At 35.2% G+C, this 144,179-nt stretch overlaps 11 protein-coding genes and 4 pseudogenes across 14 annotated transcripts in view; 13 read left to right on the top strand and 2 right to left on the bottom strand.

Moving 5' to 3' along the window:
* Positions 1-1,258, top strand: part of LOC143601005 (uncharacterized) — a 3,983-nt gene extending 2,725 nt beyond the window's left edge. Inside the window, exon 3 of the mRNA XM_077078530.1 lies at positions 799-1,258. Coding sequence (XP_076934645.1) covers positions 799-1,113 — 315 coding nt within the window. The 3' untranslated portion in view covers positions 1,114-1,258. The remainder of the gene's footprint in view (positions 1-798) is intronic.
* Positions 1,259-10,342: 9,084 nt separating this feature from the next.
* Positions 10,343-15,898, top strand: LOC143600996 (endoglucanase 11-like). Its single transcript, XM_077078524.1, has 5 exons — positions 10,343-10,632; positions 10,713-10,925; positions 11,020-11,220; positions 12,010-12,264; positions 15,140-15,898. Exons 1-5 carry the CDS (start codon positions 10,399-10,401, stop codon positions 15,785-15,787), a joined length of 1,551 nt encoding a protein of 516 aa, XP_076934639.1. The 5' UTR covers positions 10,343-10,398; the 3' UTR covers positions 15,788-15,898.
* A 4,625-nt stretch (positions 15,899-20,523) lies between these two features.
* On the top strand, positions 20,524-27,956 carry LOC143602387 (protein NRT1/ PTR FAMILY 6.4-like; annotated as a pseudogene). Its single transcript, XR_013147833.1, has 6 exons — positions 20,524-20,550; positions 20,657-20,692; positions 24,643-24,728; positions 24,784-25,021; positions 25,486-26,027; positions 27,063-27,956. The product of XR_013147833.1 is annotated as a protein NRT1/ PTR FAMILY 6.4-like (transcript).
* Positions 27,957-30,502: 2,546 nt separating this feature from the next.
* Positions 30,503-33,904, bottom strand: LOC143600987 (plant UBX domain-containing protein 4-like). The gene is made up of 4 exons (XM_077078518.1): positions 33,447-33,904; positions 32,146-32,443; positions 31,962-32,057; positions 30,503-30,893 (listed from the first exon to the last, which is right to left on the bottom strand). The coding sequence occupies exons 1-4, from the start codon at positions 33,902-33,904 to the stop codon at positions 30,525-30,527; spliced, it is 1,221 nt and encodes a 406-aa protein (XP_076934633.1). The 3' UTR covers positions 30,503-30,524.
* A 9,719-nt stretch (positions 33,905-43,623) lies between these two features.
* Positions 43,624-45,891, top strand: LOC143602375 (chromatin remodeling protein EBS-like). Its single transcript, XM_077079506.1, has 4 exons — positions 43,624-43,699; positions 44,935-45,256; positions 45,350-45,418; positions 45,783-45,891. Exons 1-4 carry the CDS (start codon positions 43,624-43,626, stop codon positions 45,889-45,891), a joined length of 576 nt encoding a protein of 191 aa, XP_076935621.1.
* Positions 45,892-63,325: 17,434 nt separating this feature from the next.
* Positions 63,326-66,146, top strand: LOC143600978 (serine/threonine protein phosphatase 2A 59 kDa regulatory subunit B' gamma isoform-like). Its single transcript, XM_077078511.1, has 2 exons — positions 63,326-64,465; positions 65,811-66,146. Exons 1-2 carry the CDS (start codon positions 63,326-63,328, stop codon positions 66,135-66,137), a joined length of 1,467 nt encoding a protein of 488 aa, XP_076934626.1. The 3' UTR covers positions 66,138-66,146.
* A 3,906-nt stretch (positions 66,147-70,052) lies between these two features.
* On the top strand, positions 70,053-71,702 carry LOC143600972 (ribonuclease 3-like protein 3). The gene is made up of 5 exons (XM_077078505.1): positions 70,053-70,131; positions 70,234-70,387; positions 70,472-70,618; positions 71,288-71,572; positions 71,634-71,702. Exons 1-4 carry the CDS (start codon positions 70,097-70,099, stop codon positions 71,570-71,572), a joined length of 621 nt encoding a protein of 206 aa, XP_076934620.1. The 5' UTR covers positions 70,053-70,096; the 3' UTR covers positions 71,634-71,702.
* Positions 71,703-73,568: 1,866 nt separating this feature from the next.
* LOC143601473 (uncharacterized) lies at positions 73,569-76,698 on the top strand. The gene is made up of 3 exons (XM_077078880.1): positions 73,569-73,769; positions 74,347-75,603; positions 76,363-76,698. Exons 1-3 carry the CDS (start codon positions 73,587-73,589, stop codon positions 76,588-76,590), a joined length of 1,668 nt encoding a protein of 555 aa, XP_076934995.1. The 5' UTR covers positions 73,569-73,586; the 3' UTR covers positions 76,591-76,698.
* Positions 76,699-91,644: 14,946 nt separating this feature from the next.
* LOC143600962 (condensin complex subunit 2-like) lies at positions 91,645-101,181 on the top strand. The gene is made up of 13 exons (XM_077078497.1): positions 91,645-91,906; positions 91,980-92,081; positions 93,402-93,519; positions 94,282-94,352; positions 94,441-94,501; positions 94,573-94,773; positions 95,897-96,177; positions 97,053-97,197; positions 98,016-98,266; positions 98,343-98,373; positions 98,668-98,816; positions 100,775-100,870; positions 100,972-101,181. Exons 1-13 carry the CDS (start codon positions 91,646-91,648, stop codon positions 101,164-101,166), a joined length of 1,962 nt encoding a protein of 653 aa, XP_076934612.1. The 5' UTR covers position 91,645; the 3' UTR covers positions 101,167-101,181.
* Positions 101,182-101,319: 138 nt separating this feature from the next.
* On the top strand, positions 101,320-108,068 carry LOC143602364 (fatty acid hydroperoxide lyase, chloroplastic-like; annotated as a pseudogene).
* A 544-nt stretch (positions 108,069-108,612) lies between these two features.
* On the bottom strand, positions 108,613-110,383 carry LOC143600954 (uncharacterized). Its single transcript, XM_077078490.1, has 3 exons — positions 110,167-110,383; positions 109,623-109,646; positions 108,613-109,020 (listed from the first exon to the last, which is right to left on the bottom strand). The coding sequence occupies exons 1-3, from the start codon at positions 110,381-110,383 to the stop codon at positions 108,695-108,697; spliced, it is 567 nt and encodes a 188-aa protein (XP_076934605.1). The 3' UTR covers positions 108,613-108,694.
* Positions 110,384-112,782: 2,399 nt separating this feature from the next.
* Positions 112,783-116,294, top strand: LOC143602353 (uncharacterized). Its single transcript, XM_077079495.1, has 3 exons — positions 112,783-113,070; positions 114,370-115,466; positions 116,013-116,294. The coding sequence occupies exons 1-3, from the start codon at positions 112,783-112,785 to the stop codon at positions 116,173-116,175; spliced, it is 1,548 nt and encodes a 515-aa protein (XP_076935610.1). The 3' UTR covers positions 116,176-116,294.
* Positions 116,295-117,968: 1,674 nt separating this feature from the next.
* On the top strand, positions 117,969-120,816 carry LOC143602343 (WRKY transcription factor 6-like; annotated as a pseudogene). Its single transcript, XR_013147822.1, has 5 exons — positions 117,969-118,124; positions 118,215-118,319; positions 118,882-119,274; positions 119,780-119,893; positions 120,195-120,816. The product of XR_013147822.1 is annotated as a WRKY transcription factor 6-like (transcript).
* Positions 120,817-124,430: 3,614 nt separating this feature from the next.
* Positions 124,431-131,065, top strand: LOC143601464 (cyprosin-like). The gene is made up of 14 exons (XM_077078870.1): positions 124,431-124,552; positions 125,675-126,039; positions 126,128-126,188; positions 126,783-126,877; positions 126,954-127,066; positions 128,125-128,293; positions 128,380-128,419; positions 128,527-128,591; positions 128,732-128,845; positions 129,108-129,172; positions 129,254-129,407; positions 130,411-130,530; positions 130,620-130,708; positions 130,807-131,065. Exons 2-14 carry the CDS (start codon positions 125,683-125,685, stop codon positions 130,889-130,891), a joined length of 1,527 nt encoding a protein of 508 aa, XP_076934985.1. The 5' UTR covers positions 124,431-124,552; positions 125,675-125,682; the 3' UTR covers positions 130,892-131,065.
* A 1,363-nt stretch (positions 131,066-132,428) lies between these two features.
* Positions 132,429-136,664, top strand: LOC143602333 (cyprosin-like; annotated as a pseudogene). The gene is made up of 13 exons (XR_013147819.1): positions 132,429-132,751; positions 132,831-132,891; positions 133,259-133,353; positions 133,428-133,540; positions 133,689-133,857; positions 133,959-133,998; positions 134,088-134,152; positions 134,228-134,368; positions 135,037-135,101; positions 135,186-135,327; positions 135,958-136,053; positions 136,176-136,264; positions 136,336-136,664. The product of XR_013147819.1 is annotated as a cyprosin-like (transcript).
* Positions 136,665-144,179: the final 7,515 nt, after the last annotated feature.

Raw genomic sequence — 144,179 nt, 5'->3', positions numbered from 1 at the left:
AACTTAGCTTTAGTCGAAGTTAAACCTTAGGCGAACTTAGCTTTAGGCGAAGTTGTCATCAGGCGAACTTGGCTTTAGGCGAAGTTAAGCCTTAGGCGAACTTAGCTCTAGGCGAAGTTGTCATCAGGCGAACTTAGCTTTAGGCGAAGTTGCCATAAGGCGAACTTAGCTTGCAGGCGAAGTTCTTCAGGCGAACTTGGCTTGCAGGCGAAGTTCATCGCTTTGAAGGCGAAGTTGCCCAGATGAAGGCGAAGTTGCCCAGATAGCCGCAGTTTCGGTTTCTGTCCAACATTTCGAGCGATTTTAACACCCTTGTTACGGTTCAACATCACCCACTACGCTTCCCGACCATTTTCGGTCGTTTATACACTAAAAGCTCGGATCTTTAAACTTCAAAGATCAATAATCATATCTTTTTGAGCTTGTTTGGGTCTTGTTTATTTGCTTAATCACAACTAGTCTCTCTCTCTCACACTCTCGGATCTCGCCTCTCTTCCGGCCGCCGGCGGTTGAGGTGCGTGGTGTGTGTGTTTTGGAAGTGTTAGAGAGTATGGTAAAAATGAAGATATTTTGGGATTTTGGGGGTATTTATATCCCTGAAATCCCATTCTCATTTAACCCATCTCAATTAATCCAAGTCCAAGACCCGCTCCTTACCCGATATTAATTAATTACGCGAAATCACTAAACATAACTTCCTTTATTCATCGTTAAAATTTTAGGATGTTACACATGACCTGTTTAGCAACCCTAGAATTATGCCCTGTATGATGACTCTTTGGCGTGTTGAAAATGTAGGGTCAACCTATATGTGTGTATCATAGTCTCTATGGAATGTGCAAATACGGGTCGGGCTGTAAATACGATCACCCTATTGTGGTATATTCGTACAATTACATCAATGGGTTGACTAGTAAACCGCTAGATGGCTCATCATTGCTTACTTATGGTGGGATGACTTCTCCTGATTCATCCCCTTCAAAATCGTTGAAGAATCCTCGCTTGACAAGTGAACCGCTTAGCAATGGGAAGTTGTGCACGGATGAGTCTTTGGGTGAACATGAGCATGCGGGTTCGTCTCATTCGTCTTCTTCACATAATCAATCTGATTGAAGCTCGATTCATTTGTGACATTTTTCGCTCATGTTTTTGTTTTGTTTTGTTCAAATGATCAATGCAACAAACTAACAAACCCTCTTTGGATGGGTTGGTTTTGGTTGTGAATAATAGGAAAAAAATGTGAACTTTATAATTGTTGTTTTGGTGTGGTCAGTGGTGATTTGCTCAACTTATTAAGCGATAAGTGAAGCTCGGGCTCGTTTATTAAACGAGCTTACTTTTAGGCTCGAGCTCGGGCTCGGGCTTGATTACGCTCGGCTCGATCTAGCTTTTTAATGAGCCAATCTCGAGTAGCTCGAAAGTAGCTTGGCTCGCTTGCATTTCTACTTGAAAGCCTAATTTGAATGTAGTATGAATAGAATAAGCCCATGGAATTAATAATGTATTACAAAGAGAGCTGCAATTGTGTTTGCTACATGAGGATTTTCTTTTTGACAAATGCTTATCTTTATGTATGTATAATGTCGTCGCTTAGGGCATGACAATATGGAGTATAAGTGGGAGAAAATTGTCACATAATAAGGACAATGGGGAAGGGATGGACGACTAGGGGTGTAAACGAGCCAAGTCGAATCATGAGCTACTCGAGATCAGCTAGTTGAAAGTCCAAATCTAGCCTAGATTAAATGAGTTCGAGCTCCTTAATATAAGCTTGTTCAATAAATGAGCATGAGCTCCACCTTTTGAGCTTAAGCTATTTGTAAGCTTGAACAAATCTATTATTTGTATCATATTAGTAGAATGTATTGGTGATAAGATATATATATATATATATATATATATATATAATTAAACATGTATATAAATTAACTAATAAGCAAACCGAATCCCAGTTGAGCTAAGCCCAAAGAAACGACACAACCTGAGCTCAAGCTCGGCTTGACTCATTTGCACCCATACTGTCAAGCAACCAACTGAGATTTGATGGCCTTAGTGTTGGAGGGAGACATGACTCACACGAGGAAGATAAAAAAAGAAGACAAGAGCGCCTAAATCTCTCATACCATATGAAATAAAAAACTTTGCTAAGTATTATGTTTAGCTATTAAGGGTAATTTTAAAAGAAAATATAATCCTTTTTATGGTTTTTGTTTTATTTTATTTTTTGTCATCCAAGTGATTTGATCCTTCGTCACTTGACATTGAAAAGAAAAACTATTATCTAATATAAATATACTAGCTTTTGAACCCGTATATTACACGGGTTTTGTCAAATGATAAAGATAAATAAGCTTTGTTTTTTCATTTGTTATTCTCAAAATACTTGTAAATTAATTTAATGTAGACTTAATGGAAAAAACAAATAAGGTTAATGAAATGTACTAAAATAGCATGATTTTGGAAACACTAGGTGTTGATTTGCAAGAAATTTAAAAAATACTAAAGTTATGTAGTTGGTCAAACCTTAGGTATGAAAATGACACCTGATTCAATGATAAATATAATCAACACTATGTTATAGCCCATTTGACAAAATGGTTTTGACCCATGAATAGCTAGAATAAATGAGATGAGAGATTAGGAATTAGGTGAAATGTGAGCTTTACACCTAAGCTTTAACATTTTCTTTGATTAGTATTGTAAGATAAGATTGATACCATCAGACCAAATGTCATTTGGTAAAAGAAAACATAATCTAAATATAACATTTAACCATGATCTAAATATAGCTTTTAATTGTAATAAAAGTAATTATGATGAATCTTATCTATATAATAAAAACTAAATAAATAATATATCCTGTTTAATACTTAAAATTAATCTTGTCTCTTATGAGCCATGTGTACAACATTTGATGTATCACAAGAGAAGTGTATATTTTTTATTTTGAGGAAGTAGATGTGACATATTTGGCCATTTACTTAAATATTCCATAGTGTCTAGGTTATTTAAATCTCAACTACTTCAACTAAAATATTTGACTAAAAAAGGAATGTGTCAAATGATTAGCTAAAGGGATCAAAGTATCAAACGGTTAATGTCGTCTCAAATGCGTTTTTGTTTTGCTTAACCTCTAAATTGTTTTATTCAATAGGGGTTGAGTTGAGTGTGTGTGGGATGAGCTTTTGCTTCTTTTAGCCCTTTTCAATAAAGGCTGACAAACATGAGATGGGAACAGTACAAAGCTCCTGTAGAAAGCTTTGAAGAATGGATTCTTTATGTTTTTCACACAACTAGTAAATTACTGAAATATTCTTCATAATAAATTCCTGCTTCCTCCCATATGATTGTCACATTCACATCATTTCAAGAACGAATAAAATAGACAATGCATGGATAATGGATTTTAGAGTAGTAAAAAAGTCTGCTACATTGATCGACGCCTTTAAAACATGTTACATAATCGAATTTGCGGAAGCAACCGATCCGTTGGGAGGGACTAAACAATCATGTCTGATTCGATCCTGTTATTTCGAGCTAGGATTGTGCTACAAACGTCGAAGGAGCTGTCAGAAACAAACTTTGAGACGGAGTCTCTCGAAACACTCTCTCAAGTCAATATTATGTTAAAGATATAAAATGCATACTGATATATAGTACGCATGTAAATACGAGATAAATATGTGCGTGCTTATAGTATGGAGAGATTATGGTCGTTACTTTCAAAACAATAAGACTAAACGTAATGGGGGGTTGTGTTGTGGGATAAAGCCTCAAAACGCCAGGGTACATCGCTCCCGGGGCGTTTTGGGCTTCAAGATGTCCTTGGGCGTTTAGTATGAAACGCCTTGATGGAGAAGGTGGGGCCAAAGATTGTCCAGCCAATGGAGAAGAACGTGAGGGGGCGTTTTCCTCCTCCACCACTACGCATGGTTTAATACACGGTTGAGAATGACGGGCTATGATATAGAATTGCATGAAAAATCTAATTTGTTATTTAGGTTTGGAATATTATCACATTTTTTTTTCGTGTAATTTGTTATATTGATTTCTTATAACACTAAAAACTGTAAAATTGTAAAATTGTAGTTAACTTTTAAGGTTTTCTTACAACATCTTTAATACATCCTTTGTCAAACGCTTACAAACACATAAAGTCAACTACGCATCAGAACAAATACATATGCTTAAAAGGAAAACTGAATTTTAATAATCCCAAATTTCTGTTATTGGCCGATAATAATCTCAACTTATTTTAATTCCACCAGTGGTCTTAAATTTAAAAAAGTTGGCTCTCAATTGTTCTCCGTTAAAAAAAAACCTAACGACGTTAAGTTTTTTCCAAATTTCAAACTGATTTTTTAGGGCTTTTGATCGGAAGGAGGATACGAGTCGAAATGATGCTTCAAATGACTTGATTAGTGCTTCAAATCGGGTGTTTGAACTTCAAATTAACAAAAAATAAGTTGCTTGGAGTATCGTTTCAAGCTAAGTTTTACATCAATCGACTCGTATCCTTCTTCTGATCAAAAGCCCTAAAAATCAGTTTGAAATTCAGAAAAAACTTAACGCTGTTAGGTTTTTTTTAATGGTGGGCCATTGAGAGCCAATTTTTTTAAATTTGGGACCACTAATGAGAATAAACTAAGGATTATTATCGGACAATAACAGAAAGTTGGGATTATTAAAATCCAATTTTCCTACTTAAAAAAATACTCATTTTCTCTTCAATATGTTGCGTCCCATTTCAAACATCTCTTTGAAGAAAGATCATCTATATAGGATTATCTCATAAGCGACTCAAATCGTTTCCGAACTATTTAGGATTCTCTCACGAGCGACTCATATCATTTGCAACCCCACTGATCAAATTAGGACCCATATTAGAGTTGAAGTAAATGAATGGACAAGTACAGAAGTTATGGGTGCACCTAACATCACCTTCATAATTCTTTACCCCCATAACTCCATAGGCATCATCAATGGGCTTCTGGCCTCATGTAGGTCACCCCTTATTCAACCTCATAAGTCATATCTAACAATGAATCTTAATATGCCATATAAATATTAACTTATTTTGCTAGTTTTCATATATTTCGAAAAATGTCACCTACAATTATGTGTCGTTTTGTTTTGCCACATGCAAAGCTCAATTGTTCTACCAAATTCTCAATTGTTAACTAGGGCATATTATTATTATATGAAAAGGCAAACTGGCCACAAAGCTGATGTGATATTTTGTGGTGCAAAATGCACCGTTGACAAGGGATATTTGAGACATGTGAGATGCATCGACATGGCTTTCATCGCGGTTCTAATATGATTTCGATATTTGATTCATTTTGTTTCCAACTGTTTATGAAAGAAAAAAAAAAGATACATGTTCATTTGAGACTCTGAAGCCACTTAACTGAATATAATGAGTTATTCATAATATGCTACAACCTCAAGATCAATCGAGGTAGTTTATATAAAGAATGCTTAAACATTAATGTAATGGTAATATTATAATTCATGCTCGTTTAAAGTATATATCTAACCTATTTGTATAATTTTGCAACTTTTTTATGTGAGGCAAAGTTATTGTTCAAATACAAATATTTAAGCTTCATGTATAAAATCTATTTGGCATGTTTAAACGAAATTAAATTTTATAGACGTGGACAGAAAAAAATTATCTTATTGTTCAAAAGTAAAAAAAAAAAAGAAATAATTACTTTTGCTTTAACCGTGTATACTATGTTATCGAGTCAAAGAATAATAGAAAAAAGAAAAAAAAAACACATTTTTAAATACGCATTTTGCGTTAAATAATCATAAGGCGGTACGTTATGGGCGCGGTGGATGGGGCTTGGAGGGCGCGGTGGGCGTGGAACACCGCGGAGGGGCGCTGTTGAAGCGGGCGCGGAAGGAGGAACAGTGGTTGCGACGATGGGCGCGGTGAGGGCTCTCTCTCTCCTCTCTCACACACACATATGTATATATATGCATATATATATATTGGGGCGCCTAAGGATCATTAAACTATAGCGGGATGGGCTTCGATGCCCCGTTTCTTACGAGGCGATGACGTGGCGTTGACGTGGCACCGTGGAGGGGCTTCGATGCCCCTCACCATAGCATACAGCCTAAGAATCGTGCCGAAATGACAAATTTAATCCCGATTTGCCGAAATCTTTTTTAACGAAAAGATGCATGAATAGATAATATACTATAGGTTGATTATCATGTACATTATATTATTTCATATTACGTCAAAAATATAAAAAAAATGTTTAAAACATTTGAAAATGGTAATTTTAGTTTCAAAATTGATTTTGCACTTTAGAACCTCTTATCCACAAAATCGCGGAACCAGTCAATACTAACAAACGAGATTAGAAATATAGTAATCTACGCCAAACATGAGGCATTCATTCAAAGGTTATATAGAAAACCATAGGTTATAATTGAAAAACCATGTGAAAAGTTGAAAACCGAATTCAGAATGAAGCATAAAAAAAAACAAACAATCAATGTTTTCATAACCGGATCGGACACTGAACCGGTCGGGTTACCGGTTCAACCGGTCGAACTGGTCAGACCGGCCGAACTAAAAAATTATGAAGAAAAATGTTAAATGAAAAAATATATAAAAATCCACAATAAACCGGTTGAACCGGTCCGGTTTTGCGGTCGGACCGGCGAACCGGTTCGGACTGGCCGATTATTTGAGAAGCGAGTGAACTGTACTGAACCGGACTGGTCGGGTGACCGAATCCCGGTCGGACCGGCTGAACCGATTTTAAAAACATTGCAAACAATTACTTGTCAATGCAAGATTGCATGTTGGGGGCAAATCCATTAACCGTCACACTTTTTAATAAACTTAGTTTCTAATTAATCCACAACAAAATAGTTAAATGATGAGTTAATAATTAAAGCTTATTAATTACCTGCGTAGTAATGACATCACATAACGTTAGACATTGTTTAGTTGTCAAAATTTTCACTTTCATTCAAAAATTGACTCCAGTTTTTTTATCTTGTTCTCCTTGCAAAATAATTAATTTCTATGCACATTATTTTGATTTTTTAAATTGAAAGAAATTGGAATTCTCAATTCTCTACGACGTCTAGACGATAAAATTTTTTCAGGAACAAGCAAATTAGAATTATTTTTGTCTCTATTTAGAGTTTTTCTTTTATGTCTTGGAATGGATTCATCAAAATGATTCTTAGCAACATTTTGGGGGTTTCGGTATCTTTGATTACTTTGGTGCTTACTTTTATGAACCAATGAAATACCTATGATTGATATATAAAAAACTGTCCATCATTTTTTACAGATAGACGGGCAGGTTCCATAATCAAAATTCCCTTTTTCGTTAATTGTGAATGTATTGTACAATGCATGGTGTTAAAAGAAAAACCCTTTTTTAGTTTCATTTGGCTTGTAAAAAAGTTTAATAGCATAGCAAGCCAAGACATCAAAAATAAGAAAAAGTTAATATATGGTTAACCGTGGAGTTGAGTTTATTGTCGGCGGGAAACACATGAGGCCCACCGGTCTTCTTCCTTATTTAGAGGAGTGAGTCCCAAAAGAAAAAAAAAAAGAAAAAAGAAAAGAAAAAATCTCAGCAAATCTCACCTCCTGGCCTGCCCCACCGCACTACTGCCACTTCACTTAATTCCGCCACCGACGCCCTTAATCCTATGATTATTTGCCTATGGTACTTTCCCCTCCAGTTTTTTTTTTCTTTAAATGAGCATCAAACAGAAAATTGCCTAGATAATTCGTACAGGGTGACTCAATAGCAAAAGGTCACCGTCAGCCGGCCCAACACAGCCGTATAGAGCCCTTAAGCACCTCCAAGCTATCTCCGGTTTCGGGAAAACCCACCTGCCCGAAGGCCCACTGGTGGTAAAACCCGGACGCCCTTAGGATCGGATTGGAGGTCACAAAGATCATTGTCTTCCTTCATTGAGCCACCCATGTCCTCCCAAAGTGTTGCCCGTGGATATTGAACCTGGATCTCCAATAAAAAACCCAATTTTTCTACCACTGTACCAAATTGGAAAGGACTTTCCCTCCAAAATATTAGGCTGTCGTTTATATAAATTTGATTTGATAAAATAAGCATGTAACATTTTTTGGTAAATTAAGTTAAATAGAACAAGCACAGTTTAATGGGTGAGAATGTTCGGTTATCAACTAAAACTGAATCTATAAACGACAGTTTAATTTTATGATTTCATAATATCATCAAAGATGGTGCACTTAAATACTTTATTAGTAAACATTCTTCGGTTAAAAGTTAAAAACCATCGATTAATCATTGGTATTGGATTTGGAAAGATATAAATTAATCTCATACCCGATCATAAGGATTTGTCCAATACCCGGCCCAAGCTCTTTAGGTTCAGTGATTAACTTCTGTTATATCGCTAGTTTGCTATAAGTAATATAAGAGATTCTTCAGTTGTATTACATATTAAAAGAAAAAAAAACACGGGGAAATATGGGAAAAGTTTTCACAACTAACATAATGTCCTAATCTAGGAAACAAAAATGTAATTTACTCTTAAATTTGTATCAAAAGACATCAAACGCATAACATGATGAGACGAAAACGTGGAATAATTAATTAGTGGGAAATGAATATGACGAAATAGGAATTGGACATTCTGTAAAAGCTACAGGTATTTATTTGTCAAGTATAAGAGGAACTCGTCAATATATCATATATCGAGGGTCAAAAGGGAAATTAAAACCACATTGGCCTACAGAATATTCCAAGTCCGCCCTTCTGATTCATAGCCATAATAAATATTTATTTAAAATTTAAAAATTTTAAGATATAAGTAGAAGTTCTTACCCGATTTCTCAAAACTTGATTCAATACAAACTTAGAGTACTTGTTAAATCTCCTTTTAAATTTGCAACTTTGTTTTTATCATTATTTCATCACTTAATTTTGAGGTTTTAAATGAAAGAAAAAAAGAGGTGGTTAATAGTTTTTTATAACTAATATTAAGAAATGTGTAAATACAGAGTTGATAAAACGTACTTTGTTGTGTTAAACGGGCTAAAAAGAGCACGATATGCTTAACACGACTAGTGAACACAAACATAATGCGGTTAACTTAGTGTGTCATTATCTTGAATATAGCTATTTACATGTCTAATTAATAACAATGGTAACTGGCTCAATAGGACATGCGACATGACACAACATGTTTAACATTGTTAAATATAAGCAATTTAATTTAATTACATGAATGACACAATACGTTTAATACAATTATTAACGTGATTCATTAAATAAGGTTAAAAAGTAACATTGCCGCTTTAACACACAAAATTAAAGCTACAAAAAATTATGCATTCATATCTTAATTAAAATATATACTTTTATTTACAAAACCATGTCTACTTAGTAGTCGATAATAAACATGTCGTGATGACCTATCATTCGTTTAGGCGTGGTGGAAGAGAAGAAATAAGACCATCTTGTAATCCATTAACGTATGATTAAGAATTTTAGAATTTCGTCACATTTAATTGGGAATGTTTCCACTCCTTGATAAAATCTGATAGAATGAACGTTTTCCAATTTTTATTCAAATAAAACAAGCACAAACAATTTTTGTTTGATTAGTTTTCTGTTTCTTATCCCGTTAGAATTTCACAAACCAAACAAAACCTTAAATATTTTTAATTCATGTTAATTGTTTAAAACATATTTATATATTTATTGTAAATCAAAATCCAACTTTAGGCTCGTGTTTATATATACCAAAAAACTGGTTTTGGACCATAAAATACAAAACAGCCGGTTTTGTTTACCGCTTTCTAGCAATTTAGTCCAAATTTTGTGTAGCCTACTCATAAGTATTAATTAAATAATTTATAGTACCTCCAATCAAATGAGCTTTAGCTTAACTAGCATTTGAAAGGAAGTAAAGATTTGAGACGGACACCGTTCCTTTTAAAATTTGAGTCGGACCCAACCAAGTTATATCATAATGGGCCTTTGGGGACGAGTTTTCCACGAAACAAGAGATTGTGAAGTTGGGCTAACCAGCGTTGTCTGCGATCACGAGTTTTACCATTTTGTTACCTCGGGTACCAAGCTTTACTCCTTAGCCGTTCAAAAATAATAAGAAGAAGAATTTATAGTAAACTTTAAAAAGAGCGGTAACATTAATTAAAAATTTAAAAACATTTTGACATATGTAATGGAATTTCATCTTTAGCCACTTTATAAAATGAAGACCACTAGACAGACTCCCTGATTCTCATTCTCTCACACACCTTCTTCACTCCTAAATTTCTTTAGGAGGGAAGAAATTAATCAATATAATATTATCTATTTCTATTTTAATACATTTTGAATTCAAACAGAAGCCCTAAAAATGGAGAAGAAGACGATGAAGAAGAAGCCATTATCAATCTCACACCATTACTGCTTCCTTCTATCACTCTTCTCCATTTTCACCTCCACCAGATCCACCGCTTCACATAACTACGCCGACGCTCTCACTAAATCGTTAATCTACTTCGAAGCTCAACGCTCCGGCCGACTTCCGTACAACCAGCGCGTCACCTGGCGCGACCATTCCGGCCTCACCGACGGCGTCGAGCAAGGCGTACGCCACTGGCATTACGAATTCCGCTAGTTTTTGACCTTTTTTTTGTTATGTTAATTAATTTCAATTTCGTTGTGCAGGTGGATTTGGTTGGCGGTTATTACGACGCCGGAGATCACGTGAAGTTCGGTTTGCCGATGGCGTTCACCGTCACAATGCTGTCGTGGAGTATTATCGACTACGGCGAGTACATCGCCGGCGCCGGTGAGTTGCAGCACGCGATGGAGGCGATTAAATGGGGAACGGATTACTTCATTAAAGCTCACACGAGTCCCAATGTGTTATGGGCGGAGGTAAATGCAACTGTAATTCTGTTAAATCTGCTGTGAATGTTTGTACGGTACAAGTGGTTGATGCTGTAATTAAATGATGTTGGTAATGTGGCAGGTGGGTGATGGATACACGGATCACTATTGCTGGCAACGGCCCGAGGATATGACGACGTCTAGACAGGCTTATAAGATTGATGAGAATAATCCCGGGTCGGATCTTGCCGGAGAAACGGCCGCGGCTATGGCCGCGGCGTCTATTGTGTTTAGGAAAACGAACCCGCATTACTCGCATATGTTACTGCATCACGCTCAAGAGGTATATTATCGAATAAAGGTTAACCACATAAATGCTTTTTATGTATAAAAAACCTTAGTAATATATATCGTAAGTTTTTTTACTCGTTAACTGCAATTGTAAAAACTTAAGATTAAAAGTAAACTAACACGTTATCATTTTTAGAAAATACGCGAACAACTATATATACTAAGTGAAATTTTACGCATGGCAAAGTTGTGGGGAGAGAAGTGCCATTTAATCAATGCAGACAAGAAAAATGTTGGTTGGCTAAATTCTAATATAATAGAGCTTTTATATTTTCCTGTGAATACATGTGAAGTTAAAATGATGACATTCTAAATTAGTAAAATTAGCGACATGAATAAACTATTTAATTATTTTATTTATTTTTATTTAACTCATCCTTTACTCTTAATTAAGTAGTGTTCACATTAAAACAAAAGTCAAAGGTGTAACAAGCTGCGTTTATTTTCTTTTTTAATTGTAAATGCATGAAAAACTATTTAATTTATGCTATATATAGTTTATGCTAGATGCAGTTTGTTTGTAAACAAAACTATTAAAAAAACAAATAGCGTGTTTCACATTAGCAAAAAAGGTCGACATGGCATACGTTAACGAAAAACATCTACATCACCTCCATATATGTAACGAGTGTGCAAGCAGTAGAAATTTATCATTAATATTTTAATTTTGATTTAGTTATTGTATATATAGTCCCTTTTTCTTTTTATGGTTTAAACCCAAATTAAAATAATTTTTTTTATGTAGCATGCTCTTTATTACGATATCTTTATATTTTTGTAGTTATTCGAATTTGGGGATAAATACAGAGGAAAATATGACGGAAGCATCGGGGTGGTAAAGAATTATTACACGTCAGTAAGTGGGTACAACGACGAGCTGCTGTGGGCAGCGATATGGTTGTACAAAGCCACCGACAACCAGCGTTACTTGAATTACGTGATTGATAACGCCCATTTATTGGGTGGCGTTGGGTGGTCCATCACCGAATTCAGCTGGGATGTTAAATACGCCGGCATTCAAGTCCTTGTATCTCAGGTACGCGCTTCTCCTATTTTCGATCGCACATTGATACCATTTTTTCTATTTTTGATTTTGATTTAGAGTTGTCGTACACTTAGTCTCCCCAAAACCAGCATGTTTTTAATGAGTGTGGCCATACTTAATTTGTTTAGGTTGTCGGTTATTATTAATATATATAAGGTTGGAAATCAGGACCCGAATTCAAACACAAAACAAAACACACCATATTTTAACTATTTATTAAATGAAAACCACACAAAATACAATAACCTTACAAGTTACACCTCTTTTTATGCTAACCTTAACTTATTTTCCACTTCAACTCTAATTCTTAATTATACTCGAACACATTATAAAATAAACTCTATATTTTATCTCCAACTCTAACAATGATCTTATAACAATTAACTTATTTTTTTAATATTTATCTTCTTTTATCTTCAACTTCGATTCACCCCTTTACTTCTCTATTGTTCATATTAACCATCATTCAGATGTGAAATTAAGGTTATATCCTTCAATTAATTCGGTTAAAACAGAGGATCCGAATTGCATTTTAACCCAAATCCAGTCCCATTTTGATTGAAATCGAAACTGAGCCGAATTCGAATTCAATTTTCGGTTTTGAATGGAAAAATCTTTAACCCAAGGAGAAGAAATAAGGCAACATAAACATGCAATGAATACCGATACTATTAATGGTATTTAAAGTCGTTATTGTCTGGTAATTTTCGCTAACTGAATACTTAGAAATGAAATGAATGAATAAATAGTTTTTACTAGTGGAGTTGTGTCCTGTTTGATCAAAAGTTTTGGTTCCACAGCTATATATATAGATACATACTTTAGTAGTTTTTTAATTAGTGGTAACTTAGGGGGTGTTTGGGATTGCTTATTTTTACCAACTTATAACTTATTAACTTTTTGAAAAGTAATAAGGTGTTTGGGATTGCTTATATTGTGAGAGAAAAAGTTTCATAAGTTACACTTTTGTAACTTATTAACTTAATGAAAAGTTATAAGGAGGTAAAATAAAGAATCCCAAACACCCCCTTAAGTGCATACTCATTGTAGGATTGAATTTTGATGAGATATGATTAAAGCATTATGATTATTATAGTTGATTGATTAACTTTTAATAGAGATTACTCTAGAGATCATCACATTAAAGTCGATGGATTATAATGATGAATCGTTTTCAAATGATATATATTAACTAAAAGGTTCAAAACTTAATACAAAAATAATCAGGTTTTATTATATTGGTTTGTAAAAGGGGTTATGTTCATGTTAGATATAGACATAAAGTTCAACCCGCCAACTAGTTTAAAATACAAATAAAAAATATTAAATTCATAAGTCCAACCCTATAGTATCACAGTATTTGTAACATGATTACAACCTACCAACCCGTATGATTCTTAGATAAACTGCTTATACAGGTAATGTTTGGTTAAGCATGGCAAGTTAACGTTGATATATCCAATAATCATGTAAGTTATGTTAGTTTCATTAATACTAACCAGTCAATCCAACACATTTGCAAACTCAGTAATTAAATGATGGAATGCAACTACTTTACAAGGAGTCGAGGAGGGCAACAGTATATATGTGGGCTAATTATTTTGATGGTCATTGGCACATGGAGTTGATGCTTTTGTCCTTGCCATATGTCAAAAGAAATGTGGTGTTTGGGTTTCACCTCTTTATGTCCCTATCTACCATGCATTCTTTTAAATTTCCACACACATTTCTCATCATTAAAAAATGTTTTCTTACCTAAAAAGTACAATGTAATTATATGTAGTAGTCATAGTGTTTACAAATAACTTTATTTAGAGTATTCCCAACCATCCCGATAATTATGTGAGAGAAATTTATAAATCATATGTGAGGTTATGAGTGGTTGTAAGTGTAAATTATAGAATTGAGAGAGAAAATGTAATGACTTTTTATAAATATGTGAAAACTTTGTTTGCTCCTATTTATTTTTTAATATTTGTTGAATCGGTTGTGAGTAGAGAAGAGAGAAAACTGTAATAATAAATGTATAAAATGTATTATTCAATTAAATAGAAGAGAAAAATATACTGTCTTTTAGTCTAATTTTAAAAATGGGGATGAAGGACGGGCTCGGAATGCTCTTATATAACCACTAATATAAAATATTTTGAGACGTGTTTTGTTTAAGACTGTATACTTTCAAAAATATAAGTGTTTTCGTAAATGTTTTATTTTATGTAACATGGTATGATTGAATTTAAAAATTAAAAATACTCAATATGAATTAAAGCAGCAAATATGTTTTAAAAAAAAAGGTAAAACACTTATAAACCTGTAGTTGAACTGATAATAAATGTTCGTGGGTAGCCTTATAAAAGATTACCTTTTAGTTAAGGAAGGAGGCACACATTGGTGGTTTTTCGGTTTTTTTTTTTCAATCGGTTTTAATCCAGTTTTGTATGGTTAACTTTTAAATAGCGAGTTTATTTGGCATATCCATTAGCTCATAAGTGAACCGACAATATCAACAATCTGATTTAACCGGTAATGTCGATTTTCAAACATGTTTCTTTATTGGCATTAAACTAAAAAATCAATTGGGTTTGAAATAACTAATTAAAATTATATAATAAGTATGATTGGAGTGAGAGTGGACCCTTCAGTGGACAACCCCATATGATTTTGTATGCAGCCTTCATGAGAGTGATCACTTTGTTTTGTTTTCCTCCATGATTGGTGTGTGATTTTCATGTTGCAATGGAGACATGTTTTTTACAAATAAATTTTGTTTATAAAGTTTGTACTTTAGTTTGAATTTGTATTAACAGTTACTGTTTTAAAGTTCAAAATCGTATTCCAACAAATGAATCATGTCCTTTATGTGTAGTTGCTTACCGACGAAAAACACACAAAGCACAAAGGAATTATAGAACAATACCAATCAAAAGCAGAGTACTACATTTGTTCATGTCTAAACAAAAACAACGGCACCAAAAACAATGCCGGTTTTACCCCAGATGGCCTCATATACATTAGACAATGGAACAACATGCAATACGTTTCCTCGGGGTCATTTTTGACAATGGTATACTCAGATATACTCCATAAATCCAATAATAAAAAGCTAAAATGTCATGGAGGAGATGTTACTCCTCAAGAGCTTTTTCAGTTTTCAAAATTTCAAGTGGATTATATTTTGGGCTCTAACCCAATGAACATGAGTTATCTAGTGGGCTTTGGCCCAACGTTTCCTACAAGGGTTCACCATAGGGGTGCATCAATTGTCTCTTATAGAGAGAACAAAGGCTTCATTGGGTGCACTGAAGGTTATGACAATTGGTATGGGTCTAAGGACCCGAACCCTAATATTGTGGTTGGGGCGTTAGTCGGTGGACCCAACTATAATGACGAGTTTTTTGATCAAAGAGGAAATTACATGCAAACAGAAGCATGCACCTATAACACAGCACCACTTGTTGGAATTTTTGCGAGATTAAATGATTTACAGAATACGGATTTACATGCATCTTATTAATAGTTTATACAATGAACCATGTATAGTATTTTTAATTGTGTTTTTGTGGCTTGAGTTTAATGGTGAAGCCCAATTTTATGTTTCATCAATACTAAAATTGTATGTATTAAACTATTTTTATATTACAACTTACAAATATTGTTTACCTTCTCTTCTTTAGTAATACTCCTTTAACATCTCATTGACTCATTATCTTGTATCATTTTGATCTTTACAAAGGAGAAGACATGTTTTAATAAACAATGCATGTTGAATGTTATCCTCTCATAAAAGATTCCATTGACAATTTTAATAAACAGATTAACCTTTATTTCTTTTGTTTTTGACATTTTTGGTTTTCATGCGTCTGGAGCCAGGAGTTACTTAACCGAGTTCAACGGGTCATGCATAGTAATGTTATGATTCTAAGATTAGCCAACATAGTTTTTAAAAGATTGAGTTTTGCAATTCAAAAGGGGGTAGCAGCGCAGGTTGTTGTCGTCCGCTTGCCTTCTGTTTCGATGTACACTATTTTTCAGATATGATTATTGTAGTAAAATGTCATATGTTATGAAGTGGTATATTAGCTTAACTAAATGCAATTATGTTTATCCTTGGTCAAACCTAAGGTGTGAAACGCACGATTTTAATAAGTGGTACCCTAACATACGATAGTTATTTTGTAGGTGGATAAGTTAAAAAAGAGATGCCATGTGTTACTCCGCACTAATATTTAAGATATGAACAATCAAGTTGGAGATTTGGTAAGCCACAATAGAATCATAACAGACAATTACTGGTAGAGATACTGTTTTGAACAATTTTTGCTAACCTTTATGGCTTTATCAGCTCAACATTAATATGTAGTACAGATAAATTTGGAAATATTCAATGGTAGACTAAATTATCAAAATCGATCACGTTTTTATCTGAAGGGTTTAAAAACAAGTGTAATCGAAGTATAAATAATTTTGTAAATAGTCGTGATTTGTTGTAGCTGTTTTTGTTTCGTACCGTATTAAACTATATAATAACGCACGATGAGTTCATAAAAAAAAAGTTTACTTAAGTAACTTTCATTTGTTTGCTATATAATACGATAAATAAGTCATTTTCATAAAACTTGCTAATTTAAAAGTCTATAAAACGAAAAGCATCACATATCCTTCTTGTTTGTTGCCACATCTCCCTTCACCATCTCTGCACCAGTTGTTATTGCCACCAGCCACCGTATAAAAAAAATATAGCATATATTTGACACACACACATATCCCCAAAAATCATCATTTCAAGCCTGGCTCATTTGGTTAGAATTTGTTTAAACCCGAATCAAATTGATACTATTTAAATTTACCTGTTAATAACACGACTCAACATGCACACACTTACTTACATGCTTAAATGCACACTATGTTGTCATATAATACACACAAAATGAAAATAAGATATCATATCGTGTTTGTTGATCAAGAATATCCTTTAAAGGCTGAAAATGATAGTTGTATATATTCGAATCATCACCATGATAAGAAAGGTATAAATTATTAAACTAATATCTTAAAATTAAAAACAATTCTCATAGATTTGAGTTGTTTGCTGCTCCCTTAACAGCTTTAAAAGTACATTTTTCCTATACAAAATTTTAAATTAGTATTTTTGTTGATTGATGAATATTATTTAGAAAAAAAAAGTCATACATATCTAATCAACAACTAATTGTTTTATTAAAATTTAAACTACATTTGAAGTCACATTTGTGAAACAAATATTCCCACACGTATATTTTTGTTTTATTTGAGTCCATCTTATATGCATAATGGCCCAAAGTCTAAAGTACTATAAAGAGGATGCTTTCCATTGAGCATGAAAACGATATGAATCACTTTTACATTATTAATGATAAAATGCCAAAAGTTGAATTCGAATAATGGAAGCGAACAATATTTTACCAAATTACTCTTTGATTGCATCCGAATCATTCAAAGCTTGTGCTACACTCCCAATTGACTAAGAACTAAAATTATATTTGCATTAAGCATGAAAACGATAGGAATAGCCTTTACAAGTTTATTTATATTATAAATGTTAAAAGTCGAATTCGAATAAGCTTTTTGATCATCTGAATATGAAAGGGAACAATATTTACCAAATTCAAATACTTTCAAAGTTGTGCAACACGTTTCCATTTGACGGAACAAAAATAGTGCTTGTATGCTACATTATGCAACGATAATTATCCCATTTTATGTTCACTAGATACTCAATTTAAAACGATGTTATCGCTTATATAATGATCAAAATTGCCAATGCTAATTAAATATAAAGGTTGTGGCTTCGTACACTGTTTGCAATGAATTTTTTTTCCTTCTCCCCAACCTGTGTCCGGAAAAAAAATCCCTAGTTTAGGACCTCTTGATTCTAAAAGTCAAATATACATATTGAATTTAAAATAATTTTTCATCTTTCAACATAAAAATATAAGATGACGATTAAATTTGGTTGATAAATACTAAAAGAAAGCCCTGTTATCAAAGCGTTTATTGTACAACAACAATCATACCTAGTAAAAATCTCACCAGTAGCAAAAAGATTAACAAGGTTTGAGGAGAGTTTGATGTAGGCAAACCGTACCTCTAACCAAATAATAGAAAGGTTACTTCCAGAGAGACTCCCAGCTTTAAAAGTATATGCATGAAGCCGTATAAAAGAATAACAAAAGTAAACACTAGACCCCTAGATAGCAAAGAAAAAAAATCAGCAAAATAGTATGTTATAATAATAGTAGTCTAGAATTAAATAGATACAAGAAAACATTATATATACAGTTACCATAGAGTGTAATTTAAACATGGCCGTTGGATAAAAATCCAAGATTGATTTCTGACCATTCGATAAGAACCAAGATTGATTCTCGGCCCTCCGATAAGGTTACTTGTTTTTACTCACTCACGTGTTCTTTCTTCCCCTACAAAACCGATGCATAATAGTTTCAGATTCTCGTTCGGCATGTTCTTCTTCAATTCCCATTCAATGCATAGCGCCTCTATACTTCATCTTCCTCCTCAATTCATAACTATTTCCTTCAATGCGACTATTAAATGATTATCCACTCAATTAATGTGATGGCGGGCTTGAAGAGGAAGTAATCATCTCGTAGACGCGTGTTTAAGCTCGCGGTGTTTCGGCCTAAGGTGGATGAGATCTCGCTTCTCACGGTTAAAAACAACCGGTAAGTTGTTGATTTAACTGGTTTATGTTTGAATTGCGTGATTGATTTGTGTGAATTTGGTTTGCATCTGTGTTGAGGAAATTAGGGCTGATTGGATATAAAACTTCAGCATCGATACCCGAGAGCTTCAGTTTCCTTGTAAGAGTTACGATAAAACCGTTGTCTGATTTCAGTATCATGCGTGAATTAGGTTTCAATTCATTAAACCTAATTAGTTCGTACTTGGTAGCCTATTATTTGTACAAGTTTCTTTTCATAACCATTGAGCTTTATGTGACCTTACTTTTTCTTCTGGTTTTGGATTTGATTATTTAATAATTGTTGTGGTCTTTGCTGATTATATTTGTAGATCCATAAGATGTTAACTGCTTAATGTTGAAGTTTAGGATGAAAATGAAATGAATTTATTGTGTCTTTTGCATTTTTGGTGACATAATATGGCTTTTTTATTCTTAGTTTTTGTGAAGATATCAAATTATTAATTATGTAGATACCTAATAGTCTTTGATGTTATTGACATGTAATTGTTGAAGATGGCGCGTGTGTATGTTGGTAATTTAAATCCGAGGGTTAATAAGGGGAAGCTAAAGTATTTTCCTTATATCTGTGTAGCTTTGCAAGATTGAATGCTCAATTTTTACTATTTTTTTGTGGGTATTTGATGCATATTTAGTTGTAATACCATTTGAACTTTGAAGACATATTTATGGAGACCCTATAAAACATCAGCATCTTTTATACACTGCGAAGGCATATTTGAGCTTATGTTTTGGTTATTTCTAAATTCTCTTATCATTAATTTATTTCTTTTATGAAACATAAGTCTCATGTGTAGTTCAATATCAAAGCTTAGTTGTTTCTAAGCTGTTGATTTTTTTGAAGCTGTAGGTATTTGTTGGATTTTTATATTTATAATTTTATATAATTTAGTACTGAAATTGGATTTTCAATTGGGTGGAATGTTATAGATGATTTATAACGTATGCATATTAATTCTTCAAAAATGTTTGAAAATTTAATAGAAATCTTTAAAAAATATAATTTTTAAATCTATGATTTCTATATATTGTTGAACCTACCAATTTTATTGAACTTTCGAAGCCCAAATGGTATGATTATGTTTAAAGAAACACCGTCAAGTGGTCTTTATATCAAACCAACGTGTCAAATAAGCTTTTTTATCCCACAATTACATAATTTCTTTTTTATTTCATAATTAGTTGTGGTCCTCTACCATGTTCTTCTATAAATCAGGTTAATTGAAATGTTTTATTTAATATCTTAAAATGATTTTTTTTATAAATAATACAATATATACATGGATTTTATAATTTTTCAGCAGTTACTTTTAACTGAACATGTCTATCTTGCAGTTCCTACAAGCTAGGGAAGTGGAGTTGCAGTTGCTATTGCAGTGGAGACTCTATAAATTGGATGTTTTATAAATGTAGTTCTCAGGTGCATTGTTTATTGTGTTGCTAATTGATTCGTGTCATGGATAAAGAGTATTATCGTCACACCTCTCTCTATGACGAGGAGGTACATGCCTTTGAAGGTAAGCATGTTTAACTTATTTCAGTTTCTATCGTTCTTTTGCCATTACGATAATATACAACTGTCACATATGAAGTTTGTTAACATGGCTATTTGTTTGAATACAGGAAATTTTTGATGAACCTCACAAACAGTACCATAAGGTTGATGGGTTTTTTTTAAATGTGATTTTGTTGCATATAGTTTATTTGATTGAGTTGTTATGGGTGTTTAGATTCTTTTGCCCCAATTGGATCTCTGGAGTTTGGATTTTAATTTTTGGTTTTGTTTTGAAGGATAAATTGCAAAGGCTATAAGGAGAGATGATGTTAAAGCGAAAGTTTTGACCGGTAATAACTTGAATCCAGCTTTTATTTTTCATTGAATTCGAATGGTTTTTGATCTCTTTATCTGTTTGGTAAAGTCAATAATCTTTAAATTGAGTATTTGTTCTATTTAGGATCTTTGGTGAAGCCTAACAAGGAAAGTGACTGATAACGTCTCTTGATTTTTGCATTTTAATTTCAATCAATTTTGTCTGTTGTAGAGTGATACGATTAGGGTTTTAGGTTTTGATACAATTGATACCGAGTTAGAAACCATTTTTAACCTTACTTTTTATAAGAATACTACTTGATAAAACTGGTAATCTTATGAGTAATGGTATCATGATTCAGTAATACTTTGTAAGCTAAAAAAAATCCTAAATAAAAGTTGTATATTTTCAAGAAAGACATTATGATATTTGAACTGTCTTTAAATTTTTTCCTGAATAGATGCAATTAAAAGTTTTGATTACAGGACTACAACTTGCGAATGGGGGAAGACACATAGTGGTGGTAGTTGATAGTATCAAGTTTCTTTGACCCTCTGCTCACTTTACAAGTTTAGTCGGAGATCAACTTTCAATTTTGCTGATCATTCTAGTAAGACTTTCTTTTAAGTTGTAATCGCATCTTTTTGGTCACCTATTCAATTCATAGAGAAATTTATTATTGATTCTTAATTTCTTCATAAAAACCTTTGGTTAGTCAATTTATAAAAGTAGTTTGCATTTAAGTTATCTTACTATTATAATATTATTAGTCGAGTTAATTATTTATAAAATTAGTTTTGGTTAAGACCAAAACAGGTTATCTGCAAAATGAGTTCGGGTCATTTAAAAAAGTATCAATTTTTGTTACGATTAAAACAGTTCAAAACAAAATGAGGGTCATTTAAAATTTTTAAAAAGTATCAATCTTGGCGGCGAGCCGGTTGCATTTTGGTCAGTGTATTTGGTTTCGACTTTGTCCAACTTTTGTAACTGAGATTAAAAAGTTGTTAGCTTTTTATCATAAAAAGGTATTTAAGGATTCTGTTCTCAATTTATATTAAAGTAATTTTTAAGGGTTAGTATTAGAGGTTTTCAACAAATTACATTTTGACTTTCTGAAAGTCAAAATTGCATGATTTAGTTGGTTGGAAATCTGTAAAATTTGAAGATTTTGTTAACGGGTCAACTCAAAGGGCATTTTGGTAAAGTTCAGAATTCGGTTTACTGACAAATTGATTAGTGATAATTTTTGATAGAAAGTGTCCATCTTATAAGTTATAAGCAAGTTTGACTTTTTGAAAGACGAAGTTACAATGATTTGGTCAAGGTGCATTTGGACAATTCGATAATATTAAGTTTTAAACACAACAGGTAGCTAAATATATAACAGCAACAAATAGCTGCAGAGAAACAATCAGTTGCATTTTTGGTGCTTGAGCTACAAGATCAGGCCAACAAGTGTGTTACTTAGTTTTAGGATTTTATATATTTATTTGCAATATGTATACATCGGAAAAATGTAGACGTTTTCGTGTGTGAAATTTCTTGAAGTATGCTATGATACATGTACTAGACATGGGAATTTATGAAAATATGTTGTCAAAAACTAAGCTTGGGAATCTGGCGGGTCGGGTCGGTTCAGTCGGATAATTGGTTAAAACATGTCCCAGTTAGAAAGGTATGTAAGCAAAATAGGCTTGGGACATTTAAAAAAAGCATCAAATTTGTTTCGAGTTAAAACGTGCTATAAGCAAAAATGAGTTTGAGTAATTTAGAAAAGTATCAATTTTGGTTCCGGCCATAATGAGTTATAAGCAAAATGAGTTTTGGTTATTTTTAATACCAATAATTGGTTCGGGTTAGAGAATGAGGACTCTAACCGAGTAACCGGTCATTCTATTTTGAACACAAGCAAGCAGATTGGGTTCGTGTCATAAAAAGAAGTATCATTTTTTGCTCAGGTTAAAACAGCAAGTTATAAGTAAAATGATTTCTTCGTTTAAAAAAGAGTATTAATTTTGATATGAGTTAACCCTGAAATCGTGTAAACTTTTGTCTAGATTTGCATGCAGAGTGCTTTTGACAAGTAACGAAACAACTTGTGTAAACTTTGGAATCAGATTGTAGCAATCAAAAAAGTAGGTGTCAAAATACCATCGCATACATCTTTTGATAATGTCTAACATTGGGTGAGGCAAAACGACGGCGAAGAACGATAACTTTGTTTTCAGTAGGATCGGTGTTGCCATTCAAAAGAGGGTGGCGGTGCAGATTGTTGTCGTTTACCTACCTCTCTATTGTAATCGCATCCTTTTATTATAATATAAAATGACTTGAATTTCAAAAAAAAAAAAAAAGAATACAAACCATTCCATTCGCATACCACCGACAACATAGTGAAATCAAGAAAAAAACCAAAATATACCGGTGAACATGTCAAAATGCAATCATGCATACACTTACTATTCCCTATAACCTCAGTATCTCATCCAGACATATTTTATGCTCATTCATGTTATTGAATTAATGTCGTTATCATATTCCTTCATTAATGTTCCCGTCCACTGGACGGGAAAAGTACTAGTTGATAATAGTGATAATACTAAAATACTAAAAAATAATATAAAAATAAAATATTATAATGGTATAACATTTAGACCTTCAAAATAAATAGATACATCTAAAACATATTATATTAGGTTGAATTAAAGATTAAAAAAAATATGACAAAAATAATCAAAACACAAAACAAGACAATACAAAACAAAAACTAAAAAAAAAAAAGAAAAACAAACCCTAAAATACGTTTCTGACAAGAAACTATCCAATAAAATAATCAAAGGCTGACACAAAGCATTTATTGTGTGTTGTTGAAATTCTAATGTGAATTACAAAACATATTAGATTTTTAATACTTCTATTTTATTGTATCAATTATCGAAGAATATGAATACCCATTTATGTCAATGTTACATTTGTTACTTTTGTAATAAACTTAAAATTATGTCCATGATTTACCACTTATGTTCATAATGGAGCCTCTGCTTTATGTACACAAAAGGAATTAGGGAAATTGGTTTTGTATTTCTATAATAAGCATCTTCGTATCTCACTTTGATAAGTAAACTATATCGTACACCACTATGTAAAATAACTAAAGAAAACAATATCCACAAAGGCATAAGTCATCAAACAATGATTTTCGATTTGTGGTTATCCTGTAATACCTGAACCTAAAGTTTTAAACGAATCAAAATGTAGAGATTAAGACTTAAACGAATCAAAATGTTAGATTTGACACATGATAACAAATTTAAAATTTGCCAAATACCAAAAATCTGAATGTACAAATGATTTTGGTGACTGGAAGTCTATTAATGCATACCTTTCATTAGGAATAGCCTTGGTTTTCTATTATAAACATCTTCTTATACGTACGTATATAAGTTATAGAACGCCGCCTTTGGTTAACCTCTATTACAGTATTACGCTAGCCATTATCCTGTAACACCCTGAACCTAACAAAACTATCTTCAAACAACAAGTGTTGACAACCTAAACACCTTTCACTTCAAACAGGATTCTCCATCTAAGATTTAGGAGATTGATTCTAGCAACATCTTTTTATCACTTTTCCCCTACCCTCTTTAACTTTTGTCCTACAAATTTTCACTATATTAAAGATATTATTGTACCTTAACATACCACACACCCAAAATGGTAATTCTTCTCTTCAACAGCTTCATATCATACCAACATTCATTCTTTGATTGTCATTCTAAACTTTCCCTATGACAGGTTTTGGCAATTTCGAAAACTGACAAAGACGATGCGGTTGATTTCAGAGGAAATCCTGTTGACCACTCGAAAACCGGAGGGTATAAATGTTTGTTTTTTTACTTGAGTTTGTGTATAACTTTACAAGTCTTAACTATTAACCGATGTATGTATCATTGTAGGAACTGAGCTCTCCGAAAGAATATGTGTGATGGGGATATCAATGAATCTAGTGACATATTTGGACAAAGAATTGCATCTTTCATCGTCAAAATCTGCAAACACGGTGACAAACTTCATGGGAGCTCTTAATATTTTAGCTTTGTTTGGGGGATTCTTGGCGGATGCTAAACTTGGTCGTGATTTAACCATTGTTATCTTTGCATCTATTTGTGTTGTGGTTAGTAACCAAGTATCATGTTTTTAGTATATATGAGAATTAATTACATGCTTGGTCCCTTTGTGGTATATACCTATATGATGAATTTGATACATTATTTCTAACAATTAGTGGTGTGCAAAAACCGAAAAACTGAATACATCCAAACCGAACCGAAATAAAAACCGACGGTTTGGTTTGGTTTTATGTTTTTGTAAAAACAAACTTACGGTTCCGTTTTGGGTTTGCATGGAAAAAAAATCAAAAAAACCAAACCATATTTCTATATTTTTATTTTTTATTTTATGTAATCTAAAAGAAGTTAATAAATATATAACTCAAATATTTTAGCCAAATATATAATGACCAATTAGTTAATAATTAACAAAATGGTTTGTTCCACAATTTACGATTTAAAAATGTGTCGTTAACATTTAAAGGTATTACAAACTTTAAAGTGACCCAAGTTTTTCATCATGAAACAGGGTGTGACACTATTGACATTAGCAACCGCAATCCCGAGCATGAAACCACCACATTGTGATAAAACAAAAACGCAACAATGTATAGAAGCTAGCAGAATTCAACTCGCGATACTTTATGTTGCACTTTACACCATAGCATTGGGTGGTGGCGGTATAAAGTCAAACGTCTCAGGTTTCGGGTCAGACCAATTTGATGCTTCCAACCCTAAAGAAGAAAAAGCAATGGTCTACTTTTTCAACTGGTTTTACTTTTGTGTTAGCGTCGGGTCTGTTTTTGCTGGTACGGTTTTAGTTTATATACAAGATGATGTGGGCAGAGGATTGGGGTATGGGATTTCAGCCGGGACTATGATTATTGCGGTTATTGTATTGGTTTGTGGGACCCGTATGTATCGGTTCAAGAAACCTCAAGGAAGTCCGTTAACGGTTATATGGAGAGTCGTGTTTTTGGCTATAAAGAATAGGAATCACCCATATCCTGCTAACCCCGGCTTTTTGAATGGTTATAGTAACTCGAAAGTTTCACATACGACTAAATTCAGGTATGTAGAAATGCTTTTTCCAAAAGGTTTTTGTGGTAAAATGATTAAAAACATAAGTATAGAAGAATTATTGAATATCTTCCTCAAGGAACGTATTAACCTGACTTATAATCAATAAAGATGAAAAATGATGTGTCAGTGGGTCGGGTTGGGTAACTGGTAAAACTACAGGATGAAACAGGCTAGGTCGGTCCACAAGCGCGTTTCGTGTTTTCTATATTGAACTTTTATCAATAATTAATGTGTTAATTATGGTTTAAAACCCACATTATGACGATAATAATCTAATTTTTTATGTAAAACAATTCACGTGGACTTTTATCCTGTTTTCATTTAAGTTAAGTCCTCTATATTTACCAGCCCTTTTTTTATATTAAAAAAAAAAAAAAACCATTAACTTTTTGCTAAATTCGCACGAAAGTCCCTAAACTTTATTTATGCATGAACAGCAGAGGTGTCAATCATATCAGGTTGGCGAGTGAACTGGTCAACCAAATATGGCCGTCTAACCAATTTATCAAAACATGTCAAACGGGTCAACTAGTGCTAATCAAGTTGTAAACGTAATACTTGGGTTGATGGGTTGTAAAAGTAAGTTAAACGGGTCATAAAGGGTTGGTGGGCAGACTTGTTTAACTAAACGGGTTAAACAGGTCCAACCCAAACACGCAACTTGTTTATTAAGCAGGTGTTAGAAAACCCAAAACATGATTCTTTTCATGCTAATGCCGTAAATTGCCACAACTAATTAAAATTGTGCTTTCAGTTAGTTTAACATTTGATCACGAAAGAAAGATCTATTCATCAAATTTTGAAAAGTCCAAAGATTTAATCATGTAAAAAAGAGCTTTCATGTTAATAATAAGCACACGCATTTTATCGCATAGTTTTGAGCGATTTAACCATGCAAAAATAAAATATAAGGACTTATATGCAAATTCAATAGAAGTCCTTACCGTCTTTTATCCGACAATTGCTCAAGGTATAATTTATTACTTAATAGAAGCCAACTAAATTTTCTTCTATATAATACAGGCCGCTTGACAAAGCAGCCATCCTACTTGATTATGCAAATTCAGATGAAAACAGAAACAACCCATGGATAGTTTCAACCGTAACAGAAGTCGAAGAAGTCAAAATGGTCATTAGCCTAATCCCAATATGGTCAACCTGCATACTCTTCTGGACAGTCTATTCTCAAATGAACACGTTCACTATGGAGCAAGCTGCAATCATGAACCGAAAAGTTGGAACCTTTAGCATACCCGGAGGCTCTTTTTCAATTTTCCTATTCATATCAATTCTCCTATTCACATCTCTTAACGAGCGGGTCATTGTCCGTTTAGCCCGAAAGATAACCCATGATCCAAAAGGGCTCAGAAGCTTACAAAGAATTGGAATCGGGCTCGTTCTTTCTGTTATAGGAATGGTTGCTTCTGCTATTGTCGAGAAAAAAAGGCGAGAAACACACATAAATGAATTAAAGAAATTTTCGGCCTTTTGGTTGGCCCCACAGTTTTTCTTGGTGGGTGCGGGTGAAGCTTTTGCTTATGTGGGCCAGCTTGAATTTTTTATTAGAGAAGCACTGGAAAGGATGAAGTCAATGAGTACGGGCCTGTTTTTGAGTAGTTTAGCCATGGGTTATTTTAGAGTAGTGTGTTGGTTTCGTTGACTGACATGGCAACAAATGGGAGTTGGTTAACGAATGATTTAGATGTGGGGAAATTGGAGAATTTCTATTGGGTGCTTGCTATTCTAGGAGTTGTTAATTTTTTGGGTTTTTTGGTTTTGGCATCTAGGCATCGGTATAAAGTGCAGAATTATAACAGTGAGAATGAAGGCATCGAAAACTGGAAAAGAACGAGTATTGAAATGGTTGATGATGTTGAGGTGAATAAGGCAGCCATTGGTGGGAAGGAAGAAACCTAGGAGATATATTTAATTTTATATATGTGGTGTTAAATATTTGATGTTATTTGTATATGTAAAATATATAAATGATTCTATTTTTTTTTTTTGTAACTTTCATTTTCCTGCAGCGTTCCTACAATAAACAAATGCAATGCTCCCATTTGTTATAATTCAATAGCATTTACAGAATCTTGTTAGTTCATTCTTACTTGAATGTTTTCTTAGGTTTATAACTTTATATGTACTTTTGTGCATAAATGCATATGATGTACAAGTGTACTTCAGGTTCATACAGAGTATTCCTTTTCTATATGTAGAATACCAATCTGCTCTATTTGTGGCATTGGATTAGAGGGCGTCACACGCAACTTATGCATGCAGCTAAGCACCATCTGAGATACCGCTTTTCAAAAAGATTGTAGACTTGTAGTTCATAAGTGTTTCTAATGATTAGTTTTTTTAGATGTCTAAATATTTGTTGGATCAACTTGTTATATTCTAGAAATTAGTGTATGGCATTTCTAACTTGTGACCTATATATTGGGTTGGCCCGAGACAGCTAATTGCTTTAAGTGCTCAATAAAATAATATATTATAACCACAAAAATGTGAACGGGATAACCTCTTTTAGACTAGGCAAGGTGCTGTTATTGACAAACTACCTCATGTTTTTTTCAGTTTTCACGTTCGCAAATAACCCCACTGAATAAAAAACAAAAGCAGTTTTTCTCCATATTAAAATTTATGCATACCTCAATTAAATTGGATGAGCTGCAAACCGTATCAATACAAAATTCAGAAAAACTTGGACTGCCCCAGCCACATCAGCTCTAAATAAACCTTGCATACTCAAAAGAAACCCTGCATTGATTAATAAAACAAAAGGGTAAATCAAAAATGCCAATCAAAAGAGGAAAATAAACCATGCAAATTTGAATCAATCAACTCCAACAAATTATGTGTAAATTTTCTACTTACATAAAAAATATAATATTGCGCAGCTTGTTTAAGCGGAACACTTCCAGGAGCGGGAAGATGGCTCACAACCAAAGGCGGGCGGATGGCACGATGTTTTGCTTCCTTTTCTTTACGGGCCTTAAACATTTCTTCAGTCTCAATAACAACCAACCTTTTAACCTAACATTTGAAGTTAGACACTTAGCATTAATCTACTAAAACCAGATAAATAATTAAATAAATAAAAATGCACATTTTGAGGACAACCTGTTGAAGCATTCCTCTAACAGTAGGAGTATTCCATCTCATGACGGTCCGATTGCACTTTCCTAAACGTAGCGCTTCTAAAGTGCGCCTGTGAAGTCTCCTGGTTCCCGGGATTCCTCTAACCAGAGTTATGTATAGATTTGGACTCCATGTTATTGGGACACATGCTTTGTAAGCTTTGTAAGCATTCATCTTTATGCCTTCTGAGCACCTTAAATTACATAAAACAAAGCTTAATAAGAAAATTTTGGTCTCTCGGTCTTAAAACCGATTAAACGAATGAACCCAAAAAAGGGCAATATCAAATTCGCTAAAGAGATTTAAAAATGGATATATGCGTATCATCATCATCATCATCATCATCGTACTCAGTATATCCCACCAATAGCAATGCTATGGTAGGGTCTGAGGAGGGTAAGATGTAGACAGCCTTACCTCTATCCCATGCAATGCATAAGATCATACAAACTAGGGCTATCGCCTGCCTTTACCTTTTTCTTTCTTTTTTTTTATTATGACTAATAAAATTTTATTAAACAAAACCAAGCAAGTCGCTAGTCAAATAAAGTTACACGCACCGTCATAATAAAATTATACTTGATTCACTTTAGACCCATTTCTCACATCCTATCTATATCAAACACGCGCCACCCCTCCCAAGTAGTGCTCGAATGCCTTGATATGTGGCGCAGTTCAACGTTTTAATTCCATCTAATACATTGTTAGCATTGGCCGTCTTCCTTTCAAATACCACCTCATTTCTAGTCTTCCAAATACACCTACATTATCGTTAGACATAACGCGTGGAAGAGCTTCCCAGTTTGTTTGGGCAACCGATAATGCTTATGTAATTCCAAGGTATCTCGTGTCGAAAAAGCAAAAAAAAACAGGAACCTTACACCAACTTGCAGTGCCATGCCAAATTGCTTGGGCAAACATACATGACAGTATGACACCATTAGATGCTCAATCAAATTGCTTGGGCAAACGTATTATGATTATGACTATTTTTAAGATGTAAATGTCGACATTCCTTTATTAATTTTTTTATTACTATATTATTATCATTGTAACTTTTAGAATATAGCAAAGGTTTTCCATACAATTTTTCATAAAAACTTGAATTCTAGGTGAGTTGAGAGAAGTAGAGTAAAATAACACTTCATATTCTTTTAATTTGTTTAGGAAGTTTAGGGCATGTTTATGTAGAATATAAGAAAATACGTTGATTAACACAAACACATAAATATTAAAACCACCCTAATATAAAAATATAGCCATCCAATAACAAGTCTCAAAATAACCCAAACGTCCACTATTCAAACATTTCAAAACCCAGAAGCACATATAGTAAAAACATAATTAAAGCTTTTGAATCACAACCGAATTGGCTAACCCGGCCTCTTCAATAGTCTGGTTCAAATCATTAAGCTGTTTTGTCGGGAATCCCATTGTCAGCAGCTGATAAGCACCATAGCCACCGGGCCTCGATGCATCAATGAAAGATCGAATGTTGTTTATCGTGTGATGGTTATTGAAGCGTGAAACCATACGGGTCCCATCAGCCAGTCTAAGTCGAATAGAAGTGGATGGTAACGTGTCATCGACAACTAGGCCCGCAGACGGGGTTGGGGCTGCAGTTACAGGCAGCGGAGTGACGGCTTCTGAAGTGCTGCTACTGCCTAGGGTTCGGCCCACCCCAGCAAAGGCCGCCTTGCGGTGTTTCTGAACCTACATTATTCAAAATGTTCAAATTATTATTATTTAAATATGATAAAAGTATACATGTAAATTTAAAAAAGAAAAGAAAAGAAAAGAAAGCTGTGGCCTTTTACTTTATTTGTATAAAAGTCCATAAGTTTAAATTTTGCAAGTTGAAACACTTGATTTTAACAAACTAACAATCAATCGTTCAGTGGGAAGATCCTTTATGCTCGTTGTACTTAATAAATGAACAAACATGAAAAAAAAAATTATTCCATTAAATGAATGAACAAGAGCACGTCTCATTGTTCCTTTACGTTCATTTTTGCTCGTTCATTTAGGTCTGCTTATCTTCTTTTCTATAATCATTTAAATTTATTTATTAATTATTAGAAACACTAATTAGTCCATCATGAATCAACTCATCACCCCAATCAAAGTTTAGAACTAAGCCTTGGGTAATGTAAACGAACACATCCAACTTTTTAACGAACAAACAAGAACCGGAAAAAAAACTGTTCGCTAAAGTTATTATGTTCGTTCACTCAGTTAAAGTTAAACGAACGAACATGAACAAAAATATTCATTTGTTTAAGTTATCAAGTTCGTTCAGTAAAAGTTAAATGAACATACATGAATGAAAGAATCTGTCCTTTTAAGTTATCATGGTCGTACGTTTGGTGAAAGTTTTACGAACGAGCATGAACGAGGCTCGTTCATGTTTGGTTTATTACGTTTACATGCTAAAATTAACAACAAAGCAAAAGAATTTTGTGGTTTCAAATCCTTGGTTTTCTTATCATAATATCCCTTAACAGTTTTTAAAACAACAAAAAGATCATGACTAAATCTTGTTAGTTTATAAAAAGTCTGGATTTATCATTCCAAAGTAAATATGATCACATACTCTAATTTTTATGATTTGACAAACCAACATTTTATGAAAGACTTGATGTTAACTGTACAATAGCTGTTTTGGGTTAACCCTAAACCAAATGAAGACCCATTATCCAACCACCCGACCCATTAAGAGATATATTGATGAAAGAATTTTTAAAAGAAATTAGATATGAGAATTAAACATAAAGGACTTACAGGGTAATCCTCCAACTTTCTCACAACACTAACTTGACCTGGGGCCCTTCCAGGTGGAGGCGTAAGTTCTTCAGGATAATCACCCTTCCTTAAGCTCTGCATAAAAAATGTTATAGGTAAAATAACAATAATAATATAATTATAATTAGGGGTTAAGAATGTTGATGAAAAATAATATTATTACCTCTAAGAAAGATGCATTTTGGGGATCATCCATGCTCCTCAAAGGGCCATCGTTAACAGTGAAACCGTTGGTCCAGAAAGTGATGGTAACATTAGAAGGCTGAGATTGAGGTTGAACTTGCTGAGGTGGAGGTGATGTGGAGTCTCCAGATAAGAGTCTTCCTCTTCCAGAAAAGCTTCTAGAGCTTGAAGATGGTTGAAACTGATCAGGTGTTCCTTCTTCAGCTCCTGCTTGCCTTAGTTGATTAAACAGAGCTTCCACATCATTCCTCTTTGTTGGATCTTGAACAAGCATACCACTGCAATCATTCACAAATGCCAAACATACAGATTCAATCAACATTTAAACCATTTTCAATATAACACATGAAACTCAACAATTAATCCCCATATAATCGCAATAGCCATCACATGATTCAGTCTGCACTGATTTCCATATCAACAAGTACAACAACAACCATACATACCCAGTAAAAATCCCACCTTTAGCAGAGCCATTAGGAGGGTCCGGGGCTCAGCTCGTTTTGACTTACAAGAGCAAAAGCTCAAGCTCGACTCCTGAGTTGTTTTTTCAAGATCAAGCATCGCCCGTTCCTTATTTATCAAATAATTTATATACGTTTTAAATTTTTATCATCCACTTTAAAAAAAAAAAAAATTTAAACAAGCCTAAGCTCGGCTCGGTAGGCTCAAGCTCATGTAGTACCTTTAACAAACCAAAGCATGGCCTGAGTTCAGCTATGCAATGTGAAATTTTATATATATATTAAAAGCCATCTTTCAACCTCTCACTAAATCTACTATTCATGAAATTATCAAATTTTAGCCACAAATTTTATCAAATATACTACTAATGAAAGCTTCAAATATTGACCCCAAAATTCAACCATTTCCATACTCACGGAAAACGTAGTCTTCATTCTTCAACAGTTTCCAAACACTGGTGTTATGCCATTTGTTGTTTGCTTTGTCTCCCAAACTTGGAATAAAGTGATTCTATTTGTGTATTTTTGTTTCAGACTTTAATCATGTATCACGTACTAAAAAAACAGCCATATATACATCCACCACCTATTAACACGCTAATAGACCTCCACGCCGCAACGCGCGAGTACAACAACTTGTTAATACATAAAAGTCAAGGTTCACAAAGCTAAACGAGTTTCCAATACAAGACTTGAGCTCGGGCTTGTATAGAAAGAAACAAGTACTAAAGTATAACATTAGTAAACTACTAACAGATAAAAAAAAACAGTGAATAGACATTCAAACTATATAATTATAAGCCCTGATATTAATTACCTCTTTTGACCACCAGTATAATACTCCTGAGGCCCATCCGAGTCACTTCCGGAGTCATCACCGGGTCGATTCAGATCCGCAAAGGTCCGAATGCGTCCACTGGACCGACTACCGGACGCCTTCTTATCCGCACCGGTATTCCGAGATCGCAAATTGTACGGATTATCACCAGCCAATTGGTGCGAAGGAGGCGGTGAAGCTGATCGAGAACGAGACGGCGAAGACGACGGAGAATGAGTATCAGAATTAGGATTAGGGTTAGGGTTCTGGTGAGTTAGCGGATCATCGTTGGCTTCGAAGAAGGTGGTGACGGCGGAATCGAGATCGTAGTTGTGGGATTCGAGGAAGAAGGTGGCTTCTTCACGGGAAGCAGAGGTTATGTCGGAGAATGCGATGATTATGTCGTCGTGAGGGTTGCTGCCGCCGGTGTTGGTGTTAATCGCCGGTGGCTCTTCCATTGTTTGATTTTGGTTTGCTTGTGTGAGAGGGTAACGATTTGGTATTGGTATTGGTATTGGTATTGGTATATATGATGCCACGGGGTCGGTGTATATAATAAGGCCCCGGGTTGTATTTGGACCCAACTACATTGGTTTTTAAATTTGTTTGGATAAAGTTAAATGAGGTTTAAATTAGTTTGGGTCAAATTGGATCGGATATTTGGATTATAAGTGGAGGGAAAAAATAAAACTCAATGGGTTTGGTTTTAACTAGTTTCAGACATTATATTATCAGGTCGATTTCAAACTAGCAGATCAGATCATGAAAACCAGTTTCATCCAACTGATTTTTGATCAGTCAGGATTCGGATTGTGAACCGGTTTGTCATGGCTAGATTTATTAATTTGTAAGTTTTCATGGGGCTGGAGTTACAACAATTATTTGGTAATGTTACCTAAACATTTGATGCCTCGGGCCCAGGCATGCCTCGTGGTGTGTATACGATGAAACATCGAACTCCTATAAGCATTCATATGCTCGTATAGAAGATGAGACCTTGAATTCTAAGTAGTAACGTTACATTTATTGTGATCTATAGATAAGTAATATACTTATTAACGTGTCAAAGTCATGTCACATGGAAAATGGAAATACACTTCCAGTCTTTTGTGACGAGTATTGGAATAACCCTGATTTTTAGTGCCTATTTTTTTTATTAATTCATGCCTGTCATAATTTTTATCATATGATCATTCAATCCCTTCTAAGTGTTTAGTAACTTAGGATACCTTATTAGAATTCGATAGCTTGACTTAGAATTCTACCCGTACCTGATTATAAATTTTGGTCTCGAACGACTATCAAACATTGTGACCTGGCTGATCCATCCATGAGAAACCCGTAATTGAAAAACCTCTCTGGTTTAACCCTGAACAGAATGCTTCAAGTGAGACCCGTGAGCTCAAATAAGAAAAGTCATGGGGCTGTCGCGAGACCAAATGGACTTCGATGTCATAGCTATTTGTCACAAAATCATAACATAATTATCTTAATTTATATAGTACTCAAATCTACCTATTCTAATAAAGGAATAAATGGAGACACTTGTCATGTTTTGGTTAATTCTCATAATTTTTTTCCCTCCAAAACTAATATACCCTAATATATGTAATAAATCAATAATTATTCACTTTCCTTTTACACTATATTTATATAATATCTATATATTTTTATAAATATAAATATTAACATATTATTTTACTATATATTTCAAAATACTTGGTGAATTTCAAATATCAACAACAAATCATGTTTCTCAAATGAAAATTGTTTTGGGTTTTTTGTGGAAGTTAAATTTGATTTTATGGGTCAAAAGTTAATAAATAGATTGTTTGGTACAAATTAACTACATTTAGATCAAATTTTGTTACGGGTCAAAAATGAAAATTTTGAGTATTTTTAAAATTTTGAGAATACAAAATAGATTTATCATCAAATTTGTTATGGGTTCAAAGTGTTGACTTTAAAATGTCAAAAGTATGAAAGTTAGAATTTTAAACATGATTTGGGTTTCAAGTTTATTTGTAAGGGCATTCTTTGAAATAATCAAAAGGTTCGGAATTTGGCAAATTGACTATTTTTCCCTCAACTATTAAAACTTAAGAAAATATTGCGAACACTTTCGACATGCCACCCCCATTGTCACACCCCAACCTAAGGCGGAAATGCCGGGGTGTGATCCAATTGCTCACAACTTGAAGATACTATCATAAATATAAATGACAATATCTAATTAATTATTTTGTTCAAATAATACGCACAATGATCAAATACAACCAAACAATTCAAATAAATAAATACAACAAGTCTAAATCCATGTATGTCTTCATTATAATCCTAAGGTCTTTCTAAGTGTCCATCCTTCAACTCAGGCAACCTGCATATACGTATAAAATAGAGTTTTGTCAACAAACATGTTGAGTGAGTTTACCACCAAGTTTGACACCAAAATAATGTTAATATGATAAATAAGCAAAACATAATAAATGCAGAGATGAAATCAAACCATAAGCAAGTAAGTTGTCGACTAAACCATTGCCAAGCGAATCGGGCGCCGGTAAATCAACCATAAGCAAATAAGAATAAGACCGTTGCCAAGCGAATCAGGCGGTGGCCACTATAATGAGAACCATCTCCAAGGGGATATGTCAAACGAATGAATACAATAACACATAAGCACATAACAAGTAGATTTGATTAATCACACACATTTACACGTTTGCTATTTTTTATATGTATATATAGATATGTATGTATAGTATTATATACGCTTATGTCCCCAAGACGTTTATGAAAATCGAGTAAAATAGGGGAATGATAAAACTCACCTGATCGAATAAGCCAAACGAAAATGTTTATGACAAGAACGATAATCACGCTCTTCGAGGGTTACCGACAAGGATCTTAATTAAATAATGTTATGAGTGAATTATAAATGAGATAATACATATAACGAATTTAGGATTTCAATATGATTTGAGTTATATTTATGGTTGTTTACGTTATGGATTGAACGATTGATCACTGCGAATTATTGTTACTGTAAAAACATTACTATTAGTTATTACTTAATTATAAAAGTCATTGTTTATTATAAAATCGAATCTACAAACAATTAGTCTAAATACATAATGATGAACATATATTTTAGAATATATAATTAACATTTTTAAATACGTTAATACGTTTATTATAATTTTAAAATAAATAATACATGTATATATATATAATATATATATATATATAAGCAAATTTATAAAAACATTTTAACAACTAGAAGCCTTAACATTAATGTCGGGTTTTAATAAAATAATAATGATTTATTATTAATAATATATATATATATACACGAAAACTTGTAACGAGCTATTTGACACGAAACGTTAACTTATGATGTCGGTTTAACTAAAATATTGTTTATTTAATAATTAATATTAATTATAACATATTATATATAAAAACAAGCTTTTAAAATCCTTAAACAAAAATAAACCAAAAACAAAACCACTGACCGGACTCGAACTCGCGACCTCCTGCCGGACCAGGTTCAGAACACACACCAGCCATGCGTGCTAGTGTGTCAGTTATTTAAAGTTTGTAAACAAATTCATTTATTCAGAAACCAAGTAAACCCTCCTTGCTTATAAACCCTAGATTATGCAATCGCCCAATCGACGTAATGTTCGTTGAATTAAGATTAGGGTTAATGTGAAGCATATCATAACGAACCTACTGCACATAACAATTACCTGAATCGTTGATTAAACAGGGGTTAATACGAGTTAACAGGGCCGGCGAACCAAGGACAACGAATAGGTATCACGGGGTGTCGATAATACAATTAACCATGGGGCTTCGACTCGCGCTGGTATGAGGGAGGTGCAGGCACGAGGAATTGAGTTATGAACAAGCGTAGGTTATATAATCAAATTAGGGACGGTTTGGGTTTATAAATCAATTCTTATTATAAACGATCTTGTTTCTTAATTAGCTATGTTAGTTAGGCCGATTATGATACGGGAAATCATAAGCATGATTCAATTCCAGATTTAAAACGATAATTGTGGTACAAGTTAACTAAATGGGTCAAGACTTCTGGTTAATGGGTTACGGATTTTGGATCTGGTAAACGGGTTAAGAAGATAATAAGCGGAATTTGCTTTTTTAGTCATTGAAGCTTTGATGTGGATACAAAAGAGGGTTAAAGTTTGTATTTTGGGTTAAAACGTTCTTTTTCCAAAGTTATATATAAATATATAAACAATTAAAATTTTATATAAAAATGTTTCAATAAACGCATTTACTTTTCAGTGTTAAAACTTCTCGAATCATAAAACGAGTCGGGTTATGGATATAAGTTCGTTCGTTGGAAAACCCGAGTTGTTATACCCATGCCTATCAATGCTTTTAACTTTTATCAAATTTCAAATATTTATGTGAACATTAATTTTTCCTTCAATGATGATCAGAACGGTATGGGAAGCATGTCATGCAAAACTATGCTCAAATAAAACAAAATATTCACAAAGTTGAATGGGTTAATATGTTATTTTTTATGTTGTCATTATGACAAAGTCGAGAAGCCCTCTGAAACTTATCAAAATCTTTTTTATAGTGTAGCTTAGAAAACATAATTCTTGAAGAACATTCATTGTTAAAATTTAATATCATACTTTCTTTTGATGGGTGGTAAATTGATAAATATATCAATAAAGGCAATGCCTCTTTTGTATTTATGCTGAGTGGTTATAACTACTATCGTATGAGAATTCTTATTTTCAAAATTGGTTCATGAACAAAATTATTTCAATTATACATATATGACACCGAAAATGAATTTTTCAATAGAAAGAAGCATTATCGAGTACGATTTTACACGGACATTTTTTATTAAGTTCATTTAAAAAAAATCATTTTGTTATATAAATAAAATCAATTTATGTACACATTGTATATATACAAAACATAGATGTAATACATTTTTTTTTCATATACGCCATGTAATTATTTGTTTTACTTATAATTTTATAATTTGAATTATCCCGTGTGTAACACGGGCTCTTAAACCAGTGAACTTTATATTACGCTTAATATCAAATAAATTATTTTCCCGGTCTTTGTCACAAGTATCTTTTGCACTTAATTTCTTATCTTTCTTATATTAATTACACTGAATTTTATGTAACATTCAATTCCATGTTAATCCATTTACAACATTAACCTATTATAAACTTCTCTTGCCGTTTATAACTTCACCTTTTAATTTATGATATTTAGCTTCAATTAGCATAGACTCAGCTGAAAATTTTAATGGCGCGAAGCACATATCATGAAAAGGAAGACGCATATTCATTTACCATCAACGGCACCGACATAATCACAAGAGGTTTGACATTCGTATGTCACATCGTTCGTAACTTCGTTTTATATATGTTATGATTTCTTATACATTTTATAACAACATAGTTAACACAAAACAGTGCATACCTTACAATTCTTAGTGACTTTAAATGGAGCTTTTGATTTGTTTTGCATTGGGTGATTTCGTGTGTATGAAGCTTGATAAGTCTAATAAGACTCGTTATGTTGCTAGAGTGGAGCAACTGTACGCTAGTAAGAATGGTAACATGACAATTAGGATCCGATGGTATTACCGGCCAGATGATACAAAGCAAGGCTGGAACGGTTTCACGGTGACAAGGAGTTATTTTTAACCGATCATTACGACGTGCAGAGCACACAAACGATCCAAGGCAAGTGTAATGTTCATTCTTTTGAGGACTACATAAACCTGAAAAACGTCCACCTTGACGATTATTCATTGTCGATATGAATACGATGTTGCTATACAAAGGTTCTTCAACATTCTTGTTGCCGTGTAAGTATTTTAATTCACTTTTTTTTGGTATTTTATGAGATTTATAGTAGGAACTAATCGAAATTTTGAAATGGTATGTGTGTGTATATGAAATGTCGTACAACCCGGATGAATTGATGGTGCAATGTGATGAATGCAAGGGCGGTATGTTTTGATCAAATATCATTAAAAATTTATTATTACATTCTTCACAACAAACCTCAACAAAAAGTCACAAGATATTTACATGAATTCTAAACTTTTCTTAAAAATATCAATTTTCTCTAACAAACGCAAACCTACACAAATCTTATTAAAAATGCTTAAAAAATGCAATACAATATAATATAATATAAAATAATATAATATGTGTGTTTTTGAGTTTAGGACCCCACATAAAAGTTTTTGAAGAGGTTTGAATCTACAAACCTCAATCCAAACCTATTCGCAAACTTCCCCCACTCAATGTTTGTCCGCCCTCATTCATCTGCTTTTTGCAACTTAGATCGCCTTTATCATCGTTGTAGGTGCTCTTAATCAGATGAGCACATGCTACAATATAATACATACATGAGAGTCGTCGACACGATGTGTTGAGAAACTTATACGTTGGTAATCACGCAACATGCTTTTTTAATTAAAAAGTAGCAATGTCATACTCAAATTAAAGAGAATAAAATGCTTGTTTTTCTTATTAATTTTTTTTTTTAAAAAGTATTAACATGTTAAAAGTTTATTGTTGTTTAAGCCTCGTGGAAGAGAAGTTGATTAAAAGTCAACAGTATGTTTAAAAAAATTGTATAATGTACTTAAAAATTGTAATTATTTAAACTCATAAATGATGTAGAGTCACATTTTTTTTTTGTTCTTGTCACTCTTATTATAATCTTCAATCAAATAAATCCGTAACACCACATGTCCTTTCTTATGCTCTCTCCATCCTACTTTGTCGTCTCCAAGCCTTTCTAGCCCCTAACTCTTCTTAAAAACATCAATTCTTTAACAAACACAAACCTCTACAAACACTATGATTTTATCAAATATCAATAAAAATTTAGTATAACATTCATCACAACAAACCTCTAGAAACGGTCACATCAAATCCACATGTGATTCCAAATTTTTTTTAAAAAGGAAAAATTCTGAAAAGAAGCGTTTATGAAAACAAATTTTAAGTTTTATGTGTCATTTGTAAGAAATTATAGAAATAGGTATTATAAACTAGTCGTGACGAGTAGTTTGTAGAACCAATTAAAACTTGGCACGTGTCCTTAAACTAACCATAACGAGCACGTTCACTAATCATTTACTGGTCATGATTAAATAAGTCTCATGCCTCGTAATCAATGCCCACGAGCCATTTTACGTCCTTTAGTCGCGACGAGTAGATTGTAAGGTTAAACTAGTCGCGACTAGTTAACTACTAATAAACTACTCGTGTAGAGAATCTAATCCGGGTAAATTAGTCGTCGCGACTAAAAGACTTATGAATTACTCGTGGGCGTTGATTACGAGGCATCAAACTTATGATGAGAAAATGATTAGTGAACATGCTCGTTACGGTTAGTTTAAGGGCACGTGGTAAGTTTAATTAGTTCTACAAACTACTCATGTGTTATCAAAATATACTCATCATGACTAGTTTATAATACTTATTTCTGAAATTTCTTGCAAATGACACATAAAACTTGAAATTTGTTTTCAACGCTTATTTTCAGAATTTTCCCTTTTAAAAAACATCAATTTTCTTTAACAAATACAAGCCTCCACGAATCTTATTAAAAATGTTTAAGTTAATATGATATGATATGATATTATATTATATTATATTATATGACATGAAATGATATGATTTGATATGATATGACATTAAATGATACGATATGATACGATAAGATAAGATAAGTACGATACGAGATATGATATGATATGATATAATATTATATGCACGTGCGTTGGGTAAAGTTAAAATGCAATAGGAAACAAAAATGAGACATGTGAGAAGGATTTGTGGCCACATAACCCCCATCCCCCCCTAAAAATAAAAAAAGTAAAAAAATCATAACTCAAAATACAAACAAAAAACAAAAAAAATTTAAAAACCAAAATGTTTCCCCGTCATTCCCGTTAAAAAAAACGATGAAAAGACACAATGATGAAATTAACAAAAGACACAAAGATCGTAAAATATTACACAATGTCAAACAAAATATAACACAATGTTGAGTAGCATAATACGGTATAAAAAAAGGACATAATGTTAAGGAAAAAATGCATAATTAATGACGAAATAAATAAAAAAACATATGGATAAATAAAAAAGACGCAATGAACTTTTTTCCTCAACATTTTGTCTTTTTTTTAGAACGAGAAATAAGGTAGAAACATTACTTTTTTTTTTTACTTCTTTTTTATTTTTAATTTGAGTTATGATTTTTTTATTAATTTTTTAAGGGATTTTTTGTAGCGACAAATCCTTCTAATCTTTCTTAATTTTGTTCCTTTTTATAGAATAACCCGACCATGCGTGTGTTTAGAGCCCCACACGAGAAGTCTTTGAAAAGGTTTGAATATGCAAATCTCAATCCAAACTTTATGCCTATATAATGTAATACTCAACTTTATATATTATTTTTTTATTTATATAATTTAAATTATTTGGCCCGTATAATACACCGGTATCCAACTTAGTATAATGTATTAAGATATAAAATGGGAGGAGGGAGGCATATTGCTTTGATGCTATTGTCACGGTGAGAAGTTGATATGATTGCTACTTAATTCACGTCTTAACCAACTAGCTAGTCACATGATAAGAAACAAAATTCATTCCCTTCATGCGAAGTCTTAATATAACCAACTTAAAATGCCATATTGACTTATTATGGTTAAAAGAAACCATTTTCACACACTTATTGGCTTGTTCAACGTTATACATGGAATCAATGTTCAACATCTGGAATAATTTGTACTCGTATATATACGCATGCTATATAATAATAAGTAATACTTTCAACTTTGTATACACATATAGCATGTTAATATGCCGTTTAACCCTAAATTTCGATCCTTTATTATCAGGGTGTGCTTGTGTGTTTGTTCATATGTTACTGATGGCCGCTCTATGTTTTTGTAGGTTTTATCCATTATGCATGAACATGACAACTAAACACGAAAGGCTACTAGAAAAGTTTTCCTGTAATGATTCTAATGAATGCTCATATGTTCATGCAAAATGATGACTCTCCTAAGGCTTTATCAACAAACGTCCTTTTTATCATTTATGTGACGAAACACCAATGGACTTTTAATAATATGCATCTTCTCTATTTTATAGCGTGGCTAAGTATTTGGTTGTACTTCTGGTGATCACATGTCAACAACATAAGATTTAGCGAACATCGAGCTTCATGTTACATTAATCTTCTAAACGTTATATGGTCTGCTATTATAGTTTGAAAATTTTAGTGGTAACTTAGAAAAACCATTTAAAACTAAAAGGTGTGTTCGATTAAATTTTTAAAAAATAAAACACAATTTGTTTGTTACATTTTCAAATAATATATGTTCTATTACATTATTACATGTACATAATATCGTATTACACACATATAAAACTAAATGTATTAGATTTTCTTTTTTCTTATCATAATAATTTAATGTTATATCATTGTTGACCGGCCCCCACAAAATATGTACATATACGGCTGAGTTTGTGGGGAACTATAAAAAAGTGCGGAACCCAGGAACCATGCATTTTACAAATTTTTTTAAAACTTTTTGTCTATATAAACACATTTAAAAGTTCTGTTAGTTAAAGAAAACTGAATAAAAAATTAATTCAAAAAAGTATATTTTTACATAAATGTGTGGAAATGTTATTATAACGCCTTCTACATGTATTCAAAAGCTCAAAAAAATATGAAAAATTGAATTTTTACATATAGAAATGAGGTTTTCATGAGGTTTTTACTTGTAAACCTGGTTTTTCGGTTCTTCACTTTTTGTAGTTCCTCAATGAACCTCCATACACACGCACAAAGATTGTTATATACCATTTAATGTCATGCCATTAATACATTTTACGATATATTCATTACCGACTATTAAAGCTCATCTCCTAGCACTTTATTGCGAAATTTTAAGATATATACATTTTACGATATATTCATTACTGACTATTTAAACTCAATTTCTGAACTTCAACATTTTCACTTAACGATCTTCATCTTTTTCTCATATCCTGCTTCTTGTTTTTAGCCTCGTTTTCATAAGATTTTCAGTATTTCTCGATTTTTAGGTCTAAATTTAGCATCAACAATGTCGCAACAGATTAATCCTAGAAAGGGAGACCTAAATTCGTTCACCATCGCAGGCACCAACATAACCATCAAAGGTATTACATCTCTACTGTGTATCAATGTTCCGATCCTCACTTTTCTCAACTTGCTCATCCATCACGGATTGGAAAAACTTAATTTCAGTTTAATAAAAAGTCGGTTTTTTGGAAGATTTAACGTGCTTTTAATTACATTAGCCATTGTTTATCAAAGTTTTTATCCTCACTTTTCTCTACGGTTCATCACTCACCGATCGAGTAAACTTAATTTATGTTTGTTAAAAAGTTGATTTTTTGGATGATTTAACGTACTTTTGATTAGATCGGCCATTCTGAAAGATTTAGCGTGTTTTAAGTTTCAACGGCCATTGTGTATCAAAGTTCCAACCTCACTTTTCTCGACCTGTTCAGCCCTCACAGATCGGGTAAACTTAAATTATCTTTGTTAAAAAGTTGATTTTCTGGAAGATTTAACATGCTTTTGATTAGATCGGTCATTTTGAAAGATTTAGCGTGTTTTAAATTACATCGGCCATTGTGTATCAAAGTTCCGATCTTCACTTTTCTCGACTAGTTCAACCCTCACAGATCGGGTAAACTTAATATTTCTTTTTGTTAAAAGGTCCACTTTTGGAAGATCTAATGTTCTTTTGATTGCATCGACCATTTTGGAAGATTTAATGTGTTTTTAATTACACTGCCCACTGTGTATTGAAATTATAACCCTCACTTTTCTCAACTTGTTCAGCCCTCACAGATTGGACAAACTTAGGTGCTTTTTGTTTTTTAAGAGGTAAAATGTCTGCAGTTTGTGGACCATATCTGCAGGCATTTGCAGCAGAAGAGGTGGACCAAACCTCTGCAGTCTGCAACAAGAAGACTGTTTGTTTTTTAACGTCTGCAGACTGCTATAATAAATGGAAAATTAAATAAACCGATTTTTAAAACTTTATTCAACAGCAAACTAGTAATAATCGTACAATTTTAACAATAATCAAACAACAAACATTCATAAACCTTCTACAAACTTTAAAATCAACAACAAAGTTGATTTTTTGAACGATTTAACATCCAAACAAGTTGATTTTTTGAACGATTTAACATGCTTTTGATTAGATTGACCATTTTGGGAGATGTAACGTGTTTTTAATTACATCGTCCATTGTGTATCAAAGTTCCGATCCACACTTTTCTCGACTTGTTCGACCCTCATAGATCGGGAAAACTTAATTTCTTTTTGTTGAAAAGCCAATTTTTGAAAGATTTAACGTGCTTTTGATTTGTTTGTGTAGCCGATGATTGCATATTGTTGAGGTCTAGCAACGGCAATATTGATTATGTTGCTCGTGTGCTTCAAGTAAACGAGGGAAGCGTTAAGATCCGATGGTATTACAGGCCAGAGGAGACGAGGGAAGGAAGAAAGAGGTTTCATGGTAAGAAGGAGGTCCTCTTGTCTAACCATACTGATACGCAGACCACAGGAACCATCCAAGGGAAGTGTGTTGTTCATTCCTACGAGGACTATATACAGCTAGAGCGTGCCGGTGTTGACGACTACTTCTGCCGATTTGAATATGATGCTGCTAAAAAACGTGTCGTTAGGATCAAGTCCCTGTGTGAGTATCTTTATTCGGTCAACTAGATGTTATGATAATCTTATTCACTACTGTTTTAGTATTTGATGATTTTTATATGATAAATATGAAGGTATTGCGAGTGCAATATGCCCTACAATCCGGATGAATTCATGGTGCAGTGTGATGGATGCAAAAGATGGTATGTCTTCTTCAAATATCATCAAGAATATTACAATCACATGCATAATATTCAAGCTACAAAAGAGATATTATTATTATTATTATTGGAGGTTAATTCGATCATTATGGGTCAGTTAATTTGGTTTTCTGCACACCGCTAATTGCTACAGTAAGAAATAAATATAACTACATACTAAGTAAGTTTCATATGCATACTTGTGCAACTAATTACTTGATAAAAAAAAAAGAAACAAATTCATGATCATTTTCAGTGACATCTATAATTAGTGATTATAGAAGTATTTTCATTGATAATAGCTTTATAATTAGGAGTTGTTGATGAATCAGTACATGTTATTGACACAAATCCGCTTATTTTGTAGGTTTCATCCAAGATGCAAGAACATGACAAATAAACGTGCAAAGCAACTAGAGGAGTTTTTCTGCTCTACGGAATGCTCTAATGGTGATGCAAATGCTTCTGAAAACTAGAGTGCTGGTGCATCTTCATTGTGTTAGGGTATTAGCTTGTATCTCAGTTTGTATGTTCATTGGCAGTTTGGCACAAGATTTAGCATACACAGTATTAGCGTTTTAGTTTGAAAGAGAGAATAAACTTTTTTATTGTGATCGTTTGAATGGTTAACCTTAATGGCGATGTTTAGTTAAAAAAAATCTTGTATTTGCATAATGTTTTGAATTTCCAAATTCCACTATAAGTGGCGGAGCCACATACTTGACACCTACAGTATCGAATTAACGAGCGAACTCATTCTTATTCGGCGAATGAACCCAGTATCATTTAAGAAAAAGACATTCGAAACCATTAATTATGAAAAAACAGTTAAAACTTTTTTTAGCAATGAGTATTTTGTTAAAAAATATAGAAAACTTAAAAAAAACTAGGAAAATTACTAACAAGCATTATAAATGGTCCAATAATATATATTATAAAATTATTTGTAGAATTGGTGAATAAGCCCAACCTAATTAACATTCTTAATAAAACATAACCTAAATAAAGATTAAATAAAAACAAAAGGAATGACCGATCGATTTCTTTTCATACGTCGTCTACTTGTCTTCAACTCTACGCCAGTTTGCCACAAGGCTTCAACCATCGCATCACCTTCGGACTTCAACCAAACAACAACAACAACAACAACAACGGCCGGCCAACTATTTCTTTGACAAATGATGCTTGCATTTTTTATATTGAAAATGAATTATTTTTAAGTCAAGATTGAAAATGTTATGAATCATTTCAAAACATGAAAATGCATTGAGAACAATAATAATATGTAATATCTTTTTTATTAATTAATATGAATATATGTTTTATTTAATGTTGATGATGTACCTTCGCTATGATAGTGATAATGTATTTTATTTATCTGACCGAATCACCGAGCCGACCCTTCTAGGCCTGAAAACTTTGACGCCGGAAAAAATGGGGCATCAAAAAATCCCGAACCCATAGGAAAAATATTTTAGCTCCGCCACTGTCCACTATGGATGAGTAAATAGTACCGGTTCCATACTGGTACCGAATCAGGTATTGTCAGTACCAACTTTTTTGAGGTTTCGGGACCGGTACAGTGCGGTTTGGTATCAGTATTTTACCGAATTATTGCCTTTGGTACCGGTGTCCATTTTCGAGTATTTTCGGTATCGGTATTTTCAGTACTAGTACCGGTACCAAGCTCATCCCTAATTTCCACCCTCGATTACTTTGACCAAAAGACATCCCGTACCCTTTTATTTGTGTGAATTGCCGCTATTGTCTTGGCCCAAAGCTGATAATTCCGGTTCGCCACCTGACAACAAGGGCCGTGTTGGCCGATTCCAAACTTCCAACTCAAGTTTATCACATTTTAAAGGATAATCATTTGTATTTGATCCAAACCATTTATATATACACACAATAGTTTTTATAGTATATGACGTCATAATGTTAATATGTTTGGACCGATAGTACAACCGGTTTAGATTTCAAACCGGTTTTGAAAACATAGGCAAAAATACAATTAGAATTATGTTACAAAAAGGCAGCCGCCGCTTAGGGAGTCCAGATTGGTTGACAGTCACAAGCGTCAAAATTTGTGCTGTTGAGAATGTGACCTGTGAACGATAAAGAGGTTTATTCAAATGAAATATTCTTTAATTAGTATAAAAATAGCATTACACTATTACATTTGAGATTAAAATGTTAGTTTTCTCAAAACAATAAATTTAGGTATGAGGGTCTCTTAATTACTTATTAATGAACTCGGGTTCAAAACTTTTGTTCAAAATACTGAATTTGGTTCATAAATCAATTAACAAACATCCAAACAAGTTCAATGCAATATGGTGCAGATCATTTTCCGGTTTCATTTCTTACAGTTTATTTAAAAAAAATTATCAAAACTGAACCATAATTTCCTGTGTAAGAAAAAAAAAACCAAGCTATTGGTTTTCGATTGATTTGGTTAAGATTCACTCATATTCCCTATTATCTACATGACCCATTGAAGAGGTAGGTCCCAGCAGAGCCCAGTTGGACCCGCAAGACTCACCTTGAAGAGGGACGTCTGCGCAGAAACCAACTGGATCCGCACGACCAACCATGCTCAGAGACGTGACGTCCTTACGCGCAGTATGCAAGCTGTTCCCGCAGGAAATGCCTCCCAATGGTGAAGGACTCCGCCTGTTCCCGCAGCCTCGGATACAAGCCATCAGGGAAGGCCACCCGCGCAGCATGGCTACACGCACAAGGCACTTAGCTCTCAATCACTCAGTGTCACCTGAAGGAATGAGCAAAGCCGGGAACAATCCCGCACAAGGGCGGGAGGGGGAATACTCCCGCCCAAATAAGCCAGTCCGTACGATACAGGAAGATCTTCTGTACTGTACCTGACGAGGTATGGGCAAAAGATCTGACTAAAGATACGACAGCTTATTGACAACAGTATGGCGAGCAGCATGCTCCTGTACTGTATGTCACTATTAGCCGCTGCCTACTCACCAACTCCTGTCATACCACGTGCATAGCCGGCAGTTGGTGGAAAAGGAATAGTATACAGCAGGCCTGGTCACTATCAGCCGCTGCCTACCCACCAACTACCAGCAGGGCACGTGCGTAGGCCACAGTTGGTAGAACAGGAATACTATTCAGCAGGCCACACCTCCTTGGAAACCTACCTTTGGCTATAAATACCCCAAATGGTATGATCATCTCATCTTATCTTGTATCATCATATTATACCTGATATCTGCTATAGCAATCTCTTAATATACATTTATATTTAAAGAGCAATCTAGTCTGATTCTCACGCCGGAGGGTGGTCACAAGGAGGAACCCCCCCTTCTCAGTGACAAGCTCACGGTGTCTGTTTTGCAGGTTATCAGAAGAACCATCTTTACCGGATCTAACCCTTCTTGGGAAACATCTATTTAACCCCCAGATTATCCGTAATTTGCCCGGGGTCGATTAGTGTTTCTTCATTGGCGCCATCCGTGCATAAAGCTAGAACTTCATTTTTCTCCAGCTTTTTCAAACTTCTGGAAAGATGGTTAAAGAAACTCCGGTAACCACAACCCCAGCTACTGAGGGGAATACCGGCTACACAGTTTTTACAAACACTACCCCGGTTACCCAAGCCGGGGCAAGTGAAGTAAATTTTACGAACACTACCCCAGCTGGGGCAAGTGCAGTAAATAATCGCTCACTGGGATTCACCGATACCCAGTTTTAAAAACGAACAAGACTCCCCCGCCAAACTCTCGATGAAGTTAAGGCATGGGCGGAGGCACGTCAAAAGGAATTCCAAGCTGAGTTGGACGAACGCTTGCGTTCCGTCCAACAGGCCGACGAATTCGAAGAATACTCGGACGATGACTCGGAGGAATCCGACTCCGACGCGAACCCTCGCCATAGGGCGAAAAGGAAGCGTAAGGAAACGGACTCCCAACCGAGAAGGCATTTTGGAGAAGCCTTCAAACCAAAAAACACAGGTGGAAGTCCACGTGACTTCTCCAAAACATTCAGACCAAACGTTGCAAATGCGGGAACGTCCAAATTTGCAAGGGACATTGCGGAAGCAATTGCCCCAAAAAATGCCAAACAAATGTCCAGCATAGGCACATATGATGGTATATCTGATCCAGACGATCATTTGAACAGGTTCATAGCGGGGGCAACCGTCAGTAGTTGGACGGAACCTACGTGGTGTTACATGTTCCAAATGACGCTTGTTGGGGCTGCTAGAGCGTGGTTCGATCGTTTACCGGTCAACCACATCTACGACTGGGCAGACTTCCAACAAAAGTTTAGCCAACACTTCAGCCAGCAAAGAAAGTATACCGAGGAGCAATGGACAATCCTCAAATGCATTCGAGAGGAAGATGAATCTTTGCTAGACTTCATCACTTGCTTCAACTCGAAGAAGCTAAGTCTGGGCAACATTAGCGAAGATCTTGTTCGCGCTGCTTTCATCCAGGGCGCGAACGACCCGGAGCTCATCCGCACCTTAACGGGTAAAGATGGCATGCCATCCACATGGGATGCCATCATGATAGCAGCTAAACGCTTTGCGGAAACGGAGAAACAACTGGGTAGAGATCTCCCTCAGAGCACAAACCTCTACACCCAGAAAACAAGGGAAGATAACGTCCTTACCGCCCGATTAAACAAAAAGCGAAAGCTAGGCATTTGGAACTCAAGGGTAAACTTTGACACCTCATCCGGCTTGCAACATCGGTTAGGCGGAAGGGATAACGTACGGTCGAACCAAAACTCCAGATGGACGCCGCTCACCAAAAGCGTCACCGAGATATTCGCCACTGAGGAGCTCCCATGGCCAAAGCCTCCAATAATCCGACATCGTCACAATGCTGGTCTTATCACCACCGGGATTCCCCGCCACCTCTTCGCTCTCGGTCTCCGAATCAGACCGAGGCGCCGGATCGGCAGTGGAGGCCACCTTCTCCTTCCCCTTCCCGCCGGCAGCCTTCTTCTTCCGCACCAACGGAGGACCATCTGCGGATTCCTCATCAGAACATACGATTAGAGGAATTCCAGCAGAGGTTTCAACATTGAGGGGTCGAGGGTTGAATAGCGCCTTACTTGGCCGCCGGGCGCTAAGGATCTCATGGCCTTGCGGATAGACCTCCACGAACCGATCCGCAGTTTGTTCTAGGATGTGCAACTCGTTCTCGTCTAGAGCGCGAGTACCCATCCGAGCGGGACCGTCAGCCTCCCGCGGGTTCAGGAGCGACTGCAAGTCGTTCCCCTCTGAAATAAACAGGAAAAAAGTTAGAAGAAATTCAGAATCAACAATAAGAAACAAAGCATACCGTAAGGAACAGAGTTCGAACCGTATTCAAGGACGATTGGGACCTTTTGCGCATCCGCCTCCTTCCACACCCGGCTCATCCCCAGCATCACCATCCCGGACTCCGCAAACCGGTAAACCGGAGATTGGACCCGGGAAATCTTCGAAAACCATTCCGCCTCCTCGTAGTTGGAGGCGTGAAGGCTAGAAAGTGCTTGCCCATTTTTGAACTTCATGGCAAGGGGGATGGCGCGAGCGGATATGAAGAAGAACTCCCGCTTCCACGCGTGAAGACTGCGCTCGGTTGCGCAAATCTTCAAACCCTTAATCCGGGTTATCAACGTGTACCACCCCTGGATGCACCTCCAAGTGTAGAAGGTCATCAGGCGGTCAACATAGGGCTCAATGCCCAGAATCCGGCACACCCACTCGAAGTGCCGAATCTTGGCAATCGCCATCGGGTGCACCTCGGTCAGGTGCACACCGTGCCTCTCAAGGACACGGTAAACAAACTTTGTCAATGGGAACCTAAGATTCCCATAAACAAAGAATGCAACATAAACCCCGATCTTGCCTCTGGGGGCATCATACACTGTCTGGTGGGGTTCAGGAAACTCAGGCTCGAGAGACTCGAGCATGAACTTCCTGACGATGTAATGATACAGATCGCCAGGCAGAGCACACTGGAACTCGGCAGCAGTACTCTTGTCATCGGCTGTAGATTCAATATCACGAGACGACATCTTGCAAAAGAAAGAAGAAAACGATTTCGGGAGAATGCTTGCCTGAAAAGGTCAGTATTCGCCGGAAATCGCTTAGAAGATGAAGAGAATAGTGAAAGTGTGGATTACAAAGAACCCTCTCCCCCTTTATATACTAATCGCAATTAATGCGATGCATTTAATGCGGAAGAGAGAGAAATCGAAGGTGCAATGAAACTATGACACGTGGCAAAAAGCAAGCTGGCAACAGCTGTTGACAGGACGCGTACCATTAATTTCGCGGCCACGCGCCCGAAAAATCGCGCCCACGCGCCTGAAAAAGCGTCTGGAATGACCATGTACTGTCACGTCACCATAACTTCCTGCACGTCCTGACACAGTCAGAAGAAACCGTCGCACGACGTTTCAGAGGTTTGGACTGTTCTTATCCTTCCACCAACTCTTCGAATTTCAAAATTCAAAATTCAAAAAGATTCAAAAGTAAGCGGGAAAATACCCCTTACCTTGGCAACCAAGTAACCGTAAGACGGATGCGGGTACAGTGTTAAGGCACACCCTTCACATACCTAGCACCCGCAGGGAATTGAAGCCAAGAAAACCTTGGCAAACAAGTAACCGTAAGACGGATGCGGGTACAGTGTTGAGGCAAAACCCTCCACATACCTAGCACCCGCAGGGAATTGAAGCCAAGTATACCTCGGCAACCAAGTAACTATAAGACGGGTGCGGGTACAGTGTTAAGGCAAAACCCTTCACATACCTAGCACCCGCAGGGAATTGACGCCAGGAATACCTTGGGAGTAAAGTAACCGTAAGACGAGCGCGGGTACAGTGTTAAGGCAAAACCCTTCAGATACCTAGCGCTCCGCTGGAAATTGAAACCAAGAAGGATCTTCTGGGCAATGCTTGCGGAAACGGAAATAACATCCCCGCATAGCGGGAACGTCGAGAATTACGTTGTTTGAAGCTCCAGGATGGAATTGGTGGTTTTAACATAATTGATCACTATGTTCAAAACAACCAAAACCTCATGGAGAATCCACACAAGTGGGACTCAACGCTCCTGACTTGCGAGGAGGTTACAGACCTACCCGCATCATACCCAAAGATCAAGCAGGAAACTCGGGAATTTCTGCAAGTGACAAGGACTTCCGCGGGAAGAATCCCCATGGAAAACCTTAAAGAACCCTTTTCAAAACCCTTTGCTTAAGTCCAAAAGTTCACCTCACTTTATTAAACACTCATGAGAAGAACATTGGACTGGGGGGACTTGAAGAGGTAGGTCCCAGCAGAGCCCAGTTGGACCCGCAAGACTCACCTTGAAGAGGGACGTCTGCGCAGAAACCAACTGGATCCGCACGACCAACCATGCTCAGAGACGTGACGTCCTTACGCGCAGTATGCAAGCTGTTCCCGCAGGAAATGCCTCCCAATGGTGAAGGACTCCGCCTGTTCCCGCAGCCTCGGATACAAGCCATCAGGGAAGGCCACCCGCGCAGCATGGCTACACGCACAAGGCACTTAGCTCTCAATCACTCAGCGTCACCTGAAGGAATGAGCAAAGCCGGGAACAATCCCGCACAAGGGCGGGAGGGGGAATACTCCCGCCCAAATAAGCCAGTCCGTACGATACAGGAAGATCTTCTGTACTGTACCTGACGAGGTATGGGCAAAAGATCTGACTAAAGATACGACAGCTTATTGACAACAGTATGGCGAGCAGCATGCTCCTGTACTGTATGTCACTATTAGCCGCTGCCTACTCACCAACTCCTGTCATACCACGTGCATAGCCGGCAGTTGGTGGAAAAGGAATAGTTTACAGCAGGCCTGGTCACTATCAGCCGCTGCCTACCCACCAACTACCAGCAGGGCACGTGCGTAGGCCACAGTTGGTAGAACAGGAATACTATTCAGCAGGCCACACCTCCTTGGAAACCTACCTTCGGCTATAAATACCCCAAATGGTATGATCATCTCATCTTATCTTGTATCATCATATTATACCTGATATCTGCTATAGCAATCTCTTAATATACATTTATATTTAAAGAGCAATCTAGTCTGATTCTCACGCCGGAGGGTGGTCACAAGGAGGAACCCCCCCTTCTCAGTGACAAGCTCACGGTGTCTGTTTTGCAGGTTATCAGAAGAACCATATTTACCGGATCTAACCCTTCTTGGGAAACATCTATTTAACCCCCAGATTATCCGTAATTTGCCCGGGGTCGATTAGTGTTTCTTCACCCATGATTAAGGCATTATCTTATTTTCTAATCCTTGTGATTTCTGAAAAGAGATTAGAAGAGCTCATCTTTTCTTTATCAGGTTTTATTTTAATTAAATAAGGTTTTATCTTATTTTAATTAAGTAACTAATTTAAGCAGTCAGTCTTGGTTAGTCTTTAATTTATGGACATGTTGCCGAATTTTTTAAAGCAACTACACATAATAATATGCCCGGGACATGTCTTATTTTTCTATTTTATTGTTTGTTTCTGTTTGTTATATTATTAATAACTTGATTAAAAATATCTTTAATTTCTTTGAATGAAGAAGAGAGAATGGCGAAAGTGCATGTTTTCTATAGGTTTTTAAGTTTTTGAAAACCGTTCTCAGAATTATCATTTGGGTTGAAAAATATTGATCAAGCATATTAAATCTGGCTTAATAATTCTGATAAGTTACAGTTAACCGATTATTAATGCATGTAACTAAAAATAGTTGGGTAGTAGGTCCAGGCGTCCAGCAATGGTAGATAGTGTTATCATGTTAGTTCATGATCAAGGAAGTCAAGGATAATACTTCAGTTAGTTTTACTCTAAACAAAGTTTATGTCATTATTCAATTTAACGATTCATCAATATTAAGTTGTATACTAATTATATATAAATATATATATTTATCTGGTTCTTGACTCTTGTTCGACTGATCCAACTGGTCCCATGGATATACCAACAAATACGTTATCGCCAACACCTTAATACGACCCGTCGCAATATGCGGGCACTTAGGCTAGTAGTTTACAAAGTGAAATTTTCTTGCAAATGTTTTTTTTGTCTTTTAATTTACGTTTTTATTGTCATTCCTACTTTAATGTAGTGGTAAGGTGATTAGAGTGTGAAATAGAATGTTAAATGTTCAATCCATGTAAAGTGTAACATTTGGACGTTAAAAAAAGTTTACATTTTCATTTACTTTCCCTAACTTTAATAATGTTTTCATACAATCCTCAAACTTCAATAAATTAACTTTTTTCTTTTTTCTTTAATCATTACACCAAATGCCAGTATTGTACTGATACTGTCACAGCGTGTAGGGTAAAATTCCTAGTTTAACATTAAAACACAATCCTCACTATGATGTCAACTGCCCCTGTTGGATAGTCTGAAGATGTCATGCCAACGCGCTCCTAACCTCATTCCGAAACATGTATTAAAACTAAAACATGTTAGTTTACAGCTACGCTGACGAGCCTATAGTTTAACAAACACACTTTAAATTATCAAAACTGTATTTAATCATTTAAAACACACTGAAGAGGTAGGTCCCAGCAGAGACCAGTTGGTCCCGCAAGACTCACCTTGAACAGGGACGTCTGCGCAAAGGCCATCTGCTCCCGCAGGACCCACCATGCTCATAGAATCTTACGCGCAGTACGCAAGCTGTACACGCAGGGAAAGCCTCCCAATGGTGAAGTACCCCGCCTGTTCCCGCAGTTGCGGATACAAGCCATCAGGGAAGGCTACCCGCAGACAGCAGGGCTACACGCACAAGACACTAGCTACTTCAGCAGTCACGTGAAGGAATGAGCAGGGCGGGAACAATCCCGCCCAAATGAGCCAGTCTGATTCTGAAAGATCTTTTGTACCATACCTACCAAGGTATGGATAGGACAGACGATCTGACCAGAACAGCCCATGAGCCAATCACAGGGTGACAGCTCACCGACAACAGTGCGAGGAGGAGCACCCTCTAGTACTGTTTGTCACTATTAGCCGCTGCCTACTCACCAACCCTTACTGTGGAGCATGCGCAGCCTACAGTTGGTGGAATAGTGTTACTGTTGGCCGTAACCTATTCACCAACCAGCATGGCCTGCGTACAATCCACAGTAAGTGGGACGTGCATAGTCTACAGTTGGTGGAATAGTGCAGCCGACTTTGTTACTGTTGGCCGTAACCTACCCACCAACCAGTATGGCCTATGCGTAATCCACTGTTGGTTGAACAGGAATACTATTCAGCCGGCTGTACCTTCTAGAAAACCTACCTTCGGCTATAAATACTCCAACATCTTGGAATGGTAAGATCATCTGCTATCCAGTTATCTAGCAATCTCTTAATATACACTTATATTCAGAGCAACCTAGTCTGATTCTCACGCCGGAGGGTGGTCACAAGGAGGAACCCCCCCCTTCTCAGTGACGAGCTTACGGTGTTTGTTTTGCAGGTCTCCTGAAGAACAGCCTTCTCAGCTAGACCTCATTCGTGGGAAACATTACTTAACCCCCAGATTATCTATAATCTGTACCGGGTCACTTAGTGTTTCTTCATTGGCGCCATCCGTGCATAAAAGCTAGAACTATTTTAGTTTTCACAATTTTTGAAGAAATGGTTAACGTTACTCCGGTCCAAAGGCCTGTAACTGACCAAGAAACCCCGGTAACCACCCCAGCAACTGGGGGGAACACCGGCGGTTATACAATCCTTACGAACACTACCCCGACTACCCAAGCCGGGGCAAGTGGAGTAAATATTCCATTGGGGTTCACCGATACCCAACTGGAAAAACGAACGAAGGTCCCTCGCCAAACATTAGATCAAGTGAAGGCGTGGGCCGAAGCACGACAAAGAGAATTCCAAGCCGAATTGGATGAACGCTTGCGTTCAGCTCAACAGGCTGACGAATTCACCAGTACTCGCCAACACCTTAATATGAGCAGTGACTGCGAGTACTCAGAAGACGAGTTGGAGTCTGATACCGACGCGAACCCTCGCCATAAGGCGAAAGGGAAGCGTAAGGACACGGACGTCCAACCAAAAAGGAATTTTGGGGAAGCTTTTAAACCAATCGCGGAGAGAAACCCGCGTGACTTCTCCAAAACCTTTAGACCAACTGCTACAAATGCAGGAAGGTCAAAATTCGCAAGAGACATTGCGGAGGCAATCGCCCCGAGAAGTGCCAAACAAATGTCAAACATTGGCACTTATGATGGTCTATCCGACCCAGACGACCATCTGAACAGGTTCATTGCGGGGGCTACCGTCAGCAACTGGACGGAACCCACGTGGTGCTACATGTTCCAGATGACTCTGGTCGGAGCAGCCAGGGCATGGTTCGATCGTTTACCGATCCACCACATATATGACTGGGCGGACTTTCAGAACAAGTTCAGCCAGCACTTCAGCCAACAGAGGAAGTACACTGAAGAGCAGTGGACGATCCTCAACTGCGTGAGAGAGGAGGATGAATCTTTACTAGACTTCATCACTCGCTTCAACTCCAAAAAGCTTAGTCTCGGCAACATAAGTGAGGATCTGGTTCGCGCCGCCTTCATCCAAGGCGCCGAATACCCAGAACTTATCCGCACGTTGACGGGTAAGGATGGCATGCCATCCACATGGGATGCCATCATGACGGCGGCAAATCGCTTTGCCGAGACGGAAAAGCAGCTGGGAAGGGACCTTCCCCAGAGTACGCACCTCTACACGCAGAGGACAAGAAAGAACAATGTCCGGATCGCCCGGCAGAACAAAAAGAGGAGGCTAGGTATTTGGCAGTCAAGGGTAAACTTTGACACCTCATCCAGCTCTCGCCCTCTTGTTGGCGGAAGGGACAACACACACCCTTCAAATCGAAAACACCGGTGGACGCCACTCACAAAGAGCGTCACGGAGATATTTGCCACGGAAAAATTGCCATGGCCCAAAGCCCCATCGATCCGGCAGAAACCTAATGCGGATCAAAGCAAATCCTGTGATTTCCACGGGACAAAGGGTCATGGTACTGAAGAGTGCACATCCTTGAAGGATATTATTGAAACATTTGTTAAGGATGGAAGGCTTGCACATCTCGTGGCATCGATCAGGAAGGGAGGAAGGAATGACAACCGGTACAGAGGTAACGGACGAAAGCCCGTCGACATCAGCATCAACATGGTTCATGGCAAGATTCAACGCCGTGGTATCTTCAGTCCACGGCATGATGGGATGGCCAACAGCTGAGGGTGTAGCAATGATCTCTGGCATTCCCCAGGTATGCATTGCATCTGTCTCATCTAAACCCAAACCGAAGAAGGCTAAACCAACCGTCACTGAACCGGAAAAATGGGCCTTCAATGGCAAATACCCCGACCAGGCCGTTACCATTGGACCAACAATTGTTGATCCCACCCGCACCTTACTCAAGCGCTTACTGCAGAAAAACGCTGACATCTTTGCGTGGACACCAGCTGACATGACTGGCGTACCCCGAAGTATGGCGGAGCATAAGCTCAAATGCGATCCGGCTGTTACGCCAATCGTACAAAAGCGCAGGGTAATGGGGCCTGAACAAACTAACGCGTGTAGAACCCAAGTCAAGGAACTCCTTGACGCAGGCATCGTACGCGTTAGTAGATATCAAACATGGGTTGCAAATCCCGTAATGGTACCGAAGAATGACAAACAATGGCGCATGTGCATAGATTTCAAAGATTTGAACAAAGCATGCCCCAAAGATTGTTATCCGTTACCAGAAATTGATCTCAAAGTGGATTCGTTGGCGCCATTTCGCCTTAAATGCTTCTTGGATGCGTATAAGGGGTACCACCAAATCCACATGGCCATTGATGACCAGGACAAAACCGCATTTCGGACGCCCGATGGTACATTTTGTTATAAAATGATGCCATTCGGACTTAAGAATGCAGGGTCCACGTACCAACGACTAATGGACAAAGAGTTTCATGCCCAAATCGGGAGAAACTTGGAAGTCTATATGGATGATTTGGTCATCAAAAGCCTCGAGCCTGAGGCGATGTTGAAAGACATTGAAGAAACTTTCAACACGCTCCGAAAGATAAACATGAAGCTCAACCCGAGCAAGTGTTCATTTGGGATGGAAGAAGGGAAGTTCTTGGGAGTCATTGTTACTAAAGATGGCTTTAGAGCGAACCCTGAAAAGGTCGAAGCCATTGTTAAAATGGAATCACCTACCACCATCAAACAGGCTCAGACACTGAATGGGCGACTAGTCGCACTTAATCGCTTCTTGGCAAACCATGCGGATAAGTCGTTTCCTTTCGTGTCAACACTGAGAAACTGCTTGAAGAAAACGCACTTCCGCTGGACACCAGAAGCAGAAGCAGCTTTTCAGGAGATTCGGTCACGCCTGATCGAACTCCCAACGCTTACAGCACCACAAGCGGGAGAGGAGTTAATCCTATACCTTTCCGCAACAGATAGAGCAACCGGGGCAGTCTTGCTAGTAGAACGAAAGGGCATCCAGATGCCAATCTATTATGTTAGCCGTGTACTAACAGACGTAGAAACCCGGTACTCTACCCTCGAAAAATTGGTCTTAGCACTTATACACGCTTCACGCAGGTTAAGACGATATTTCCAGGGCCACCCAATCACCATTCTCAACAACTTCAAACTCTCAAATGTTCTAGGCAAACCCGAATTATCGGGACGTCTAGCCAAATGGGCAATTGAATTGGGAGAATATGCAATTAAGTACAAGCCAAGACCAGCCATAAAAGGCCAGGTCTTGGCCGATTTTATTGCAGAAGTCCCCGTTTCGCGGGAAAAAGAGTGCCAGGAGGAGGCTCAACCCTCCCCAGCACAGGACGTCAATGATGTCTGGCGACTCTACACTGATGGAGCAGCCAGTAACGAGGGTTCAGGCGCAGGGTTAAAATTAACCAACCCAGCAGGCCAAGAATATACTTACGCTATTCGGCTGGACTTTCCAAGTACGAATAACGAAGCCGAATATGAAGCATTCTTGGCCGGTTTGAGAATTGCGCGTAAGATGGGAGTGAAAAACTTAGAAGCCCACGTGGATTCCATGCTGGTGGCCAACCAAATAAATGGAACATACACGGCTGTGAATGACACCATGGCCCTGTACCTCGCCCAGGCAAAAACCCTTATGCGTGATTTTAGTGATTGTAAAGTCATACACGTCAAGCGCAGCGAAAACAAATCTGCGGATGCGTTAAGCAAGCTTGCATCACTAGCCTTCACCCACTTGGGAAAGGACATCCGCATTGAACTCCTCGAAGCACCATCAGTCCCGCACAAGGAAATTTGTGTCATCCAGAACAATACAGAAACATGGATGACACCAATAATAAATTACCTTGCAGCAGGAATACTACCAGAGTCAAAAACACAGGCAAGAAAACTACGCTGTAAAGCACTGAATTATCAACTCGTCAATGACATCCTTTACAGACGTAACTTTCTTGGCCCACTCTTGAGATGCGTGGACAACCAAGATGCCGACTACCTCCTAAGGGAAGTACACGAAGGCATCTGTGGGGTACACGCAGGCCCCCGCGCTGTTGTAGCCAAGCTAAACAACGCGGGATACTTTTGGCCGGGGATGCATACGGATGCACTGGCATACATCAGAAAATGCAGGTCTTGCCAGCTTTACGCACCTAACACGCATCGCCCAAAAAACGAACTGGTTCCAGTCACTTCTTCGTGGCCATTTCAGAAGTGGGCCATCGATGTGACAGGCCCATTTCCTACAGCAGCAGGAAATGTTCAGTTCCTAGTGGTAGCCATCGACTACTTCACCAAGTGGATAGAAGCAAAACCTTTAGCCCAAACAACCGCAAAGCATATCAAAAAATTTATTTGGGAATTTATAATTTGTCGTTTTGGACTTCCACAGAATTTGGTGAGCGATAACGGCACCAACTTTGCTGACAAGAAGCTACAACAGTGGCTGAAAGAACTTCAAATCACCCACACCTTTACCTCAGTGGCACACCCGCAAGGTAATGGTGAGGTGGAGAGAGCAAACAAGAGCATCGTCGAAGGCATCAAGAAACACAGATCCGGCTGGGTGGACGAGCTTCCGCACGTCCTTTGGGCAAACAGAACGCTGAAGAAGGCCAGTACGGGGGAAACCCCGTTCAGCCTCACTTATGGCACGGAAGCCATGGTCCCGGTCGAAATTGGTCTACCCTCACCAAGGGTCTTGAGTCAGCCAGAAGACAATGATGCGGAAAGACGGTTGGATCTTATGCTAACCGAGGAACGCAGAGATTTAGCCGCAGTGCGTGAAGAGAATTACAAACGACAAATGCAAAAGTACTACAACACGTGGGTAAAACTCTGCAACTTCAAGGAAGGAGACTACATACTGCGTAACAACGAGGCTTCGAACCAAGAACGCCCAGGAAAGTTGGCCCCAGTCTGGGAAGGGCCATATGTTATCAAACAAGTTCTGGGAAAGGGCGCATACCGGCTCGAAAGGCTCGATGGCACTCCCATCCCAAGAACATGGAATGGAGCTCAATTACGCAAATGTTATATGTAGATCAATTCCAATACTTGTAAAGAAAAGGCCAAGAGCCACTTCTAATGGAAATGATTCTCCTTTCATAATGTGTTTACCTTTATTCTTATGAACTCCCCACTGGTGCCGGTGTTTACCACAAAGGGGGAGAAGTAAGTCGTTACGTGTGGAAGGCGGCAAAACCCGCATAAACACAACGTTAAAAATAAGGGAAACCTACACGCAGGTAGGATGTAAGTAAAGTTTAGCCATCCTTGTAAGTGCAAGTGACGGTCTTATCCGCACAATCACAAATAAGGAAGCAAAACTTTAAACTATCATTTACCACGTTCAAAGGTTATCCTAAAAAAAAAAAAAAAAAAAAAAAAAAAAAGGAAAAAAGGAAACCCTACACGCAGGTCAGGTATGGGTAAAGTTTAGCCATCCTACCAAGTGCAAGTGACGGTTCTATCCGCACAATCACGAAGGAGGAAGCGAAACTTTAACCCACTATCAACCACGTTCAAAGGTTAACTTATCCTAAATACTTAGAAATGAGGAAAACCTGCACGCAGGTCAGATAAAGGTTAAAGTTTAGCCATCCTACCAAGTGCAAGTGACGGTTCTACCCGCACAATCACGAAAGAGGAAGCGAAACTTTAACCCATCATCAACCACGTTCAAGAGGTTAACTTATTCTAGAACACTTGGAAAATTGCTAACTTAAACTAAGTATGCAAGTCATGAGTTTATAAAGCAAGGAATCCAAAGAAGGAAATAACAATCTTATACGCAAAAAAGATTTATATTTCAATAATATATTACAAGAATGGCCGGGTTACTACCCGCCTAGAAGAGAATCTATACAAGTTTAAGCAATGGAAAGGGATCTTCGGGGTCAAGCTTCATTCCGAAACATGTACTAAAACTAAAACATGTTAGTTTACAGCTACGCTGACGAGCCTATAGTTTAACAAACACACTTTAAATTATCAAAACTGTATTTAATCATTTAAAACACACTTTATTAAATGCCAAGTTTAGCAAGCCAGGCACACCACAATGTCATCCTCATACCAACCCATCACGCTTTACAACTTCACAAATAATTTACACTTACCACTTCATCTAGGAGTGTTTGAGATTCCTTATCTCAGCATCCTTATAACATTTGGTAATAAGTTATAGATTATAAAAGTGTAACTTATGACTTTTTTCCTCACAATTTTTAACTTTTTCAAACACGTTATAACTTTCTGAAAAATTATAAATAGGGTAAAATAAGCAAATCCCAAACACCAAATGTTAGCTACACATAGATATTGGATTTTTTTTGTGCCTAACAAAATATTAGCGTAAGACCCACATTAGTTTTTTGCTAACTTCGTGGGCTTCCAGTCTTCCACTGTTTTGCCACAATCATGGACTTCACACACACATAGTCAACATGTGTCTCCACTCCCATGCCACAGCATCCCAACCTTTAGCTAACACACAGTTAAAAGCTTTTGCCACCCCACTCATAGTTACTGCTAAGCATACTTACTACTTAACAACTGCCATTACTACTAAATACTAATGCGACTTGATACTGCATTATTGCTAGAAATACAACTTTTTACCGGTTATACAAATCCAAAATAATTTCTAATATACTCAGCATCTTCTAACCTATACCAATGTTTATTCCATTTCTATTTCATATTAAGTAAATCTAATTATGCTAAAATGAAATTGACGACATAAAATTACAAACACATACTTAGAAGGTCTAAAGTAACGTTTAATACAAAACCAATTTTAACTAAAGAAGAATGACAATCATATGACCGGCTATCCATTTTGTGTAACTATTTACCATAAATAAGAAAATATGCACCTCTAACTCACTCTCTTTCTCTATAAATTATTATACAGTTTTCTTGACTCTTTAATCAAACGTCTTTTCTATTAATCCATAAACACCTCTACTTTTTATCCTTTATAAGTATAGTAAAAAACTAAAAACAATTAAATTAATTTCCACAAACAAAGGACCCATAACGGCATAGCCCACAACATTTTAAAAAAAATAAACATCACCAAACATTCTCATAAACTCCTTTAGTTTTAGCCTTTTTTGGTTTCATTTCATCTACCAAACAATCATTACTATTATTATTATTATTATTATTATTATTATTATTATTATCCTTAACTTAATCCCCTCTGTCGGTCACACTCAACACTCTTTCTCTCTCTACCAAATTTGATTTGAATATTGGAAATCACTCAGAACCCACTTCCCCTGTTCCTCTACGCTTCTTAATCTCAAACCTCCAATTGAAGTCAAACCCCTAAAGGTACGAGCTTTATCATGTTTATCCTCTGAAATTGAATTCAGTTTAATATGATTAAGCAAATTTTAAACAAGCTTCCAAGGAAATCATCCTCCAAATCATTACACAGCGATGATCGAACCAACGAATTCGATTTATCCCTTAATAATTCCAAACCCAACTCATCATCTGATAAAATCCCCAAATTGAATGAAACCCCCAAATTAAACACTGATTCGACACCACCCGCTTCTTACGAATCGTTACCGAGCTTCCGGTCCGTATCGAGTTCGGAAAAGCATAGTTTGTTCATCAAGAAGCTGAGCATGTGTTGTGTGGTGTTTGATTTCAATGATCCTGAGAAGAATGTTAAAGAGAAAGAGGTAAAGAAGCAAACTTTACTCGAGCTAGTCGATTATGTGTCCTCGGTCACCTCGAAATTCACCGAGGTTACGATTCAGGAAATTATAAAAATGGTGTCTTGTAATCTGTTTCGGGCGTTGCCGAATTTGAATCAAGAGAATAAATTGTTAGATGCTTATGATCAAGAAGACGATGAGTTTTGTATGGATCCGTCGTGGCCACATCTTCAAGTCGTGTACGAGTTTTTTCTTAGGTTCGTGGCTTCTCCCGAAACGAATGCGAAGGTTACTAAACGTTACATTGATCACGTGTTCGTGTTAAAGTTGCTTGACTTGTTTGACTCGGAAGATCAACGTGAACGAGAGTATTTGAAAACGATATTACATAGAATATATGGAAAGTTTATGGTTCACCGTCCGTTTATTAGAAAAGCGGTTAATAATATCTTTTATCGTTTCATGTTTGAGACGGAAAAACATAACGGGATAGCGCAATTGCTTGAGGTTTTGGGGAGTATTGTGAACGGGTTTGCTTTGCCTTTGAAGGATGAGCATAAGTCGTTTCTTGTTCATGTGTTGATCCCGCTTCATAAGCCTCGATGTTTGAGTATGTATCATCAGCAGCTTGTGTATTGTGTTTGTCAGTTTGTTGAGAAAGATGCTAAATTGGCGGGTACGGTTGTTAACGGGTTGTTGAAATATTGGCCGATGAGTAATAGTTCAAAAGAGGTTATGTTTCTTGGTGAGTTGGAGGAGGTTTTAGAAGTTACTCAAGCTGTAGAGTTTGAAAAGTTTATGGTCCCGTTGTTTAGACGGGTCGGTCAATGCCTCAACAGTTCACATTTTCAGGTATGTTTCAGGATGAATATTGAGTATTGACTTTTTTGACCCGTTTAGTTTTTAGCTAACTTTTTTTTTATTATTTTTGTCTTTTGCCTACCCGTTATCAATAAAGTATAACATGAGTTAACTTTTTCTTTGTCTATTCTTGTAGTTGTGAGTAGTTAATGTAGTAAGTATATATGATTACCATATAAAATTAAAAGAATTAATTGTTTAAAATAGAGTTATTTAGGATGTTATACACGTCGGATGAATTTTGATCTTTACTACCCATTTCGTATTTAGCTCACCTTTTTTGACCCAAATTCTTTGTCTATTCTTATAAATGTTGTTTATTCTTATAAATGTGTAAATAGTTGCTGTATTGAATATGATTGCCAGATAAAGTTAAATAATTGTTTAAAATAAAATAATGTAGGATTTTATACATTTTGTATAAATTTTGATCTTTTTGACCGGATTAATTTTTAGCTAACCTTTTTCTTATTAATTTGACTCGTTATGAATAAAGTACAACTTGAGTTTGCTTTTTCTTTGTCTTTTAAATATGATGATTGCAATATAAAATTAAAGGAAAAAATGTTTAAAATAAAATAATTTATGATTTTTGTATACATGTTGGATAAATTTTGACCATTTTGACCCGTTTCATTTTTTAGCAAAGTTTTTTATTTTATTTTGACACTTTATTAGTAAAGTACCGCCTGAAATTACTTTTTCTTTTGTCTATTCTTATAATGGTGTAAATAGTTGATGCATTAAATATGATTACGATAAAAATTTAAAGAAATAATGTTGATAAATAAAATAATTTAGGACCTTATACATTTGTGATCAAGTTTTGTTCTTTTTGGCCCGTTTCATTTTTAGCTAACTTTTTCTTACTTGTGTTGACCCATTTTTAGTAAAGTATAACCTGAGTTCCTTTTTATTTGTCTATTCTTACAATTGTTAAATGATTAATTTATTAAAATATTAAATATGATTACCAGATATTATTAAAGAAATAATCGTTTGAGTAAAACACTTAGGCCATTATACATGTTGGATGAATATTTACCTTTTTGACCCGTTCCTTCTTTGTCTAACCTTTTTTTTATGTATTTTGGCCCGGTATCAATAAAGTACAACCTGAGTTCACTTTTCCTTTGTCTAGTCTAGTCTTATAATTGTGTAAATATAAAATTAATGAAATGATTGTTCAAAGTTAAATAATTTGGGATGCTATATATGTTGTATGAATTTAAACTTTTGTGGCCCGTTTCATTTTAACTAACTTTCCATTTTCCTAATTTTGATCCGTTATGAATAAAGTACAACCTGAATTGACCCATCTCCATATACATGACAGGTGGCAGAACGTGCATTGTTCTTATGGAACAACGAGCATATAAGGAATCTAACAACTAAAAACCGCAAGGTGATTCTGCCCATTATCTTCTCCCCGTTGGAGAAAAACACGTGTGGTCATTGGAACCAAGCTGTCCAAAGCCTAACCTTAAATGTCAGGAAGATATTCTCGGATGCCGATCAGTCAACATTTCAAGAGTGTCTGGTCAAGTACCAAGAAGATGAAACCAAAGAGAAAGAAAGCATCACAAAACGACAGTCAACATGGGACCGCGTAGATGCCATGGCAGCCGCCAAAACCACCATCACTGCCGCCACCAAGCAATAATGATTTTTAAAGGTTGGGGATAGAAACTTAGGTTTTGGTCTCTGTATCTTACTTTGTTTTGGTTTGGATTTATTCGGTTTGGTGTTGTATCATATTGTTTTTTGTGATATAAAATTGAGTTTTTTGTCATATTGTTTTTGTCATAACGTCGTTGAAGCATGTTATGACTTGGTTAAGATTTGAAATAAGAACCTACCGCGACTTTAGGTGAGCCCACCCCGTTCTAAAAACACTTGTACGCCCCTGATTTTCGAGTAATAATTACAAATTGATAAGCTGTTATGATTTCACAAGTGGCGCGAGTCGGGCTTCATGTAAACACCGATTATGATATAGATATCCCAAATGTATAAGAATGACACAAAATGGATTGGAATGAGTTGGATGACAATATGGATTGGAAATGAATTGGATGATATCTATTTTTCCAATTTAGTTGCTACAAGATGAAGTCTATATACATACCAAAACCAAACTCATTAAAAGAATCAGTGCATAAACAAAATTGGTCAAGACTGTGATAAGTCCATGATAGATTAAAAATGGCTCAAGGATTGATATCAATACCTCATCTAAAAATAAAATGGCTCAAGGATTGATATCAACACCTCATGTAAAAATGCCTGTGATAAGTCCATGACAGATTAAAAACGCCAAAAGCACAACAAGGATTGATATCAATACCTCATCTAAAAATAAAATAGCTCAAGGATTGATATCAAAACCACAAGAATGTACTCTATAAAGTTAACAAAGTATGAATGGAGTTAAATAGTTTGGCCGAGGTGTGGTACAAATCAAGAGGTATTATGATAAAGAGGTATATAAGTTTATCAAAATTTCACTCTAAAAGTTCATAATAATCGCAGTTTACAATGATGATGTATACATCATTAAGAGAAGTTGTTAAACTTTTATTGGGAGAATTTTGAAAGTCATCAACACGGTGTGCTTATTGCTCAACATGAAGTTCGAGTTTATGCGTACTTTTATCAATCAATTAAATCACATCTAGAAGAGGTAGAAATGGTCAACATGAAGGCAACTCATCCTCTAAGAACGTACGTTAAAGGTTGTCCAACATTTAACTCTTACCATTTCCTAGCAAACAATGGAAATTTCTTAGTTCATAAATACCACAAGTAAATGTATATGTGCACTAATAATATTTCTTGCTAGCTATACATGATTAGTATAAACAATTTTTCGATACCATTAAGGTAAGATTGATATGAGACTATTTTACTAATGCATCCAAACAAATTTATCAATCTTGTAGATACATAGAATGTAACACAACAGGTTCAAGGACATAATGGTTGCTAGAGGAGGGAAAAAAAGTTTTACATGAAAACCATACGACATTCATTAGTCAGCTTAAGGAATTGCATGCCAAGGGGTCAAGCAACAAATCATGTACAAAAGTTTTGGACAGCTTTAGCAGAAGATCGACACACACGATTTAAAAGGATGTATAGATGAGATTGGGGGGGGGGGGGTATTATTCAAGTTGCACTCTTTTTCCATTCATGTAGGGCATGTTCATTTCACATAATGCAATTGGAATTTGCATAGGATTTGGAATTGAAAGGAATTGGATTTGGAATCTGAACATTCCAATAGGAATTGAAATTGAAAGGAATTAAAATCCAATTTAATTTTTGATGTGTTTGTTTGATGTAATATCTATGTTTCATCAGTAGAAATAAATAAAATTTGACAAATGAATTGAAATTGTTTTTTTTACGAGGATAACGGTGGAAACATATTAGTTTTCTTTATATTTTTTTTTTATTTATATTTTGCGTTATGATTTTTTTATTATTATTTTTAAATCTTTTTAGAGGTTTTCTATTTAAGATAAAAAAATCCCTCAAAAAAATATTTAAAAATAATAATAAAAAATTCATAACTCAATATATAAATAAAAAAATATAAATAAAAATAAAAAAATGTTTTATTCGTTGTCCTGGTAAAAAAAAAGATTTCAATGAATTTATTTGAAATCCTTCACATGTTGAAAGGATTTGGGATCTCTTTATTTAAAGAAATTTGAAGAAATTGAATTCCAATTCCAATTCCAATTCCAATTCTAATTATTTGAAAACCGAACACACCAAAATAAAATTAAGATTCTAATTCCAATGTTATGAGATTTTAATTACAATTCTTTTGAATTCTATGAATCAAACGCACGCTAAGTTTTATCTTATTGAGTTTTATTATAACTGATTCAAAAGTATCAATGAGAGATACCACACATCACACTATTATTCCCTTACGGTTCTTAAGGGGAAAACATAGCCATACGTATTAGCTTGGTAACCCAAAAAGAGTGCTATTATATTAATTATGGTAATCAACCATTGTAGTCTTTATCGTATACTATCATCAATAATAATATATCAATATTTTTTCTTCTTATATTTTTATGGGTGCATGAGTAACTTGTAAATTTTGTTTATTTGCATATTTGATTTTAAAAAAATAAAATGTATTTATTTTAAAAAAATAAATAAGCAAGTTTGAAGAATTCATCAAATTTCTATATATGTTTTTTTTAAATATTTTAATTGTTAATCTACAATACCAATAAACATTTGATTAAACTGAACCGAATATGGGAGTAAACTCGATGGCGTCTTCATCTTCATGGTGGCAATCACTGTTCTCTCCGGCGAAGAATCCGTTGACCGCTCACTGCTTCAAACGCCTCCAAGAATACGGTTAGCTTTCACAATCCTACCTAACCTTTCAATTACAATATTAGGGTTTATGCTGTCTTCTTTATATATTCATCATCAGCTAATCGATTTCAATCGTTGACTGTATGCCAATTTAACATTTGAATTGATGCGTCTAGTTTCACCTAATTGTACATGTAGCCCCATTATACTATACATACATCTATTTGTATATCCACTATCCAGTCGGCATTGGAACTTCTATATGTAATTTGTCAAAATTCTTTATATAGTTTTTTGAAATTTTGTATATGAGAGTTCACATAGTATAGTTCAAACTTCAAACGTAAACATAACAAATCAATGAGAAAAAAAATTCAAACATTAACATTAGTTCATGGATCGGGTCAGGAACTCGGGTTAAAACCAAGGTCCGATTTTGGGTGCCTTTGACAGTTTACTAATTTGTTGGTCCAGTTAGATGAAATTGAATCGGTAGCATACCGACTAATGTAACTTTTACAACACTGTGCATATCTATCATTTATGTAACTATATGCATTAAGTTAGGGATTGCAGCTAGATAATACTCTCTGTGACTGAAATACTAGTTAGTTCATGATTTGAATACATCTCACAACAGTGAATGCTTGAGATTTTAAATGCTTTCTAACTTAATTTTATCAACAGCCATTCTTAAGATAGTGACATCATCACAAGAGCAGAATAAATTAAACATATCAGTTCATGGTTCAGGTCGGGAACTCGGGTTTAAGGGATAAAACCAAGGTCCGATTTTGGGCGCCTATGACCGATTACCAATTTGTTTGTTCTATTAGATCAGTAACTATTCATGATTTTTACAGCACTGTGTATATCATCATCATCATCATCATCATCGTACTCAGTGTATCCCACCAATAGCAAAGCTATGGTAGGGTCTGAGGAGGGTAAGATGTAGACAGCCTTACCTTTACTCCATAGGAATAGAGAGGCTGCTTCCAGTGAGACACCCGGCTCGATAGTGTATATCTATTATTTATACACAGCACTGTGTATATCTATTATTTATATTACCATATCCATGAAATTAGGGCAATTGCAGCTAGATAATACTCTCTGTGACTGAAATCGTAGTTATTTCAGGTTTTGATTACATCTTGCAACTGTGAACACTTGAGATTTTAAATGCTTTCTAACTTAATTTTATTAACAGCCAATCTTAAGATGGTGACATCATCACAAGAACAAAAAGCGTTAGCAAATCTTAAGGAAATGGAGAATATTATCGGGTACAAATTCAAGAACAAGTTGTTATTGCAACAAGCTTTTACACATCCAAGTTATCAAGAATCTGAATCTTATGAACGACTCGAGTATGTTGGTGATTCAATTCTCAATTTTTTAATCAGTAAACAACAATTCTTTATGTACCCGAATCTCTCACCAGGCTCATTAACCACTTTACGAGCTGCTAATGTTGACACCGAGAAATTAGCGCGTGTGGCAGTTAAATATAACTTCCATAACTACCTACAACATGAGAATCCAGTGCTTAGTAAACAAGTATGTAATTCCAAACAATTTCTTTTCTTATAGCTTTTAATAGTTCTGTATGTAAATTGTAAATGCATACTTTATTTTGTGTAGATTCGGGTATTTATTAAAGCTATTAAAAAGTATCCGTTTCATTCGTATGGATTAATAGATGCTCCAAAAACTTTAGCTGATGTTGTTGAATCCACAATCGGGGCCATATATGTTGATAGCAACTCGTCAATCAATACTACATGGGAGGTTTGACTCATTTATGCCTCCTTTTGTTTAATTTATGTTTCTATTCTACAAATTTGGTGGTTGTTAGTTTTTAATTCTTGATCTTTTTGTTATGGCAATTTCATATATATCCCTACAAACTTGATCTTTTTGTTATGGCAATTTCATATATATATCCCTACAAACTTGGAAAATCTTATATATGCCCATACAGAACTAAAAAAGATCATATATGCCTTTACAAATTATTTAAAATATCAAATATACCTAATTCATTAAAAACAATATAATAAATGACCACTTTATCTTTATTTTCCTAAAACTTTAAAATTTCATATATGCCCATCTTTATACATAGTTCAATTATCTGAGAGAACAAAAGAGGAGAGATGGCGGCTCGGTTTGCTTGCTTATCGTTGATGTCGATCAAAATCCAAAAAATTAGCGTTTAAGCAAATATAATTGAAAGTGGTAGAATGATCATTAAGTAAAAGTTCATTAAAGTTGGGTATATTTAGTTTTGGTTGGGTATCTATGAAAACTTTCAAGTTTTGAAGGATATATATGAAATTAATAATTTCAGTTATTAATAATATTACAATAATACTAAATTTTATGATTTGACCAATTTGACCTGTTAGGGAGAAACATAGTCTAAGTCAAGACATGTTTGCTTTTTGTGTTATTTAGGTGGCTAAGATTTTATTGGAGCCAATGATTACTCCTGAAATGCTGCAACAGAATCCAGTAAGGAAGCTTAATGAACTCTGTCACAAAAAGAAATTAAAAGTAAGATTTAGAGATAAGTGGTCAAAACAAGGGGTTTATGAAGTTTTTATTGATAATCAACTTAAGGGAAAAGGTGTATACAAAGCAAAGAAGGAGATTGCGTTAAATAGAGCAGCTGAGGATGCATGTAACAACATTATAAACGACATGGGTACTACAGACAACGTAATTGAAAATCTAGAATAGGTAAATTTAAGGGGTGTTTGTGATTCCTATTAAAATTGAAGTTTTGATTCACCAAATGTAGGTGACCGTGTAACTGCTCATAGATAATGAGAGCTGTATGAATTTTGTCTGGAGGTACTGTTCAGCTAAAGCACAAATGACAAAACCATACTGAGTTAATTATGCACATGGACAGATGGTGCATCCATATTATGGTTCTAATCTAAAGATTTAGAAAATGCACTCGTAGTCCCAACTGTTCACTCAACTTTAGCATTATTAAGAATAAATGGTAATATGGGATTTACATGGTTGTTAATGTTGAAGAAAGTAATCAAAATTGTTACCAGTGAATGTACATGACAACTGAAAGTTTGGTTTTTGAAAACTCGGGGCTAAAGCCTATATTGGACTGGTCCTTTGTGAGCGTCGTGCTTGTGTAGAAGGAGGATGCCCAAAGACCGAAGTGTGCTGGCCCTCTTTGTTCTAATGAATTTGTAAAGCTTTTAAACCTTTTTTAAAATTTTATACAAATTAAAATTTCAAAAATTGTATATATATATTTTTTTTGTAAAGTTAGTTATGCTTATATCATAAATTATAAATTATGCAATATTCAAATTACGTGATGTATAAACTTATGTAATATTTTGTTATTTTCAATTTCACAGTCTTGGGGGGGGGGGGTTTTACAAATAGCATCGTGGTACCGATTCGTGTGTCAATCACCTGGATTCAATGAAACAAGCCACCGTTAGTTTCGTCATAGGAGGACTCAAGGGTTTTCGTTGTAACTAGCCTTTGGTGTGAGAATAGGTTTTTGAGAAGGGACTCAAATAATGAACAAATAAAGTTACGGGTTGTTTGGTAGCCTCTTAAAACTTATTAAGAGGCTACCTCTTAATGGTTCATAACTTCTTAATGGTTAAGAGGTAACATTAAGTCTGAATGATTAAGAGGTAGCCTCTTAACCATTAAGAGGCTATAAACCATCAAGAGAACCATTAAGAGAATGACTATTAAGAGGCTACCAAATAGCCCCCTAGTAAAGTGTGGTAGCGTGAAAATGTTGTTCATCATGTTGCGTTAGGAGTTCTAGGTATACTTGGCGCCTCAAGATGGTTACAATCTTAATCTTAGAGATAAATGCATTATCCGATAGTTTGGTCTCTGTTGATATAAGATCATCTTTTTGAGATCATGTTTATTACATGCTATAGTATTTTTTTGTTATGTTTACCTTCCCGAACCTTAGCATTGTCCTATTGATCCTCTCGTGGCCTGATTATTTGCGGAGGAGCTCCCATTGATCAATTCCTTCTATCTTTTGATCGAAGCTGATATTTTGGTCCTAATCAATTGGGCCTACGTCCTGACAGTTTGTTCTCATATTTTATTATAATGCAATTATTTATACGATATTAAAATATATAGTTTGATTATAAAAAGTACATATAATAAGAGATTAAAAGGTGGGCGCAGGAAGGATTAGAGGTGCGTAGTTCGCACAACTGACTTTGCGCTAAAGAAGTTCGGATGAGAAACCAGTTTATAAAGAAAATAATCTGCCGGTTCATATCTGATTGGGCCGGGGTTCGATTTCAATATTCGGGCCTGGCTTGGGATCCCGAACCCGCTCAATTTACACCTCTTGGGAGGATAGACAACCATGGTTGAAAATGGGATGAAGCCATGGGCTTTCTAACATACATAGCCCAAACAAACACATGTATGTAAATAGTTAAATACATGCATACATCATCATCTTGTCACCCGGTAATTCCTTCTAGATAAAAGAATGAATTTGCCACGTTGTATTTGGGCCGGCCTCCATCGAAGACCAAAAACCGAGTATAAAACCCAAGAAGGCTCCGGATCCTTCTCGACCCATTATATTACCTGAACAAGTTTCTTGGAGAACAGGATAATAACTCATATATATATATATATATCTTCCACAGATCCAATCATCTCAAACAAATAATCAAATTCAACTTCTTATTACAGATCTATCTATCTGTAAACCTGACACAGGATGGATTTCGAACTGAGAAGAGCGAGAGAGAAATTAGAGAAAGAACAAAAGGACCGAAAAGAGAAAGCCAAATTACGAATGGAACGTGAGAGAAAGGCCAAGCAAGAAGCTGCTCGTCAACGGGAAGCCGTCGAAGCTGCTCAGAGATCTCGTAGAATCCACGCCATGGAAGCACAACTCAAGGTGATAATTTTAATCGAATTTCTTGATTCATTATTGAGACTCGTTACTTAATGCGGTGTCATGTGATCCGATTTCTCATGATCTTTAGGTTGCATAATTTGATTCTTAATCAGTATGATTTGGATAAAGACTACTGCTGTATTGTTTGTGATTGCATGTCTAAACAGATTAATTAGGATTATCCTGATAAGCTCAAGTAGTAAACAACATGTATTTATTTACCAACAATATTCAGATTAAAAACCACTTTCAAACACTATTTTTTTATATTTTATTTTATTTTGTTCTTTTTATATGCTATTAATATTTCTCAAAACAGAAAAAGAAAATGAAAAAATATATATATATAGCTAAAATAAGTACATTTATGTAAATATTTACCTGGTATAAGATACATTTATGTAACTTTAGGAGATACGTATAGTTTTCACGAGTTTTCAAGTTAAATGAAAGTTAAAAAAAATTAGTGTTTGAAGTGTTTATCACGAGTTTTCAAGTTAAAGGTGGCTTCCGTTAGAACCCTCTCCTATTGTGTGTGCAACTATACAAATGTCTCATTTTTTCTAATTGTATTCAGGCAGAGCAACAAATGGAAGAAACTATATTTGCAGGCAGAGGAATTTCTTTCAACCGTGTTCTAGAAGCCGTACCATTCGATGGTTCCGGTGATAAAATCAAATTGCCACCTTCATGTTTCACTGAATTATCAGATCAAGGCGCATTTGATAAAGGCCCTCTTCATTTCCAACTATCACTAGCTCATCAAGATCATGGGTCAACCCACGCGGGGGTCTTGGAATTTACTGCAGACGAAGGCTCAGTTGGGATCCCACCTCACATATGGAATAACTTATATTCTAATCAAGATCCAAGCACTCCTTTAGTTGAAATTAAGTATGTTTGGTTACCAAAAGGAACATATGCAAAACTTCAATCACAAGAACTCGGGTTTTCAGATATTCCTAACCACAAAGCGGTCCTTGAAACGACCCTTCGCCAACACGCGACTCTTTCTCAAAACGATGTTTTAACTGTTAAACATGGTGTGTTGACTTTTCATTTACATGTTCTTGAGCTAAAACCGTCGTCGAGTGTGTCTGTTCTGGAAACCGATATCGAGGTTGATATTATGGGTCCTGACTCACTCCCTGAGAAAACCAACCAACATGTGTTGAAACCATTAGTGTTCGGGAAACCTGAGTCGGGAATTGTTAACGAAGGTGAATACGTTTATTACAAGTTTTTAATCGATGATGACACGTGGCGAATAATCAGTTCTGGAGATGTTGAAATTGAAGTTGTTTTGGATTCAGAGGCAAATGGAGACACAGATCTTTATCTTTCCCGACACCCGTTATTGTTTCCGAACACCCACCAACACGGTTGGTCTAGCCACGATGTTGGGTCAAAGTGTTTGGTTCTCGGGTCAAAGGACCACACTTTAGGTCCGGGTAGTTACAGTGTCGGTGTGTACGGTTTCAAAGGAACAACAAAGTACCATGTTTCAGTAACCGTTAAAGATACTTCAAAGCCAAACATTGGTCAACCCATGTCATCTTCAACATCAACAGTAGATACAGTGGAGTGTGGGAATTGCAAACATTATATACCTGTGAGAACGATAGCGCTTCATGAGGCGTATTGTAGAAGACATAATGTCGTTTGTCAGCATACGGGGTGCGGTGTTGTTTTGAGGACTGAAGAGGTTAAGAATCATGTGCATTGTGAGAAATGTGGACTGGCTTCTCATAGCACGGAGTTGGAAAAACATATGAAAGTGTTTCATGAACCGTTACATTGCCCGTGTGGGGTTGTCCTAGAGAAGACACAAATGGTAAGCAACACTTTTATATAATTGTTTGGCTTAAAGGGAACATGCCTAACGGGCCTACAGACGTCCAACGTCTATTGTTAATGCACACAACCCTTAAATCCTTTTATTTACAGATTTAGATTAAAAAAAAGTTACTAATAATATTGTTTTCATGAACCTAAGGCCACTTAAATATATAAATTTACAGATTTAGATTAAAAAAAAGTTACTAATATTGTTTTCATGAACCTAAGGCCACTTAAATATATAAAAATATTTTAATCAATTAGTCTTTTTCCGCCCTAAACTTGTCACATGATGGAAATGCCAGAAACTCCAAAAGGCGTATACATGTTTTGGATTGAAAAATTATTATTTTTGTTGTCTAAATGTTTTAAAGTTAGGGGTATTTTTGTCATTTTTATAATTATTCTGAAAGTTTTCGTTGGAATTGACATAAACGAAATCATATTGAGTTGTTTCAAATTTCCTAGTAAACCTTTAGAATTTTTGGGTGCATTAGGCATACCGTATCCCCTTTTGTTATTATGATGAATGTATTATCGTTTATTCAAAAAATGGATTAAAAAACTGTTCGTGGGTGAACCCGTTTCAACCCATATTGAAAATGACCCGTTTTGACATGTTAACCAATGTCTAACTCTAGTCGTCTTTATTGTTTTAGATAATTTAGTTTCATAAAACTAGTCTTCTTTATTGCTTTAGATGATTTAGTTTCAGGTTGTTAAAAGAGTATATGCTTTGTCTTGTGTTTTACAGGTGCAACACCAGTCTTCAGAGTGTGCCTTACGGCTAGTGACATGTCGGTTTTGTGGTGACATGGTGCAAGCGGGTTCGTTGGCGGTTGATGCACGAGACCGGCTAAGAGGACTTTCTGAGCATGAGAGTCTTTGTGGGTCCAGGACCGCCCCGTGTGACTCGTGTGGTCGGACAGTTATGTTGAAAGAAATGGAAATTCATCAAGTAGCCGTTCATCAGAAGAATTGATGCTGTTGCGTCTATTATGGTTATTGTTATTTATGATGTAATCCTCTATGATTGGTTTGTAAATGGATGTGGATATTTAAGGCCTGTGCTCTTGCCCCTTTGGGTCTCTCTTAAGTCTTAATCAATGCTTTTTCTTAATGTTGCTTTATGAAACTTGTTAAATAATTGATGTTATTGTTGGTTAGATCTGTTTCAATCCGACTCATTTGTTACTTTAGCGGTTTTCGGCTCTTGTTTTACTATATTGTTCTTAAAACAACCTGATTTTAATTTGATTAAATTGCTACCTCGTTTTGTTTTCGGCCCTCATGGGCTATGATTTAATTAGCATCCACAGCTGCCTTGGTGTCTAGCTGACTAATTCGAGTAAGAATGTTATGTGGTGTTAGAAACCTCGAATCGTAAGGAGTTAAGGTAACTATGGTCTTTAATAACAAATTCTCTCAAGGAGTTATGTCACAGCCCCCGACCCCAATACCCCGAGAGGGGAGCCACGAACGTTGAGTGATGGTATCGGTGTTTATTAAAATGATTTGCAGCGGAATATTTCATCAGAACCGTAGTTAGGAAAGGAAAATTAATCAGAGTTATAAAAACACCATAATTTTTATTTCATAAACTGGGATAAAAACCCATTTTTTTATACAAACATAAGTTTTATAGGGATAAACCCTAATTTACAAAACACATTTATTTATTCTGGTGACAAACCACTTATTTAATCTGGAAGCCCGCATGCATCATTCCTTTGTCTCTAACAAGTCACCTGAAACATGTTTAAAAATATTTGATCAACAGGAAATACTGGTGAGTACATTCATTTATAAATGACACATTTTACAGTTACAGCATTAAGATGTTTTTACATATGTCTGCTTACAAATTACCGAAAGGTATTTGTCACTCGACCGTATATGTGATTGTGGTCATATTACTTATTGGCTAACACTTGTCCAATAAGTAACGTGTAATAGCTCAGTAGGCAAGCCTTATATACAAAACCCCCACAATACAGTAGTAACCATCCCGTAAGTGTGACATCTGCCCTGATCCGACCCGACCCAGGTACCCGTTTCCCTTATCCGATCTCTTTCTTTTATGATTTAATATTTATTTATACTTATATTTTACTTTTAATAATAATAATATAAATTTCCTTCCCGCCTCTTTCTCTCTCTTTCTTTCCGCCGTCCCCTCCCTCTTCTCTCTTTCCGCCTTCTGTTCCCTCTTGTCGCTGTCCCGCCCTTAAGCCTTGTTTCTCTTTTTCTTCTAACTCTTTGCTTGTCCTTTGGTTCCTCCCGCCTAAGGATGTCTGCAGCTCCACGCGCCAGACTCCTTACTTGGAAGCCTGCGTGAAGACATCTTGTTCCTGCGATGCGTGAAGAGAACTCTTCTCGCAGCACGCTAAGAATGCATGTTCTTCCCGCAATGCGCTAAGAATGTATGTTCTTCCCGCGATGCGCTTAGAATTCTAGTTCTTCACGCAGCACGCTAAGGATTTGTGATTCTTCCCGCAGTGCGCTAAGGATTGTTGTGCCAGCCTTCGCGCTCGCGCACTCAGCCTTCCCGCGCTTAACCCTTGTATCTTCTGTTTAAATCTAGCCGTTTGCTTTTGTGTTGTCTTATCTTCTGTGCTGTTGACCTAACCTATCTAATGTCTGAATAGTTACTTTCGGCGCAGCATGCGCACCAACCCCATTGGTTGGTAGAAAAAGTGACTGACATAATCTTTTGAGATCTGCTTTTGCCATGCTTGACCAGTACCTTTATCTGACCTGCCCATGCCTTTTTACTGTTCGCTGACAGCTTTATCTTGCCCCCTGCAGCTGCCATATCTTTTGATATCTTTTGCTTTTGGATTCTTATGCTTTTTGATATCTTTTGCTTTTTGAGATCTTTTCCCCTTTTCTAGGATTGTGTTCCCTAGGGTTTCTCTATAAATAATAGTATTATTTTTTCCTAACACATCACACACAAAACACTTAATCTCTCCTGTTCTCTTGCTCCTTGCTCTCTCTGCCGTCTTCCTCTCTGCCTCCGTCTTCCTCCTTGTTCTTCCTGCTTTTCCGGTAATATATATTATAATTTACTTATTAATTATGCTAACTTATAATCAAGACTTAAAACAAATCATTAAAACAATAATCTTATTTATAGGTTAACTTGTGCTTGTTTAAAGTTGGTTCTTGCTTTATCTATCACCGCATCGTTTATCATGTGAGTTATCTCGTATCTAATCCCTTTTTATTTTAAATGCTTTGGGATGTTCATGTGTTCATACAAAACTTGAGTCTTAAACTTGTTTATGAACTTTAGTCGCGCAGTATCCCATGTGTTGAGGACGTTTACTTGGCTGTTTATTTGTATGTGTATCATTAACCGCTTTGTTCGGCCTATTCCGCAGTTCCGTTGGTACCATTAGTTGAACACGGGAGACCTATCGTTTACGGTTTTCTTTGTTTACACTTGCACAGATGTTTTCTCGTTTTTATGCTCAATTGGGAGCATGGATTGAACTATGATCTATGAACTATCTTAGGCTTGATCACAATCTGATTACACCCTTGTTAAACTCTAGACATACACGTGTTGCGCGCAGATTTACTGTGATTATCTATGATTATCTATTAAACTTGATTTCTCACCAACACGCAAGTGTTTGACGTTTATTTTAACACATGTTCAGGTTTGCAGTAGCTGTTTTGGAGCTTGTGGACACGTAGGACGTTTTTACTTTTGGACCTAGAATTAAAATGTACCAAGACAAGTTAATGTTGTTTGAATGTTATAATTTATAATATATTGATTTATGTTTGATTTATGTTCTTTATTTTCCCCGCTGCGCGTGCGCGATAAAATGTGTATTAATAAATATTGACACCAATAGTGTCGCGAGTAATGAAGCAATATGTGGCGCCCCGATGTATAATCCGCCTTTGGTCGGGGTGTTACAGTAAGTCTACAGAGACTTAATCACTGTAATGTATTTAAAATCGTTTGAAAATATTTGGACTATCTGTCATGAGTTTAATGGATTTAGAAAAGTATCATGACAGTATTAGAAAATCAGTTGTCTCACGCAAATGTGAGTTGTGTAAAAACTCGAATGTTTCACCTTGCAAGTTTATATTTAACAAGCCTTCTGATGTTAAGCACCTAGATTAAGCACAATGTAGTATATCTATATTAGTATAAACCCATAATTATAACGATAATCACGAGACATGAAACTTTACACGATGGCACAATGTCATACCTTGTTAAGGTAGAGCTTTTGGATTCATGACATAAGTTCCTTTCGATCGGAGAGGTACCGTTACAATTGTATAATACCAGTTTTAAGAAGAGAGAAAATATGAAATTTTTGAACGAGTTGTGAAGTCCAGATTCATCTTCGCGTATCGCGAAGGTGCAAAAATACTAAGGCGGGCTCGCGTATCGCAAAGTGCGCCATCAAAGCGCCACATTGCGTCCGTGCCCATTGGGTGCGATTTGTAAGCTAGGTCTACTGGGTGTGATTTGGCATATAAGAATATTATCATGTAAACTCTTTTCCTTATAAAGAGCTTACAAGTTTTATAATCTAGCGATGTGGGACAAGAGTTAGAAATCATATTTATACCATGGTGGAAGCTTTCCCTTTTCTTTCCTCCACCAATGTGGGATGAAATTTTCCTTTATATTTTCCATTCTTCCTTTTTATTTCTTCTCTTTTCCTTCTCATTTCTTCATTTCTTTCTTTGATTATTTTATTTCTTATTATGGTTTGTTATAAGTTAAGGTAACTATGGTCTTTAATAACAAATTCTCTAAGGGAGGTTTGCAGCGTCCTTCTTTATAGTTGTTTAGAAACACATCGTCAACTTAGACCAACATATATAATGTGCAATAATATCGTTTAAATATAAATGAGAAACCAAGGACGACGACAAAAGTACTGTTCCTTTGAAACCAAGCATGGAGCTTGTTTTAAACTTTACGAGGAGTGATTTTTTTGAAGGTAAGTTTTATATCAATTGTCTCGTATCCTCTTTCTGATTAAAAGGCTTAAAACATCATTTTCAAAATTTGCATAAAAACTTAACTTAGTTTAACGGATGTCCAATGAGACATAATGTTTAAAAGGTGGACTTAAAGCATAAATATTCTCATATGGGTATAATGAGATTATTAATGACTAACCGCACAAATGTGAGATTATTCTATTTACTACATTTAGAATTCATTGCACAACACTTTCCTAATCTTTTGCTAAAATATATCCTTATTTAAAAACTTATCTTTTGTATATTTTTTTGCATGATTATTTTATAACCTTTTACTAAAACATATCATTTTTATTTTATATCATTGACTTATTCTAATCATCTATATTGACCGATATACCATTTATTTGACGGTTACCTTCCATTTTGAAGGGTACCAGCAAGGCTATTAATACATCAATCGATCATTGCAAATTCAAATGACATCAAATCTCACACAGCAATAATACTCTCTGTTGCGAACGGACTATTCAACCGGTTAAGTTTTCAGTTTCGTTTATTCCCCCACTGATGTTTGAACGGAGATGATTCACAATCAAGACAATTCATGGTTGTGTTGATTTGAAGGGGTATTTAGTACCCTACAGTATAAATGACAACCCTGATTTCGTATAAAGCATCTGATTTGATTAACAACCCTCTTCTTCCTCCACAACCTTCGACCATCCAATTTTATGGTGATTGACGGTTCCGTGGCCATGCTAGCGCAGAGACGATAGTTTCACGATAATTGTAGATTATTTTTGTTAAAGTTTGATGTGAATTTTTCTCACGTCGTTAGTTTAGTTCCGTTTCTGCACACCCTTTAGAAAACAAAAATAATGGTCATCAACCGTCGTGTCTATTCCTCAATAACCACCTTATAACTGTAACTTACGATAACCACCGCCACTCCCAAACCTATAAATACACCGCCATATTCATTCACTCTCCTTACGATGATGACGAGTATTGGAAGGCAAGAGCGCTGGCTGTGATATTTGAGCCAAAACAAGGTACACCTCAGTACGTATTTATCGATTAAGCAAATAAACGCCTTTTGCGTAACAAACGAACGATTAACCGAACGGGTCGGGTTATGACCCAGATATCCCGGGGGGGCCATCTATATGTGTTATACGTCTAATCTAAGCTAAAATATTAGTTGAGACATTCGTCAATTTCGGGTCTTATTTGTATTCGTTTTTGTATTTGTTTGTTATGTAAACCGACCCGATTTGTAAACCGAAGCTTATGTTATAATCAAAATGATGGATTTATGTTACAATATTGTTTCACACTTGTTGGGTCTTGAAAACATCCTACCTTTATTTTTATTTTTATTTATTTATTTATTTATTTTATTATTTTTTTTATGTTTTGTGTTTTTGTCTTGATCCATTTTGCATAAAAACTCTTGTGTCTCACACCCATATTTGACCACCAACATTACCCTATATATACACCACATTTCCTCTTCATTTTCCCTTGCTACAACTCATAAAAAAAAAAAAACTCTCTCGAACATCAAAGATTCAAGGTTATCTTCTTAAGTGTTCTTAAAGGTTTTTAGTCTTTCATCTTAATTAGTTTATGTAGCCTTATTAATACTTGTTTATGGTTGTGCAACATATATATAATATACACCCCTTGTTTACCTTTGGTAGTTACTTCTCCGATTCCGGTCGGTAAGGTTTCGGACCTCGTAAGGCAAGGCTTCATGGAGGACTTGGTGCCTTGATATATACATCTATATAACTTATTCATACATATTAATCTTGCTTATTTTAGTTTGTTGGTCATGTTTACAAGTTCCATGGTTATGGGTTTTTAAGAGTCTATGCTTCGGTTTAACCGTAAATAGCTCTAAACCGTAAACCGAACTTTATTACTAGTTTTGTTAAATAATTGTTTAAACATACTTATTGTTAGATCTAAGTTTCTAAAATCATTTTTACAAATTCTATGGTTATGGGTTCGTAGAATCTTACCTCGGTCTTAACCCGAAACACGATCCGAACCGAAAACCGAACTTTTGTTTAAAGACTTTATTGTTAACTTTTGGTACTTTTTTTATTTGTACATTATTATACAAGTTCTTTAGTGTTTGGACATGTGGAAACCATCTATGAACTTTTTGTGAGATGGAAACCGAACCAAACCGATTCTTACTCGCTTAAGACACACAAATGTGTTTTTTTTAGCCATTAAGACTTGTATATCTCGCCCATCTTTCTTACAGCATAAACTATGTCCGGTCTTGTGCCAATCATATCATACATCAAATATCCAAATTCAAAAGATTTTATGCCGAGATAAGATAAACTAATCCGACTCAATAACCTGTTTAAAACCATAACTAGTTAAAATAAAATCCCAAGCATGAGACTCTTTCAAATCCTTGGAACAAACAACACATTATCCAAAACAAATGTTTTTCAGGAATAAATACAAGCTCACTTTTATATTTCTCATCCTAAGTACAGACACATCTTCAACTGGTTCAAATTTATGACATTCATAAATTTCGGATCTTGTTTGTATTCGTTTTTGTATTTGTTTATTATGTAAACCGACCCGATTTGTAAACCGAAGCTTATGTTATAATCAAAATGATGGATTTATGTTACAATATTATTTCACACTTGTTGGGTCTTGAAAACATCCTACCTTTGTTTTTATTTTTATTTATTTATTTTTTTTATTATTATTTTTTTGTTGTTTTGTGTTTTTGTCTTGATCCATTTTGCATGAAAACTCTTGTGTCTCACACCCATATTTGACCACCAACATTACCCTATATATACACCACCTTTCCTCTTTATTTTCCCTTGCTACAACTCCAAAAAAAAAAAACTCTCTCAAATATCAAAGATTCAAGGTTATTTTCTTAAGTGTTCTTGAAGGTTTTTAGTCTTTCATCTTAATTAGTTTATGTAGCCTTATTAATACTTGTTTATGGTTGTGCAACATATATATAATATACACCCCTTGTTTACCTTTGGTAGTTACTTCTCCGATTCCGGTCGGTGAGGTTTCGGACCTCATAAGGCAAGGCTTCATGGAGGACTTCGTGTCCTTGATATATATACATCTATATAACTTGTTCATACATATTAATCTTGCTTATTTTAGTTTGTTGGTCATGTTTACAAGTTCCATGGTTATGGGTTTTTAAGAGTCTATGCTTCGGTTTAACCGTAAATAGCTCTAAACCGTAAACCGAAATTTGTTACTGGTTTTGTTAAATAATTGTTTAAACATACTTATTGTTAGATCTAAGTTTCTAAAATCATTTTTACAAATTCTATGGTTATGGGTTTGTAGAATCTTACCTCAGTCTTAACCCGAAACACGATCCGAACTGAAAACCGAACTTTTGTTTAAAGACTTTATTGTTAACTTTTGGTTGTAAAACTTAAAGTATTTTTTTTATTTGTACATTATTATACAAGTTCTTTAGTGGTTGGACATGTGGAAACCAAACCGATTCTTACTCGCTTAAGACACACAAGTGTGTTTTTTTTAGCCATCAAGACTTGTGTATTTCTTTAAAAATAGTTACAAATTGATTTTTAAATACTTTCTTAAGTACTTGGAAATGTTGGATCCAACTTGATCTCATAACAAAGTTTGGACCGACAAAACCGAACACTCGCTTAACGTGCGTTATTAGTTCTAAAACAATGGAACTACATACTTGGTTAAGTCTTATTAAATTTTATTGAGTTATCTCATAACATTCAATATTTTGGAAAGTTGACTTTGGGTTTGACCAATTATCAAGACCCGAACCGACAACCCGAACACTCGATAAAAAAAAACCGTTTTTGTATCTTTATTCCAAAGGGATTTGCATTCTTGCATTTTACCCACCTTATTACTTAACATAGGTTGAGTAAATATTAAGGTTGGATACTTTAACCCGGTTTCGAGCAAACTTACATTTTTAAAGGGTTGTTATTATAAATTTTTAAATAGTTACATTTTAAACCTTGAACTTTAATTCTTTACATTTCTCAACATTTATTTTGTTTAAAGACCTTCAAAACAATCTTTCTAAATTCAAGACTTCTTTTCTTTTTAGGCATTGTGCATTAAACTCGTCGTTCTGACAAATCTCCAAATTATCATCTTTCAAGTTTACTACTTGAAGGTGAGTACTTCATACCCCATTTTCCATCTTTTATTTTGGGGGTGACATTTCATACTTATTCAACAAAATGCTTTATATTTGAATCTTAAACCACAAACGTAGTTGTATACTTTACCTAAATAATTGCTCGATTTGGTGTTATATGCTTATATGCCTATGTGTTTATCGCTTTTGGTTGGTGGAACTATAAAATCCTAGACTATTTGGCATCCCCTTATAGCAAGGTATCGTTAACGTAATGCAATTAACGATAACTATAAAATCCTAGACTATTTGGCATCCCCTTATAGCTAGGTGTCGCTAATGTTTTTAGCGATATCTATTTATCCAAATTACAACTTTTATTTATCGTTTCGTATGCAAGTTTAGTGGCTATCTTTATTATATACTAATATGATTAAACGTATTAATTGCTCACCAACCTTTGTGTTGACAAACTTTATTTTATGAAATGTTGCAGGTTTGCATCTTGGTTGATTTATGATTGTGAAGAAAACGACATCAAAAACCTTTGGATATTAGTAAAAATGAACAATATCAAATTTGCCATATTTTGTGATATCTTGTTTATGGTTATTTTATGGATAATTGTTATGTGACATTTTCGATATTGTGAAATGAAATGAGTTTATTAAATACTGTCACTTTAATTATTGTCATGTGCTTATGGACAATCGTCACACCTCGGCATGTTCCGCCGCCTTTGGTCGGGGTGTGACATTAGTAATATGACCTTAGTTTGATAGCAAACAAGTTAAACGAAAACATGCTCGTTTGACTACCCGCTATAGATTTAAACGCGAAAGATAGTTACAAACCAAGCATTGTATCATCCGTTAAGCCGAAAAAGACTTACCAAACACTTAATTGAAATGTTTTAAGCGATCCGTGAAAATATTTTAGATTTTTACAAACGTATAGTATGTTTTTATGATTTTACACAAAACTAGCCGAAAAACACTCGTTTTCGCACTGTTTGACGCACCCGATAAGTTTTTAGCGCCAAAAACCGAACCCGAAATAAATTTGGGGTCGGGATTTCACGTAAGGGCATGAAAAACGAGACAAATGATCAAGAGGGGGGGGGGGCATGGACCCCACCTTTGGGGCGGCCGCAATAGGGGAAACCCCCCCTAAGTTTCCTTTAAATATAAAAATAAGTTCAAGATATTTTTAAAGCCATTTTTTTGTGGAAAAATCTTGATATTAACCTGGTCCTCTCAAAACCCAGCAAGAACAAGGTAAAAAGCTTCATTTTTGGCTAAGTTTTAACTCGTTTAAACTCGATTAATACCATATAAACATAGCTTGATTGCCAAAAATCATTCCTAACCATGTAAAAATCCTAAAAATGGTCCATAAACATGTTTTGATCATACACATGGTAAGGAACCTGGTTTGGTAGTTTTTTTGGCCATAAACACGGATTAAAGGGTTGAAACGGCATTTTTATGGTTCAAAAGTTCGTTTTAGTGCACTAGCCGAAACCCTAAGTTAAAGGGCTGTTCTATTGATGAAACTTGCTTGGTTTATGATATAGGACTTGTATCTAGCCTACATAGGAGCACAAGATCTTGAAAAGTTGATTAGAAAGGCGGAAACAAACCAAAACCGCTAAGGTAATGCCGAAACACTCGCTTACGGGCTGTTTAAGTTAAGGTTGTTATGCGCATATTATTAGGCCTTGAAATTTTTCAGGGACATCAGGGACCATGTCATTGAGTCCTTGTTAAAATTTGGTAATTTTTCGACCATCCGAGAATATTTGGCGAATTTATTACCGAATTTGGACGTTTAATGGGGAAAAATAGTTAAAATACTTCAAAAATTATGAAATTTTTCTGTGAACTCAGATTTAATGTAATTTGATCACATATGAAATTTGGGATCATTTGGAGAAGTCTAAAGGTGTTTTTTGCATATGTGTTCGTGTGAATTTCTATAGCCGAATTTGGGCTGAAAAATATATCGCACGAGATTTTTACATTCTGGAATTGATACAGGTTGTTTTGGGATATAATTTGAGTATTCAGGAATTTTTGTGGAATTTTTGGAAATTTTTTGGGATAATCGGACGATTTTCAGGCAAAATATAGCTGATAAAATGAATTTTTATAAATTAATAAATCAGTAAATAATTCCAGAAATATTTTTATCAAAATCTACATATTTTAATTGATATGTGGCTAAATTTTCATAATTTAATGATTAAGGGTAATTAATTATACTAATTTGAAGATTAAACAAATTAGGTTTTTATAAAAACCGGCAAGTTCGCACTTAACGAACCTGCGGGAATATCAGAACACCAAGAGTGATCAAAAATCATATTTTTGGATTACTTAAGTAAAAATGAACTTTTCTATGAGAAACCTGGAGAATCCAGATAGATTGTGCGCGTTTCTTCTTAAATCAAACTGAATAAAAGGAAACAGGCCCCGTGGCTAATCCGGGACCCCAGTATGTGATCCTTCTTTATAACTTAATCATTTTATTAACCAATACATTTACCCAAGCTTATTTCCCCATAACTGTTTTCTGAACGCGTAAACGAACAACTTGGCCCAGCTGGGAAAATGGGAATCTGAGCCAAGTTCGGTTTTAAGTATTAGACATTGAATAACATCACAACTTAAGCCTATTGCCACTTTCTGGGCGTTCCAGCTATACCCAGATTATTTATACAGCTCAGTTTAGTATTGAGATTATAATAATATTAAAATATTAATATTATTATAATATTGATTATAGGAAACCGTGATTACAAGTTACACAAACCTTGAACCGACGTGCTACTGATTATCTACTAAACAGTGAGTTTCATGACCCCACTTCTAAACTGTTTTACGAACTTTCGTGGTGAAAAGTATGTTTGATTACATATACATACCTGAAACATGTATTGATGTGAATTATCTAAGCGCTAATACACGAAAGTTGTGACAATCCTCGATTTCGGGTCAAATTGTATTTATTTTGTATTTATTTTTATGTTGTAAACCGACCCGATTTATATCCCGAACTTTTCAAATATATAAAATATTGGATTTTATGTTACTAAAACATTCCCGCTTGTCTAGTTTGAAAAACCCCTTTTACGGATTCGAAAACGGACTTAAAACACTCAAGATACATCAAAAACGAACTTCCGGACGCGAACCGACGTGCTGACCAGCAGCAGACCAGCAGCCCATTTTTTTATTTTTTTGTTGTTTTGTGACTTGTCTTGACCCCTCTTGCATGCAAACCTTGATATCATACCCCATGCTTGACCCTTTCAACCCACTCTATATATACACCCCTATCCCCTTCATTAATCTTTGCTCATTCATCTCTTTCTCTTCCAATTCTCAAGCATTCAAAGGTATTCTTCATATTTTTTTTGGCAGTTTGACTTTCCAAAGTCAAACTGACCATAGTCTTACATTATAATCAACTTGTTAACACTTATTTATACTTGAAGATTGTTATACAACATATATATAATAGCACCCTTTGTACCTTTTGTGGGCATTTCTCTGGTCTCGGTCGGTTAAGTGTTCGGCCCATAAGACAAAGCTACATGGAGGACTCGTAGTAGTCCTTGATTATATATATTTTCCGCATCTAACTATCAAACTAGTTATACTTGTTTAACTTCCGCTCATCTTAGTTTTATTTTACATTTTGAGTTCCATGGTTATGGGTTTGTAGAGACTAACCTCGGTTATTCCGTAAATAGTTCCAAACCGGAAGCCGGACTCTTGTTTACTAGTTTGTTTAAATAGTTGTATAAACATGTTTTATGTAAGATTTGAGTTTCTAAAATCATTTTAATTAGTTCCATGATTATGGGTTTGTAGAATCTAACCTCGGTCTTATCCCGAAACAAGATCCGAACCGAAAACCGAACTTTCGTTTAAAGACTTTGTTGTTGACTTTTTGTATGTAAAACTTTGGTATTATTATTTATAAATTATTTTACAAGTTCTATGATGTTTGGACATGTGGTAACCATTCTTGGCCTTATTCCAATATAAAAAAACCGAACCAAACCGAACTAAACCAAGTTTACTCGCTTAAGACACACAAGTGTGTTTTTAACCATTAAAGCTTATATATTTCTTTAAAAATACTTTATAAACTGATTTTAATTATTTTCACAAAGTACTCGGAATGTTGAATCCAACTTGATCCTATAACAAAGTTTGAACCGACTAAACCGAACACTCGATTAACGGACGTTGTTAGTTCTAAAACAATAGAACTACATACTTTGGTTAAGTCTCTTTAAGATTTATTGAGTTATCTCATACATTTATTATTTTGGGAAAGTTGACTTTGGGTTTGGTCAAGTCACCAAGACCCGAACCGACCACCCGAACACTCGTTAAAACCCGTTTTAGTATCTATATTATAAAGGGACTTGTTTTCTTGCATTTTTACCCACCTTATTACTTAACATAGGTTGAGTAAAATTAAGGGCTAGATACTTTAACCCGGTTTCGAGCAAACTTACATTTTTAAAGGACTATTATTATAATTTATTAAATATTTACATTTTAAACCTTAAATTTTAAATTGTTTATATTTCTTATCATTTATTTTCATTTAAAGACTTCCAAGACAACTTTTATAATACAAGACTTCTTCTCCTTTAGACTTCGTTCGTTAAACTCATCGTTCCGGTTAATCTCCAAATCATCAAATCTTTCAAGTTTATTACTTGAATGTGAGTACTTTCATCCCCCGTTTTCACTCTTTTATATTTTGGGGGTGACATTGCAAACTTATTCAAATCCAAATGATTTATACTTGAGTCTTAAACCACAAACTTTATTGTATACTTCACTTAAATTAATGCTCGATTTGGTGATTATATGCTTATATGCTTAAGTGCTAATGTGTTTACCGCTTTTAGATGGTTGATTCATAAATCCGAGTATATCTGGCATCCCCTTATAGAAATGTGTCGTTAATGTATTCTTATTAACGATTTCATACAAAATCCGAGTATATTTGGCATCCCCTTATAGAAAGGTGTCGTTAATGTATATTCTTATTAACGATTTCATTTATCTAAATTGTTGCTATTATTTATTGTTTTGTATACAAGTTGTGGAATTTCATATTATATATCTATTGTTCAAAAACTATGAAATTGCTCACCAACCTTTGTGTTGACAAAATCTATTTATGCAATGTTACAGGTTTGACTTTAGGTTGACTCGAGGACTTGAAGAAAAAAAAAAACGTTATCGAGACTATTAGGATATTAGCAAAACGAACAATATATTATTTACTATGATTTGAATTCGGTTATTGTATGAATAAGTTATGTGACTCTTTGTGTTTTTATGAATTTAAATGAGTTGATTAAATATTGTCACTCAATAGTGTCGTGTGCGATGAACAATCGGTTGCGCCCCGACGTTTCCGTCATGGTCGGGGTGTGACAAAAGTCCCCACGATCACAGTGATTAACTTCGAGCTGGTGGCTTGTGAATAGTACTATTGGTTTGACAAATCCAAACGGAGCCGGCATGTATTGCTGAGACTTTACCCCGTTTACATATGACCATAATTATACAACACGCTATGTAGTGTTAGACATAGCTACTTGGGGCATATTGTGGGCGGAAAGGGGGCCACAGTGGTTGATTGGGCGTGGGAAATGGATGCACGCAGCACAAACAATCAAGGCTTCACTGTAGCTTAGCATAATTACATCATTCATTTACATACATACATATTTATATCACGATTACAAGTGTTAACTTGTGAATATTCATAACTGTTTTCTTGAAATCGTGAAACTCATCAACTCTAGTAGTTGACCCGTTTTAAACTGCTTTTCAGGTGTACCTAAATCGAAATGATTTGGTGATCTGTTACTTGCCTCAAGGTGTGTGGTTGATGCTATGTGAATAAAAGCAAGGGAGTTAGTAGTAAGATCGTATAGTTAACGAACTAGTTTGGTTTGTATCACCTAGACTATAAAACGATGATAGAACAAGGAAATGTAATATATTGTAAGTTAGTTTGTGATGTTTCTTTATAAGCAATGTGTTGATACCAGAGGTGTCTATTACATTCCCGTTTTACGCTTCCGCATTGTGCTAGTCGGGATGTGACACTGGCGCGCTTCGGGTTAATGAATCTTAACATAAAATGTATTATTTCCATCCGGTCTTTAACATTCAACAATATCTAAGAAAGTTTTATCACATATTAATCGGTTTTTTATTAACATAAAAGAAAGTAACAACTAATAATCTGTTTTAAGTGACAAGAATTAAACACACATAATTCGATAATTTAATTCCAATCTCAATAGTAATAAAGAAAAACTAGCACTAAATATGAGCAAAGTTATGCAACACAATTTGAATAAGAGGGAACGGGTATTTTGGTCCATGTGTTTTGTTAATTTTAACTATTTTGGTTTAATCTTCAAAATCTTAATAATTTTTGTCATTAGAGTTTTTATTGTTAACGATTTCAATCCAATTGACAAACGATATCCAACTTCTCTGTTAAAATCCCTCACGTGATGGGTATTTTCGTCCACCCACATTTCAAAAAATCCATAAAGATGACACAAGGCTACAAAAGGGACATTTTGACTATGGGTGTACGAAAATAGTCCTCACGTGCCGGCGCATGTGAGGGGTTTTAAATCAACAAAACCAATGAACGAAAATGCTAAGATTTTAAAAATTTAGAATTTGAAGTTAGATTTTTATAAAATAAAATAAAACAATATTAAAATCATTATTCTGTATTTCCCAAATTCAAAACTGAAGGTAGGAGGGAAAAGAAAAACCCCCAAATTCTCTCAAATCCAAATCTTCAAACCCTAAAGCTTCAGTTGTTTGTTCATTTCACTGACTCTATGGCTGAAATCCTAAGCCCTAACCGTACACCGGGACACAAGCAGCGACCGCCGGTGTTGTCGCCTGACCGCCCCATGTTTCTCGGCTCCAACGATGACCAACTCGAGCGTGCTCAAGCACGTGCCGCACGTGCTGCTGCCAACCGCCGCAAGCCTGCCGCCTATCACCAACCAACCGATGCTGCTCCTGCCGATCCCTGTCTAGGTCAAGACCAGATTATGGAATTGTTGCAGAATTGCCTCAAATTGGCCACTGAAAATGTATATATGCTTACAGATTTACATTATTATTATTATTGCTAATTGTAAATATTATTGTATTTTTGGAGCGTAGAAAATTAATCAGAAGAATACGTGGGAGCTGAATTTGATAGATCATTTATGCGATATTATTAAGGTCGAAGAAGAGAATGATGCGGAGACTAATTTTCAGAAGGTATGGGACATGCTACTTCAACTTAGGCTTTATTGATTTCATTTGTTATTTCTGTACTAGTATCATGAATTTTTCGAGTTTCTTTATTATTATTATTATTATAAATCTCCTTAAATTAGAAAACTTTATTCATGAGTCTAAATGACATGAATTTTGCTTCAAATGTATCCAACATGTGTGTTCTAAAAGTGTTTTCATCGCATCTTTTGAGTTTACTGGAATTTGCTGATAATCGGATATGTGATGACGTTTCGAAAACCATTTGGATCCGAGAGGTTCATCCAATAGTTTGTCTATGACGATAATAATTGGATGTGAACCTTATACTTTGTAGTTAGTAGTAGCCTTCTTTAAAGCTTGATTCACGTTTTGATCTGACTTCTCACTTTCAGCATTTTCTAAATAGGGATCTTGTAACACTTTCACCACAGACATGATCACATATCAGTCAACTTTTGACTTAAACCGTTTTTTCCCATGTTAGTTAATAGATAATCAAGAGGATATCAGCCACGTATTATTCTGTATTAAGTCTATACTTTTTTATGCATAGAGTTCCAATGGTTTTTCTTTGTCAAGTGTGAGCTTTATTTGCTGATTTCTATTAAAAGATGCATCTTAGTGATATCCATATCGTGCCATCAATGATCAATGCATACATAATTATCATTAGTGATAGGTTTCATTGGTTCCTTGAGTACACAAGTGTAATAATCTCTTATAAACAACTCTTTACTCTGTGTTAAGTGTTTGATCATATGTATTCAGAGTTTTTGTTTCTTGACACTTGACATAACACATGCCCAATTAGACATGGCAATTTTGGCCTATTTATTTATGAATTATGTTTAAGCGAATTTTGGTTATGTTTGATATATAACATGTTCTATGCGTAAAATCAGAAGATTAGCTTTGTTATAGGTAGGAACTAATAGCTAATTTCAGTTTATCTAGTTTCCTTTTGTGGTTATCTTCTTACATTTTTGCTAGCATGTTTTTCTATAAAAGTAATCTTAACCTCACAATGAACACACACAAGTGTTTAATGATTACCCATTTAAAGTGAAACAGGTTTAAAGTATCCCAAATTGTGCTTTAAATGCATAAACTATAAAACCTCTTAGCTATATTATACAGAAGTTTAGATCATTATTGAAATAACATGATTTAATCTTATTTAAAACACTAATTATCTACAAAATTTTGACAAAAAGTCTTTTGGTCAACCCAAACTGACTCCACGTGTACAAAGCTGACCCGATTCTTAAATCTTGGGACACACATCATTGATGTCATAATGTTATGTTTTTGTGAATGAAGGCAAGTTGTACTCTTGAAGCTGGAGTTAGAATATACTCAATGAGGGTGGATTCAGTACATTCAGAGGCATACAAGGTTCTTGGAGGGATTAGTCGAGTTGCACAGGATGCTGAACAAGGTTAGCTTTGTTGTCTTATACTTATGATGGGGCAATTTGGTTATTTTAATCTCAATCAGGTTGAAGGGTTCAAATGGTTTGAATGTAGCTCAAATCGAATTTTCAAATCAAGCAATCTTCTAGGTCGTTTTATCAAAGATTAAGATAGTTATTGTTATAGCATTGTTGTTGTAATGATTATTTTAATGAATCCATTATTTTTTTTTTAAAAATGGACAAAAAGTGTGTTTTTTTCTAATGTGATTATATGTTTAAAATAATCAAGAACATGGTACATACTTAATGTAAACATGGATTTGCTTTTATAATGCCAAAATTTGTAAATTTGTTTGTTTTTTATTAATTGGATCAGTTCCATGAGTTTTATAAAATTTGATCATATTTTTTATGTTTTATAGTTAAACTTTAATCAGCTTCGTGATATTAACCTTTTAAGAATGTGGTTTTCTTTCCATGATAGCTATGTAATGATGTTTAACATTTCTGTCTTGCTGCAAAATGTTTTAAGGCAAGTCATGTTTTATGTAATTAATTAATGCCATGAAGACAAGCTTTTATAAGTTTCAGTAATTTCATGAAACTATATTTTATCTAAAATAATCATAATTTTATAACAACTTAATGTTTTTAATCATAAGTGGCTACAAGCTTTTTAAGGTATGAATGGTTCTTGACAGTGGTTTCTTAATGTGGATAAATTGTATAATGGAGACCTTACCTGTTATAAATGTTAATCATTACAAAGTATTGTGCTAACAACAGATACGGTACATGATGACAATTCAAACAACATGCAAGTAGAAGGCACTACAAAGAAGGAGAAGGAACACAAGGTTTTTTTTTTAATTCTTTTAAATTTTATATCTCATTTTAGGTGGATATAAACATATGAACTAAGTATAATTTATGATATTATTGTAGTTATCTCCTTTAACAACATTGGAATCATCCTTTGAGGCTCTTAATGTGAAGAAGTTTGATGGTAAGGGTGCCGCCTACATGTGTTATATTTACAATTTAACCATTAACTAACTTACTTTTTTATCCTTTTAGTTGCATTTGCTGTTGATCCTCTTTATCATCAAACAACTGCTCAGTTTGATGAAGGTGGATCGAAAGGTTTTTTGCTGAATAATCTTGGAGTTTATGGTGGATGTCGAATGGTTTTTGATTCACTTGAAGTACCTGGAAGATGCATGTCATGTTCAACTGACCATGATAAAGCAAATACTATTGATATTTCTCATGTCAGAGGTTTGTTTCTTTCATCTACAGGTGGCAAAAATTGCTTGGGTCAAAATGGTGCCTTTTGTACGGGTTGAAACGTGTCAAAATGGTACCTTTTGGATAACAGGATTGGCATGAAACAGTTTTGTCTATTTTTCTTTTTGTTTACATGCTTATAAAAGAAAGTGTCATTTATGATTACAAAATTTATATTATTACGTCAATAATAATCTAATTTTTGAATCAAATGATGCAGGTGATATTATGATATGAGAATACTTGATTCACATACTTATTTGACCTTTTTGATAAAAAAAATTACCCAATATAACCCACCGATAACAAAATGTGCTGAAATTGCCATATGTTATTTTCAGTTATAATCTGATTTTTGAATGAAATGATCTATAAGGTTTCATAAATTAAATAACACCTGGGTGGCTTTCGACCCTTTTATTTACTCATCTGGTCTTCTAGATATAAAGTTTATCCAATTTGACTCATTGATAGGTAAATGGGTTGAATTTGCTATATATTATTTCACCAGTGAAGTAGTTTTTGAATAAAATGATTTAAGGGGCTTTTATGTTTTAAAATTACACTTCGGGTGAATATTTGCTTTGCTTACTAATTTGACATGTTGGATATAAAAATAACACACCTCGACCAACTGATAAATTAGTTATTTGCTCAAAATTGCCGTTTATTGTTGTTCTTCTAAACTTTTAGTTATAATTTGGTTTTATAAGAGTTACTTTTAAGGTGATTTTTGACCCATTTTACCCGTTTACTCATTTTAAGGGTTCTATCGAACCAACAGCACATGATATATGTTTGTTTTAACTTTAAGCGAACATGAACAAACAAATTTTCTTGTTCATGCTCTCGTTCGCTAAGGAAATAAAGTTGTTCGTCTTTGTATATGTTTGTTTGTTATACCCCAAACAAAGACACACATGTAATAATATGTACAAACGAACACAAACAAACGAAGGGGTTCTGTTTTCGTGTTCGTTAATTTAATGAACAAAAGTCACTCTTGTTCGTTCGTTCGTCAAATAGACGAGCATATTGACGATGTTTGGTTTGTTTAAAATCCTACTCGTTTAGCATTTTTATGAATTATATCTTTTCCTTGTTTCCATTGCAGACTGTATTGACCAAATGACATCAAACTTCATTAAGAAACTTGAAATCTCACCAAGTCTTAAGGACATAGTCAGCCTGTTTGATGAAGATAATAAAAGACCAGCAGATACTTTTTCTTCTTCCCTAAAATCTGCAGAACCAGATAATGAAGCCTGTGATGACAATGAATTTAATGACGGTGGGCATGAAGCCTGGGACTACATTAATGACAACCAGACAAATGTTAATGATGATGGTACATATGATGACGAGGATGATGATTTTGTTCCAGTGCACCATGAGGTGAGTCGAGGTTTTATTTAAAAGGGCAAATAGCATAAAAACCAACATACTTTTTTGTTTTTTCTCGTAAAAGTCCCTAAACATTTTTTGCACATAAAAAACCAATATACTTTCTGTTTTTTCTTGTAAAAGTTCTTAACAATATTTTGCACATAAATTACCAGCATAGTTTCCGTTTTTCATCATAAAAGTCCCTTAATAAGTTAAATTTGAAAAACATTTTCTCTCTTAATTATGACTGGATGGAATCATGTAAACATCATTTGTCAAATTACATTATAACAGTGATAAAAATCATTTGCTTGCAACTTTTTAGTGTTTTTAAATTTTCACAAACTATTTTATATGGTTTAGTTTTTTTTAATTTTATTTTGAGTTATGTTATCGAGGCTCATGTATTTTTATTATATTGGTTATGAAAGTTATTTTGTTATTACCAACTTGAGTTAAAAATGGAAAAGAAAAGACGAACTTCGAGTGGACTTTTCTTTGCCACGTGTTCAATTTAAACATTAATTCATCTCAATTCTTTCCTCATGTAGTATTAATAAGCAAAAATTCACCATTTTGGGTAACTTTAACATGTGAAGGGGCTTTAATGTGTAAAAAGCTTTTAAGGGACTTTTATGTGAGGAAAACAGAAATTAAGTTGGTTTTTTATATGCAAAAAATTGTTTACTTTTTATGAGAAAATACAGAAAGTATGTTGGTTTTTTATGATATTTGCGCTATTTAAAAAAATATTTTTGGTTACTTTTGGCTTTCTTGACACATTAGAGTCATAGAGATGTAACATAACTCAAGTCAACCCGTTGTTATTTCTAAAGTAGTTTTGTGAAAAACAAAGGAACCAACTGGTTAAGGTTTGCTTGCAGGAAAACGGGCCGTATGTTTCTCATGATGGTGATGTGGATGACAGATCCGCAACAGTTGACAGCTTCTTGTTTCTAAGCCTGGGCTTAACTGGAAAACAAAATGCTTGGGCGGGCCCTGATCACTGGAAGTATCGAAAGACTAAAGGTAGGATACAGAGCACCCAACGGGTCAAACCAGGTTTGGGTCAAATTATGTCATTTTTAGTACATGTTTAAATGGGCTTGGCTTAGTTGGCCTGACCGGCCTGTAAGTGTTTCTCTTTTAAGTTAATTATGATTTTTGAAAACAATACTGTTAAAATAGTGAACCGATTTTTTGAAAAAAGTATTTTAAGAGGTTACTTACGTAATCTAAGATGAAACATAAATAAACAGGCTTGCAAACAAACTCAACTTTTAGTTAACCGCTCATAAACCGTTCGGCAGAAAGTTCATTTATTTAATAAATGAACTAACATGAACACTTCTCGTTCATACATTTATGGTCGTGAATGAGTGGCATTTATGTTTGCCGGTTTTGTTTCCTTTATGTTTGTTATTTTACATTTGTACTATATTGTTCCTTTACGTTTGCTAATATATTCATAAAAAAATTTTAAGCCCATTACAATATAGTCTAGTTTTAATAACCTTTTAAGCCCATACATTATTGTTCACATGTACTTTAATTGGTTTTAGCTCAGTTATGTACGCTCATTTATGTTTAGTTACGTTCATTTTGTTGCATGTGTGAGTCGTTCATTTATACCATTAATGAACGAACATACACTGACACGAACACGAACACGCATGTATTTTTAATGAACAAACGTGAACAATAAGACCTTGTTCGCTTAACTGTTCATGTTTGTTCGGTTCGTTTACAAGCCTATAAGCCAACGGGTCGCGACTATCACCTCTATATTGCTTTCATTTTCAGTATTTAATTATGTTTTTATGTATTTATTATTTAGTCGTTTGCAGGTTTAGAAGATCCTGCTAAGGAAACTGGATCTCCAAAAATGCCTAAAAGAAGCAAAAAACAAGCTGAACCCGATATAGAATTTACTAAATCAGACTTAAATAATGAAATTTGTAGCATCTTTGCTCCACCTAAAAACCCTAAAACTTTATTATTACCTGCAAGTAGGGAACCATGTAACACAACACTTCCAGAAGATTGCCATTATCAACCCGAAGATCTTGTCAATATATTTCTTCTTCCAAATGTTATGGTAAAGTTACAATATTGAAATTATTATTCAATGTTCTTGATCATAATTCTTTAATCATGTATTTATTGTATGGCAGTGCCTTGGGAAGAAAGGAAGGGGATATTCTGGTACGTTTCATTCATTAAAGTCATTTTTTTTGGATTGAAATTGTTTTCCATATGTAGTTTGAGATTGATCATTTTTGGTGGATTTTGAAATTACAAATATACTCTTTAGAGTGAAAGTCCTATTGAAACTTCTTATTTTACTTGGTACTTGCATAGTTGCATGCCAATTTGAAACTTAGTGGATTACTTGCATAGCTGCATGCCAAATTTTATATACAAAAAGTAAAATACAGTTGTATGTAACTTGCATAGTTTGACTGGTAAATATGATGGCCATTGCGTTTGACTTTTCAGATGAAAATGGTCAACAAGGCCAATTTGATGATGGAAATAACGAACCGTTTACATCTTGGGATGATGGTGATTGTGGCCAATTTGATGATGGGAATACTTATAACAGTGATGTTGATGATTCTACCACACTTGTCTCTCAGCCTCGTCAGGTTTGTTTTTTAATTTTAGTAGAAAATATATTAATGTGATTCATTTAATAAATTAATCATAATTGCTTATGGTTATGCGGAAGTCACCAAATGTATAAACTTTAGTCCACAAAAGTTTTAATCTCGTTTCCTTTGGCAAAAAACTTATCAAGAGATTTGTAAAAGAGTAAAGTGCCATTTTCGTCCTTGTGGTTTGACAAATAATGCGAATTTAGTCCAAAAAGTTTGTTTTTTGCATATGGACCTCCACGTTTCCCAATTATTGCTAATTACATCCAAATCACTAACTCTGTTAAATTGAATCGTTAACTCAGGGGTAGACATGTCTTTTCACTTTTTCTTTATTACTTGAGTACAGTGCCAAAATCCTTCCTGAAGTTTGGTCACATTTGTGAATTTCGTCCAAAAGATATTTTTTTCGCAATTAGACCCTCGATGTTTCCCAACTATTGCCAATTTCGTCCAATTTGTTAACTCGTTCTAAATTCAACGTTAACTCAGGGGTGTTACTGTCCTTTTACATATTTGTTTACATTGTTATTATTATTACGCTGAACTAAACCCCTTATATGACTAAAAATAAAGAAGAATAAACAAACGGATACTATATTGGATTCAAGCATAGGAATCGTGAAATGTTATATATGTCATTGAACAAACACATAATAATAATAATAATAATAATAATAATAATAATAATAATAATAATAATAATAATAATAATAATGTAAGCAAACATGTAAAAGGACAATAACACCCATAAGTTAACGTTGAATTTAGACTGAGTTAACAGTTTGGACGAAATTGGCAACGGTTGGGAAAAATCGAGGGTCTACTTGCGAAAAAAAATATTTTTGAACGAAATTCGCAAATATGACCAAACCTCAGGGACGATTTTGACACTTTACTCATATAATAAAGAAATAGTGAAAAGACATGTCTACCCCTGACTTAACGATTAAATTTAACGAGGTTAGTGATTTGGATATAATTGGCAATAATTGAGAAACGTGAATGGTCCATATGCAAAAAATAAACTTTTTAGACTAAATTCGCATTATTTGCTAAACCACAAGGATGAAAATGGCACTTTACTCTTTGTAAAATGACAAAAAGGCCACTAATTTGTATATTTTTGGAAGCATGCAACGTATAAACACGGTAATCACAGTATTTGTTTATATGGAATCAATAAAAGAGTCTTAATTTGTTTGAAGGGTATGCATTTGACTTTAATTTATACCATCTTTATAAATTATGGGCGTTTTTGCCATGCATCATGCTTTTGGTCGGAATTGCTATAAACTAAGCCAGATTGATCCTTTTGGGCACGTAAATGACAAAAATGCCCCTAGGAGCTGTATTGAGTTTTTCTGTATCTGTTTACATGGAATTGGTTAAAGTATTTTGATAGGAATTGATATGTGTTGATTGTGATAGATTGGATTTAGGGAAGATAATAGGAACAAAATAGATATAATGATTGTATTACTAAAACGTAAAGAGGAAAGGTTACAAGGATGATCTAGGGCTATGCCCTCTCTCCATACATAGGAGCCCTAACAACGAACAAACTAAATCCTCACCCTCACAAGTCTTAACATCTATTACTTATACTACCAACATAATAAACTTTAGCCACATTAGTTTCCCTTCGCCCCCTTTGAGAATACATATATTACTTTTCCATCATAGCTCATTCCCATCATATTTAAACAGGAAAATTAACCTTTAACATGTTACACCTTATCATCCAATCATCCCTATTCAAAATTTAAGGGCTTTTCCATCATCTCACTAGTTTTTGGCCGACTTTAACATAAATGAAACAAAATTGATACTTAGAGTGGAGTATAACTTTGTTTAGATATACGGGAGGCTTTACGTTACCTTTGAATACTTATTTATGCATTACTCTAATAAGTACATTTTTTGTTCACATTTAATATGTACAACAGGTAAATAAGATTGAAGTTGAGTATGACAAAACATCAAAACAAGTTGATGTTCAAGCACTCAAAGAGACACTTTGGTCATCTATGCAAGAAACACACGTGAGCTCTATATTCTATCTATGCACAATTTCATATATATAGTCAACTCACATGTTTGACCAACATTCATTGGGTACAGCTAATGTATGTGCATTATGCAGGAAACCAAGACATTGTCTTTTAAGCACTTACTAAAATCTTTCCCGACCGATAAAAAGAAACCAACGGCTGCATCTATTGACATAATCTCCCCACAAATGTGTTTCATATGCGTGTTGCATTTGGCTAACGAGCATGGTTTGAGCATAATCGGATGTAGTGACTTGGATGATCTTACAATAAACTTACCAGCTTAATCGCCAGTCTGAAAGTGTGAAAACATGAAAAAATTAAACTTTTGTTGTAGTTTTACAATTTAAGATTGGATTGTGACTTTGTCATGCTATATTTTTCTTGTTGTCGCGTTTTAACGCAGTTGCAACTTGTAACACTATGATTCTTGCATGGACATGGTATTCTGTTTATTCGGTAATCATGGGAACCCGCCACTAGAAAACTCATGGGATCGTGCTAATAATACGGTAACCAATGAGATTAGGTCAATTGTAGCATATGTTGGGTAGATAGCTTTAGAGGTTATAGTAGAATATCAATGAAAACAAAATTCATTCTTTGTTTACCTTGGATTAATAGTTTTATTGTAGAGTTTTATCAAACAATCATTATTACAACTTTAAAACAACATAAATGTGTAAATATATTTTTTTATCGTGTGCTAGCATGCTGCAATTACATTTGTTGGTATACTTTAGAGGTGCTGAAAAAAAAAAAAACCGTTTTGGATTTGACTCTGCGGTTCTTGCCCGGAACCAGACCAACCCTACCCTACATGGGGGTATGAACCGGACTTTGGGTTTCTCACTGGAACTGCACCCGGAACCGGAAATGACCCAGACATGGTGGAACCGGTTCCACCAATACCCATTCAAAACCCAACCCACCCATACCCAACCCACTCATACCCGAAACCTGGTTAAATACCCGACTATACCCAGAACCAGTTCTTGCCTCATCTGGTTTTGACTTTTGTTGACCATACCCGAAACTGGTTCCTACCCGGTTCCGGTTCCTGAAAATAGCCGGTTGGTTTGTGCACCTCTAGTATACTTACCTCTTTAAGAGATCCACCAATCTCGTGAGCCTCTCTATTGCTGTTTTAGCTAAACATATCTAGTGGAACCATTACATGTTTAAGCTTGCCATGAAAAATCTTCTTCAATGGAGTTTTCAACATTTATGCCATCGATTTGATTCCATCTACGTGTATTCAAAGTTGTATTTTGATGTCTTTTGACCCTTGCATATCTATATCTATATGATATACCCTAATAAACAACTTACTTGTTGCGTCACGTGTCACGGGTCCTATGAGTTGAAGATTATTTTTCACGTTTCTTTTATTTTACTTCTTCGTATTCTCTATTTACTATTAAAAAGTATATTAAATAAAACAATTGACTATCAGTCATATCTTATCTCAAAACATTAGGGGAATTCTAGGGACACCTATCCTAGGACTATAAAGGGGCATTTTCGCTGACTAATTAATATTTCCTTCCATTATTCAACCCGTACGTTTAATATGAATAGTAAGCTAGCTCCCAAACCCCCCACCATAAGGCACAAACATAAATCCTCTCGTACACACAACTTAATTGCTACCTTCTTTTTCTACTCTGTAACCCAAAATTAATTAATTAATCTCAACACTTGAACCACAATGGCTGCTGCAAACAACAAACTAACTTCAACTTCCTCCTCAGCTACGGTCTACCGTTGCTGGGACCGTTAGCTGACCGGCTTTATTACTCGGACCTGACACGTTTTTCAGGAAGAGGATCGAGAAGCACAAGAGCACGGTGCTCCGTACGAACGTGCCTCCGTGTTTCCCGTTTTTCAGGAAGGAAAGTGATTTTGGTCAAAGGTGATAAATGGAAAGTCAAGAGACTCTTTTGAAATTTCTCAAATTAAAAGGTTTCTAAATGACCCTTATGCTCTTTTTGTTCCAAGTCAATTAAAATGACCCTTACTCTATACGGGACCTTCTCAATCTTCACACCACGACCCTGTTGTGTTACAAAAACAAAAAGAAAAAAGTTTTGCTAGGCATCATTTTTACGGCTTGTTGGTGCATTTGGAAGACAAGGAACGAGGCCGTTTTCTCAGGAATCTCGTATAACCTCTTAGAAGTAATGGAGAAGATCAAGTACTTGGCCTATCTTTGGATAAAAAATAGATCGTCTTTCAAATTTTTGTCTTGGAACGATTGGTGTAATTTTTCTTTTTAAGTTGTTTTTGTTGGTTCGGCCTCTAGCGTCTTGCTAGTTGTGCCTTTTTAATGAAAGTTGCTGTTCGAAAAAAAAAATTAAAATGTTTTGACTTGCACATTTTTGGCCATAGGATTGGAAAATGTAAGGCTAGGATTTATTCCTATTGTTTTTATAAAAAATTTCTATTTGTATCATATCCATCCTCTAGTTCATTATGTATTATTTTGTTTAGTCGGAAGTGTTCTTTTTGGTGATTTTCTTGATCGCTTATTGCAACGTTTGAGATGCTTTAATCAATATTGAATATATAAATGTAAATTATATAATAATAATTCTTTTTCTTCAAATTCAGTACATAACGTAAATGACGAACATTTTCATTGGGCGTAAATTTCTGATTCTAAAAAGAATAATAATAATTTCTTTACCCACGATTGGTTTATTGCATGATGTAACCAGGGCCGGCCCTAAAGGGTAGGGTGGTCAACCGCCTCCGATGCGGCGTTAATCTCGAATGTTTTTTTATTATTTTTTTAAATTTATATATAATTTTGTATAAACAAATATGTAATTTAAATGTTTAAACTTATTTACGCAACTATTAGCTTTGTGTAGTGGCACATGTGTAATACCCTCAACCAAAAGGTCGTGGGTTTTAGTTTCACTTGAGACATAAGTCTTTTTCGCACAATTCAAATCATAACCAAGTAACTTATTTAAAAATTTAAATGTTTAAACAAAAAAACCCTTTTATTTAAAGTTCAAAACTTTTTTCGTCTTAAACTCAAAGGATTTTCACATGTCTCGGAGACGGCCATGAATGTAATATTCTCTGATATGTAACTATGTGATATTTATTTTATTTTCTAGCAAAATCAACTTGCTTTGTGCATGCTAGAATGTTAGATTGTAGGTTTTAAACACGTGACCTTTTACATTTCATATGTGATTATGTATTTATGTGTTGTTTGTTTAAGATAATTCACTGGGCCGGTGGGCCCAACTCATCTTTATCCGCGTAAATAGCATGGTCATGTTTAGTGTTATAAACGTGTCATTGAATATTAAAACTGGTCCTGTTTTTGATTGTAAGTTTGTAACCTATCATATAATCATGCTATCGTATAGTAGGAAGTCAAATCACTTTTGCCCGTCAAGGCTTTTTCACAATTATTAACGATCCGCATTTGTAAAAACTTGATATTAGATGCTTAAATATAATCGGCTGAATACTACTACAATTAGGCATTTAGGCCTGTAAACAAACCAAACGAATACGAACAAGGGCATGCTCGCGTTCGTTTATTTAACTTAAACTAAATCGAATACTTAATCGGACAAATATTTGTGTTCATGTTTGCTTGTTTAAGATGAACATAGCTGAACAATATTAAACGTGTGTATATGAACAAACGTAAACAAACATAAATCAAGACACTTAAACGAACACAGGCGAATATAAATAAATGAAAAGAAGCGAATGTTCACGAACATAAATGAATGAACGAAACATGTGTTTATGCTCGTTTGTTTAACTGAATGAACATCGATTTTTTTTGTTAATGTTCATTTGTTTACTAAAGAACGAACATATACAAATTTCCCGCTGAACGGTTCACGAGCAATTATTGAAAGTTCGCCTCATTTGTAGGTCTGACTACAATATTAAGGAGCATTTTGGTTCACTGAAAGTCTTGGAAATAGAATTGAAATCGGAATATTTTCCGATATATAGTTGCAAAATGACAGTTGACATTAGACATGAGATCGACATCATACCGGTATCGAAAATCGCAAAGTTTTGATATCGGTATTCCATGCAAAATTCGGAAAATACTAGTACCGCACTGTTACAGAATTCTCAAAACATGATACCGATTCGTTACCGACGGTAACAATTCGGTACCGCTAACAATCGGTACCGATATGGAATTTAGTTATCCCTAATTGACATATTTCATTTTTAATTTTTAAGTAGGCCTGGTTCTAATTTCTTTAGAGGTTAATTTTTTTCTTTTCCCATTTTTTTACACGCTACTTTATTCCAATTCCTCCAAATTTAAATTGCTTTCATAAATTCCATTCTAACAAAAACTTTTCGTGAACCAAACGTCCTAAAGGTTTTTTCCGTCATCACGAACACAATGACTAGATATTATATACTAAAATGCAATTCTAATAAGCATACATTTTTAAAAGCTTTAACTACTAAGCGAGTTCAACAAGTTTATATTTTCTGTCACTATACCTTTTTTAGATTTGTTTACTTTATTAATGTACTCGAATTTGTAATTATGGTTTAACTCGCAATTACAAATGGCAGATCAAGAACTTCGCAATGGACACACTCAAACGGAGCTCGACCACATGGGTCCCGACCCTAACCACCTTACTGGATACAATGTGGGACCAAATCGAGTCCCAACTCGCCTCCGGTCCAGTCAGCTACCTCTTACCCATTCAAAAATTCATCTTCGCCTTCGCATGCTTATGCATAGCGGATGCGGACCCGGCTAACTCACCTGATATAGCCGAAAAGGGCCACATCCGTATGGACCGATGGCTTGCGGTCCAGCTCCTACCCATCGTCCCAATCACCACCTTCCAACCCTTGGTTGAAATATTCCTTCACTAGGATAATAACCCGTGTTACACACGGGTGAAAACCATATCAAGAAACAATATAAAATGTAAAAAACATATTCAATCAACACGAATATTTGACATAAGTTTTTTACCAGCAGGTATTACAAAAGATGTTAAACTATGCCTATAACATAAAAATAAAATACTTTATAAATAAATAATTCGGTAAACAAGGATTAATAATATAACATAAATGAACCATTATACTTGAAAAAAATAAAAAAAACACATTAGTAACAGATTTTGTAATATTATTTGAAAACTAAGCTTACAAACACATGCCAGGTTTAAACTTATATTTTTACCCGTGTAGAGTTTTCGTTCACAAACCTTTTGAAACAAAAAATATAGGTTATTGATTAGGCGAAGAATCTGGTTACAAACGACGGGGAGCATTATGATTTTTGAATGAAGCATATGCCTTTTAAAAAAGAAATGATGAAAAATTTAAACCTAGTAAATTTAATAAATTTTTTAATTCTAACAATAATTAGAATAATTAATATTATAATTACATTAATAAGTTACAAAATTATAAAAATCAGTACCATTGATTAAAATTTATGGTGAATATGTTGAAATTAGATTTATGGAACGTTGATGACATGGAAGCCTATGTGGAAAACCTAGGTGAAGGACATGTGGACAAAATTATGTTGCTTTAATATATTAGTTAGATTAGATGCTCGTTAAATCAATTACTACTGTTTGACTAATGTTATACCAAATAAAGGAATGTTTTAAATATAATAAACTAATATTTTAATTATTATAACAGTTAGGTTCTTATTCATATATAATAAGATTTTCAAATTTTAAATTGATAGGTCATAAAACTAAATTAATATTAGTGAAACTTGGAAAAAGGCGTATTAGGAACAAAAAATCACAATATATAAACATGATTTTAAGTAACAAACATATTAAAAATCATATCGATTAATCGATAATTTAAAAAAATCATACCTTTAAACCCTAAATAGATTAAAACATAAATCGATTAATAGGAATATTAAAATATCAAATCTATTAATCGTTAATATAAAAAATCATGCAGTTAAACCCTAAATCCAATAACAGTGAATCAAGTTGATGTTGTTCTTCACAAAAATTGATTAAACACTAAAATATAAATCATACCTGATAATTGCAAACGATGAACATATTTGATGTTGTTTGGATTATGAAACCAACGAATCATGAAGAACCGGTTATAGATGAGGCGAAGAATCTGTTTACAAACGATGGGGAGCGTTATGATTTTTGAACGAAGCATGTGCTTTTTAAAGAAGAAACGATGAACAACTTAAACCTAGTGAATTTAATAAGTTTTATAATTCTAACAATAATTAGAATAATTAATATCATAATTACATTAATAAGTTACAAAAATATAAAAGTCAATACCATTGATTAAAATTTATTGTGAATATGTGGAAAATAAATTTATGGAAGGTTGATGACATGGAAGCCTATGTGGACAACTTAGGTGAAGGGCATGTGGACAAAATTGTGTTACTTCAATATATTAGTTAGATTCCTTCCCATACCCTTACCTTTTAGTGAGCCGCGACTATAACAAACTATACGAGTTCATAGAAACCGAAGGCAAAGAAGTAGTTTCACGAGACCAAACCGAGTTCAAACTCAGTAAAGAAGAGACAATCCATAATCTACTTTTCATCGTCGGGTTTAACGCGTTTGGCGGGTTTTCAATCCTTTTCCCGAGTTTATTATCCACATTAGCGTCAGATACAACCGGAATACAAGATAAGCTACGCAAAGAAGTAAGAGAGAAAGCCGGGCCTGGATTGGGATTGAGCTTCAAGTCTGTTCAAGAAACGGACCTGGTTCAGTCATTTGTTTATGAGACACTCAGACTAAACCCGCCCGTGCAATTACAATACGCACGGGCCCGTAAGGACTTTGAGCTGAGTTCTCATGACTCAGTTTTCGAAATAAAAAAAGGCGAGTTGCTTTGTGGATACCAGCCTTTGGTGATGAGAGATCCGAAGGTGTTTGATGACCCGGAAATGTTTGTTCCGGACCGGTTTACTGGGGAGAAAGGTAAAGAGTTGTTGACTTATTTGAACTGGTCAAACGGGCCACAATCTGGGATGCCAAGTGGGTTAAACAAACAGTGTGCTGCAAAAGACTATGTTACCCTTACTACTTCGTTGTTTCTAGCACATTTGTTTTTGAGGTATGATTCGATTACAATAACAGGTGCTTCATTTTCTGCTGTTGAGAAACCGAAACCGAAGCCGAAGCCGAAGCCATGAGTATCCTTAGCAGTTTTATGTTTATAAAGCATTGTTAACTATTGCGAATAACAGAACATCATACAAGGCATCTGCATCTGTTTACTGATTTATTTTATGAATAAAGTAACATGTCTTGAATTTGGTCAAATAAATCGATTTTAACAAGTCATGTAACCCGTTTATCCAAAGGAGTCAAGTGGGTTGTAAAAGGACTGACCTTATATAAGATGCTATTTATTCTAAATTTTAACGTGTTGGTATTAAACAAGTTAAACTGTCAATCCGACCACGACGGATTTATTAAACGGATTAAAAAGATCAACCAGAACACATGATGTTTATCATCCGGGTTAAAAATGGAAACCTAAAACCTGTTTTCGTGTCAAGAATTGCCACCACTACATTAAAACAGTCAAACGTGTACACTTTTGTACAAATATTTAAGCATGCAAATAATATTTCTCATAATCTTTCACATTAATCACTATAAAACAATAAACCATTCTAACATTTCAGTTTTATCATTAGAACAACAATCAATTTCAAGTTATAATCTAACAAAACACTTATATAATAAGACAATTTGATCTTGCAAACATCAAAACTGAAAACTCGCTACACACGTGACATTCACATACCTAAATTCACGCGGTGTTCACCGCCTTACTGACACCATCTTTCCACCCTTGTTGTCGGGCCCTCGATTCCCACTTTTCACTTTCGTGTTTTTGTGCAATTAAAGCCGCTTCGGCTTTTTCACGCGCTTCTTCACAAGTTTCCATCCCCGAGTTACACTTGTCAGCTTCTTTCTGGTACTGTGATGTCAGCTTCTTGGCCTCCAAAAGTGCCATGTCAGCACGTTGTTGGCTTTCTAACGCTTCGGCTTCGCGTAGCTTTAGCTCTTCTAATAAAAGCTCTGCCAAGTTCTTTTCTGTTTCCCCGTTTACTTCAGGATCATGTTTTGCGCAATCTGCTTGAGATGTAATCAGCAGTTAGGCAAGGTTGCGTTGTGTCGGTCCGGGTCAAAACATGTTTGGGTTGCAACAGTCAGTTCGAGCCAGGTTTATTTCAAACAGGTCAAACTCAGCCAAGTTTGATCTCAACCGAGTCAATCTGGGCCAAGTTTGATCTCCAACGGGCCAAATCAGGCTAAGTTTTTATTTATTTATTAATTTTTCTCAAACGGGTTTTGAACCTTTCTTAATTTGACACACTTGAGATAAAAAACTTGGTCTGAATTGACTCATAAGTAAGTGGTCAAACTTACCACTTCTACTGGTTCATATCAAACCAATGCATTGTGTCTAATTTAGAGGTGGCAAATTCAACCTTTTTATTGTCCAAGAGGGCTGAACAAATTAAAGTCACCCAAAGTGTTGTTCAGATGTTTTCAACCTCTTAAATCATTTTATTCAAAGAAGTTAAACGTTTTATGGTTATTATCGTATTTACCATGCTAGTTATACAAATTCCATAAAAATCGATAAAAAATGTTGTCCGTGTTGATCAGAGACCCCTATAGTCCAAATATATAATTAAAAAAAACAACTATTTCACGTTAGGGATACTAACCTGTTAGAGAACCGTTGCTTAACGCTGCAAGAAACATAAAACCAACTATGAGTATCATGTGTCTAACTCTAACTAACAAAACCAAACTGAAAAAACCAATCTGGGGGTGTTTAGGAATGCGTAATAAAACTGGTTATTTGACTCAATAGTTAATCAGACACATATATTGGAAAGCAATCCCAGTTCCCAAACACTCCCAAATTGTTTCTTATGCAATCCCAAACACCCTATCATGTGCATAACAGCATACATATATTGTCAGTCAGTCAGTGATATAATAATCTTTAAAGGCAAGTTCACAAAACCTTTTGTGCCAATCATCAAAATATTACTATTTAGATGCATGCAACCTTGTAAAAAAAAAGTAACATTTCACATCACATTTAACTATTTCAGGCTATAATAAAAAGTAACCTATTTGATCTACAAAACAATTGAATAGATAAGATCCAACTGTTATTGGCAAAAGGGTATTGAGATCCAACATCAATAATCCTGAATTCAATAGATCAAATGAATAATTAATAAAAGAAAATAAAAGTACCTTGAGGAATGGAGAGAAGGGGTTGAGAATCGCAGTCGCAGTTGCAGGGGGGGCAGGAGACGGCGGAGGAGGAGCGGCGGACGGCGGCCAACCCTTCAAGGACGTGCCAGTAGAGAGGTGGGCCCACCAAATAACCCACCAGACAGACTCCCAGAAATATGATTCCGATCTTGACGATGGCCGGATTACACGATCCACCCCTATTATTCAATGCCATCTGTCGTCACTTTATGTTTCAAATACACACACACACTCACTCAATTGAAGTGTATGTATGAATATGAATACTGGGTGTGTGATGTTAGTTTGGTTTGGTAAAGATGCAGTGGGAAAAGAGGAGGAGAAAATGGGTGTCTTAGTTCTCTCTCCAATCGATCACCGACACAAGGATGTATATAATTTTTTATGAGGGATTGTGACATTTTCACTGCATACTTTGGATCTCAATTCACTCTGCTCCTGTTGTAAATTCAATTACACATTTAGGGTCAGTTGTTTTTCCTCAAAAGCTCTTCGAGACCACTTTCCTCTTCGTCGCGCAGAACACGCGCAGAGCTTTTGGTCTGCAGTGTGTTTGTTTTCCCGAAGACATTTCATTAAAAAACCTCTTCGCGCCCTCTTCTCCTAGAAGTGTTGTTCAACCCACTTCCCACCTCTTCACATCTTCATTCTTATTTTTTCATCAGACAAGCTCCTCTCAAACCCTAGCCAAGCTCCACCCTCTCTTCTCCTTCTCTTCGCCTCCTCCACCCTCCACCCCCACCGCCGGCCAGCCTCCAGCCGCTGCACCCCACCCCCACCTCCGCCCCAACCTCAACCTCCGGACGCCGCACCCCAGCCCCACATCCGACCGTCAAGCTCAAGATCTGCCACCACCTGTCCACCACCGTCAAGCTCAAGATCTGCCACCACCGGGCACCACCTGTTCACACCGTTCGTCAAGATCCAAGCTCGAAGATCTAAGCTAAATATATGTAAACATTATAATTTATTTTTCAATATATACCTACATATAACAAATGTGTGGCTAATAATCTATATCTACATGTCTGAGGCAACACATCATAACACTTAATTTATGTGTAAGTAAAGACAATTACAAACACATAATAGCCTTTTACCAACACATACTATATGTGGCTAATGACCCAAATTTTTTGTAGTGACCATGTTTTAGATCTGTAATCTTGTAATTTGCCCGATTTTAATGAGAAATTACATGTGTTTGTTTCAATTTTGAGTTTAATTTGATTAATTATTGTGTTTTGTTGTGTTAAAAAGTGTGAGAATTATTCTCCGGAAAGTTTTCCGGCATAGTCTCCGGCAACCCCTTAGCGGCGACGACATGGTGTTTTCCGGCATTTATATGTTAAACGACTTTTTTATTTAAATTTCATCTTATTTAAAAATTTCGGTTATATTTTAGAAGTCTGCAGACGTTAAAAAACAAACAATCTTCTTCTTGCAAACTGCAGAGGTTTGGTCCACCTCTTCTGCTACAGATGCTTGCAGATGTGGTCCGCAGACTGCAGACATTTTACCTCTTAAAAAACAAACAGCACCTTACACTCTCATCTTTTCACATACTAGCTTTCAATGATCTATACTACCGAAATTCTAACGTTGTTAGTCTTTGGATGACGTGACATGTTTGTGTGTCAAAAACGTACTTGTATGACAAATACATGGCAAAATCGTGCTTACGTGGAAAATTACACCACCCTCACCATGACAGACACCATCACCATAGCCAGCCAGCTCCTCGTAAACTCCATCTCCATTGTTATATATGCTCACTGACACGTAAATGGATTTGTTAATGCTCACATGAACCTCTATAAATCGTTAGCTGATTTTCTTTACCTTCAAACTTGTTTTCAACCTAACCTACAAGTTTCACGTTTCAAGATTAACACTAATAAACAAACAAAAATTTTCAGGATTTGCCATTTAATTTTAAAATTAACTCATTCGTCCCCATTTTGATTCTTACAGGATGAAATCGATTTTGATAATGTTTATGGATCATGAGTGAAACCCCGACCTGTTTTATCAATAAGAATAAGATGAAAAGACTAACATATTCTCATACAACATCCAAAATAGCTATCAATTCATACACATAGTTAAAAAAAAAAAAATTCAAAAGTGAAAAAGTTGACTTACCGTAAAAAGAAGTTTAATTTACCATATAATAAGTTATCAACCGTCCTCTTATCTAAAAACTAACCGATAGGTATACAATCAACTTGCTCATTCACCAATATCTGTCGCAATCTTTACATTCTCCATCTTTTTTATTTTTGTTTAATTTAAAGGTTCATATGGATTAAAAAATTGAAAACACATATCATTATACGACAATGCCGGCTATGAGGCAAGGCTGTGCAGTCGACCGACCCCGATCCGACACCCTAATAGGCTCGATATTGTTAAATTATATATGTATTTTTTTTGAAAAAAATAAGTTTAAACCAAATTATGTTTTTTTTCTTTGGCCCAAAAGTTTTTTATGATTGTCTGAGACGTTCATGTTATAAGAAGGTTAACGTCGTTAAATTTAATTTGTTCAATTTCTGGTTAAAATTTAAATTTAGGCCAAATCACACAACCCTAATGGAGTTGGACGTGCCGACGGATGTCATCGATAAATCTCAGATCGGATTCCGAGAAGCCGTCGGACTATCATCGTTTGACCCTAACCTACCGTCAATTTGCAGTACCGTTGAAGCCATCGCCACCTCGTGGAGATGCGAATATTGTTCAGGTAAGCTCCTGAGAGGGTTCCACTCACTCATTTGCGTTTACTGTGGGGAATATCAGACCACCGATCCTCACCCTATCTCGTTTAATTCAACTCATGGCTATAGCTGGTTACTTCAGGCCTTGAACTTCACTGGATTGGTTAGCCTTTTCTCCTCTTATACGTTTATATTGAATTCGCATTGTCATAAATTGTAATTTATACTCTTATTGTTTGAGTCTGTAGTGTTGGACCATTTGAGTGTTGAAATTGTAGGGGTGCGGTTATTAGCCTAACCTGAATTCGGTTAACGTATTTTATTAACCCGTCGGTTTTCGGTTAGTTTGTCGGTCTGGTTAATTGCGCTTCTTATTGATTGAGTGTGTACCACTTGATTGCTGAAATTGAATTCATATTGTCGTATTTTTATTTTCTGGTCTTATTTGCCTCTTATTGTTTGAGTTTGTATTACTTGATTGTCGAAGTCACATTGCCATATTTTGCAATTTCTGCTTTCGTTTGCTATTTCTTGTTGTTGAGTTTGCACCACCTGATTGTTGTAATCGAAGTCGAAATTGGATTCACATTGCCATATTTTGCAATTCTGCTTTTATTTGCTTCTTATTGTGTGTGTTTGTATGACTTGATTGTTGAAATCAAAGTAGAAATTGAGTTTACATTGCCATATTTTTGCAATTTCTGCTCTTATTTGTTTCTTATTGTTCGAGATTGTATCACTTGATTGTTGAAAAAAATATAGAAATTGAATTAACATTGTCATATCTAAATTTTCTGCTCTGAGTTACAAGTAAGGTAGATATAGTTGAATAATGAGCATGGGCCTTGTAACCATAGTTATCAAAGGCGCTAGAAGCACTCAAGAGTCAAGGCCCATAGGCCTCGCCTAGGGTCTAGGCGCAAGGCACAAAAAAAATGAGGGACTAAGGGATAAAAAGGACACTTAAATAAAAAAAAATGAATATATTATGTATTAGAAAAATAATACTGTTCTTCATATAAAATAAACAAAAGCTATTATATAACATTTAATATAATCTAATTAGTACCAAAAGTTCTAAAAGATTCAAGATTCAAATGAATTGTTAAAATTTAAATAACAAAAAGTTCAAAGTAAAGTACCAAAATGTTCAAAACATGAAAACCAAAAATTCAAAGCGTAATAAATAGTAAAGATTCAAATGATCATTGTTATTGATTCGTCATCAATACCAATAGAGGTGTCATCAACTTCAAGAAGCAAGGCTAGGAACTAGAAGCACATATATTGGGCTGTGCCTAAAAAATGGGCCTAGGCACAAGAAGTGAGGGCTTTTAATGACTATGCTTGTTAGTTTACTGTCAAGCAATATTGACTGTCTTATCCTTGTGTTGATTCGATGATCATTCTTGGTTCTGTGTAAGCTCCATTATTGCTAAAAAACATGTTAATTTACTTATAGGAAGCAGTTGGTTCTTTGGCTGAAGGAAGTGGAATAAATGGAGGGCAAAGCCCTGGAGAAGATGAATTTACTATATCTGATCTTCTAGATTTGAAAATTTCATGGCAGGCTGCCCCTAAAAAGCCCAAAAATAATATCAACATCAAAACCTCTGAACATAACAGCTCTTCAAATCTTGTTACACCCAATGTTGACTTATTTACGGAGTCAAAGAGAGATGTGGTGCCTGATGTGCCCCAAGAGGAACCATATGCCAGCAAAGCGGATCAAAATAAAACATTTGAAGATCAAGAAAGTTTTACATCCGATTGGCATGCAGAATTTCAGTTTGCAGATACCAAAATGGAAAATGAGAATCTTGGTGTACCCATTTTTGACTTTTTTACAGAGTCAAACAGAGATGTAGTGTCTGATGCACCCGAAGAACAACCAGTTTCCAGCAAAGCGGATCAAAATAAGACATATGAAGATCAAGAAAATTTTACATCTGATTGGAATGCGGAATTTCAATTTGCAGATACCAAAATAGAAAAACAGAATCTTGAATCGGTTGACCCGTACGTAGGTGCTGATGCTGACCTGTCAGCACAATTGGATTTCGTTTTTGGACAGAAAACTGACAAAAGACCGGTTGATGACTCAGACCCGTTTCAAGATGATCTTTTTGCTGACATGGATTCAGTTTTTCAAGCTAAAGACGGTTTATCTGATGATTTAAATAATATTAATTTGAAAAATACAGATGTAGACTGGTTTAGTGATGGCAATTGGCAAGCGAGTAGTGTTAACAACATGGATACCCTTAAAGATGATAATTTATTTCAAGATGATGACGGGTTTGATGGATGGAATGATTTCACAAGCTCAATTGGTAATCAAGATTCTTTCCAAGATTCTTGGAAAGAAAGTAGTAATGAGAAAGTTGTCGATTGTGAAAATAGTGCAGAATTAAATTTGTTTCCGTCCACTGACGATTCACAGGAAGTAGATTTTGGCAAATTCTTGATGTCGGATATATTTTCGGGTGAGGGTGATAATAATCCAAGTGCTACTCACGCAGCTTATGATATCTTTTCAGAAATATCTACAACAAGCCGGTAAATCACAGTTTTTATTATCTTTTTAGAAGTATCTACAGTGTTGTTTCAAGTTTGAAAAAGAAATGTAACTTGTTGTCAGTTTATGATAGGCTTGTAAATGAACCAAGTGAGCACAAACAGAGCATCTTTGTGTCCGTTCATTTAACTTTAACTGAACAAATGATTGAATACGAACAATTAAACAAACTGGTTTTTTTTGTTCGTGTTTGTTTATGTTCACTCGTGAACGGTATAAAGGAACGGTACTCGATTGTAAACGAACGAACATAGCTGAACATAACGGACATAACTGAGCTAAACTAGTTGAAAGTAGTGTGATAACAATGTATTGGGTCTATAAAGTTATTAAAACTATACTAGTTATTAAAATTATACTAAGCTGTATATAAGAAGAAATTTGTTTTGGTTATTGATATTTCAAATCATATTATCATAAGCTCCGTCAAATATTACATTATGGTACTTTCATTTTGCTTGTTTATTTTTATGTTGATAAACAACAGAATTGTTCATTATTATCATTTCAACATACTAAATGTCCAGGAATGCTGAAGGGTCAAAGAATGATGAAATTATCCCTAATGCAACAAGAACTGAAAATGATGTTCGGATGTTGATGTCACAGATGCATGACCTAGCATTCATGCTTAAAAACGAGCTTTCAATCCCCTCGAAACCAGATGATCTTGATCCAACTCTTATTTAAAGATCAAAGTTAGATTCATGTGTACATTTTGTATACGTTTGAGATGGATTGCAGAGATAATAGTGTGTATATAGATGGCTAAGATGATCATTGAAATCCGGTGTTTATTTTGCTTTATTGGTGAGTTGTCATTTTTATCATGACTCTTGTTTGTTTTTGGTCCGTTTGGGTTTTGTTTCAAGAGGTTTTGATAGTCTGATTCTTAACCAGGTTTCATGGTTAGGCCAATCTCACTTGCAAGTCTTTTAAACCTTGTCAAATTGTTTATGTAACAGACTTTTCTTTTTACTTCGATTTTTCTGATATTTGTTGCCATAGTGGTAAAAATGTTTTGACTTAGTCTTAACCCATGTCAAAGTTACATGTCTCGAAGACGGGTATGCTCTTATTTGAAACTAAGTTGGGATAATGGTTTGATTTTGTTTGTTTCTAGATTTTCTAACGGTTGGTTTTCGTTTACATACATTAAAAACTGTTACTAATGTGAGTCTAAAAACCGTTAAAACCTGATCGTGTACACCCACTGAGAGCAACAAGATCAATAAGAAGAATACGGCTAAGGTCCTTTTAATTTTGACTCGGCTAAGGTATTTAAGTTCTCAGGGCTGACCTTGTATAGATCTATAGGCGGATAACTGCTTTAAGCCTTTAACAATCTTTTCTCTTTGTAATACTTATGAATCAAGCATTTAACTAAACTATATGGACCATATGTGCAGATAATTATTGTATCAATTAAAAAAAAAATTAAAAGACATCTTAACTAAAGGCTCCGAGAATTATTTTGTAAAGGTCAAATTGAATGAGTCTTTGATATATATTAAAAAAAAAAAAAGCACACGACTTTCTCGCTTTAGCAATTTAGGTATGTGGGATGCGAGAGTATATCTTATGAACTATTTTACAATATTTTCTTTCCGCATAAATATAGCATGAAATATTTTTTAAAAATTATAAAAATGACAATTTTTTAACAAATATGGGATGACAGTGTATAAAGTTATAAAAAAAATAATCATAAAATATATTAATAAATTTGTATAACATTAAATTTGAAAATAGAAATTTCATCAGGATAACCTTTTGTAATTGGTTGAACAAACTCCCTATAAACAATCGCGTTGAATAAAACTATTAGATCCAAAACATCCAAGTTGTGTGGTCATTTTCCAGTGTGCTGCCCTTTTCTTTCTCCATAAATTCCTTAGGTTTTCTAGTTTCTTTATTATTTAAATTGAATTTGCTTGGTCTAATGCTGACTTAAAAGAAAACAATTTTGTCCACAAATAATATAAAATTAAAATATACATAATCAAACAAGTTATTAATAACTTTTGTGAACATAACTACCCATATCTAACACAATATTAAAAAAGAAAAAAGTAAAAATTGAACCACATATCATCACCATATTTAACCTTTTAGATATTATATACACGTTTAATACAAATTTTAAACAAAAAATTTAGTAGCATTACACTGACTACTTGTATATTAGATCAGATAATCCAGTTATATAATTGTTTTATGTATTATATTTAAAATTTATTTATTCATATATTTAAACGTAGCATCAGTTACCTATGTGATCTATTATTTTATATATATATATATATATATATGTATATTTATTTGTGAGTATTCTTCAGTCATCAGTCTCTCTCTCTCTCTCTCTCTCTCTTTGTTCATAAATGGCGATCGTGTGGACTCTCCTTTGATTCAGATCCCATCCATCAGATTACAACACAAACACAAACACAAACGCAAACACAAACCCACCGCCATCAACCATTATGTCTTCACCACCAGTTACCACCCTCTTCCCAATCAACCTCCCATTTAACAACAAACAACAGGTCATTAACGAGGTCGATTTCTTCGCCGATAAAAAACACCAAGATGATCATCGTCACAAGTCTCCAGTCACCGAATTCAATCACCATATCAACGTACGTAGTAGTAGTAGTAGTATTCATCGAATGGTGTTGATATATTGGAATTTAAACGATTGTACGTGTTTTGATATATTGTTGTTACAGACTGGCTTGCACCTTGTGACCGGAAACACAAGCAGTGATCGCGAGTCGGTTGTTGTTGATGACCAAACGTCTCCCAAATCTCAAGATAAGCTACATAAAAACGAGGTGCTTCTCTAATACTACAGACCAAATTTAGATGTGTAAACGACCCAGGCCATCATTTGACTTACTAGAACTCGAGTTTGAGCTTGGCGGCTCGTTTCTAGCTTTATTTTTTAAATCTCGAGTGCGGCTCATGCTCAGTTTTTTTAAACATATTTGACTTTTTTATTATTTATTAATTAACTTATATACATTTATAATTACATTTTTTTTATCGTAATCATGACTTTTGTATACAATATAACATAATAAATTTTACTTAGTTATTTTTCACCATAATTCTACACATAAGTTATTGCATGCATATATTTGATAAAAATTATATAAGCAATAGGGCTTGGTTAGTGTGATCTCAATGACTCAAGCTCCAGCTCGTTTGATAAACAAGATTAATTTTAGACTCGGGCAGTTTTTCTTGATATCGAGTAACTTACAAACGGTTGGATTTGTTTACACCGTTGACATTTATTAACAAGGGGAAATTTCGAGTAACTATATTCACATTTGTGCGTTGAATCATATTATTGGTATATAGAATTTTGAAATTTCGAATTGTGTTGTGTAGTTAGCAGTCGCTAAAGCTGAATTAGGGAGGATGAACATGGAGAATCAACAACTGAGAGAAGCCTTGAGTCAAGTGACGGTCAAATACAACAAGCTACAAACGGATTTTGTGACGATGGTACAACAAAATCAATCCAATGAAGGAGATGAAGTGCCGAAATCATTTATGGATCTAAGCTTAGCGGCTCCAGCAGCAGTTGAAACCGACGATAATTCACAATTGTCATCCGAGGGGAAGAGTCATGATGAGCAGCCACAATCACCACCGGACTCAAATAAGGTTCCAAGGTTGAGTTGTTCCAAGAATAACCCGAATGCTAGCATTGATCAAGCTAGTGAAGCAACCATTCGAAAGGCTAGAGTTTCTGTTCGAGCTCGATCCGAAGCTCCCACGGTACATATTAATAATCAAATTCAATTTGTTTTCGGTGTTTAATGGTTTGGCATGCCACGAAAGAAAGAAAAACACAACGATAGAATAGCACGCCCTTTATAGGAGTTACTTGACAGATTTGTCAAATTTTCAAAAGTACAAATCATGACTTAAAATAATAAATTAAACACGTAAATAGACTCGACAGCTTGGTCAAACCTCTATGGTTATAGCCCCCATAACTCCACTCGTTATTCAAAAATGTTCGTTTAAATTTGGATTTTTGTTGCTAGGGATAATCATCGGTACTGTGTACTGATACCGTATAGAGTCTATATGGCCATTTCTAACGAGTACGGGTACCGTACTGATTATTCAGTGCCTACTTTTTCAGAAATTTGGTATCGAAAATGCTATTTTCAGTACCAGTGTCAATCTCATCCCTACTTTTATGTCTTGTTTCAATTTGTACAAATAATAATGCGTTAACTTTTGAATCAACTCCTATTCATGGTTGATTTTTTAGATTGCTGATGGATGTCAATGGAGGAAGTATGGACAAAAAATGGCGAAAGGAAATCCGTGTCCGCGTGCATATTACCGGTGCACCATGGCCGCCGGGTGTCCGGTTAGGAAACAAGTATGATTACGGTGATATATTAATACTTTTGTCGTAGCGTTGTAAACGAGTTAAGCCAAATCAAGCCAAGTGGGCTCAGACTCGACTCATTTATAAATTTAACCAACCTTAGCTTAGGCTCCTTGCTTACATACAGAGTCAGCTCGGCTGTAAATGAGCCGATTTTGAGCAACTGTTTTGAACATCTGTATGTGTCGTAGATTTTGTGATCATTTTATATTAACTTCAGTGATTTAGTAACAGTTTAAAAACTTGGTTCCTATTACGTGAAACTATTTCATTACAATGGCGTATGATGCAGGTGCAAAGATGTGCGGAAGATAGAACGATCTTAATCACCACTTACGAAGGCACTCACAACCACCCTTTGCCGCCAGCCGCCATGGCATTGGCCTCCACCACCTCTTCCGCGGCCAGGATGCTACTCTCAGGATCAATGCCAAGCTCCGACGGCCTTATGAATTCAAATTTCTTAGGAAGAACCTTCCTTTCTTGCGCTTCAAGCATGGCCACCATTTCCGCCTCCGCTCCATTCCCCACCGTGTCCTTAGACTTGACCCAAACTCCGAACCCGTTACAATTCCCAGTTCCCTTTTCAAACCACCAGAATCAAAACTTTTCGGGTCAAAATGAGGGACTAGCTTTATACAACCAGTCTAAATTCTCTGGGCTTCAAATGTCACAATGCATGGAGGCTGGTGGCGGCTCGCGACTTGCGGTTCCACCATTGCACCACCAAGGGGCGTCACAGGCCGCATTTGCTGACACGGTGACAGCCCTCACTGCTGATCCTAATTTCTCTGCGGTTCTAGCGGCAGCTATTTCATCAGTTCTTAATGGTGGCAGCAGTGGTAACACCAATAATAGCAACGTTAATGGCAGTGCAAGTACTAGCAATGATAATTAGCCATGGCAACAATTAAGTCAGCAACTCCAGTTTTGAAGGTAATTAGTTAACAGTAGCTAAGAGGGTTTAGTTTTGACTTTTTTCAAATATATTTGTTTATTATTTTATACAACACTCTTTTTTATTGTTTGTTGTTTTGAGATTTGGATTAGGCACGTAAACTCCTTTTTCCATCCATCTTTTATTCTTTTTACAAAAAACTATTATGCCGCTAAAAAATTAATAACAAAAATTAATAGGCAGGATGTCTTACCTACTGCCATGGTTGGCACTTTGTGGAATTAACCGAAATCCTACAAACTTAACCCCTTCGGAGAGATCTCCTCGTGACCAAACTCGGACGTGAGGATAAGTATCTCACGTACTAATACATATTTAGAACTTATCAGGGTCTTTTGGTAGATGATGCCATGATGTGTGGTCCCCTCCGAACTGATATTGTTATGAAGTTGTTGTGTAGGTTGCTATATGTCGATCTTGAATTTATTATCAGGCGGGCCTTGGTTAGTTATCAGATACTGTTTAGCTTGTTATTAGGTGATCCCTTTCTATTTTGCTATTGCATTACTAGAGATGGGTACTCTACTATATTCAAATCAAGCTTTCTTTTGTTGTTTCTTTGGTTAGAATACCTAACTAATCTGCAACATAGACCGACTATTTACTAGTCTATGCAATCACAGTTAAAGTGGCCAAATGTCACTATACCCTTGTCATCACATTCGGTCTTCTACTAAATTTATAAAACATGTAAACATGAATATGTACATATCAACCCCAAACTAGACATGTTTGTCAAATGAGTTATGTCATGCATGGTTTTGACACCTCTAAATATACGCAATAATATGCTTTCTTAAAATATTTTAATGAAAAATATACTATGCGTGAAAGCAAAGAATAAAATCCATTCAAGATAAGATCCACATGAGATACATTAGACAAAGTCTTAATTCTACTTTTGATATATTAACAATAAATACCATCAAGATTATTCCGTTTTCATATTGGCATATTAGCTAAATTGACCCACTTTGTATAGATTGGGTGTAAACAAGTTGAGAACCAAGCTCCCTCATATATATATATAGTATATAAATATAAATGTATAGAAATATAGCCAATTACAAAACTTACTGGCCTTGATAAAACCTGAGTTTGAAGTTAAGTATTATATAAATTCTAGTTTAAATAGATTGATTTAAACTATTAATGAGCCTCAAATATCTTTTCTTAAGAGCTTTCCAAACCCGTTTCCTACCCTGTATCCATATATATCATATAATTACACTAAAACACTCTGTATTTTCTCTCTCGATTTAATTAAATAATATTTTTTATACCTTTATCATCATATTGTCTCTCCCTTTCACTCACAACTATTTTATGAAAATATTAAAAAATTATACAGTATTTATAGTGAAACCTCAAATTTAATTTTCCCATATAAATTTTCTCTCTCCTCTACTCACAATCACTCATAACTATGCCATATAATTTATAAATCCCCCTCACATAATTTTAAGGAACGGATTGAGAATGCTCTAAGACCAACTAATTAAAAATTAAAAAAAACAATATATTAAGAAAAAGAAAAAAATGCAAATAACATGGCTCTAACCTTCTCGGTTAGCCCAGTTAGTTTTATGACAATGAAGATAAGAAGTATGCTTCCTTCTAGAGGTCGCTAGTTCAAATCCAAGCTAAAACAGGGGTTTTATCCTGCCTGCGTTACGCAGAGGGTTTCAACTCCTATGACTTCAAACTCAAAGGAGAATGTTCATCCAATGACATAGGAAAGACCCGAAAACCAAGGGTCGTATCTTTCGGAAGAAAGTCTATGGGTATGTTTTGTTGGAGGTAATGGAATGAAGGGGAAATGGATTGGGAAAAGGAATGAATCAGATAAGAGAATGAAATGAATCATTACCATTCCTTTGTCTTGTTTGGTTAACCTATGAAAATGAAATGAATTATTACTTTATGTTGTTTGGTATCCAAAAAATTATAGAAATGAAATAGAATTAATAAAAACACTCCTATCTAAAAATATTTTTTTACACAAAAAAAAACTGCAATGGCGATAATGGTGGTAGCTCCGGCGACGAAAATGGTGGTGGAGGTAGGGCGGTGGTTGTGGTGGTGGAGATGGTCAAGCGGTGGTAGTATTGGTAGTGATGACGATGGTAGGGCGGTAACGACGGTGGTGGCAGAGGTGGTGGTAGAGGAGGTGGTGGCAACGACAACGGTGTCGATCAGGTGGTGGTGGTGGTGGTGGTGGTGGTGGTTGTTAGGTGGTGGTGTTGTTGAGAAAGTAGGGTGAAGGATGAATGAAATGAAAAAAAAGAATGGGGTGGGAAGGAATGGTTTTGATGGAGTGGGATTCCATATGCAATGGATGATTCCATTTCATTGTGCAACCAAACACCACTTTTTTCATTCTCACGTAATAAATTTGAAGAGGTAGGTCCCAGCAGAGCCCAGTTGGACCCGCAAGACTCACCTTAAATAGGGACGTCTGCGCAGAAACCAACTGGATCCGCAGGACCAACCATGCTCAGAGACGTGACGTCCTTACGCGCAGTACGCAAGCTGGTCCCGCAGGAAATGCCTCCCAATGGTGAAGGACTCCGCCTGTCCCCGCAGCCTCGGATACAAGCCATTAAGGAAGGCCACCCGCGCAGCAAGGCTACACGCACAAGGCACTTAGTTCTCAATCATTCAGTGTCACCTGAAGGAATGAGCGAAGCCGGGAACAATCCAGCACAAGGGCGGGAGGGGGAATACTCCCGCCCAAATAAGCCAGTCCGTACGATACGGGAAGATCTTCTGTACTGTACCTGACGAGGTATGGGAAAAAGATCTGACTAAAGATACGACAGCTTATGGACAACAGTATGGCGAGCAGCATGTTCCTACACTGTATGTCACTATTAGCCGCTGCCTACTCACCAACTCTTGTCATACCACGTGCGTAGCCGGCAGTTGGTGGAAAAGGAATAGTATACAGCAGGCCTGGTCGCTATCAGCCGCTACCTACCCACCAACTACCAGCAGGGCACGTGCGTAGGCTACTGTTGGTGGAACAGGAACACTGTTGCAGCCGGCCATACCTCCTTGGAAACCTACCTTCGGCTATAAATACCACAAATGGTATGACCATCTCATCCTATCAGATCTTATCACATTATCATCATATTATACCTGATATCTGCTCTAGCAATCTCTTAATATACTTCTATATTTAAAGAGCAATCTAGTCTGATTCTCAAGCCGGAGGGTGGTCACAAGGAGGAACCCCCCCTTCTCAGTGACGAGCTCACGGTGTCTGTTTTGCAGGTTATCAGAAGAACCATCTTCCAAGGGTCTAACCCCTCGTGGGAAACATTTATCTAACCCCCAGGTTACCAGTAATCTGTCCGGGGTCCGGTTAGTGTTACTTCAAAATTATTTCATTCCTCCTATCATTCCTGCATACCTAACGCGTTTTCCCGGTCATAGTGTCTCTAAAAATAATAATAACAATAACAGGGCTGTAACTGACAACACATGTAACCTGAAAGGGCCCTACGTAAACACATATATAAAAAGGGGAACCACTAACCTGCGCACTGCAGAAACTGCCTTTATTAATCTATTCTGCACCATTGTCCAATTCTTAGCATACACGCTTGCTTTCAGTATTATTGTTTCTCTCGCTCTGATTCTACTCTCACCAATCGCCTCCGATCACTTCGAAAACCACTATTGGTGTATGATTTTCACATAATATTACTATTATTTCTTGTCTATTTTGTTTAATCTGTTTCAACTGATCGTAATTTTTGTGATCGCCGATAAAAGTTAGGGTAAAGTCAATCAATCGGCTCAGATCACTCGAGTTTTACTATGTGCGTCAGTTATCATTACATTTGCAGTTGATTTGATTCAGTTATAGTATGATCCGTAGTAGAAAATAGTATTCAGTCTGCGAAATTCGCTATAAGTTACGTTAATTAGGAATTGTGATTTATAAGTTGTGATTATTTGGTGCGATTTATAAATCACACATGATGGCGATTTTTTATAGTGATTGATGATTGACTTTATAGTAAAGTTAGGTTACAGTCCTATATTCCTATAGTATTAAATAAATGTGTGATTTGATTAAAGTAAAAACATAACTTTTTGTTGTTCAAGTTTAGTTGTGAAATGAAAAATATGAGGCATTAGAATTGAATTATTTGACTCATTCAGTAATTTCACTGCATCAAATCCTAATCACAATTTTTGGTTAATCGTTTATGGCTTAACTGAGCCTTCGATTACTTGTTTGGTTAATTCGGTTAGTTTTTGGTTAATAACTGTATACGCAACAAACATTCAGTCAACCATTCATGAACCGTTCAACGGAAGTTCTTTTATGTTGTTTTTAATAAACGAACGAACATGAACACATGTCTCGTTCGTTCATTTATGATCGTGAACGTTCGTTCATTTATTTTCGTCAGCTTACGTTTGTTCATAAACATACCTTAATATACTTTTAGATTTTTTTTGGATCAGTACAGTTTTAATAATTTTCTTAGGCCCAACATGTTGTTCACATTTACTTTTAGTTGGTCTTAGCTTAGTTAGGTTTGTTAATCTATGCTCATTTATTTTTGTTCGATTACGCTTGTGTACCATTTCGCTTATACTGGAATCGAGCGATCATAAACGAAAACGAACATGCTATTTTCTTAATGAACGAACATGAACAAGAAAAACCCATCTGTTTAATTGTTTGATATTTTGTTTGGTTAAAGTTAAACAAATGAACATGACATGCTCTTTTCGTTTTCATTCAGTTCGATTAAAGGCTTATTGATTAATTCGGTTATTTGTTATTGCAGTGCTTGAGATGGGTACTTTATTCAAATCGAGCTTTCTTTTGTTGTTTCTTTGGTTGCTTCTATCACCTACTGCATATTCGGGTCCTAATGATGGATTGGTTAGAATTGGACTTAAAAAGAAGAAAATCAACCTATTGAACAAAGTTAGGGGACATGCTGGCTCAAATGAAGCAAATGCTAGAAGAAGTGATGGTGTTCTTGGTAATTTTATGAATTCAGATAGTGATATTATTGGCCTAAAGAATTACATGGACGCTCAGTATTATGGTGAGATTGGTATCGGTACTCCGCCTCAAAAGTTCACTGTTATTTTTGACACTGGCAGTTCTAACTTGTGGGTCCCGTCTGCAAAATGCTACTTCTCAGTGAGTTTCACACAGTCTCTCTCTCTCACTTTAGACTTTTGTAGTTTGTTTTGACTTGGTTGATGTTAACTTTGTGGTATGTATGCAGGTTGCTTGTCTTTTTCACTCAAAGTATAAGTCTAGCCACTCAAGTTCCTATGAGAAAAATGGTATGTCGTTCAATGTGTTTAGGCTTGTAAACGAAGCGAACGAACATGTACGAGGCATGTTTGTGTTCGCTCATTTAACTTTAACCAAACAAACGATCAAAAACAAACATAAGCAAACGGGACTTTCTGGATCTTGTTTGTTTGTTAAGCAAATGAACATGTTTGTGTGTTTGGTCATGTTCATTCGTTGAACTTTTCACAAACGTAAACGGACGAACACCATTAAAATGTAAACTGAACACAATCTTTGGGGCCTAAAAAGTTAATAAAACTTCGGTAAATTGTAATGACTGATATCTCAATTTCATAAACTAGACTAAATTATAGTGGGCCAGAAAAAATTAAGTGAATATACAAACAAACATAAATGAACAAATGTAAACGGGCAGTCATGAACATAAATGAACGAGCAAGGCATGTGTTCATGTTCGGTTGTTTATTAAATGAATGAACTTCCCACTGAGCGGTTCACAAACGGTTTGCTGAATGTTTGGTTCATTTAAAGGCCTATGTGTTATTTGAGGACTTACTATATTATATCATCATCGTCATCGTCATCGTCATTATTATTAACACATTTATGTCTCAATTTAGGGAAATCTGCTGCAATTCAATATGGAACTGGTTCTATCTCTGGTTTCTTTAGCACAGATTCTGTTAAACTTGGTGACCTTATTGTTAAAGAACAGGTCTTCTAATATATTTTAAAAAACTCTGTATCTAAGTGCAGTGCAATGTTTATTGCTGACACGTCACCATTTTCAGGATTTTATAGAGGCAACTAAAGAGCCTGGTATCACTTTTCTGGCAGCCAAGTTTGATGGTATACTTGGCCTTGGGTTTCAAGAAATCTCTGTTGGTGATGCTGTGCCTGTTTGGTAATTGTTGTTTCACTTTCTGTTACTTAACTTTCACTCTTGGGATAATGTATATCAAGATTGAGGCTTTTGTCACTTCTAGACTTATAAATATGACACAAATACCACCGAGTTTACTCAATTACGTTTCTGACAATTCATCTAGACTTGATCTTTTGAGTAGATTTAGGGGCATTTTTGTCATTTTTACAACTCTAGATGTGACAAAAGTTTTAGTTCAAGGGTGTTTCATCATTTTGCAATTTTTCACTAAAAGTTTTTTGCTGGAATTTGCATGAATGAAACCAAATTAATACTTGGGTGGCCTGTAATTTTTTTAATAGTTATGTGGCCTTAATGAAAACTTTTGAATACTTGAATGGCTTTGGGGCAGCAATTCATGAGTCATGACATGAACACACAAAAAAAGGCTTTGGGTCGGTTGACACAACCCATTTTCTTAAACAGGTCAATGCGACGTGACCCGTTAAAAAGTGGGTTGACTTTTTAACCAGTTTAAGAGTTTTAAAGAAGTTAATATTTTGATTTCATAAATGAAAAGCGGTAAATTCAATATATTTTGGTTTTTAGCTTTTCATATAAACTTTTTATCTAGGCTTTACTTACAACAACTTTATGTTATTAGTTTAACTGCCGATTCTCCAGTTATTCCCATTCACTTATTGCCTTATTCTAATCTCAAGCTAAATATAAACAAACCCAAGTTTGTTAATTGGTAATGGGAGATAAATACACAAAAACAAAATAGCACAAGTTACAAAAAATGGTTTATTATGAATTGGAGTAATTAATTGTTTAAATTGTTACTAAGTCAGTAGGAATTACTCATATTAGTAAATGAACATAAAACTGGGTGACTTGAACACGACCCAATATTGAGTGGGTTTGACATGACACAAATAAGTATATGGGTCAAGTTAGAGTTGACTAAGTAAACCCGCCAACCTGACACGATTTACACCCCTAAACGGCTTATGTATACATTTTCCCTTTGATTCTTTTGATCGACTTTCATAATTGACTGTTTTTTCCTTTTTTTTTATTGCATATCATTTTAGGTACAATATGGTGAAACAAGGTCTTGTTCCGGAGCCTGTGTTTTCATTTTGGCTTAATCGCAATGCTGGCGAGGACAAAGGGGGTGAACTTGTGTTTGGTGGTGTTGATACTAACCATTTCAAGGGTGAACACACATATGTCCCCGTGACTCAGAAAGGCTACTGGCAGGCGAGTCTTCTTTATTTATATTTTTTATTTTATTATTAACTGTTCTTTATTAACTCAAATCTGATTTAGATGTTGCCTTGTGATAGTTCGATCTGGGTGATGTTCTGATTGGTGATAAAACAACCGGTAATTGTTTTTTTTCTTTTCTAGCTTCATACCTTTGTGGCCCACAAATTGTGGGTTAGTCTCTTGAAACATTATTGAATTCTGATTTTATAATCATTTTATTTCAGGATTTTGTGACGGTGGTTGTGCAGCAATTGCTGATTCTGGAACTTCTTTGTTGGCTGGTCCAACGGTATGTATACACGTTTATATGCATTTATAAGCTTTGACACAAGTAAACTGAGCAAATAATTGAGTTACGTCTAATTAATTAATTAGCTTTATTTTGCTGCCTAACATTAATATCACTTTGATAATTTCCAATTCTTTTAGGCTGTTATTACTCAAATTAATCAAGCTATTGGTGCTGCTGGTGTTATGAGCCAACAATGCAAGACATTGGTCGATCAGTATGGGAAAACTATAATTGAGATGCTACTATCTGAGGTAGCATTTTAGTTAAGTTATTTTTACATATAATATTAATACAACTTTCTATGTTCTTTTCCATTACAAACCTCATTTGTGTTGCTCTTTAGCAAGAAAATTCTTTCTGCTTATGCAAAAATTAAGTTGTTAGAACTTATATTTTTATAGGATCAGCCGATCAGGATCACTTTAGAACTCTTGAGAACTCTTAACAACCAATAAATTTGAAAAAGATTTAACAATAAATAATTGAATGTTTAAGTTATTTGTTGTTTTGTAGACACAACCTGAAAAGGTCTGCTCTGAAATGAAGCTATGCGCCTTTGATGGTTCTCGCGATACCAGGTCAATTTCACACTTTTGTAATTTTTTGAACTCTTGTTTGTTTTGTCATTAATGATGCTAACTTATTATATGTTTTGACAGCATGATAATTGAGAGTGTGGTTGACAAAAATAATGGAAAATCATCTGGTGTACGTGACGAGATGTGTAGTCTTTGCGAGATGGCAGTTGTTTGGATGCGAAACCAGATCAAACGAAACCAGACTGAAGATCAAATAATTAACTATGTTGATCAGGTGAAGTCACTTCACCATCAAAACACATGAATTGGGCAAAAACAGCATTGGCTCAAACCGAACAAAAAAACCAAAAATTCAGTCCTAGAGTTTTTGAAAACCATTCGGTTTCGCTTCTTTTGGTTTTACCATTTGAGCTTTAAATATTTGGGCAAAAAAAAAACATTGGTCCAAAATAGTGAGAGATTTGGGCACGTCTTTTTTGAGTTACACTATTTATTAAATTCTTATATTACTTGATATTGAAGATAAAAAATGAAAATCCATAAATTGGGTTTTTTCCTCTTTTAAGTTTTTTAACTTCATGCGAAACCGAATCGAAATATCAGTTTTTTACGTAATCATATAACCAAACGGTCCAAACCGCCAGTTGTTGATTGGATTCGGTTTTTCCGGTTTCATGCGCACTCCTAAATTATCCTCCAAGCGAATTCCATAAACCCCTTCGTGCGAAAGATAACTTTCTAATAAACTGACTTTCCTGCGAAATTTGATAAACGTCAGTTTCAAATTATCAATCTCGACATGAATTAAATATATTGGTGGGAATTCCGACTCATAACTCATTTGCAATTTTGCATATGAGCGAGTTAATTCATGGTTGAAGGAAAACCTGGTCAAATGGAGAAAATTTCCCAAAGTTTGTATTTTATATATAAATGAGATTAGATTGCCATTGAAATAAATTTAAACTTTTGTAATCACATTACACACGAATTCTATATGAAAATTATCCTGGACATAAGAAAACCTGGTCAAATGGAGAAAATTTCCCAAAGTTTGTATTTTATATATAAATGAGATTAGATTGCCATTGAAATAAATTTAAACTTTTGTAATCACACGTTACACACGAATTCTATATGAAAATTATCCTGGACATAAGTGTTTTGGGTGACTCGTTTCCATCTCTAATAAGAAGAAATGAAGAAAAATAAAATAATGATTAGATTTGATGATGTCAAGGGAATTTTGGACAAGATTTTAAGAGTTGTTTTTTCAGCTGTGTGAGCGGTTACCGAGTCCAATGGGTGAATCTGGAGTTGACTGCAACAGTCTTTCATCCATGCCTAATATTGCATTTACCATTGCTGGTAAAACCTTTGACCTCTCACCCGAACAGGTAAAACCTTATAATAATATTAATCCGATCAATTGGTTCTCTTACCGAAGGTAAACATTTATAACCTTATTTAATTTATAATCTATTAGTACGTCCTGAAAGTTGGCGAAGGAGCAGCAGCACAATGCATCAGTGGGTTTACTGCCCTTGACGTGGCACCTCCTCGTGGGCCCCTATGGTACAGTCATCACCTCCTTTTTCCTTCATGTTTAACACATGGCTTTTTTTTTTTTAGGTTGATAGCATAATTAATATGGGTATTTATTTATGATGCAGGATTTTGGGAGATATATTCATGGGTAAATACCACACGGTGTTTGACTATGGTAAATTACGAGTTGGGTTTGCAGAAGCTGTTTGAGAACTTTTCCTATATCATCATTAACCTGCTGCTTGTTTTCTGTAAATCTAGCAATAAATATATGAAACATATACTAACTTTAACTTTGCTGGCATATGTTACTTGTGGAACAAGTACTAGGTTAAAGCCGTGTGGTGTTTGCTGTCTTTCGTGTTTTAAACAAGGTTTGTGTGAAATTTGTTTGTTTTGCTCTGGTTTGGATTTGTTTCGTTTTGTATAGCTTATATTTGACTCATACTTCGTAGTATTATGTTGTACCTTACACGCATAAGACAAACTTGAATTATATGAAGTGACACAACATATGTATGGTTGATGCTTTTCACATGCGTGACTGGTAGGTTGTCTAATAAAAAGCTGGGGAATTCTAAGGACACCCTCTTTTTGCTAAAACACCCACCAATACCTGTATAGGGCTATACGGGACGTATTGGGGGGGGGGGGGGGTGTCTGGGTGTCCTTAGTAGGACCTAAAAACACGTAACATGATTGAAACTACTTATATTAGTGTAAGGTTTTATTATTATTATTATTATTATTATTATTATTATTATTATTATTATTGCTCTATATTAGAAATACTTTTACCAATTTAAAATCAATTTTTAATGCAAAAACTAGATAAGATTTGATAATAAGTGAGTTATTCCTATAGCTCGTATATCCTTGACATGTTTAAACATGTCATCATGAAATATTTTGTATTTGCGATTGTGACCTATAGGCATATCCGCATATATATCTTCTACGAACCTAGTCTGGTGTTATGACTTCTGGCGAAGGGGTGGACCATTTCTTGTAGAAGATGGTGTTGGTTTTTAATGTCTTAATGAAAAAAATAATTTGCAAATTGCAATGAAAGTTAGTTTTGACATGTTTTAAAATTTATATAACCAAACTTTGTCAAGACTCCAAATACAAGTAACTAGAAATTCATAAAATTAACCAAAAAGATATAACAACTTTTGAAGAGAAGTGGTATGTTTTCTTCTCTTAAGGTTGTCAACACTAAACAACTTTAGGCTCCATATGTTGCTAGTCACAAACCTACAAAACTGTTTACAAATAACAATAAACCTATCTTAAGTTGATGGATAATATGGTCTTCTGCTCCATTTTATTCTCCAAAGATTATGTGGTTTTGTGAAATTTTTTTATGAGCCATTGGACCCCCTTTAGATTTGACGGTACTTAAGATCGGTGTAACCACAAGACAAGCGTGAATTATTTTGCGAAAGTACCTCTGTCTCCCACTTTACTAACCAAGCACGTTGTAACTGATGTGAACTGTAATAATTCAAAGAAGACTGAAATGAGTGAAAACATGATGGTAAAAAGTTAAATCCCAGCTAGATTGAACTATTTAAGTATTGTTTCTCTCACATTTTGCTGTCACCAATCGTCTCCAATCACTTGATCTCTACTATTGGTGCATGAATCTATCTGCATATTGCTACAATTGCTTATCTTTTATTGTCGCCAATGAAATTTTGATTATGCTGGTTAATTCGGTTATTTTGCTATTGCAGTGCTAGAGATGGGCTTTCTTTTGTTGTTTCTGTGGTTGCTTCTATCACCTACTGCATACTTGGGTCCTATTGATGGATTGGTTAGAATTGGACTTAAAAAGAGGAAAATCAACCAAGTTGGTGGACACGTGGGCTCGAATGCAGGGAATGCTAGAAGAAGTCATATCGTTTGGGGTAATTTAATGGTTTCGGGCAGTGATGTTATTGGCCTAGAGAATTACATGCTCAGTATTATGGTGAGATTGGTGTTGGTACTCCACCTCAAATGTTCAGTGTAGTTTTTGACACCGGCAGTTCTAGTCTGTGGGTCTCTTCTGCAAAATGCTACTCAGTGAGTTGCACACATATACTCTCATACTTTTGTAGTCTGTTTTCAGTAACTTGATTGATTATTGTTGATATGCATGCAGCTTGCTTGCCTTTTTCACCCAAAGTATAAGTCTAGCCACTTAAGTTCCTATGAGAAAAATGGTATGGTATTATTATTATTATTATTATTATTATTATTATTATTATTATTATTATTTGAGTTAATACACAGATTGTCCTTGTGGTATGGACATATTGCAAATATGGTCCCTAACTTGCCAAAATTACACCTATGCTCCTCAAAAGTTTGAAACCGTAACACCTGCGGTCCTTAAAATGGACAAGCGTTAATTTTTTCAGTTAAATTCATGTGAAATGACTAAAAATAACTGGAAACTTTGGGTGCATACTTGCAATATGCATATACCGGAGGGACCATCCGAGCAATTAACTCTAATTATTATTATTATTTTTATTTTTATTTTTTTATTATTATTATTATAATTAATGCATTCATGTCTCAATACAGGGACATCTGCTGCAATCCAATACGGAACAGGCTCGGTCTCTGGTTTCTTTAGCAGAGATTCTGTCACACTTGGTGGCCTTGTTGTTAAAGAGCAGGTCTTTTAATACTTTAAGAAACTTTGTATCTAAATTCAATGTTTTCATTTATTTTGAAATGTCACCATTTTCAGGATTTTATAGAGGCAACTACATTATCTGGTACCACTTTTGTGACAGCCCGGTTTGATGGTATACTTGGCCTTGGGTTTCAAGAAATCTCCATAGGGGGTGCTGTTCCTGTTTGGTAATTGTTGCCACATTTTGGTTAAAACAACTAAAATTTTTTAATAGTTTGGTATCCTTAATGAATCCTTGGATGTCCTATGTATGCATTTTCTCGTCAATTCTTTTGTCTGAAGTTTTTATAATCGACTTTATTTATATTGTTTTAGGTACAATATGATGAAACAAGGTCTTGTTACAGAACCTGTATTTTCATTTTGGCTTAACCACAATGCTGATGAGGATGAAGGGGGTGAACTCGTGTTCGGTGGTGTTGATAGTAATCATTTCAAGGGGGAACACACGTATGTCCCTGTGACTAAAAAAGGCTACTGGCAGGCGAGTGAGCGAGTGTTCTTTTATTCATATATATATTTTTTATTTCTTGATGATCGTTTTTCATAAACTCAAATCTGATTTAATTATTTATCTTGTGATAGTTCGATATGGGTGATATCCTGATTGGTGATAAAGCAACCGGTAAATTTGTAGCATTTGGTTTTAGTCCTTTTATTCGTTATTAAAGTTCTGCTTTTATTATAAGGTTTCTGACATCATTTTTATTTCAGGATTTTGTGAAAATGGTTGTGCAGCTATTGCTGATTCTGGAACTTCTATGTTGGCTGGTCCAAAGGTATGTTTATATGCAGTTATTCACTTATTCTAAGGTTTAACACAAGTAAATTGTACAAATATTGGAGTTATGCAGTCTGTTTGTATATTTGATAATATCCAACTCTTTTTGGCCGCTATTACTCAAATTCAACAAGCTATTGGTGTTAAGAGCCAGCAATGCAACACATTGGTCAGTCAGTATGGAAAAACTATTATTGAGATGCTACTATCTGAGGTACCTCCCCAATTAGTAAAATTGTCTAGTTTTTGTATTTTGTATACTATATAATCTATATAATCATTTTCATTAGTTAAGTTATTTTTACATGTAATAATGCTAATATAACTTAACTTTCTGCATTCTAATTTTACATTACAAAACTCATTTGAGCTGCTTTTCAGAAGAAAATACTTTTTTGCTTTTGCAAAAAATTGAAGTTGTTTTATATTTTTTAAATGTATGATTCTAGTTTTAATTAACCACATTATACACACACTATAACAGTTTACAAACCTGAATAAGTGAATAGTAACTTGATCAATCACAATTTGCCACCTTTTATTTTAAATTTCAGTTTCACCCCTTATACTATACCTCTTTAACATATTTAATATAAATTTTTCTCTAGTACTTTTCTTGGTTAATTTTTTAAAAAGTCTAAATACACAGCTATGTTTAACTTTTTTTTTTATTCTCAACATTCCGGTATTGAACACGGGGTTGCAAAAACGGCAAAATAAAGTATTTAACGACTTTTGCATGTGCTTTGATAGGCTATATAGTAGATAGACATGATTAGGCATAGTCATGCTAGACAACTTCAACATTTATATTACAATTTAAAGAAAATAACAATAGGTAATTAAATGTTTAAATTTTACACCATTCTATTTGTTCTGTAGACACAACCTGAAAATATCTGCTCCGAAATGAAGTTATGCACCTTTGAAGGTTCTCGCGATACAAGGTCAATTCACGCTTATGTAACTTTTTGTACTCTACTTTGTTTTGTCACTAATAATGCTAAGTTGTTGTATATATGCTTTGACAGCATGATAATTGAGAGTGTAGACAAAAATATATCTAGTGTGCATGATGAGATGTGTAGTCTCTGTGAGACGGCAGTTGTTTGGATGCGAAACCAGATCAAGCGAAACGATACCAAAAATCAAATACTTAACTATGTGGATCAGGTGAAGTCACTTCATGAGTTCATGATCATAATATAATATTTTATATATATATATATATATATGGTAAGGATCCTAAGAGAATCATTGGCAAATTGAGAATTTTGAGAACCATTTTGGACCACTAAAAAAAACCTCTAAAAAAATATTTAAAAAATTATAAAACAAAAAAAAACAAAAATTTTAAAAAAAGTAAAAAATCCAATTCTTATATTTCATTCCGGTTTCATTAAAAAAATCCAATTTTTTTTTCTTTTTAATTCGTATTATACCTATACATATATGTATACTTTCATTTAATCTCTAGGCACGTAATGTACAAATATGTATATTATCATTTACCTTAAATTATACATATGTGTATAAGAAAAAAACATATGTGTACATATATGTACATATTATACATATATGTATAATTTAGCTAAATTGAGATTTTTTTACGGTTTTTTTAGAAACCGGGATGATAAATAAGAACTTTGGTTTTTTAATTTTTTAATTTTTGTGTTTTTTTTTGTTTTATGATTTTTTTTATTTTTAGGTTTTTTTGTGGTCCAAAATGGTTCTCATATCCCGATTCTATATATATATGTGTGTGTGAATCAAAATACAATGTTTTAAACTTTAATTTTTCAGCTGTGTGAATCTGCAATTGACTGCAACACTCTTTCATCCATGCCTAATATTGCATTTACCATTGGTGGTAAATCTTTTGACCTCTCACCTGAACAGGTAAAACCTTATAATAATATTAATCCGATTCGCATTATTTATCCTATTAACTGCATTAGCCATTTAGTCATTTGGTTTTCTTATCTATTGTTTATAACCTGAATTAATATATAATCTATTAGTATGTCCTGAAAGCTGGTAAAGGAGCAGAAGCAAAATGCACCAGTGGATTTACTGCTCTTGACGTGGCGCCTCCTCGCGGGCCCCTATGGTACAGTCATCACTTCTTTTTGCCTTCATATTTAATATATATAAATATATAATATGGGTATTTTTATGCAGGATTTTGGGAGATATCTTCATGGCTAAGTATCACACGGTGTTTGACTACGGTAACTTACGAGTTGGGTTTGCAGAAGCTGTTTGAGAACTTTCCCTATATTTTATCATCAACCTACTTGTTAAACTTTGCTGTCATATGTTATTGTGGAATAAGTTTCGGTGCCGACTTCGGTTTTGCATAAGGTTTGTGTGAATTTTGTCCGTGTATGTTGGTTCATTTTGTATTTCTTACATTTGTCTCATGAGATTATTATGTATTGTACAATATAGTTTGTAGGTGCATGTGTGTGTTGTTTCATTCTGTATTTCTTACATTTGGCTCATTAGAGATTTATATTGTTTGTTGTACAGCATAGTTTGCAGTATTACGGTGCATGTTACAACAAATAGTCTAAAACTCTAAATGTCAAGCATACAAAGTGAGACAAGCATATAATCTAAATTTTGTTTCTCAAAAAAAAGCGTGGACTATGGTTGATACTAGCATGGGCCGTCTCTAAGGGGAGTAAACTAAAGTTAGGGCTTAGGACAAAGCCTCCAATTTAAACCAAAGTAAAACCAAATAATACTAAATGATTGAAATGACTCTTAAGTTATTAGAAACGACAAATATATTTGTGGTTAGTAGTTTTGCTTTGTAACAATAAAATTCGAAAAATGTCCCGCATTCTCGTTTCGTCTTAGACATCCAAAAGGGTTGAGCCGTCCCTGGATACTAGTAACATGGAGTTTTTTGTATATAAAAGTCATTTCTTTTATCATCATTGTGACTGGTAGGTTGTATAATATTGTTAACATGATTGAAATTTACTTCTATTATAGAGAGATTTTACTTTTTATAATAGAAATAAATTTGCCATTTTCAAATCCTTTTTCCAAATACAGAAACATAGATAAGATTTGCTTATGAGGAGGTTACGCGTTAATCGTTATGGTTGTAATGATAGTTTGCATATTCTTTGCATGCTTGAACATGTCATCATGATACCTTTTATGTATTCGTGATTATGATTTATACGTATGTGTTAATTTCGTCTCTGAACCGAGTCTGCTGTTGGTGTTTAGACGAAGCAATGGACCGTTTCTTGAAGAAGATGGATGTGAATATGTGATGTCATGTAGGATCGTCGCTGGCTCGGTTCACATGAGCTGTACCACTAACGGGTAAACTTTTATGAATAGACCAACCAAACCCGATACAAGAATTCTTTTGGCCCAACCCATTTGATTTAGAGTAAAGGCATTTGAACCATAATAACTATGTTTTATTTTCGATTTTTTAGGGACACCGCCTCAATTACTAAAACACCGGCTATATGCCGCGTATAGGCCTATACGCGGCGCATAGGCCGGTGTTTCTAGAAAACCCCACCAATTTTGTCTTATTATGTTTTTTTTCTTTGTTATTTTGTTATTATTATTATTATATGTTTATTTATTTATTTAATATTTAATATTATTTCGTTGAAAGATGGTTAACACATATATATACCAAAATCACTGTTATATTGATAATCTGTACAAATAAAAAAAGATACGACAACTAAAACATAAAAATCTATAGGAAGTCCTCCATGTTCATGCCCATGTCGTCGTCGTGGCCCCGGAACGCGTCGGCGTCGTCCTCTCCCCTGCGCCTCGGCCCTGAACCGTCCGCGGCATCCACGTCGTCGCCCCGTCCACATCTCACGCCAGACGTGCTCGCCTCGTGGTCAAAACTGGGAGGGGGTGGCGGTGGCACGCTGTAGGGCTGTCCAGACAGCTTCTCTACCCGATTGCTAATAAGCCAGTCGATCTGGCGCGACATCTGCCTCATCGCCAACTCAAGGGCATGCAACCTGGCGTCGGTGGCAGGACCCAGACGCACCGCCCGATATGTGCGTGGAACGTGCTGCGTTGGCCCCTAACAACAAAACAACAGAAATACGTTTAATACGTCTGGACGAATTAAAAGAAACGATAAAAGGATAAAATATTAAAACGTACCTGAGATGCGTCCGGATCCTCACGTCTGTCACCACCGTCGTCCGAATCCTCGTCGGCCCCCTCCCCCGCGTCGACAGGCTGATGGACAAGCTCCACCTCCGGTGTCGCAAGCGGGGGAGGCTCGACTAAAGGCACCGGGACGTAAGGCGCACGTGCCCCCGGCCCGGCCACCAGTCGCTCTTGCGGGCCGTTGGGCCCGGGGAACGAACGCACAATGTGCATGCCGCCGCAACGGAGGCGGTCCAGCTCGCTCGGAGGGGTCGGAGCAATACGCAGGCCCTCCACCAGGGCTCCATGGCCTAGAGATATCGCAAGCTGGTGACGTACCCGCCACCCATCAAGGACCCTCGTCCCTGCCTAAACTGGTAGCCGACAAAATAGTCTGCAAACCCCCTAGCGAGGTTGCAGGGCGTGTGAGTCAGCAGACACCTAAAAAAAACAGGTCGCGCAGGCTGCAATGCTCCGCGCCCTGGTTGCGACCCGCGATGGACATCGCAATTAGCCTGTGAAGTAACCTGTGTAATATAAGATAATATAATTTATTAACAATAATATAATATAATATAATATAATATAATATAATATAATATAATATAATATAATATAATATAATATAATATAATATAATATAATATAATATAATATAATATAATATAATATTATATTATATTATATTTTATTATATTATATTATTAATATATATTACGTTATACTAAACAATACAATACATTTTTAAGAACGTACCTGTGCAGCGGGTCCCTAATAGCCGAGACCTTGGACTTGGTGTCCAAGTGCCTATCCCCGAAGTCGTGATCGCTGATGGCCCGCCACCATACCTGCAGGGCGTCCTCCGGCATCTGGTGGATGCTCTCCGTATATTTCGGGCTGCGTACCTCCTGCTCAGTGTATAAGCCCAGAGCAACCGCGAACTCCTCCATCGAGAGATGGACGTCCTGCCCAAACATGCGGAAGTAAACCTCCGACTGTGTCGTATCGGCATCTGGCACCCTCATCTGAATCTCTGGCGTACCAGACGCGCGGGGCCTGCAATAATATAATATAATATAATATAATATAATAAAAACGTAACAATGTGGAGTAAACTTACGTAACGCGTATCGTGCAGTAAACCTACAGTGTCAGCTCCCGGTGGGCTGATAGTGGCATACTAAAGCATCGGCTATAGGGCGTGTCCTGTCCAATGTACTCAACCGTCCGGTGGTGAGCTTCACAAGACTCCAAAAACGACTAGGATATAATCGTGCTAGGAAACGGGTGCATCTGACGTAGGAGAATGTATTGTGTGTGGGCGGGAGAACCCTCATCAAACTGCACATGAGGGTAGGTGACCAACACGTCGTCACCCTCAGGGGGTCCGCAGCCCCGCCCCTGGCCCTGGCCCTGGCCCTGGCCCTGGCCCCGGCCCCGGCCACGGACATAGCCCTGGCCCCGCCCCATCTGCTCGAGCCCGTCCTCAATCTCGTCGTCCACAAACTATAATAATAACAAATAATAATAATAATTATAACAATAATAACAATAATAACAATAATAATATTAATAATAATAATAAATACTAATAATAAATATTAATAATAATATTTAAAATAAAAATATTAATAATAATAATAAATACTAATAATAAATATTAATAATAATATTTATAATAATATTAACAATAATATTTATAATAACAATAATAATATTAATAATATTATTAATATTAATATTAATAATAATTATTATAACAACAACAATTACAATAATAAGAATAATAATAGTAATAAATATTAATAATAATATTTATAATAACAATAATAATAATATTATTAATAATAATATTAAAAATAAAACAGAAAATATAAAAAAAATTTATATCAGCCGCGGCGTATAGGGCTATACGCCGCGTCTGATAGTCCCTGTAAACCGACGGCCGAACTCCGGCCATTTTACTGCCGGACTCCGGCTGACGGTTTTATCCATCCAAACAACAGGATCATCATCATCACATCATCATCATCATGTTAACATAATCATCATCATCAACATAATATTAAAAAATTATCTCCATGTCGTGTCAGTGTCGGGTCAAATCTCGTCGGCTCGTGTCGTATTCCGGTCGGTGTCCGTCCAATATAGGCTCGTGCGTGGATGCTCGGTTACTCGGGCAAAAGTTTGAAATTTGAAAGTATGTGGCAGTTGAGCAGCCCGCGACTGATATAAGGGCCCAATACGCCGCGTATTATGCCTATTTTTTTTATTTAATTATCATTATTTATTATTTATTATTCTAATTATTATTATTTTTATTTTATATTATTTAGTTATTAATATTAATATTAATTTGTTAATTAATTATTATTATTTATTATTTATTATTATTATTATTATTTTTATTATTATTATTATTATCATAGACTTTTCATCCATTGATACAGTGTATTCTATAAGCTGTCTAAATCTACGTTAGAGGATTCCTTTCGCCAAACTTTGCGTATCTGTTCGTACTCCTTCATACGTTGTCCGTACAGTGTTTTCCATTCGAGGGCCGCCGGTACGGCGCTTCTTTCCCAATTAAGGTTCGCGTAGGCATTGGGAAATCTTCTACCAATTTTATATATATCCAGTGATCACCTCCCAGTTAGCGATGCCTATAACCACTGGTTTCTCATGCATATGTTTTATACGAAACCTTCACTTTGCGTATGTAGTCGTCATCGTACTCTTCTTCGATATTTGGGTTTCGCCCGGCATGAACGTTTCTCCCGTGGTGCGATGAAGACTCGGTTCCATAAAAAGGATCATTTGCTACCGGTGGCCGGTAATATGACAAAGCCTGACCTCCATAATCCAACCAGGCGACAGGTGATAGGTACGCCAGCTAAATACCGTAACCGATACGAAGTACTCCTACAATACATAAATTAGAAATTCAAACAATAGTGCTAGTGATAATAATAAATAATAATAACAGCTATAACGAAACATGGTTCAAGTTTGGCAAGCCCGGCGAGCCAGTGTTACCATAAAACTGTTCGGGCTGACAATAAGGTTGTTGGGGCTGGGTATCATACCCGACATACTCCTGACAAAACGTAATGTAGCATGTGTTAGTAAAAAAAAACTTCCAAATTCATACTAAATAAATATATAACGAATCCTGGTTCAAGTCGGGTAACCACGACGTGCCAGGCTGATCGTTAGCGACGTAACCCGGCTCCTCCTCCGAAAATAAATGGTTAAACCAAGACATTCTGGGTATATATAATACAAATGTTATATTGTTTTTTGGTTGAATGTCGATCAAACACGCATGCTTTATAATAGAGAAACGAAAGGAGGGAAAGGGAGGGGAGTCGGGCTCCAATAATTCAACAAAAGTAATACGCCGCGTATAGACCTATACGCGGCGTATAAGGTACGAGTTGACAACCTAGCCCAGCTTTTGCAGGGCAGGTTGTAATCAAACCAATACACCGCGTATAGTTCTATACGCTGCGTATAAAGGAGATTTTCTAGAAAAACCCCACAAGCTTGTCTTGTTATGTTTTTTGTTTTTTTTTCTTTTTTTTTGTTATTTACTGTTATTTATAATTATTATTATTAATATTATTTTAATTATGAATAATATATTATTATTCACAATTCGACAAAGCGTGTTCGGTAGCAGGCCTTGTATGGGAAAATTGACATTGCAAAACGACCCTTCAATTGATTAGCTGCTATCGTTATGGACATCTTGAATCAGTTACGGTGATTACCTTGGGAAAAACTGACAGTGCCAAACGAACCCTTTCTTGGATGCTCTCGGTATCGGCATCTCAAATCCGCCACTTCGATATCTTCAAACTCCAACGGTCTTGACCTTCGGCACCACCGGCAACTGTAGTTGTTTTCACTCAAACACATATCAATCGTCACTAAGCTTAAGCTTAGGTTTGTTATTAGTTTTATTTTTAGTTGTGGGTATTCTAAGTTGGTTATGTTGCATATATTAAAGAATTATCGGCGTATATATATACGTATACATATATAGTAGATGTGCGTTATAAGAATTCATTGCGCCTACATAACCAGCACCAGATCGAGACGCTAGTTTGATGAGTTTCAATCTCTCGGATCCGCGGTATCCGTTAACGGCAGCGAGAACGTGAGCCCATACTTTGGACAGATAAGTGGAAATTCGGTCATTGCTCCAGCTCAACGAGCACAAGACTGAGATATTAGCCGGGACTTACTTGAACCGGTTGACACGTATGCTGACGTGGATTTAGGCTCCGTGTTGGTGCTGATATTAACACGTTTGCATAATACATAATGAAAGCACAAACTCAAACAACAATCCATACAATAGCAATTCTCTTCAACGACCGGTCAAACAAGAAGAAGAGAAAAATAACGAAGACAATTGCTATTGTATGGATTATTGTTTGAGTTTGTGCTTTCATTGTGTATTATGCAAACGTGTCAACGAATGCTGTAAACAAACGTGTTAATATCCGGGTCAACACTGAACCTAAATCCACGTCTGCATACGTGTCAACCGGTTCAGCTAAGTGCGAACTAATATCTCAATCTGGTGCTCGTTATGTTGGAGTAATGACCGAATTTCCACTTATCTCTCCAAAGTAGGGGCTCCCGTTCTCGCTGCCGTTAGCGGATACTGTGGATCCGAGAGATTCAAACTCATCAAACTAGCGTCTCGATCTGGTGCTGGTTATGTCGACGCAATGAATTCTTATACCACACATCTACTATATATATATATATACGTATATATATAAGCCGATAATTCTTTAATATACGCAACATGAACAACTTAGAATACCCCCAACTAAAAATAAAACTAATAACAAGCCTAAGCTTAAGCTTAGTGACGACTGATATGTGTTTGAGTGAACACAACTATGGTTGTCAGTGGTGACCGGCGGTCAAGACTGTTGGAGTTCGAAGAAATCGAAGAGCCAGATTTGAGATGTCGATAACGAAAGCAGCCAAGAAATTGAAAGTTTGTTTGGAAATGCCAGTTTTCCCAAGTAAGCCACCAAAACTGATTGAAGATGCCCATAACGAAACCAGCCAATAATTTAAAAGTTCGTTTCGCACTGTCAATTTTCCCAAATAAGTCCTGCTACTGAACGCCCTTTATCGAATTTCCATTAATAATATGTTATTGATAATTAAATAATATTAATATTAATAATAAACATAAATAACATTAATAATAACAAAAAAAAAGAAAAGAAATAAAAAAAGGAAAAAAACCATAATAAGACAGCATTGGTGGGCTTTTCTAGAAAAACTCACTAACATAACCAGCACTCGTTTGATATAATACAATATAACATAATACAATATAGCATAATATAATATAATAATAAAATATTATATTATATTATACAATACAGCATACGAACGTACCTCCGAACGTCTTGCGTCGCCGCCTAACCCCGGCATCTGAATCTCTGGCGTATATCATGTACCTAATAATAATATAAAAATTAATACTTTAATACTAATAATAATATAAAAATTAATACTTTAATACTAACAACTATATGTTAAGAATAAAAATAATAATAATATAATAATTAATATTATAATAGTATTTTAATATTATTATTTTAATAATAATAATATAATAATTAATATTTAAATAGTATTTTCAAATATTATTTTAATAATAATAATAATAGTATTTTAATAGATACAATAATAGTATTTTATTTTATTAACAATAATATTTTCATAACAACAATATCTTAATCATAATATTAATATTTTAATAGTAATAATATAATAAAAATTTTAACAACACCGGTAACAGTACGGGATATCTATTTTAAGTTTGGAAGGCC

The sequence above is a fragment of the Bidens hawaiensis genome, unplaced genomic scaffold (genome assembly GCF_021521415.1).
Source record: "Bidens hawaiensis isolate Kalapana, Puna unplaced genomic scaffold, B.hawaiensis_p1.1 tig00001960_1, whole genome shotgun sequence".
In the NCBI taxonomy this organism is placed as follows: Eukaryota; Viridiplantae; Streptophyta; class Magnoliopsida; order Asterales; family Asteraceae; genus Bidens; species Bidens hawaiensis.
This window is presented reverse-complemented; position numbering and strand designations above follow the sequence as displayed.

Coding starts and splice junctions, on each gene's coding strand:
- LOC143600978 (XM_077078511.1), top strand. CDS start 63,326: ATGATTAAGCAAATTTTAAACAAGCTTCCAAGGAAATCATCCTCCAAA. Junction 64,466..65,810: donor TCAACAGTTCACATTTTCAG/GTATGTTTCAGG, acceptor TATACATGACAG/GTGGCAGAACGTGCATTGTT.
- LOC143602375 (XM_077079506.1), top strand. CDS start 43,624: ATGTCGCAACAGATTAATCCTAGAAAGGGAGACCTAAATTCGTTCACC. Junction 45,257..45,349: donor GTCGTTAGGATCAAGTCCCT/GTGTGAGTATCT, acceptor ATAAATATGAAG/GTATTGCGAGTGCAATATGC. Junction 45,419..45,782: donor TGTGATGGATGCAAAAGATG/GTATGTCTTCTT, acceptor CTTATTTTGTAG/GTTTCATCCAAGATGCAAGA.
- LOC143600972 (XM_077078505.1), top strand. CDS start 70,097: ATGGAGAATATTATCGGGTACAAATTCAAGAACAA. Junction 70,132..70,233: donor GGGTACAAATTCAAGAACAA/GTTGTTATTGCA, acceptor TTTTTTAATCAG/TAAACAACAATTCTTTATGT. Junction 70,619..71,287: donor CAATCAATACTACATGGGAG/GTTTGACTCATT, acceptor TGTGTTATTTAG/GTGGCTAAGATTTTATTGGA.
- LOC143600962 (XM_077078497.1), top strand. CDS start 91,646: ATGGCTGAAATCCTAAGCCCTAACCGTACACCGGGACACAAGCAGCGA. Junction 94,353..94,440: donor AGAAGGAGAAGGAACACAAG/GTTTTTTTTTTA, acceptor ATATTATTGTAG/TTATCTCCTTTAACAACATT. Junction 98,267..98,342: donor TTCTTCTTCCAAATGTTATG/GTAAAGTTACAA, acceptor ATTGTATGGCAG/TGCCTTGGGAAGAAAGGAAG.
- LOC143601473 (XM_077078880.1), top strand. CDS start 73,587: ATGGATTTCGAACTGAGAAGAGCGAGAGAGAAATTAGAGAAAGAACAA. Junction 73,770..74,346: donor CCATGGAAGCACAACTCAAG/GTGATAATTTTA, acceptor AATTGTATTCAG/GCAGAGCAACAAATGGAAGA. Junction 75,604..76,362: donor TCCTAGAGAAGACACAAATG/GTAAGCAACACT, acceptor TGTGTTTTACAG/GTGCAACACCAGTCTTCAGA.
- LOC143600996 (XM_077078524.1), top strand. CDS start 10,399: ATGGAGAAGAAGACGATGAAGAAGAAGCCATTATCAATCTCACACCAT. Junction 10,633..10,712: donor CCGACGGCGTCGAGCAAGGC/GTACGCCACTGG, acceptor TTCGTTGTGCAG/GTGGATTTGGTTGGCGGTTA. Junction 11,221..12,009: donor TACTGCATCACGCTCAAGAG/GTATATTATCGA, acceptor ATATTTTTGTAG/TTATTCGAATTTGGGGATAA.
- LOC143600954 (XM_077078490.1), bottom strand. CDS start 110,383: ATGGCATTGAATAATAGGGGTGGATCGTGTAATCCGGCCATCGTCAAG. Junction 109,647..110,166: donor CCTTCTCTCCATTCCTCAAG/GTACTTTTATTT, acceptor TGTTTCTTGCAG/CGTTAAGCAACGGTTCTCTA. Junction 109,021..109,622: donor AAGCAACGGTTCTCTAACAG/GTTAGTATCCCT, acceptor CATCTCAAGCAG/ATTGCGCAAAACATGATCCT.
- LOC143601464 (XM_077078870.1), top strand. CDS start 125,683: ATGGGTACTTTATTCAAATCGAGCTTTCTTTTGTTGTTTCTTTGGTTG. Junction 128,294..128,379: donor CTCAGAAAGGCTACTGGCAG/GCGAGTCTTCTT, acceptor GCCTTGTGATAG/TTCGATCTGGGTGATGTTCT. Junction 129,408..130,410: donor TAATTAACTATGTTGATCAG/GTGAAGTCACTT, acceptor TTGTTTTTTCAG/CTGTGTGAGCGGTTACCGAG.
- LOC143602353 (XM_077079495.1), top strand. CDS start 112,783: ATGGAGTTGGACGTGCCGACGGATGTCATCGATAAATCTCAGATCGGA. Junction 113,071..114,369: donor CCTTGAACTTCACTGGATTG/GTTAGCCTTTTC, acceptor ATTTACTTATAG/GAAGCAGTTGGTTCTTTGGC. Junction 115,467..116,012: donor GAAATATCTACAACAAGCCG/GTAAATCACAGT, acceptor CTAAATGTCCAG/GAATGCTGAAGGGTCAAAGA.
- LOC143600987 (XM_077078518.1), bottom strand. CDS start 33,904: ATGGAAGAGCCACCGGCGATTAACACCAACACCGGCGGCAGCAACCCT. Junction 32,058..32,145: donor AAAATGCATCTTTCTTAGAG/GTAATAATATTA, acceptor TTTTTTATGCAG/AGCTTAAGGAAGGGTGATTA. Junction 30,894..31,961: donor GAAAGTTGGAGGATTACCCT/GTAAGTCCTTTA, acceptor TGAATAATGTAG/GTTCAGAAACACCGCAAGGC.